The 144,179-nt window shown below is 42.9% G+C and overlaps 1 protein-coding gene across 1 annotated transcript; it reads right to left on the bottom strand.

Moving 5' to 3' along the window:
- Nucleotides 1-90,682: 90,682 nt before the first annotated feature.
- On the bottom strand, nucleotides 90,683-92,755 carry LOC148136312 (putative G protein-coupled receptor 139). Its single transcript, XM_087983613.1, has 2 exons — nucleotides 92,689-92,755; nucleotides 90,683-91,584 (listed from the first exon to the last, which is right to left on the bottom strand). Exons 1-2 carry the CDS (start codon nucleotides 92,753-92,755, stop codon nucleotides 90,683-90,685), a joined length of 969 nt encoding a protein of 322 aa, XP_087839739.1.
- Nucleotides 92,756-144,179: the final 51,424 nt, after the last annotated feature.

The raw sequence follows: 144,179 nt of genomic DNA, 5'->3' as shown, positions 1-144,179 counted from the left end.
GAGAAAATCACACCTTATGGAATTGGGGCTAATTTATCACCATGTTTTCAGAATGGGCGAGCTGACAGAAAGCAATATGTTTTTGCATCCGAAGGCTTAAGTGGTATCGCAAGGATCTGATCTTCGGCCCCAGTTATCTCGATACATATCAAACATTTGGTTGAGGGATTCAAATTTAATGTTTCCAAGCCTGCTGATGTCACAAAACAATGTCTGGTTATGAGTAGATGAGGAGGAGTTTAGAAAAGCTCTAATTTGATTTCGACAAGTAGAGTGAAGCAGGAAATTCATGGCAGACAAAGGGCGATTTGGACTTTGCGCACTGTGGTGATAGATAGAAAACAGCAGCCGATATTTGAAAAAGGATTGTTTGAAAAATGTTGATCTATAAAGTGATTTATCTGCTTTTTATTGTTTTCTTCAGCGCAGACCTCTGACGTCAATGCAGTACAGTGTGGTCTTAAGCTTGATATCAATACGAGAATGACTTTTTCACGCCGAGCAATGTACATAGACCCACGTGGTGGGCAGCTGTAACATTGAAAAGAGATCTGGATATCCTTATCACCAGTCAGTGAAAGCAATATTTCAGGTGAAGAAAGCAATGAGGATGATAAATGATGTGTTGACCTTCATTGTCAACAACCTGCCACCACTACCTTCGTTTCTTATCTTCGAGCTAATGACATCCAGCTCTCCACGGATTCAATATAATCTAACTTTACTAACAGACTATCATGTGAAAAATTGTCGAACACCTTACTGACTCCATGTCGCCAACATCTGCTGCTGTGCCTTCATCATTCTTTTTCATCCTTTCTTTAAAAACATCAATGAACTTAGTGACACACGATTTCCCACGCACAAAGCCCTGTTGTCCACCTCTACTCAGTCTTTTCTTTTCCAAATACAAGTTTTTCCAAATACAATTATTTCCAGTCCCTCAGAATATCCTCCAAGATCTTGCCCACACTTACGTCAGGCTCACCGGTGTGTTATTCTCTGGCGTTTCCTTATCACCTTTCCGAAATAATGGTACGACATTAGTCAAACTCCAATCTTCTGCCACCGCATTTGTGGATATCCATGATGCAGATATCTCATTCAGATGCCCAAACAATCACTTCCTTAGCATTCCAAGGGGTTTAGCGTTATAACTGATCAGGTCCCAGGGCTATATCCGCCTTTGTGCATTTTAATACTTCAATTCTTCCTCTTCGCTCGTACAGAAACTTCCCAAGATAACGCTATGTATTTCCACAATTTCTCTAGATTCCATAAACTTCTCCACAACAAATATTGATATGAAGTATTCATATAGTATCTCACACAACATCTGTGCTTCCACAGATAGGTGGCGTTGCAGTTCTCTCCCCAACTGCTCTCTTTCCCTTACTGAATTGATAGAATCCCTTTGGATTCTCCCTGACACTATTTACTGAAGAGTTCTCTTCTCCCCATTTTGGCCCCCTGGTTTGCCTCTTGCGCATAAAACTGCTGTCGTTGTACCCCTCAATGGATTCACGTGATCATTCCTCTCCAAAACTATCCTATACTTTCTTCTGTTTCTTGAGCAGAGCCTCACCTTCTACCCATGCAAAATACGTTACAACTGCCAACATTGCCCTACTTATGAACAGGAATATACTGCTGTTAGACTCTGTAATCTCGTTTCTGAAGGTATCCCACTATTATGCGAATAATCTCTCCTAAGTAGTTTTTCAAAATACTTAGCTAAAACGTTCATTATTGGCCTTACGAAATTCAGAACTTTAATATTTATGTCAGGATAATCATTCTCCATATCTCTTTTAGAACTAACAGTTACGGCATAACAAGCGCAAGACTTCTTGCAACAGGCACGAAAGGCTGAATGGTCTCCTCCTGTAACTTTCTTACATAAATATGGTGAAAGTTTGGACGCCCTGTTTCGGACAAACCCACCCAATGCTCTAAATGATGTCCAAATGTGACGACACGATTTGAAAACATTTCACTTTACGATAGGTGCAGCATTACATGAAGTCAATAAGCCATAAATATTGTTACCCTGATTTATGATCTCTATTAATTTCCCCATCAGTCACCTTTTGCGGCTGGTTTCTTATAAACAGGGTGGAATGTGTACAACTCTGCTGTGGCATGGCACTATTCCCACATACAATGAAGAAGAATTAAAAACATTGAAAGATTTATGGTCCATCCTTCAAAAACCCTCTTCCATTCTCACCATACCCCCTGAGTAAATGTTCCCTTTTATTAGGACATGAAAAGTGATGAAAGGAAGGGGTTAACTGAAACTGTTTGTACAGTGACTGTGATTAATGAGATTCTCCATTGGATTCTAATTATCTCAGTGGAGGGTTTGAATCGTTTTAATGAAACATGCGCTCCATTTATTGTGTTATATCAAAACATGAGTGGCAGCCACTGAAGCATTAGCAGGAATCAGCAGCTCCAGAAAGAAGGGGAGAACAGATCAGAATCTGACTGAATTGTACTGGAGTGTTCCATAATGGATCAGAATCTGAGTACATTATACCGGAATGTTCCAACAGTGGACAGGGATTTAGCCTGGAATATTTGGGCTCTATCTACATATTATGATTATTTGCCATTGTCTGGGCGGATTGCATATGTACTTTACATTATTCAATATATTTATTATCCTATCCTGGCTATCATCGGTGTCCCTGGTAAGTCTTACTTTTCAATTATTAATTATATAACGTTTTTGAACACAATACTGTTATTTTCATTTACTTGACTCTTCTTGCTACTGCTATCGTACTAGGTGAGAGTCTGAACCCAGATATTCAATCCACAAACCAGTACTACCAACATCAGTCAGCATGTTGATGCACTCTCTCTCCCTCTTTCCTTCAAGCAGAGTCCCTTGTGTGTCTCTCTGTTGACCTATTCAGTTTCAGCTGTGAACCAGGAATTATTGTATCACTGCCCTTGTTATTTAATATTGGGAGTGTGGAGGTTACTCTCTCATGTTCTGGTTACAAGCCTCATTTCCTTCCTCTCAGTCCAACCCATTGCGAGCCAGTGTCTGAGCCTGAAAGAGGCAAAGTGCAGCTGTGGTGATCGCTTTGACCATGAACTGATTCCTGTCACCATAACTGACCATTTCGTTTGTCATTCATAACAACTCAAGAATGCATTTCACTCACTTAGCCCATCTGGAACCTTGACCTACAGTCTTACTGATGTCGATAATTTCCTGCTGACAATTCCAGCATCAAACCTGCAGAAGCAAATTTGGGTTGACACTCCATGACTCGTATCTGAAATCACAGCGAAATCTGATCCATCCAGCATTCCTGTGTGCAGTGATGTATATTGCTATCGGGCCTCGTAATGACATTATTTTAATATTCGCAAACACGACATCATATCTGTTCGTCAATATTTCCCTTGCCCATTACCCAAACACCTGCCAGTTTCTCATATTCAAAATGACTTCCTCCATTGGTGCACTTTGCCCGACAATGACTTTCACATCGACTACCGCATCAGATGCATGCATGCACACATGAAACACCGTGCCTTGAGCTGGTACGTTGAGATACAGACATAGATTTGCGGGAACCCCAATTACTGTCACTCGCAGTATGGGCTGCAAATCGTCCCGTGTTTGCAGATATCTAGTCCACGTATCACAGCAATATACTGACAAAGCTTTGCAATACTCCCAATGTAGGGTTCATAGCTTGACCAATGCACTAACACCGTCTGCACAGCTCTCTGTGCTTGTCTGTTACCTTGTCTCGGTTTCGACTGCCCGAACTGGTTCTGAGAGACAGTTTCAGAATGTGATGTAACGTGCCAGAGCAGTTGACCTGGCAATGCCTCTTTTTTTTATATTCTCATTCTTTTGAATTAAACCCCTCAAAGCGTAAAGCCTCTGCCTTTTCTTTCCGTTATATTTCCACAACATGTACTCAGTTAATGAATTATCTTCTTCTATCTATTTGTGAGGCTCTCTGTCCATCTGTATCTTTCCCTGGTCATGGTATCATAATCACATCTTTGAAACTTGTTCTGTGCCAGTCCTCTGAACGCCTTTGTTTGTCCCTCTCAGCTGATCGTGCGGTCAGTAACACGGGCAAGAGCCCAAATATTATTGTATCGGACCAGGCATCTAACTTGTAGCTGACGGGCTTCTCACTGACTCTTCTTATTGAAACGTTGCTGGGGATGGTTTGATAGAGGTTGTGCTATAAAACCATCTCAGACAATCACGGGGCAATGAGGACTTTGTAACTCAATTCTGGACAGAGCAGGGAGGCTGTACCAACTGGGTCTGCAACATGAAGAAGTGAAGCAGAGGCGCAGAGAGGCGAAGCTCTGAAACAATGCAATGAGAGCGTGTCGGGACAGGGATCTGCTCTATCTACTTGTGTCTTAAATGGACACACACTCTCACTCTCCTCCTTACACACACTCACATTTACACTCTCTTGTACACACACACACGCACACATATTTAAACATTTGTTGTGAAAGAGCATTTGAAAATTTGTATTTGCAGATAGATTATATTTTGTTCAAAATCATAAAATATATAGATATCAGATAATGTGACATTTTATACATTCCTACGTCGGAACCAAAACGAGTCTGACACCAGTTGAAGACACAGACAGACTCAAAACCAGTCCTCACGCCTAAAATACATTGTCTAATCAGAGGCGTCCCCTCCTTTACATCGATAATATATTAAGTTATCTCCCAGCAGTGATTGGGCATAAAGTTGAGATTTGCTTATTGATGTATCAAGACCAACACCTCCTTTCTCACTGAGTAAAGATGTAAGAGCCATCTTAAATGTATTGAATCCATGTGCATATGTTCTCTGGTCTTATTTTTCACGAACACCTGAGGAAGGAGCAGCGCTCCAAAAGCTAGTGTTTTCAAAACACTCCCTTTCGACTATAACCTAGTGTCATGTGATTTTTTGGCATTATACAAGCCAATCCAACACGAGTACATCCATCGCATGGCATTCATTGGTTAGCCAATCATCTCCCCAAGCAAATAATAATTTTTTACAAAGCCGGCAGACGCTTGTATTGCATGGTCATTTTTGTGGGCTACCTTAAGCCAATGCCATCTGGATATCCAGTTGCAATATATAGATAGGATGCCCTTCATTCACTTTGTTTGACACATTTATACATACACTCCGACGAACAATTCAAACTCGATTTGTCCTTCTTAAAATCATTTTGATTTTGAACTTTGACAATCCCCTATTATTAATATCTTAATAACAGGTTTCAACAATAGCTTCAATTCCGATAGATTGTGCATGCTTTATATTCCCTCGAAGAGCTGGTTATTCTAAGTTCTTCAACTTCTATAACCTCTGCGTTCCCAATTCATTTCCTGTGTAACAGACACAAAATATTCAAAGATCTGCTCCGATCGCTGTGTATTGGTATGACTGGCTGAGTGGATTCATTTGTGACCTGGTTTACTTCAATGTACTCCGGGTTTTCCGACTTTATAGTCTCGATGACCTGAATGTCCTGTTCCTGTTCCTGACCAAGCCGCTCAAGATCTGAATGTTCTCCTCGTGACACTATGGGGACGTTTGGGGACTTACAGAATCTTACTGCCATGGTGCAACATTTCAAGAGGCTCAAGTGACTTCTCAAATACTTCCACAACAGGCTGGAGATCCTGAACAGTCTCCTCCTTCATCGCTGAAATGAGTTTGAGAAAGTGACTGTTTTGCTCCCGTTCTAATTCAACAGAAATGCGATTGAATTGCCTCCTTATGTTTACGTAAAAACAAACTCAAAAGGCTTCACGTCTTTCTGCTGTTCTTGTGCAACACACTCAATGGGCGAAATCGCCTTGCCTTCAGCTAACAATTTCACCTCACTTTGTGGCTTCTTTCAGTTTTTGTCTTGCATCATTGAGAAGGCTGAATGGTCTCATTGTTCTGTTGTGTAACACGATACAAGTGCTGCCTGGTCTATTATGGGTCCTATATTGTAGTGTGGATGGGCTAATTGGCTCCTATCTGAAACAGTGTATGAGGATACAAGAATTGAACAGCCTCCTCCCTATCTGTTACAATAGGGTTGAAGAAGTGTCTCTTGCTGTTCCTATGTTCCAGGCTCGATATCTGAATTGGACTCCTCAATTTGCTGTGCAATTGCCTTCTATTGGTGAGCTTTAAAACAAAATCTTGTAAATTTTAACAGATATTGCATCAACTTTCTATCCCTCTCTCATCCGTTAACATGGCGTGTGGCTTAGTTGGTTAAAGTGCCATCTCGTTAAACACAGATATCCGCGGTTTAAAACCTTAGCTGTGCCGACACCTCACATGGATCAGCTCTTGCTTAAACTCCTCACAACCCTATCTTGTTGTTCCATCAGGATGTTGATCCCACTTGGCGATGTTGAAGGTGACAGATATTGACTGAACGTGATTCCCGTGTTTAAAGGAAACAGTGCTCCCTCTGGGTTTTCTCCCAGACAGAGAATTTCGTGTTAAGTGTTAAATGATGGCTCACTGGTTTTATCACTTCCCTGTGCAGCGAAATATGTAGCAATACCCTCAATAGCTGGTTGCAAATCTCTCTCATGGATTCAGTTCAACGTGGTAGCGTGGCTGAGTTGGCTAAGGTGCTGGATTTAGGCGTTGGTGTCAAGGTAGGTGTGGGTTTGTATCCCATTGCTACCATTTATTCTGTTAAGTTGCATCTTGTTGCAGGTGAGTTCTGTTCAAGTTGAACGCAACAAAATATAACCTGATTCGTGCAAATGGATCTATGATGAGTGACAGCACAGAAGCGTCTGAATGTCAGCAGCCACACTGTGTTTCTCTGGTGTAGTGGTTGTCACATTCAATTCAGAGAGGAAAGTTTTTCTTTCCGATACTGGGCAGAAACAAAGCTTTCCTGAATCCTCATTGTGCAGGAGCGTTCCTTCGTCCACGCAGGGTAGCTCAGTGGTTAGCTCTACTGCCTCGCAATGTCAAAGACCTGAGTTCAATTCCAGTCAGGGGTCGCTGTCTGAGTGGTGTTTGCAAATTCTCGCCTTGCCTGCGTGGGTTTCTGCAAGTCATTCCACCTTCCCCACACCGTCCCAAGATGACCAGCTCTTGTGGATTGGTCAAGCTAAGTTGTTTGCAATATCCGGGGACGTGCAGGCTGGGTGCAGTAACGATGGACAATGTAGAGTGATGGAGATTTTTTAGGGTGTGAGTGTGCACGGAATTGCCTGTGGAGGATTAGTGTGAAGTAGGTGTGTCAAATATCCTGCTTCTAAACTATAATGATTCTATGAAGAACAGCGTTGTTTCAGAAATACTCTGAGGGAATAATCTCTGAGTTAATTCAAATGTCCTTTCTTCAGTGAGGCAGTTAAATCTGTACAAACTGCTCAAATTGTGACTTCACTACGATCCTGTGCTGCAGGAGCAATATTTTGCCAGCCTACTGAAAGGTTCCCAGCAGACAGGTTAGAACAATAGCAGCTCGCTGGGGGAACACACAGCGTTGTTGAAAGGTCATTGTCCTTGCTGGCTCCACCAGAATAACAGCAGATCTGGTAAACGTTTCACATGGACACTTCAGAAAAGAGATATGATGTTGCAACATGATCTGAAAATGTGTTGCTGGAAAAGCGCAGCAGGTCAGGCAGCATCCAAGGAACAGGGGAATCGGCGTTTCGGGCGTAAGCCCTTCTTCAGGAATGAGGAAAGTGTGTCCATCAGGCTAAGATAAAAGGTAGGGAGGAGGAACTTGGGGGAGGGGCGTTGGAAATGCGATAGGTGGAAGGAGGTCAAGCTGAGGGTGATCGGCCGGAGTGGGATGGGGGCGGAGAGGTCAGGAAGAACATTGCAGGTTAGGAAGGCGGTGCTGAGTTCCACAGATTTAACTGAGACAAGGTGGGGGAGGGGTAATGAGGAAACTGGAGAAATCTGAGTTCATCCCTTGTGGTTGGAGTGTTCCTAGGCGGAAGATGAGGCGCTCTTCCTCCAACCGTTGTGTTGCTAGGGTCTGACGATGGAGGAGTCCAAGGACCTGCATGTCCTTAGTGGAGTGGGATGGGGAGTTGAAGTGTTGAGCCACGGGTGGTTGGGTTTGTTGATCGGGTGGCCCAGAGGTGCTCTCTGAAATGTTCCGCAAGTAGGCGGCCTGTCTCCCCAATATAGAGGAGGCCACATCGGCTGCAGCAGATGCAATAGATGATGTGTGTGGAGGTGCAGGTGAATTTGTGGCGGATATGGAAGCATCCCTTGGGGCCTTGGAGGGAAGTAACGGGGGAGGTGTGGGCGCAAGTTTTGCATTTCTTGCAGTTGCAGGGGAAGGTGCCGCGAGTGGAGGTTGGGTTGGTGGTGGGTGTGGACCTGACGAGGGAGTCACGGAGGGAGTGGTCTTTTCGGAACGCTGATGGGGAGGGGAGGGGTGGGAAATATATCCCTGGTGGTGGGGTCCGTTTGGAGGTGGCGGAAAAGACGGCGGATGATACGCTGTACATGGAGGTTGGTGGGGTGGTAGGTGAGAACCAGTGGGGTTCTGTCCTGGTGGCGGTTGGAGGGACGGGGCTCAAGGGCGGAGGAGCGGGAAGTTTAAGAGATGCGGTAGAGGGCATCTTCGGTCACGTCTGGTGGGAAATTGCGGTCCTTGTAGAAGGAGGGCATCTGGATTGCACGGTTTTGGAACTGGTCCTCCTGGGAGCAGATGCGGCGGAGACGAAGGAATTGGGAATATGGGATGGCGTTTTTACAGGGGGCAGGGTGGGAGAAGGTGTAGTGTAGGTAGCTGTGGGAGTCGGTCGGTTTATAGTAAATGTCCGTGTTGATTCGGTCGCCCGAGATAGAAATGGAAAGGTCTAGGAAGGGGAGGGAGGAGCCTGAGACGGTCCAGGTGAATTTGAGGTCGGGGTGGAAGGTGTTGGTAAAGTGGATGAACTGTTCAACCTCCTCGTGGGAGCATGAGGTAGCGCCGATACAGTCATCGATGTAGCTGAGGAAAAGGTGGGGGGTGGTGCCAGTGTAGCTGCGGAAGATAGACTGTTCCACATATCCTACGAAGAGGCAGGCATATCTGGGGTCGATGCAGGTGCCCATGGCTACTCCTTTGGTTTGGAGGAAGTGGGAAGATTGGAAAGAGAAGTTATTCAGAGTGAGGACCAGTTCAGGCAGTCGAAGCAGGATGTCAGTGGAAGGATCCTGTTTGGTACGGCCTGAAAGGAAGAAGCGGAGGGCTTTGAGTCCTTTGTGATGTGGGATGGAGGTGTACAGGGACTGGATGTCCATGGTGAAGATAAGGCGTTGGAGACCGGGGAAGCGAAAATCATGGAGGAGGTGGAGGGTGTGGGTGGTGTCCCGAACGTAGGTGGGGAGTACTTGGACTAAGGGGGACAGCACCGTGTCGAGATATGCAGAGATGTGTTCGGTGGGGCAGGAGCAGGCTGAGACAATGGATCAGCCGGGGCAATCAGTTTTGTGGATTTTGGGCAGGAGGTAGAAACGGTTTTTGCGGGATTGTGGGACTATGAGGTTGGAGGCAGTGGATGGGAGATCCCCTGAGATGATGAGGTTATGGATGGTCTGGGAGATGATGGTTTGGTGGTCGGACGTGGGGTCATGGTCTAGGGGGCAGTAGGAGGAGGTGTCCGCGAGCTGGCATTTAGCCTCAGCGGTGTAAAGGTCGGTGCGCCAAACTACGACCGTGCCTCCATTGTCTGCTGGTTTGATAGTGAGGTTGGGGTTGGAACGGAGGGAGTGGAGGGCTGCACATTCCGAAGGTGAGAGGTTGGAGTGGGTGAGAAGGGTGGAGCAGTTGAGGCATTTAATGTCGTGTTGGCAGTTGGCTATGAAGAGATCGAGGGCAGGTAACCGGCCAGCACGGGGTATCCAGGTGGATGGGGTGTGTTGGAGGTGGGAGAAGGGGTCGTCAGAGGGTGGGCGAGAGTCTTGGTTGAAGAAGTAGGCACGGAGGCAAAGGCAGCGGAAGAATTGTTTGATGTCACGCCGTGTGTTGTACTCGTTAATCCGAGAGCGTAGGGGAATGAAGGTGAGGTCTCGGCTGAGGACTGATCTTTCATCCTCAGAGAGGGGTAGTTCTGGAGGGATGTCAAAAACACGGCAGGGCTGGGAGCTAGGACCTGGGACCTGGGACCTGGTGCGGGGCTGGAGCTGGGATTGGAGGCGGGGTTGTGCGTGGGGACGGGGTCGGAGATCGGCGTGGGGACGGAGTTGGGCATTGTGACGGAGATCGGCGTGGGGGCGGGGTTATGCCCGAAACGTCGATTCTCCTGTTCCTCGAATGCTGCCTGACCTGCTGCGCTTTTCCAGCAACACATTTTCAGCTCTGATCTACAGCATCTGCAGTCCTCACTTTCTCCTCTTGCAACATGATATCAATGCTGAGGTCAGACTTGCCAATCACCTTCCCTGTATCTACTGTCAATCTCCCAGAGCTCACGTCACTCAGACTCCACTGAATCTGATAAGGTGGAGATTAGAAACAGCAATAGGAAGCAAATATTGAGGGGAGATGCAAATTAAAAAAAAAGCCGCAATGCGAAAGTTGGGCATGGTATAAATCAGGAAATGAGATAAACTAGTTTGTGGGTACAACAGAAATGAAGAAGCAATTCAATTTGAGTCAAACCTGTATTAAACCATGGGAATGCTAATGCAGGGAGAAATGCATATCATGAGCATGAATGAAATAGTTCCCTTTAACAGTCTGGTTTGTGTTCAGACGTCATGTCAATTTCTCTATTCCCAATAGCTCCTTTACAGCAAGGTTTTCAATTAGCTCTTTTCATCACACAACAGAAAATTTCAGATCAGGCTGTTTTGGAATTGCTGTTGTGTGATGAAAAGAGCTAATTGAAAACCTTGCTGTAAAGGAGCTATTGGGAATAGAGAAATTGACATGACGTCTGAACACAAACCAGATTTGTTTTTCAATTGCAAGTGCCTGAGTCACGTCAGCCAAGAAGGAATGAAGAACATGATGGCTTCAATGAATTGGATATGAACTTGAAAAAGGTTTCAAAAACACAGGCAATGACTGTTACTTACTGAAACACTCCAGGGTACAAAGTGTACATATATCCCATGAGGGTGCAAACAGCAAAAGAGAAAGGTGATGGAATAATGGTTAACAACAAAAGCTGAAAGTGTTATGAGATCAAAGGAAATGGCTCAGAAAAATGTCAGATAGTGTGAATTCAGTGAAATTTGGGACACAACAATGAAGGATCAAGAAACAGATAAGGAAATCAAAAACTGAAAACAAGGTTGCAGAATAACAAGAAACATAAAGACTGACGAAAATCTTCTATCAATACTTAAGAGGAGAATAAAAGCAACTCGAAATGTGGGGGAGTTAATGTGCGAGCACTATAATATATTATGGTGAACAGAAAAATGACAGAGCAATTAAACAGTTACATTGTGACTGTGTTCATGGAGGAAGATCTAGAAAATCTCCATGGAATAACGTATGGCGCAGGAACCTATGTAACTAAAACCAAGCATTTATATCAGTGACGAGGTAGTAATTGGAAACATAGCTTTATTGAGCATTGATTAGTCTGACGGAATAGATACACTAGATACCGGAATATCAGAGCAAGCAGAAATCGACATATTGATTGCCTGGGAGAGCATGCATTTTCTATTTTAAAACTGGAAGTATAGAATTGCATTCCAATGGCTTTACAATGGAAGAAAAGGTTGAGTCGAGAACTACAGACCAGTTGCCTTGCCATCCACGCGAGGGAATGTGTTGGAATTTGCTATAAAAAATGTAATATTACACACTTAGAAAATGCTAGTAGAACTGTGTGGGGCGGCAAAAGCACAAGGGTCATGCAACCTCCAAGTAGCAGGAGAGACGATGTTTCGGCCATGTTGACTTCATCAGTAATGTTGGTGCAGAGGTGTCAAGAGGCTGAGAGATCAATACGGCGTGGGGTGAAGCTGGGGCAAGGTATCTGAGAAGGTGATGGGTAGACACAGATGAGAATTTACAATGACAGGTCGGAGGGGATTGAGCAGCAGATCGGTGGGAAAGAAGATGGATGCAGCGACAGGTAAAGAGGGCCTTTCAGCCTTGTTCCCCCTTCACCCCATATACCTGATGACGGGCTTTTGCGCGAAACATATACTCGCCTCCTCCTTGGTGATTGTCTGACCAGCTGTGCTTTTCCAGTGCCACACTTTTCGACTCTAACTCTCAAGCATCTGCAGTCCTCAATTTCTCCTAGAAAGTAAAAGCAAACTTCAAGAGAATGACTGCCTTTTTATGAAAGGAAAATCATAGTTTATATTATTATTCCTTGAAGATATATGTTGTAGACATTTACAATTAGGAACTGGTGGATGTGGTATAGTTTGATGCTCAGGAGGAATATTTAAATAACTCAGATAGCAAGTTGGTAGAAAAATTGCACGGTGGCACAGTGGTTAGCACCGCTGCCGAACAGCGCCAGAATCCCAGGTTCAATTCCCGCCTCAGGGGATTGACTGTGTGGAGTTTGCACATTCTCCCCGTATCTGCGTGGGTTTCCTCCGGGTGCTCCAGTTTCCTCCCACAGCCCAAAAATGTGCAGGTTAGGTGAATTGACCATGCTAAATTGCCCATAGTGTTAGATGCAGGTGCTAATTGTCGGGCAATGGGTCTGGGTAGGTGTGCTTCTGCGGGTCGGTGTGGACTTGTTGGGCCGAAGGGCCCGTTTCCACACTGTAAGTAGTCTAATCTAAACAATATGTTTGACTCTGAATTTCCCTCTTGTCAGTTAGATATGGGCAGCAAATTATTGTACAACCAGTGATATCGTAAATCACTGAGTAGGAAAAAACGACATGGACGCCTGTTCTCCAGTCAGATGTTACACAGTCCATCTCCATTTATGACTGTATCTGGCAGTACGGCACAGCTTCGATCTGATCAGATTTTTTTAAATGTGGTCATTCCCCATTGCTTATCCATACAATTGACTGAAAGGCCCAGCACAACAGATGTTGGTTTTGCATCTTGGAATATCAGCAATCAAGTGCGTTAGGTATACCGAAATGTCAATATTTTTAAGTACATATGGTTCTGACACATGCATGTTCGCCACACTCATCACTGAAGAATAGATCAGTTGATGTTAATGGTAGGCTGAGGAATTATCCCGGGGGGAAAAGTTACAGATTGTGATTGAACACAATTCTGCTGCTGCTGCTGCTGATGGTTTCTACAGCAGCACATGAATGCCGAGTTCTGAGCTGCAATACCTGCAATACCATTGTGCTGGCTGTCCCCAGTTAAGACCAAGAGCCCTTCACCCAGTGACCTACTCTGGACTCTGATGTGGTTATTTTAATATTCTCATTCTGTTAGCGTCTCGCCATGGTGTCACACATCCAGTTTGACTCATTCCTCAAAACATATCATTGACATATCATCTGAATCTTCTCCCTTCCAGGAGGCACATCTTCTGTATTTAATGTGAATGTTCAAAGTTTGTGAGAAGATTAATGTGAATGTATTTCCCTCTGTTTCTCTTCTCGCCCGTGGTTAAGAGCTCTGCGCTGTCAGTGATACCAAATTCAGAATCAATGAATTTGTGCACCTTGTGTTATCGCTCACTTCCCATTGTATGACACTCCATGTCGAACAGGGTGTTTTATCAGTTCTGACACATGCCTTTGAAACCTGTTCAACAGCAACAATTGTTGGAGAACCGAAGCAAGTTTGGCCGCATCTGTGGAGTAAAAGCAGAGTTCGTCTTTCAAATCCAGAGAGCATTCCTCTTCGCTTCTAGTTTCTCCAGCTATTTTCATTTTCATTTCCGATATCCATAGCTACTTGTTTAATTGAAATTTTGTTCTGTGCTCATTGCAGACTGCAGAAGCTCAGCAGGTCTGGCAGCATCTGTAGAGACAGTGAAATACATTTAACATTTCACATCCAGTGTAATACTTCTTCAGAAATGAAAAAGAAAATTGGAAAATCGGCTTTTTAATGCCTTCACAGAGGTGGCGGGGGAGGGGGAGAGGTTGGATGGCAGGAAACACAACACGTGGAGGAGCAATGCCACAAACCAATGGGCTTTCAATTGTGGTGAAAGACATATAGATGTTAGATTAATATAAATTAAGGTGTGAATGAATGGGGCAAAGACGTTCTGTCTTTTGAATGAAAGATAAACAAGACTCGGCCACATCAATTTATACGGGACACGTAGAGGATGGATGTAAAAAAAATGGAGAACAGCATGATGGGAATAAACCCTGAAGTTACGGAATTCAATATTAACCCCGTCAGGCTGGAACGTACCTAAATGTAATGTGAGGTCTTACTAGAGCTTGGGTTGTGCTTAAATGGAAAACAGGACCGAAATGTCAGCATGCGAGCAAGGTAGATTATTGAAGTGTGAAGCAATGAGAAGGCCAGGTTTTTTCTTACAGACAGGTGGAATTGCTCCTCAAGCAGACTTTTTTCGCAGCCTCAGCAAAGTAAAGGAGACTGCATTGTGAGCAGCAATTACAGTGGACTGGATTGAAAGAATACAAATGAAATACTGCTTCATCTAAAAGGTGTGGGCCTTGGACAGGATAGTGGGAAACGGGGAATACGAAAGCGTTGCATCTTCTGCAATTGCATGAAAAGTGCCATGGGGGAGTAGGGAAGTGTTTGGGGTGGTGGAAGGTGTCAAAAGTGTGGTGCTGGAAAAGCACAGCCGTTCAGGCAGCATCCGAGGAGCAGGAAAATCGACGTTTTATCTCTACACCCCAGAAGCACTCAGCCTCATTCCTGCCCGAAACGTCGAATTTCCTGCTCTTCGGATGCTGCCTGACCTGCTGTGCTTTTCCAGCGCCACATTCTCGACTCTAATCTCCAAAATCTGCAGTCCTCTCTTTCGCCAGGATGGAGGGTGTCACAGAGGGAATTGTTCCTATGAATTACCGACAGTGGATGGAACGGCAAGAGGTGTTTGATGGTGCTGTCCTGCTGGTGGAGGAGGAAGTTGTGGAGGATGATCCTCTGAATGTTGATTCTAGTGCAGTCGAATGTGAGGACAAGGGGATCTCTGTCATTGTTCTGAGCAGGCGGGGAAGGCTGAGGGGTTCGTAGAAGAAGATAGGACAGGAACAGCTGAAGGTCATGTCCACTAGAGGTACGGGGATTTGTCATGGACAGAAAAGGAAGTCATGTAGGACGCTTGCTCGTGAAATATGGAATCATCAAACGGAAATGACAGAGAGAACAGAAACTGGGATAATTCTATCACTTTCAGATGATAAAGTGTTCAGCCGCATGCAAATGATTGAAAACAATCAGATATCGAAATTGCAGTTTTCTACCTTATGTTTGATGTGAAAATATAGCCAGATGAATATTCGTGTGTGTAGATAGGCGGACACTTAAGCAAACATTGCATAACGCTCAGCAATAATTGTTTCTGTTTGAAAAGAAAGACTTGATCAGAAGTTGAACTACCCACAGTTCAGAAAGGCTGTCAAGGATTCTCCTCAATCACAATTTGTTGAGAACTAGTGTCGGACAGATTTTCCAATAGTTGTAGTTCAAGATTAATGTTTGACACTTGGAAGCGAGAAAGTCAGGAAAGTATATACAAAAGACCTGGAGTATGTGATTAGGGAATTCGTTAAAAGGGAAAAAGTGGAGAATTTAAACCTACTTAACATTGTTGTTCACAGGGGGAATCTCTATGTATTTCAATGATATAAGCAAGGTGTTAACAGGAGGCAAGTACTCAAATGGTCCCTCACAAAGGAACAATGATTTTGATAAAATGGTGAAACTAAAGGTAGACAAGTTGGCAGCAACTGATACACAGTTTTCAAAGAAGTGGTTACAGAGTAACTGACGGCATTGCGTGAAATATTCCATAACTGGCCAGATTACAAGAGTATTCCAACGAAACTGAAGAATCTCCAATGTCGCACCTGCCTTCTACAAGACAGCGAGACAGAAAACAGGGAATCATGTTAGAGCGTGTTTTTCTTTTAAGGATTTCCAGGGCATTTCGACAAGCTTTAGGCAGAATCAACATGGTTTTGTGAAAAAGAGGTGATGTTTGCCCTACGATATTTTACTTGAAATCCTTGCAGACAGTTCATTGGGGTTTCAAGAGACTATCTTCAGGTACTACAAAATAAAGGTCCCTACACAAGACTGGAGCTCCCAGTATGACGGATAATGTATGTCCTGGATAATCACAAATATCATTGCGATGGCATCAGTGGGGGCTTAGTGCGATAAATATCTAAGTTTGCCTTTGAGTAAAATATATGAGGGAAGGCTTGTTGTAGTAAGGATGTGAGGAATCTCAAAGTGAACGTAGATAAGCTGAATGAGTGGCCAAATAATTCACAGATGGAGTTTATTGTAAAAACTAAGCATGATGTCATGTAAGTTGGCACTGAGAGCCGCAAGTCAAGCTAGTATTTAATGTGGAGGAATCAAAGAAAATTGCAGCACAAAGGGATTGGGGTGTCACTGTGTATGAAATAGAAAACGTTGTTGATGAGAAAACGTGGACCCTGTTCATTTGGGTGCCGTTAATGTTTCCTTGTCCAGTTTGACTTTGATGGATGTCAACAGGGCGGTTCAGTCAAAGTAGACCATTTTTCATCCTCATCTATCTTGTTATATTTGATAGTCCTCAGGAGGTTTTGGGTGGAGTGGATGGAATGGCGAGTGTCTTCTACTAAGTTTTTTGGATGTTATTGTAGCTCTTTGGCCAGCCTGTAAGTTGCTGTTCCAGGTAGCGAGACTATGGGTCTCAGAACTCTCCTGGTTTGTGTATTTTGTGTAATCCGTGGAAGCATGGTGTGTTGGATCCATCTGGTTTCATTTTTTGGAAGACGGTCTTAATTAGTTCTCCAGATTTTGAAGATTTTTGTTTGGGGCTGTGATTCGGTTCTCTCGTTGTGGGGTCGTGTCTATCGGCACTTGTTGTTAAGTGTTGGTATCTGAAGTAGTGCGTTTGCTTTGTCAATGTAGGATCTTTGATTTAAAATGACTGTCAATCGTCTTTTTTGTGCAGTTGGAATAGTAATGATTTTATCTTTATTCTCATTTTTCTATTGCGCTCCTTTCTTGTGTATTGAGTGTGTTTCCTTCCTTTTCCAGCTTCGTGTTGGAGCAACTGTCTATCCGATGGTTTGCTGGGTTGATTATTTGAGTTGGCTGTTGTTCAATGTGGTTTCTAATGTTGTTGTATAAATCGCTCTTGTCTGCATCCTAATCCTGTTACTAAGATGGTTGTTTTCAATGTGTATTCAGGATTGTTAAGATAAGTGTTTTTAAATCCATGCATCTGTGCTCTCTGTGCTTTTTGTGTAATGTTGTCTATGTGTTTCTGCAGGTCTAGTTTTCCATTTTTTTTGTGGTTGTCGTTGTCTAATGTCGATAGTGTGTTCAACTTTGTCTCTCCATTCATAGCCCGTTACATTAGAGAGTGAAGATTTTTGTCGCAAATCTTCCCGGTTGTATTTATGGAGTCTGTTGTGGGCCATATTAACAGCATATCCTGAAGCATTCTGTGGCAATTTTACTCTGTCATTCTTTTGGCACGTAGGGTCTTCAATGAGGTCTATATTTAATCCTCTTACTCAGATGGATACTAAGATACTATTTAAGTCATTTATGCAACACCTGTTTCATTAGGCATTCGTGCAGGAAGTACAGCTGTTCGTGGGTAGCGCTCTGTCGGATGGTATTGATTTCTCTTTGAGAAATCCCTTTGACGTAACAGACGTATTCACATCTATCAACATCAACCTGGAAATTGAAACATGGACTACACTAATAGAAGAACTAAAGACACATACACCAAACTCCAGCAACTTCATCAGCAAGGACAATATTTTCAAGCCACTGGACCTATCCCTTAACACCCACTTCACCTTCAACAAAACAAAACTACAGACAAACCAACTGAGCACCAACGGGATCTCCAATGTTAGGAATTTTAACAGAGGAAATAATGCAGAGAATCGAACAGATAGCTCTGCCGTCAAACCAACCCAAACTTTGGGTCCGTTTTGTGGATGCCACATTTGCCATCACTAAACGAAGCAAATTAGAAGAAACCTTCAAAGCCTTCAATTAAAAGCTTACCAGCATAAAGTTCACGAATGAGGAGGAAAACAAAAACAATCTGACATTCCCAAATGTCGCAGAATAGCGAACAGCCAATGTGGAAGTTCAAACCAGCATCTACAGGAAAACAATGCATACGAAACAAATATTGAACTACTGAAGCAAGCATCCCAACATCCATAAACGAAGATGTATTACAATATTATTTCAACGAGTCATCACACACTGCAGCAAAGAAAAACTACAAAGAGCAGAGGTAAATCACCTGGACAGTGCATTCAAAAAATGAGTACCCACTAATCACAAACCGCTGGTTTCTCAGCAACAATCCCAAAAAAAGCAGACCAAACACGTCCAGAAAGTCGAGTCAATCTCCAATACATCGAAGACATCTCGGAAATTACTGTCAGACTACTCAGACCTTTCGCATCATAAAACCCTAAAATCCACCAACACACTAACACAGCAGCTAATGAATATGAAACACCCTATAGAGGCATCGGGCAAAGCTTATGTCATTTTCAAAATATGCTGCATGAACTGTAACAAATACGACATTAGATAAATACAAAGAAAACTAACCATCAGAACACATGAGCTTCAACTCGTTTCAAAAAGGCATGGCCCACTCTCACTGATATACTTAGATACAGATGAGGAAGGACAATACTTCGACTGTAACAACACATCCATCCTCGTGGTCAGTGTATCGAATGAAAGCATTGACAAAGGGCATTTGACTTGGAAATGACTGGACCGTAATGAAAAAGTTTTGATGAAAGATGAGTTGCAAAGTCATAGATTCTTGAAGTAGTGCAATATATGAACAGACACTTCAACCCAAATTGTTCATGCTCATCAGTTTTCCGAAGCGTAACTAGTCCGATTTAGCTTCATTTGGCACTTAACCCTCTGACACTTTCCCATTTATTTACTCGTCGAACTGTCTTTAAAATGTTGTAATTGTACTCGCCTCTACCACTTTGTTTCTTAGCTCGTTACAAGTACACACCACCCTCTGTGTAAAACAGCTGCCACTTAGATCTCTTTTAAATCTCTTCCCTGTCAACGTAATCCTTTGCCTTCCGCTTTTGGAGATCTCCACCCTAGGGTAAAGATCTTTGCTATTCTTCCTATCCATGTCTGACATGATTTTATAAACCTCCAGAAGGTTACCGCTCATCCTCCAGTGCAAACGAGAAGAAGTCCGACGCTGCCCATCCTATCATTCTGTCTCAAATATTCCAGTCTCCGTCACACCAATTTAAATATTTTGTATCCTTTCCCGTTTATGACATTCTTCATATAGCAGGTCGACAAGAATTGTATTTACCGTTGTGCAGTCATAACGTGACGTTCCGACTACTATTCTCAGTGCTCTGACCGATGGACTGTGAAGTGCCTCATAATTGCATACCTTCCTTGTCAATTTGCGAATCCATTTCAACGAACCCTGTTGATTAAAATATTATTGTCCGCTTAGATAACATTCTTTACTGTCCATTATATCGACAATGTTCAGTCATCTAAAATCTTATTATGCCTGCTTCCTATCTTCTCGTCCAAATTATTGATAAAATAACCAACATCAGTGGACCAATCGCCGAATCTTGTGATACACAGCTGCTCACAGGCGTCTAGTTGAAACAACGAACCACTGCCAGCGAACTCTGTCTCCCACTGTCAAGCGAATTGTGTATCTAATTGGCTACTCTTGCTGATTACCTTTAAAATGTCTACCATGCAGAGCCATGTTGAGCCTCACTGATGTCCACGTCGACAACGTATGATGCTTTACCTTCATCTATTTGCTTTGTCACCACTTGGAAAAGTTAAGTCAAGTTTATGAGAGACTTTTCCCTCACACACCAAGTTATGCTGACTAACCCAAATCAGGTCTTTCCTTTCCGAATGCATGTAAGTCCTATCTCTAAGAATTTCCTCCCAACAGTTACCCATGCCTGACATCAACAGCACGCCTGTCACAACATTAGCTGTCTTCCATTCTTCCAGCACCGCAACCGGGGTTGTCAATGATACAAATAAAAAAACGAAAGAACTGCAGACACTGTAAAGCAGAAACAAAAACAAAGGTTGTTGATACATTTCAGCAGGCCTGGAAGCCACTGTGCAGAGAAATGATAGTTAACGTATTGGATCCAGTGACACTTCCCCAGAACTCCGAGGAACGATGCAAATAACTCAGCTATGGTGTCCAAAATGTCTCCCCTAGCTTCCCACAATGACCTGGGGCAAACCTGTAAACCTCCGGACATTTATCTCCAGTTAACATATTACATACCTCCAGAATTCCTCTTCCGTCATGTGGCCTAATTTCAAAACATCACGACATGTATTTATTTACCCGAGTTCCCGAGCTTCCATGTTTTTATTCACAGTAGGTACTCATGTCGGATTTCAACATGGAGCGGGTACAGGTTGGACGATAGAGAATCAAGGGACGTCGAGTCATTGTGATCAGGGTGAACCCAGCATAACCAGGCACTTATGAACTCGGAGTTGAAACGTATTTATTTATTATTACACTTTCAGCGGAAGAACAACAGTGTTTTACATTTAACCACATTTGTACTTTGTGAAACGATGCTGGTCTATGAGGAGGGCGCGGTTAGCGTGGTGCCTCAGGTTGTGTTGTGTGTTGCAACTTGTAACCTTTGAGTGAGGACATTTGACAATAAATATGAAAAAAGTAAGTTAAACTGCAGAGCTTACGCTCACAGATGATCTTTGATTTTTTTTCATGGTTCTGTACAGTGTGGAAACAGGCCTTTCTGCCTAACAAGTCCACACCGACCCTCCTAAGAATTTCCCTCTGACTCATGCACCTAACACACTGGGACAATGTAGCATGACCAATTCACCTGACCTGCACATCTTTGGACTGTGGCAGTAAACTGAAGCATACCTATGCAGACACGGAGAGAATGTGCAAACTCTACACAGTCACCCGAGGCTTGAATCGAACCCGGGTTCCGGGTGCAGTGCTGACCATTGAGCCACCCATTTTTAAGGGGAAGAATACAAAAACAAGATTCCTTTTGCAATTAGTATTCTGGAAGAGTATCTTCCTATACTCATTTTACCAATTCTGATGGAGATGTTATCTTCGAGAAAGTACGATTCTTCTGCTCCACAGATGCTGCCTGATTGTTTGTGATTTTACATCACCATACCCTTCGACTTTGTCTCCACCATCTCCAGTCCTCACGTCCTCAATCGAAAATAGTTCGTCTAGTACTTCCCATGTTATTTCCACATTTCACCCCATATGATCGTAATAACACTTTCAGGTCATTTCGATTTTCCACTGGAAGGTATCTGAATAATTTATCCTAGTTTTGACAACTTCTTCATTGCCCAGTTTAATTTCAGGTATGTTCGATTTAGAATCATCTGGACTTGGGTTTCCCTTCTGTGTTGTAATCAATACCATAGTCTCCTTTTGCTTTCCTTCCCTGTCCAAACACCTTTTGAACATATTCACATCACACACTTTGTGAGATTCCTTTCTGTCTAGAGATCACCACACTGAATTATGCTATTGCCTTGATCATTTCCGCTAAACCTTAATTGTAAAGGTTCACCTAACATTGGGAATACTATGAACACCTTATGCCCGGGAGCAAAACGGCAGTTTTTATTTCATGCATGTTTTCTGTTCCATTGTATGGTGTGATGCATTCAAATGCTGTCTAGCCAACTCCCCACTCTATTTAGTTATGATCAAAATTTTTTATGCATACTCCAAATACGTGGTCTGTGAATTCTGAATTACCAATTTATCCTCAACTATTTTTTTTCCGATCTTCTCACTTCATGCCCAAAAAGTAATTAAAATGGACTGAAATTTCGCTGATTTATTTGTTGTTTCGCTGATCACAAAACACACAAACTGAATTCCTTTTTCCCATCATCTGGATAGATTTAACAATTAGACTTCAACATGGTCTTTAATTTCTGATGCCACATTTCTAGTGGTCTCTGCTCTTCTGCGAATTTTCCATTCTTCACTGGACATTTTAACCTCACTTTACATAATTAAGCTTTTTTTGTCTCACCTTGAATTTTCATTACGCTGAACGTTTTTTGGAAGTAAGCCATCAGAAGTACTTATGTCTTCATCTTTCAACATCACAGATTGAGAGCAAACTCTAACTCTTAATATTGTAACCTTTTAAACTACTGCTCCTGGCAAATGCGAATAAACTTTTCCTTTACAGTAAATGGTTTAAGAAGGTGTGGTACCTGCTCTTGAACCAACTCTTGACCAGCTTGTACATATTGGTGCAGCTTTCTAACCTTCAATGCGCTTTTTGATGCGGCTCCAACCAAATTCATTGGCTTGTTCTTTCTTTTAATTCCCAATGTTTTTCTTAACCTACCAACACTGTGATTTGACGTGGCCTACTTTTTTGCAGGGAAAACGTGTGAGATTTTTTTAACTTCTCTTTCCACTTTAAGTGTTTCCTTTTTACCCTGTGGTCGATTATCCTTTTGATCTTCACCAAGACTTATTTTTCCATTTCCGTTTCTGCAATTTCTATCGCTGAGGGAATGAAATTGTCTTTGAAAGGCAATCTTTGACTTTTGAACCAATTCATAAATGTCAGCCATTCCAGCTGCTGATCGTTCTGTTTCATCTCTCCGCAATTCCACGTGCGTCCTCATTGCATCAGAAAGTGAAGTTTTGATCTCCTTTCTTCGTGCCACTTTGTGAAGTTCAAACGCCCTCTTTCTTCCTTTCTTCTCTCTCTCTCGTCCCCAACACTTCTCTTTCTCTCTATTCCCTATCTCTATTGATTTTTTTCATCTCTCTGCTTTTTATCATAATTCCATGTCGTTTTCCTCAAACGCAAGGTGCGACATGTTCAACTGAATGTTAGCTGTCTCTCAAGGTTCTGATGCCGCGTCCAGCAAATTTAAATCTGACGTATCTTTGTAACTATCTCTCCTTTCCTCACGGGAAAAGGCATCTCCAATTCCAACTTGTCCGCTAACTCCAGCTGCTTGGTCTTAATTACCTTCTTTAATAATCCCAAGGTAACGTCTTCCACCTCCGGTAAATTAATGGTGACTGAAAGGGCAAATGTTATACGAAGCACTGTTTAAACGAACCGAAATCACCACCCAGATCAAAATACACAACAAGCAACATTGACCATAGAACATAGAACATCACAGTGCAGTACAGGCGCGTGATGTTGCGCTCACGAGTGGAATCGATCTGAAGTCAAACTAATCTACATTATTTTATGCTCGTCTGTATGTGGATCTATCGAGCTGCGATGCAATGACTTCTAGTCAGACTATGCAATCCCAATTCGCAAGTATCAAACAAAACAAAACCTGCAAAGAACCTCTATCTTTCAGGAACAAGGCAAGACCCTCTCAAAACATTTCAAAAATGTAGCCGGAACCATAACATTGTCAGTTGTTTTAAGCAAGTTTAACGTGCATATTCCAGGAGTGATTCAACTGGACAAACAACTTAGTTTAAATAATACGGAATCTATAGACCACACTAACACATGAAAAACAAACAAAATAGTGCAGAATACAAAATAACTTAACTGTCCAAATACACAATAAATTATACCAACTTAATGATGCAATCCTGACGAGTGGTGTGGCTTAATGATCGGTGTTGGGACCGAAATTATTCAGAATTTACATAGATGATTTCGAAATGGGTACCATGTGCACAGTGTCAATGTTTGCAGATGGCACTATGATGGACGGCATAGCCAAATATGCAGAGGACTGGGAGACTTTGCAGAGGAACATAGATACATCGAGTGAGCGGATAGAGGTCTGACAGATGGAATACAACGTTAATAAGCCAGTGGTCATACATTATTGCACGAAAATCAGTAAAAAAGGAATGTCACTTGAATGGGAAATGAAGGTGTAGAATGCTATCTTGCAGCTACCTGGGTGCCCTTGACGCCTAGTTGACGCTACTTCAGTCAACGTTTTTCAAGCTAAGGTAAACGTTTTTATGAAAAATAAAATAATTAAGGGCTACGCCGAGAGTGCGAGTATGTGGGCCTGAGTCCAAGAAAAGGTCAGCCATTATATTGTTGAATGAAAGATGAGGCACGAAGGCCTGGGCAGCATACTCCTGCACCTAGTTCTCATGTTCTGTTATGTTCTTATGTTCCAAATCACTATAAACCAAACCAGAGTAAGCTGAGCTGCGAGAAGTGACCACGCCCCTTTCAAATTGCAAGTTTCTTTTTGAAAAAGCATGAATGACTTCAACCTGAAAGGTTATCAGTTAACTACAATCAAAGTTCCATTAACAAAAACTTCCACGCCCAGATTTTTCGAAGTGTGTCATTTACAACACTGAAAAAAAGCCAAGAACTCTTTTACCTTGTTAAAAGAGCAGCATTGTCACACCCTTTTTGCTCTCCTGGCTTTCCTCTTGAGTGTACTCCTACATTCCGTCTGCTCTTCAATTGATTCACTTGATCCCACTTGCCGAGACCTACCAAGTAAATTCTACATTGTTTTCTTGACCAGAACTGCAATATTCCCCCGTCACGTACTGGAGACCACTTCTGCGAGCATTACCCTTCATACTAAGAGGAACAAGTTGTCCCTGAATGCTCGTTGTCTCACTTGTGAAAGAATGTTACTTATCAGCCACTCATTTACCCGGAAACTGCTTTCGCCAATCACCTTTTGAAAGTTCCTGCTTAATACTGTCCTAATTATCCTTGTGCCAAGTTATAACGCTTAGTTTTCCACCTGGCCTATTCGTTTCCAGAAGTGTTCTCAAACTAATACAATTCCGGTCACTGGTCCGATAGTTCTCTCCCTCTCACAGCTCAGCCATCTGCTCTGTCGTCCTCCCAAGAGGGAACAACGTCGAGGTCTACTTCAGATGATCCATGGTCATAATTAATTAGCTTATTGGCTTGACCGTGTGAATGTTTGCATGTGACTAAGTATTTGTTGTGTTAGTATGCATTTGTTTTTGTGTTTTCCTCTGTCTTTGTGTGTGTGTTTTTATTGTATTAATTTGCATCTGTATCTCTGAGCATTCGGAATTCTGTCGTTTTGAGAGTGAATTCATTGAAACGGGAATAAAAATGTCCCTTTTCACTCTTTTCCCCTCTCAGTCTGTCTCACGCACTCCTGTTTAATGGGATGTTATACCAGGCTCTGATGGCCGCTCCATTCCAAGCAGCAGCTTTGTTTGGAAAAGGCATCAAACACAGTGACTGTCTCACATTTGAATTAAATTAGTTTGGTTGCCTGTGCAATCTGATGAGTATAGTGAAACGTTTCTGATGTCCTCAGTTATTGCACCATGTTATGTCCAAGGTTTAGGCAGCGCTGAACCTCACTTCTTCGCACTGCTGTCTCACAGCGCCGAGGAACCCGTTTTGATTACACCCTCGGGCGATTGTCCGTGTGGTGTTTGCACATCCTCCCCATGTCTGTGTGGGCGTCCTCTAGGTGCTCCAGTTTCTCCCGCAATGCAAGATGTGCAGTGCAGGTCAATTCGTCATGCTAAGTTGCTCATAATCTTCAGGAATGTTCAGGGAATATGCATCAATCCGGTAAATATTTACAACTCATTCTCATTATAATTTTGAAGAGCACATCAAAACCCATTAAAAGTAAGAAAAGGTGTAACAAAATCCATCTCAATCCTTTGTATAGTGCTCCACTCAGTAAGATATGGAAAAAGACTCTCGTGCTGCGGTCTGCACAGCTCCCATTCTGGACAGATATCTCGGCCGGGTTTATAGATCATTTCAAATGGTGTGGTCAATACAGTGTTCGCCTCTGAGCAGGTTGCTTAATTGGACAGAACAGAGCATGGTCTACACAGTGCTTCTGGCTGAGTAGATATCGTCTTTGGGTTTATGGTGTTTGGGTTGGTCCTGTGCGGCGAACTAAGAATGTGATAAGGCAATCCATTTCTGCTACTACGGAAATGTCTAGTTTATTCTTGTGATTGGACCACCCGTCTCCCTCCATTGACGTTACAGTGTGACCATGCACAGTACATCACGTTGGTGAATACCCACTGTGCCATCGTCTTCGGGTCTCCACGACAAAAGGAAGAATGGCATCTCGGATAACGGCCTTGATAAACGGTCCAATACACACTGCCCCTCACATTTCCCCACCACCAACTAACTGCATGAAATATCCTGTGTGCACTGACAGCAATTATGCCAGTGGGAACATTAAGGAAAGTGATCATCAGGCAGATGGAACAACACATCTGGTGCCTGAACGCGTCAGAGTTAACCTTCCAGTAAACACTCTGTTATAAAGTCCCGTAGATGTTTACGTTAGAAAATATTCACTCTTTTATTTTTCCTGAAAAAATCACAGGTTCACAATGAACTACGTTATATTCCATCTGCAGAATTGCTATTGCTTATCGAATTACTGACTCTCCACGTCCTGCTGACAACTCCGTTTCCTGGTTATTGTAGCGTCTCTGATGTATTTAACTAGAACGCATTTCTTCCATTTATCAAAATCATTGGGAAAGTTTGGATGTGGACCCAGCACTGATCACTGCGTCACTGTAGTTGTTAATGTGCGTTAAACTCATAGAGAGTAAATTGTCCATTTAATCGTGTCTTGCGATTCTGTAACTAACCCTCCTATGTAGCAGCTTTGAAAGTCTAAATGTTTCTTTACATTCCCTATGTGACAGACATGAGGGGTTAAATAATCTGCTCGAATTGCTGAGTAACAGCCTCGAATGGCTGAATGGCATTATTCTGTTGCTGTTTAAAATTCTTGGTTTGGCTGAATGGTCTGCTTCAGTGTAGGTGTAGTTGTGAGTGGTGCCGAACGTTTTGAAACCAACGTTTTGAAACAGCCCACCTCTGACTTTATTATGGAGACAAGGACACTGATTTTGCAGCTGGTAGCCCACAGTGCCTCATGAATGCCGAGTGTCCAGTTGCTCGGTCCTTTGGAGGTATGTCCAACTTGGCAAGATAACAGAGTAGGCGGTATCTTCAATATGAGGCTGAGAAATTCACAGCGCCAGGTCTATGTGTTGGCTGCTCCTACAGATATTGTTTTGGTCAGATCAATTTGTGAAAAGTAGTTTGGTGAGAATGTTTTCCTCTTGTTGGCTCATCCATCAGTTCCCACACTCTGGCTGCTATGTGTTTAAGTCCTTGCTCTACTCAATCATTGGTGATATTTTGGAGACACTCTTGGTGATCAACATTGAAGTCCCAGACCCACAGTACGCTCTGTGTCATTGCCACACTCAGCGCTTCTTCTGATTTATTTTAAACATCAACAGTGACATATTGGTCAACAAAAGCTGGTGTGGAGGACAATGGATGTCCATCCTCAGGATATTTCCGAGAACTGCTACCATGAGATTTCTCGAGTTCTGGAATCAATTTTCAGCAAATCCAAGATAACTGAGACTCTGAATGCAGACCACGGTACACCCAGTGGTGGGTCTGCCCTATCAGTGGTACAGCTTCTGCCCAGGGATCGTGATGGAGATTCATGAAACACTGCCTATCAGTATTGATTCTGTGAGTATGAGAATTTCATCCTTTTTACTGATTGGTCATTATGAGGAATAAAGGGAACAATGAAGCAGGGACTATTGGGTTAAAAAGCTGAACTAAAGGTCGTATATCAAAATTTGTGTTGTGTCCTTAAAATAGATCAAGGAATTCACTTCATACTTTGAGGGGAAATTCATATGATTTAATGGAATTAGCGAGACCTGATTGCAGGATTACTGTTATTGGAAACTGAACATCGAAAACATTTCATATTTTGGAGTATTATACAAACAACTTAAAGGAGGTGGGGGAGATCTCGGAATAAGGGATGGCGTCTGCATGATTGTAAAAAATGATTTTTCATCAAATGAACGAGATATTGTCTTCACCGTTTAGCTTTTGTAGCAATGTGCCTGTTGAGTTTTGGGAGAGATTCCCACCGTGAAGGTGAGTGAGTCTCAGTAAACTGAATAGGCAGAAAGGCGTTTGTGATGTGGATCTTCATGACACTATTACCTTCTGGATCTGAAATTCCACAGAATTCCACAGCTGGCATTCCCTTGAACACTTTGTAACAGACATCTTTGGAAGATTCTATCACTGACATTGTCCAGAACATTTTATACCCGACGTTCCGCGGAACATTCTGCAACTTACATACACCAGAACATTATATTACCGACATTCTACAGAGCATTCTGCAACCGACATTTTCTGAAAAAATCGATAAATGATTTTCCCAGAACATTCAATAACTGACATTCTCTGGAAAACTCTATCACCAACATTTTCCAAAACATCCTGTAACTGACATTCCCAGGAATACTCTTTCACTGACAGTATTTATGAACGTCAGTGATTTGAACAAAAGAACAGATCCCGAGGGGAGATATCCTTTTGCAAATGAAAGCAGGTACAGTTCTGGCATTTAAAGAGGTGAATACATTTTCCCTGCGTGTACATATCTACACGACAGAGAATCGATCACAATTTAGTCTAAAAGACAGAAATGTCCAATGTGCGGTTGTCTTTAATGAACTGGGTGAGAATCCTTCAGATGGCAAATTTTTCCCCCTCCGTAATTAAACTCTCGAGTGATCAGGTATGTGGGAATGTTCGAGAAAGCATCTTTTTTATATGAATGTGTCTCCGTGTGCTTGGGGAGTGAAGGTTTCTTGCGGTTAATGACACAATTTTGTCATTAAGTCAGAACTTCCAATTTGTTGTTTCAGGTCCATTTATTTTAATAAATTTCTGAACGCAGTGATATTTTCGAAAATGTCACTGGGTCATCAAACAAACGGATAATTTGTCTCCAGGCTGATGTATAATTTGTTTGTTTTCCATCCTCACAGTTAACATAGTGACGATCTATGTCCTCCTTGCTAAAGATTGTGGATTGTCTCCGTGTGTCAACCGTTACCTGGGTGCCATGGCAGTGGAAGATCTACTGGTCATTATTCTTGACTTGATATTGAGACACATTCCTGTTGTTTATTATGAACAGTTTTATTTCATGTATTACATCCCCGTGTGTAATATCCACGCTGTCCTGCTTTATGCAGCCATTGACTGTTCTGTTTGGTTCACTGTCAGTTTCACCTTTGATCGATTTATAGCTATCTGTTGCCAGAAGCTGAAAACTAAATATTGCAGTGAAAAAACGGCGGCTGTGGTACTCGGAACAGTGACTGTACTGAGCTGTTTGAAGAACATTTTCTGGTATTTTATGTTCACAGCTAAGTATTGGCTGGAGAACGCCCCCTGGTTTTGTGATGTAATAAAAGATGTCCGTTACTCCCGAGTCTGGATCGCAATCGAGTTCCTCCACCACATTGTAACCCCGGCTATCCCATTTCTTCTGATATTGCTGCTCAATGTTTTCACCGTCAGACACATTTTGGTGACCAGCAGAGCCCGCAGGCGACTCCGAACTCACAATAATGCTAACGCTCATTGTGATTCAGAAATGAGAAATCGGCAAAAATCTGTCATTTTACTGTTTGTGATCTCGGCCAATTTCATCCTGTTGTGGTCAACGTTAATGGTGTATTCCATATGGTATCGGATGGATCATATTGGGTTTAAGTCTATATTTCTACATACCTTTGTGCAGGAATTGGGCTTCATACTGCAGCTCCTCAGTTGCTGCACAAACACCGTGATTTATGCTGTCACCCAGAAAAAATTCAGAAAGCAGCTAAAGACTGTATTGAAATACCCCTTTGTCCAAATTCAAAAATAAGTTAGTTTCAAAAATAATCAATGCATTAAGGCCTTTCTCGATTGAGTTCATTGTTTCAGCAATGAAACAGCCCGTCACTGTGGTAACCGATTGGGGATCGTGCTGTTTTGTGAAATCTTAACCCACAGGGAGTTATAGAGTCACATTTCAAAGCTTCTCACAACTCAGGGGTCAGTGCTAAAAGCAGCATCCCAGTATCTGTATTGATCACCTTCAATTTATAAACAATAAACTTGTTAAATGGAAAGTTCCAAGTAGCAGAGTGAACGACATTGTTATTTCTGCTTGTATTGAAGAAGCTGAGCTGGAGAGAGACTGACTCACCCCCAGGTCCTGGAATTTAGGAAATGAAAGGGTACTGGGTCCGAACTCAGGTAATAGATTTAAGTCACTCTATCCTTACTTTATCTCTGGCTCACTCAGTTCGATCTGGCCTTCGGCAGAATTTAACACACTCGCTTTGTTGCTTTCTATCCATATCTCCTTCCAACGCTCACAACGCCCCTATGTCTTTCTGTCTGTCTCTCTATCTTCTATTTCCGTTAACATACTCAATTTCACTGTCTCCTTCGCCATTCTCGTTCACCGTCTCTCTCGGATTTGCACTCTCTATCTTCCAATATCACTCTTTTCAACCCCCCTTCTTCGAAAACTCCCACACCTTCCATTGCAATGAAACAGAGACAGAGATTGATGGCGCTCTGGATCATTGGTCATTGATAGTGCAACAAACGGTGTGTTTTGGAGGATCAGTCCGTTGCTTGGGTAAAAGTCTGGGGATGGGGACAAATGCCAATCACAGGGGACACAGTGGGTGTGAGGACACTGAACGTTACTTGGGGGTAAATGTCTGGATGGCACCATAGGCTGTGGCCAGGGTAAAACATTGGGGTTGGGACAATAGGGCATTGTGTGGGGATGAGATCGAAGGTCATTTATAGCGGATTCACTAAGGACGGGTTTACAGGCCCGTTTTCAGGGTAGTGAGTGTGGGAGGAAGTGGGCTTGACGGAGGCGCAGTGAGCAGGTTGGTGCGTGTGATGGTGGAGTAGTAGTGTTGGAAGTGAGAGTAACGTTGGGTGAGTGAGAGGCCGAGTGGGTAAGACGGTAAAGATGTGTGCAGTAGAGTTAGCACGAAGTGGCAGCGTTTGTGGGAAAGTGAGCCTGAGGGTGGAAGAGTGTCCAAGGAGAGAGACTGTGCTGTAGTTTGTGGAAGAGTCAGCATGATGTTGGGAGAGTGAGCTAGACAGTGGCAGAGAGTGTTGGGGATGAGCATCACAGTGAGGGATTGTGCAGAGGAGTGAGCGTGATGGTGAGAAGTGAGCGGGGAGTGTGTGTGATCTTAGGGAAATGAGAGGGGAGTGATTGCAACAGTGTTGGAGTGTGCGGGGAAGTGAGCATGATGATGGGGGATTGAGTGGGTGCATTTGCATGATGGTGAGGATGTGAAGGGAGAATGAGTGTAACGGTGTGGGAGAAAGTGCGGAAGTGTGCTGAATGTGGGTGATTATGCGGGACAGTGAGCATAATGGTGGGAAATTGAGCGGTGGTGTGAGATTCGCAGAGCAGTGAGTGTGATGGTGGAGGATTGACAGTGGAAGTATGTCTATATTTGTGGGAGTGAGGGGAGAACTGAGTATGATAGAGGGAGAGTGTGCGAGTTCGTTCGCAAAATGGTGAGGGATTGTGCACTGGAATGATGAGACGGAGGGTAGTCTGCGGATGAGTGAGAGTGATGGTGATGTACTGTACAAAGAATGTTGGTGTAATGGTGGGTGAGTGTGCAGTGGTGTGGGCGTGACAGTGGGAGTCTGTGCAGGTTAGTAAGTCGACAGTGGGGGAGTGAGACAGTGACATTCAGCGAAAGTGCAAGGGAGTGAGCATCAAGGTGGGTGACTGTGCGGGGAGTGATTCTGACGGTCTGGGAGTGAAGAAAGGAGTAAATACGGCAGTGCTGACAGCAGGATGGTAGAAGTATGTGCGAGTGAGTGAGCGAGATTGTGGAGGTTTGCTTAGGACAGTCAGCATGATGATAGAGTGTGCCATGATGTGAGCTTGACGGTGGAGGAGTGTGCGGGGGAGTGTGCACGACACTGTAGTAGAGTGTGGAGTGAGAATGACGACGGGAGAGTGTACATGGGAGTGCATTTGATGGAATGGGAGCGTGTGAGGCAGTTGCCATGTCATTGAGGTGTTTTTCGTGGAGTGAGGATGATAGTGGGGGCTGGTGCAGGGGAGTGTGGGCAACAGTGGGGGACTCTGTGAGGAAGTTTGTGTGACTGTTGAGTTGTGTGCGTGGAGTGAGCGTGCCAGTGAGTTAGTTTGCGGAGAGAGTCGGTATGGTGATAATGGAGCCGGCATGTAGTGAGATTGACGCCGGGGGAGTGAACAGCGAGTGGGTATGAGGGTGTGCAAGTGTACAGGGGAGTAATCCTGATGGGCGGTTGTGTGCACGGAGGGTGAGCATGACGATGGCGAAGAGTGCAGCAGCATGAGCTAGACAGTGGGGTGAGTGAAGGGCAATGAGTGTGAATGAGAGTGTGTGTGCAGATGTGTGAGTTTCTGGGGGGGTATATCAAGAGAGGGTGAGTGTGACGGTAGGGGAGTGTGATACTAGTGGCATGACGGAGGGGTAGTATGAGGGGAAGTCAGCGGGACATTGGGGGAATGTGCGGTGATTGAGAATGATGGTAGTGGTGTGTATGGATGTGAAAAACAGTGTGAAAGTGTGCAGGGAAGTGAACCTGATTTTGGAGATGTTTGTGTGGGAGTAATGGTCATATTGGGGCCGTGGGCCAGAGAGTGAGTGTGATGGAGGAGAGTGTGCAGGGGATTGTGCGTGACAGTGCGGGAGTAAGGCTGTTGGGAGGGGAGCATGAGGGGTATTTGGATTGATGGTGTGAAAGTGAATGGGCGAATGAGTGTACTGGGGAAAGTGAGCAGAGTAGATTGCGTGAAGGTGAGTGAGGGTTCCAGAGAATAAGCATGATGGTGGAGTAATTAGTGGAGGAGTGTGCATGATCGAGGGGGAGTGAGCGGGGCAGTGACCATGACTGTTGGAGTCGGAGCAGGGGAGTGTGTGTGGTGTTAGTGGAGTAACTGGGGGAGTGTATATATTCATGGGGTACTTAGCGAAGGAGTGAGCATGACTATGGAAGAGTGCGCTGAGCAGTAATCATGGAGGTCGGGGAGTCAGTGATGGAGTGAGAGTGACGGTGACAGGTGCAGAGACAGTGAGTGTGAGGGTCAAGACGTGTGCGGGGGAGTGAGCGTGATGGAGTGACAGTGTGTGCAGAAGTGAGTGTGATGGTGGGGTAGTGTTCGGGAGAGTGACTGTGAGAGTTGGTGAGTGTTCAGTTAAATTAACGAGACCGTGGGAGAGCGAATGTGGGAGTGAACGTGACGGTGAATGAATGTGCGGTACAGTATGGATGGTGGTGTGATAAGGGAGTCAGAAAGACGTAAAGGGTGTTTGCAAGTGAGTGGGTTTGTTGGTATGCTAGTGTGTGGAGAAGTGAGTGTGATGGTTCGAGAGTGTGCAGGTTAGTTAGCATGAAGTGGGCGTTAGTGCTGGGGAGTGAGCATGACCGTGTTGTCCTGTGCATGGCAATAGAGTGTCGGTGTCTTCCTGTGCATGGAGTGAAGCTTACAGTAGGGGATTGTGTTGGGGAAAGAGGATCAGGTTGTTGGAGTTAATATCAAGCGTGCATGACAATGTGGAAGTGTGCACAGGAGTGACTGTGGTGGTGGTGGGCTGTGCAGCAGATGTGCCGTGAAATTCTGTTGAGTGCGGGTGAGTGAGTCTGATGGTTGGGGATGTGCATGAAGAGTGAGTATGATGGTGGGTCATTGTGTGGGAAAGTGTGCATGAAAGAGAGAGAGCATGCGGGGAAGTGAGCATGAGGGTGCTTGTTTGGGTGAGTAAGTGTGACATAAGTTCGGTTATCAGTGGAGCGAAAGTGGCAGTGGGGAAGTGTGCGCAGGTCTGAGCTTCACAGTGGCTGAGAACACAGTGAAGTGAGGGTGCTGGTGGAGATGTGTGTGGAGGAATGAGCATGAGAGTGGGGTAGAGTGCTGGGAACAAAGTGCAAAAGTGGGGAATGTGCAGAGATAGTCAGTGTGATCGTGGTGGAGTGTGTGTGGGAGTGACAGTGAAAATAGAGGAGTGTATTGTGGCTATGCATGATGGTGTCGAAGTGTGCAGGAGAGTAAGCCGGATAGTGCTGGAATGTACAACGGAGTTAATGTGAGAAGATTGGAATGGACAGGGGATTGAATGTGGGAGAGAATGTGGCATTAGGGACGTGTGCAGGCGAGTGAGCAAAACTGGATGACATAGTGTTGGGGAATGAACGTGACGGTGGTGAAGAGTGCAGGGAAGTAAGTGTGATGGTGTCACAGTATGCGGACGAGTGAGTGTGATAGTGGCAGATTATGTGGTGGATTGAGACTTTAGATGTGAGAATGTACAGGGGATTGAGTTCGATGGGATGGCAGTTTGTGGCTGAGTGAGTGTGATAGATCATAGAACAAAACAGCACAGGAGTGTTTATTTAGCTGTCGATGCTTCTCCAAAATGTGACACTAATCTGAAGCCTATCCAAATGACAGTCTTCCATGTTTGTCCAATGACTCCTTAAATGCCCTTACATTTGGCGTTTCCACTATTGTTGCAGGCAGGCTGTTTCTCGTCCCTACTATTCTCTGTAAAAAACGACATTCCTCTGATATCTATGCTCCGTCTATCACCCCTCAGTTTAACGCTATGTACACTTGTGCTAGTTACCACCATCTGAGGAAAAAGGTTCTCACTGCCCACCCTATTTAACTCTCTGATTATCGTATATGTCTCAGTTAAGCCACCTCGCATCTTTCTTTACTCTAATGAATGCAGGGTCAAGACCCTCAAGTCCCTCAGTTCTTCCTCGTATGACTTTCCCTCCATACCAGGCAATATCTGAGTAAATGTGCTCCGAACCTTTCCCAAAGCTTCCACACCCTTCCCATAATGCGGTGACCAGATACTACAACTGTAGCTTCACCAGAGTTTTGTGCAGCTGCCGCATGACCTCAGGCTGCAATCCCTCTTCTAATAAAAGGTAACACACCAGAGGCATCTTAACAAAGTTAGCAACCTGGGTAAAAACTTTCAGGGATCTCTGTACATGGATACCGATATCTCTACTCATCTGCACGACCAAGAATCAGACCAATAGCCCTGTGTTTTGCTTTCTTGTAACTCCTTACAAAGTGAATCACCTCACACTTTTCAGAATTAAACTCCTTTTACCACCTCTCAGCCCACCTCGGCGGTTTATCTCTGTCCCTCTGTGACTTACAACATCCTTCAGCACTATCCACAACTCTGCCGACCTCAGTGTCATCCGCAATTTTACTCACTCATCCTTCTCCACCCTCATCCAGGTTATGTATAAAAAAGACAAACAGCAGTGGGCCCAAAACAGATCCTTGCGGTACATCATTCAATACTAAATCTTCAGGATGAAAAATTCCCATCAACCACCACAATCTATCTTCTGTCAGCTATCCAATTTCTGATTTTAACCGCTGAGTCATCCTCAATCCGATAACTCAGAATTTTGTGCAACAGCCTACAGTGGGGAGCATTATCAAACGCCTTACTGAAATCCATATGCAACTCAGAAATCGCTTTCCCTCATCCAGCTGTTTGCTCACCTTCTCAAAGATCTGCACAAGGTTTGTGAGGCACAAACTACCCTTCACAAAGCAGTGTTAACTATCACTAATCATTCTTATTTCTTGGTTGATGATTTTAATCCTATATCTGGTAACCTGCTCCGACACATTATCCAGAACCGAAGTAAGGCTCACTGGTCTACAATTACCAGGGTTGACTCTACTCCCTTTTATCGAACAAGGGATCAACATTTGCTATCCTCCACTCATCTGGCACTATTTCTGAAGACAATGACGACATAAATAACAAAGCCAACCGCTCTACAATCCGCTCCCTCGGTTTCCAGACAATCCCAGGTAAATCCCATTCCGCCAGGGGACTTACCAACTTTCACACTTTCTTGAATTGCTAAGACCTCCTCCTTGTGATCCTTAATCTCATTTGGTCTAGTAGCCGGTATCCCAGAATTTTACATGACACGATCGTCTTTCTTCCAATGGGAATACTGACAAAAAATATTCTTTGATGCGATGGCTATGTGTGAGGGATTGTGCATATTGGTTCTAGAGCGACTTTGACAATGAGTAATGTGCAGCCGCGTGTGCGTGGTGGTGGGGGAGTGTGCGGTCGAGTTAGATTGACAGTGTGCGAGTCTGTGCGGGAGGGATATGGCGGCGAGACAATGTGCAGGAGCTGAGTGTGACGATGGGGAAGTAAGTGAGGAGTGAGTGTGATGCTGGGGCAGTGTGCAGGGGAGTTAGTGCGTTGCTGTGCGTGTGTCTGGGAGAGTGTGCGTGACTGTGTGCAGTTATACGCAGAGTAGAGAGGACGATAGTGGGTGATTATAAAGGGCAAAGAGCATAATTTTTTGGGAGTGTGTGTGGGACTGTGCGTAACGGCGTGGAAGTTGAGGGGCATTGATCTTGATGGTAGGGGTGTGTGTGGCAGTTTGAGTATGACGGTACCAGAGTGTATGGCACAGATAGCATGATTTTGGGAGAATGTGTCGGCCAGTGAGCGGAATGCTGGCGGAGAGGGCAGAAGAATGAGCATGACGGTGGGCATCTGTGCGGTGGAGTGACCAGGGTAGTATGGGTGTTGGCGTGAAGTCAGTGAGCTTGTGAGGGAGTGAGTTAGGAGTGTGCACTATCATTGATGAGTTAGCGGGGAAATGAACCTGGCATCTAGGTCTCTTTGTGGAGTGAGCATAATGATGGGGGAGTAGGCAGGCATGTGTGTGTGATGGTGGACGAGTGACCAGGAGAAAGTGAGGTCTGCAGATGCTGGAGGTCAAAGTTGAAACTTTATTGCTGGAACAGCACAGCAGGTCAGGCAGCATCCAGGGAACAGGAGATTCGACGTTTCGGGCACAGGCCCTTCTTCAGGAATGAGCAGAGAGTGTTCAGCAGGAGAAGATAAAAGGTAGGGAGGAGGGACTTGGAGGAGGGGAGTTGGAAATGTGATAGGTGGAAAGAGGTCAAGGTGAGGGTGATAGGTCGGAGTAGGGTGGAGGCGGAGAGGTCAAGAAGAAGACTGCAGGTCAGGAAGGCGGTGCCGGGCTGGAAGGATCCGGCTGAGACAAAGTGAGGGGAGGGGGGATGAAGAAACTGGTGAAGTCCAAGTTCATCCCCTGCGGTTGGAGGGTTCCCAGTCGGAAGATAAGACGCTCCTCCTCCGACCGTCGGGTTGTTGTGGTTTGGCGGTGGATAAGTCCAATGACCTGCATATCCTCGGTGGAGTGGGAGGGGGAGTTGAAATGCTGTGCCACAGGTTGGTTGGGTTGGTTCGTCCGGGTGGCCCAGAGGTGCTCCCTGAATCGCTCCGCAAGTAGGCGGCCTGTCTCCCCAATATAGAGGAGGCCACACCGGCTGCAGCGGATGCAGTAGATGATGTGGGTGGAGGTGCAGGTGAATCTGTGGCGGATATGGAAGTTTCCCTTGGGGCCTTGGAGAGAAGTGAGGGGGGAGGTGTGGGCGCAAGTGTTGCACCTCCTGCGGTTGCAAGGGAAGGTGCCGGGAGTGGTGGTTGGGTCGGTGGGGGGTGTGGATCTGACAAGGGAGTCGCGGAGGGAGTGGTCTCTACGGAAAGCTGATAGGGGAGGGGAGGGAAATATATCCTTGGTGCTGGGGTCTGTTTGGAGGTGGCGGAAGTGACGGCGGATGATGCGCTGTACATGGAGATTGGTGGGGTGGTAGGTGAGGACCAGTGGGGTTCTGTCCTGGTGGCGGTTGGAGGGGCGGGGCTCAAGGGCGGAGGAGCGGGAAGTGGAGGAGATGCGGTGGAGGGCACCGTCGACCACGTCGGGGGGGAAATTGCGGTCCTTGAAGAAGGAGGCCATCTGTGTTGTACGTATTTTGAACTGGTCCTCCTGGGAGCAGATGCGGCGGAGACGAAGGAATTGGGAGAATGGGATGGCGTTTTTACAGGGGGCAGGATGGGAGGAGGTGTAGTCCAGGTAGCTGTGGGAGTCGGTAGGTTTGTAGTAGATGTCCGTGTTGATTCGGTCGCCTGAGATAGAAACAGAAAGGTCTAGGAAGGGGAGGGAGGAGTCCGAGACTGTCCAGGTGAATTTGAGGTCGGGGTGGAAGGTGTTGGTGTAGTGGATGAACTGTTCAACCTCCTCGTGGGAGCACGAGGTAGCGCCGATACAGTCATCAATGTAGCGAAGAAAAAGATGGGGGGTGGGGCCAGTGTAGTTGCGGAAGATGGATTGTTCCACATACCCTACGAAGAGGCAGGCATAGCTGGGGCCCATGCGGGTGCTCATGGCTACTCCTTTTGTTTGGAGAAAGTGGGAGGATTGGAAAGAAAAGTTGTTCAGGGTGAGGACCAGTTCGGTCAGTCGAAGGAGGGTGTCGGTGGAAGGGTACTGGGTGGTACGGCGGGAAAGGAAGAAGCGGAGTGCTTTGAGTTCTTCGTGATGGGGTATGGAGGTGTACAGGGACTGGATGTCCATGGTGAAGATGAGGCGTTGGGGACCGGGGAAGCGGAAATCCTGGAGGAGGTGGAGGGCGTGGGTGGTGTCACGAACGTAGGTGGGGAGTTCTTGGACTAATGGGGACAGGACCGTGTCGAGGTATGCCGAGATGAGTTCGGTTGGGCAGGAGCAGGCTGAGACGATGGGTCGTCCGGGGCAGTCAGGTTTGTGGATTTTGGGCAGGAGGTAGAAACGGGCGGTTAAGGGTTGTGGGACTATGAGGTTGGAGGCGGTGGATGGGAGGTCCCCTGAGGTGATGAGGTTATGGACGGTCTGGGAGATGATGGTTTGGTGGTGGGGGGTGGGGTCATGGTCAAGGGGACGGTAGGAGGAGGTATCTGCGAGCTGGCGTTTGGCCTCAGCGGTGTAAAGGTCAGTGCGCCAAACTACTACTGCGCCTCCCTTGTCAGCTGGTTTGATGGTGAGGTTGGGGTTGGAACGGAGGGAGTGGAGGGCTGCGCGTTCCGAGAGTGAGAGGTTGGAGTGGGTGGGGGGAGTGTGGGAGTTCAGGTAGCGGTTAATATCGCGGCGGCAGTTTGCTATGAAGAGGTCGAGGGCAGGTAGGAGGCCAGCACGGGGTGTCCAGGTGGACGGGGTGTGTTGGAGGTGGGAGAAGGGGTGGTCAGAGGGTGGGCGAGGGTCTTGATTGAAGAAGAAGGCACGGAGGCGAAGGCGGCGGAAGAATTGTTCGGTGTCACTCCGTGTATTGAATTCATTGACCCGAGAACGTGTGGGAACGAAGGTGAGACCTCTGCTGAGGACTGATCTTTCATCCTCAGAGAGGGGCAAGTCTGGAGGGATGGTGAACACACGGCAGGGCTGGGAGCTAGGACCTGGTGTGGGGCTGGAGCTGGATGTGGGGGCGGGGTTAGGCCTGGGGGCGGGGACAGAGATCGGCTTGGGGGCGGAGTTGGACATGGTGATAGAGACCGGCGGGGGGGCGGGGTTAGTCGCGGTGACGGAACTCGGCCGGGGGGCGGAGTTAGGCGCGGTGACGGAACGCGGCGTGGGGGCGGGGTTAGGCGCGGTGACGGAACTCACCGCGCCTAACCCCGCGGTGACGAGTGACCAGTGCAGTGTGCATGAGTGATGGAGAGATTTGGGCAGTAAGCGCGATTGGTGGGGGGTGTCGAAGCAAGTGAGTGTGACGTTGGGGATGTGCGAGGACGGGTGAGCGTGATGGTGTGCAAATGTGCAGGGAAGTGAACTGGGCTGTGGGGGGATGTATGGAGGAGTGATTGTGATAGAAGAGTAATGAGCGGGGAGTGAGCAGGTTAGTACGGGTGTTGGCGTGAAGTCAGTGATATTGAGAGAGAGTGACTTAGGAGTGTGCACTATCATTTATGAGTGAGCAGGGAAGTAAACCTGGCAGTGTGTGATGGTGTGGGAGCGTGCGGGGTATTGAGTGAGACAGTGTGGGAGTATGCATGTGATAACAATGATGGTGTGGTCGTTTGCAGGTGGCATTACTTTAATGGTGGGGGAGTGTGCAGAGGAGTGAACGTGACGTGGAATGAGTGTGCCTCGATTGATAATAAAGTCTTCCGAATGTACGGGGAAGTGTGATGAGGTGGGGTTGTTTGTGGACGATGGAGTGTGTTAATGTGATAGTGTGCGGGAAGGAGAAAATGACGGTGGGGAGTATGAGGGAATGAACGGGAGAATGTGTGTGGGAGAGAGAGAGAGAGAGACAGGGGGATTATACAGCATGTGAGGGAATGGGAGTGATGCTGGTCGAATGTGCAGCAGAGTCTTTGAAATGTTGCTGAATTGTCAGGGGGACTGGGCGTGACAATGGAGTATGTGTCCAGAATGTTAAATGTGACGGTTATGGGGTATGCCAGTGAGTGAGCGTGATGGTGGCAGATTTTGCGTGGTCGTGTGCATTGTACTGCTCTGTGTACGAGGGAATGTGTTTGAAAATTGAGGAGTGTGCAGGAGACGGAGTGGGATGGCAGTGGAGTGTGCAGTGCGCTGAACGTGATAGTGGGAGAGTGAGCAGGATAGTGTATGGGCGAATGTGCATGAGAGTGGGGGAGGTTGCTGTGTTCAAATTGGGGGTTGAGAGTGATGGTGAGGGAAGTAGACAGGGCGCAGAGTATGATCCTTGGACAGAATGAGTAGGAGAGGGAATAACGGTGGGAGGTGTGTTGGAAAGTGAGTGTGGTAGTGCACAACCATGTGGGAGAGTGAGTGGGATGATGCAGGGTTGTTCGGGGGAATTATCGTCACGGTGGGAGTGTGTGAGCGAGATGGAGTGTGATGATGAGTGAGTGTGCTGCAGAGGGAGTACAATGGTGTCGGAATTGGAGTGGTGCTGGAAAAGCACAGCAGGTCAGGCATCATCCGAGGAGCAGGAAAATCGATGTTTCGTGCATTCATTATTCGAGTATTCGTTATAAGCTCACAAGAAGTAAACACAATATTCTCGTACTTCCATGATCTGTGGAATGCAGGCAATGCCAATAATAACGAGAGATAGATGTACTGTTATGTTTAAGTAACTTAACACTGGTTTCCACATAAAATCAACACACTTGTTCTCCGTGTTGAAAGTAGAATATCTATTCCTGTCTGAGGCTCTGCCGCGGAGGTGAATAAATTAGCATATAGTCTTTTTGAAACATCATTATCAAAATCAACAGTTACAAAAATGAATCAAATAAATAAGTCTTTTTCCCAACCTGTCTCGAGTACTTATTAGACTCCCACTTACAGATGATTGATTCAATACAATGATACATCTCGGTGAGAGTGAGCAGATTGCACTAATGGATGCGATTACAATGGCAAACAAAGTGAAAGCCATTCAATTCATTAAGGAAATGTGCTAACTCTAACCGTGACGTACGTTTCCACTGAATGCAACATTTATAAGTCTGAGTATATGGAATGACTAATGGCTCTATATTTCTCTCGAACGTCTGCACATGCGATTGGCTTCTTTCTCAGAGCACTGCGTGTTAACAGCGTCTCAGCACAATTCTTTACTAAATCTCAGAAGTTTAATGGGATTTCTGCACTTTTCCTTTGGAAAGTATCTGGTCAGACTGAAAAAGCAGGTGTTTTAAGCTGACAGAACCACAGGAGAATCTCCGTCACATACAAGGACCCGGTCTGTATCTCCTCGTTTTCAAGTTAATACAAGTTGTAGTGAGGTTAGTGAATCTCTTCACACACGCAAAAGTCATTAGATTCGATTCAGCATTGGCAAAATTCTCGCGTGTCATCACATGCGACAAGGAAACCATCTATCTCACATGTGATCAGTTTTGTAACGAACCTCTACGGAAAAACTCCCCACGACCACAGAATTAAAGAATTGTATCCAACTGTTAGGTGACCTTTTTTCAATAGGTTAATCCAATTTATACATTAGATTGGATTATCTACAGTGTGGAAACAGGTCCTTCGTCCCAACAAGACCACACCGCCCCTCCGAAGAGAAACCCACCCAATCCCCTAGCCTATATTAACCCCTAACTAACGCACCTCACACTGTGGACAATTTAGCATGGCCAATTCACCTGACCTGCACATCTTTGAGCACCCGGAGGAAACCCACGCAGATACAGGGAGAACGTGCAAAATCCACAAACACAGGCGGGAATTGAACCCAGGACCCTATGAGGCAGCAGTGCTAACCATTGAGCCATCGTGTCGCCCTTAGTTAGTTCCACTTATTTGGTCATTCACCAACCAACATTTTTTTTGTTTTAATCTTCTAATCATTCCCTTTATAAAATATATTGCAAAATATTTGTACACACATCTCGTGTCAGTTAATTACAAATTCTTTTATCAATCACATTCTGCATGTGACTACTATATATCAATAAAGATTATTACTTTTCTTATTGCGTTATATCTTAATTCTCAATTCTTTCTGAAACATCGTTACCGCACATGCCTTCAACTTTAGTTTTGTAGAGAGAACAAAAATCAGTTGACCAACCAAATAACCACAATTTTTTATCATGAAATTATCCAATTAAATAATATAGCGACATTAGTCACATTTGCTTTTATTTTCCTGAATCATGGTCTCGAAAAATGAATCAATGCTCCAGGACAGAGAGGATAGTAGAAGAACAATAAAGTGGGCGTCTAGAAAGATACAGAAATGAGAGTTGCGTTAGAAACGAGTTTAGTGTTAGTAAATAAGTCTGTTCACATTGGAATATTTGGAAAGTTGTCTCACGTAAATGCAGTTTGATTCCAAAATCTGCGGTACATAGAGACCAGAGTGCCCTAAAACTTTAAATATGGAATGTTGCTATTTCGAAGAAACAATTAATTAGGAATGGAAACAGAACGCTACTTATTGAAGGGAAATGCAACTGAGAGGGATATGGATTTATTTCTATATCATGCAACATCAGGCATCGTGCGTAATCCAACGTGATCAAAGGAGAAATCAGCAAAAGAGAATTACACCTCAGGAAGAGATCTTTCATCCTTTCAAGCATGTCCTGATCATCTTCCTTAGTTAAACTAAAAAGTAAACCTTTTGTCCTTATATAATCTGTATCCCCTTTATTGCTTCCCTACTTATATTAACGCATAGATGCCTCTTAAAAGTCGCCACAGAGGCGACATTTTCATGCACCACCTCTTCTGGTATTGTGTTCCAGGCGAGTACCACTCTCTGTATGGAAACCCTCCATCACATATCTCCCTTAAACTTCCAGCATCTTACCTTAAACCTGTGCCCCCTTACAATTGAAACTTCAACCCAGGGGAAAAGCTTCTGACTATCCATTCTGTCTATACCTCCCATAATTTTGGAGAAATCAGGTCTTGTTTCAGCCAGTACCTTCCGACTGGAAACAATCCTAAACTTTTTAACTTCCCTCATAGTCTGAACCCTTAAGAACGGGCAACGTTCTGCTGCTTGTGTGACAATCAAAACTGTAAAAAATCTATTCCAAATGTGGCCGAACAAGTGTTTTATATAGCTGTGAAATGGTTTGGAAACTTGCAAACAATGCTCTGACTGATGAAAGCAAGTATGCCACATGCCTTCTTCATCAGCATTGCCACCTCTTTTGCTACTTTCAGTGAACTATGGACATGCACGCCCAGATCCGTCTGAATATAAACGTTCCGACCAGTTTTAACATTTATACTATATTTCACACGTAAATTTGATTCTCCAAAATACACCACCTATCTTTTTCCTCTATTAAACTCCATCTGCCATTTCTGCGCCCAAGCCGTCAATCTATCTTCATCATGTTTTATCACTACACAATCGTTTGCCAAAGCAGCACCTTCACCAATCATTGTGTCATCTGAAAAACTACTAATTATGTCACCAATATTTTCCTCTACATCATTAAAATATCTGTCAAACTACAGACAATCAAAAACTGATCTATGTGGATCGTCACCAGTTATCATTCTCAATTCTGAAAAACAGTTTTTCATCTCTACCCTGTTTCTACTCTGAGCAACATAGGAGGAGAAAGTGGTTGGACTGGGCAGGACAAAATTAAAAATCACATTGCTACGGATTACAGTCTAACAGATCTTACGTTTCCATTCCACAGCTACCTGATGAAAGAGCAGCGCTACGAAAGCTAATGCTTCCAACTAAACCTGTTGGACTAGAAACAGGCGTTAATTTTTTTAAATTGTATGACCAAGTAGGCTTTTTATCCATCAAGCCAGCCCACATCGAACAACATGTGAATTTATATTTTTGTAACAATCTGCCATGTGGGACTTTATCAACTGGCTTACTGAAGTACATGTTGACTCCATCCAAACCAAGCCCCCACTGTAAATCAATTGGAATGCAATCGACAATAGTTGCAGGTGTAGGCCATTCTACCCTTCGAGCCTGCACCACCATTCAATATGTTCATGGCTGATCATCCTTAATCAGTATCCTGTTCCTTGTTTCCACAATCCTTGAGAACTCTTTCCAACTCTTTCTTAAATGAATTCAGAGACTGGGCCTCCACTGCCTTCTGGGGCAGAGCATTCCACACAGCCACCACTCTCTGGGTGAAGAAGCTTCTCCTCATCTAAGTCCTAAATGGTCTACCCCGTATCTTTAACTGTGTCCTCTGGTTCGGCACTCACCCATCAGCGGAAACATGTTTCCTGCCTCCCGGGTATCCAATCTTTTCATAATCTTATATGACTCAATCAGATCCCCTCTCAGTCTTCTAAACTCAAGGGTATACAAGCACAGTCGCTCCAGTCTTTCAGTGTAAGGTAATCCCGCTATTCCAGGAGTTGACCTCGTGAAGCTACGCTGTACTCCCTCAATAGCCAGAATGTCTTTCCTCAAATTTGGAGACCAGAACTGCACTCAGTACTCCAGGTGTGGTCTCACCAGGGCACAGTACAGCTGCAGAAGAACCTCTTTGCTTCTATACTCAATCCCTCTTGTTATGAAGGCCAGCATGCTATTAGCCTTCTTCACTACCTGCTGTACCTGCATGCTTACCTTCATTTACTGGTGTACAAGAACATCCAGTTCTCTCTGTTTTGCCCCTTTACCTAAATTGATTCCATTTAGGTAGTAATCTGCCTTCCTGTTCTTGCCACCAAAGTGGATAACCATACAGTTATCCACATTAAACTGCATCTGCCATGCATCTGGCCACTCACCTAATTTGTCCAGGTCACCGTGTCATCTTCTAACATCCTCATCACATTTCACCCTGCCACCCAGCTTAGTATCATCAGCAAACTTGCTTATGTTATTACTAATATCATCTTCTATATCATTAACATATATTGTAAAAAGCTGCAGTCCCAGTACTGAACCCTGCGGTACCCCACCGGTCACTGCCTGCCATTTCAAAATGGAGCTGTTTATCACTACTCTTTGCTTTCTGTCAGCCAACCAATTTTCAATCCAAGTCAGTACTTTCCCCCCAATACACTGCACCCTAATTTTGCTCAATAACCTCCTATGTGGGACTTTATCAAAGGCTTTCTGAAAGTCGAGGTACACTACATCTACAGGATCTCCCTCATCCATCTTCAGATTTACATCCTCAAAAAATTCCAGAAGATTAGTCAAGCATGATTTCCCCTTCATAAATCCATGCTGACTCTGACCAATCCTGTTACTACTATACAGATGTGTTGTAATTTCATCCTTTATAATAGACTCCAGCATCTTTCCCACCACTGAGGTCAGGCTAAGTGGTCTATAATTTCCTGCTTTCTCTCTCCCACCTTCCTTAAAATGTGGTACGACATTAGCAACCCTCCAATCCGCATGAACTGATTCCGAATCTATCGAACTCTGGAAAATAATTACCAATGCATCCACGATTTCTCAAGCCACCTCCTTCAGTACCCTGGGATGTCGACCATCAGGCCCCGGGGACTTATCACCCTTCAGAACTAACAGTTTCTCCAACACCAATTCCTGGCAAATATAAATTCCCTTAAGTTCAGGTCCTTCAGCCACTGTTACCTCAGGGAGATTGCTTGTGTCTTCCCCAGTGAACACAGATCTGAAGTACCAATTCAATTATTCTGCCATTTCTTTGTTCCCCGTAATATATTCCCCTGTTTCTGTCTTCAAGGGCCCAATTTTAGTCTTAACCATTTTTTTGCCTTTCACATGCGTCTGACAATGGTAAATTTGGTACACTGCTCTCGATGTGTGGAACTCGAATTGTGCATTAACACAATGGGACATGTATGTTAGTGCCGCATATCCCCTTTTCATAACTATGCTTGCAGTAGTTCTATGAACGTGAAAATTCGGAGGAGTAGTCACAGTATTCACCATCCTTACAATGGCCAGTTCATAAATGTCCTGCACTGATGGGACATTTCAGCTGCGCAGTTCAGAAGAAAAAGAAATGTGTGTTATGCTCTCTCTCTCTCTCACTCTTTCTGTCTGATACAAGTATGTATAAGTCTGCCCTCACTCATGTTCTGATTCGAACACTTGCTTACACAGAAGAAATCAGATCCCGGAGTAATTACTGGCTTGATGGTCCATAACCTTTGTCTTTGCTTTTTAGTTACAAGGTGATCAATGATTGACAAGAGGCTTCGACTGTAGTATGTAGAAAAGACAAACATCAATTGCACTGGAATATAAGCAACATTCACGTCAATCCAGAAATGACCAGAGGTCCGTTAAGTGTTCAACACATTACCGTGAGTCTTGTATTAAATGTAGCGTATGTTAGGTAACCACGGCAAATTCTCTGTCCACACTACATCAGTAAGTCGTCAGGCATTTTTTGGCCACAATCAACATTTTTCCCATAACTGCCGTTGTGTTTGCTTTTTGTTTTAAATTCAGAAAATTTTCAGTAAGATTACGCCGTGAAAGAGTCGAGTTCAACCGAAAAATAGACTCCTTCTGTTCCGTTCAGAATTCCTTGAAATCGGCTCTCAGCGATCTCCAAACATATTAGCTTCAAGTAATGTCGAAAGGACAGTACTATCAGCAGAAACCCGAGAACCAAGAACAGTATTTTCCACGTCTTCTCAAGTGCTCCTCAGAAAGGCAATGTGATGGTGGGTTCAGGGCTGCGTTTTACATCAATTCATGAATCATTTCAAAGTTTTTAATTTAACATTCAGTGAACTGCTTCTGGTCATGTGAGAAAAATGAGTTGTTGATATCAATATTAGCACACATCAATGAATAAATGTGAATCCGAAGGTATTGGTCCAATAACAACAATGAAAACGTCTTGTACAGAAATTAACTCATGAAGTGTGGAAGGAATCCATTATTTTTCTGACAGTTTTATCGGATGGCGAGGATTGGGGACATTTGTTACGTGAAATAAATGTTTGATATTCCGAAGTGGTAAACATTTTGTACATTGTTCAACCACTATTCCGCAGATCAGCTATGTATGCATTTTCAACCACACCGCATCCCCATCCATGGTCGATCCCCACATTCCCCAACATTGAAAGTGATGATTGGATTTGTTGCTTTTGGGTCTTCAGGAAGCAGATTCTACGACTGAGCAGAGCATGGGAAGGCAATTGCCAACTGGTATTTTCGCTGGATGTTTCATCCAGAAACACAGGCAATTTCCTTGGGGTGGGAGGCGGGGCAGAGTTCGTAACCTGATATGGTAGATGGTGTAATTTAAATTCAATACAAATTCAGACTGAAGCGTTTAGTGATGATCACCATCCCAGTACCAGTTAACATGGAGAATGACACATCCAATTTCAGTAATATCCGCTCACCTGGTCTGGTTGCCATGTGACTCCAGATCGACAGCGATGTGCTAGAAATGAATCAAAACTTAACTGCAAAATTGTCACCATCTTCCTCCGATTCATTTTGAACAATTATCTCTCGGTGTGTTTCTTGTAATTATTGAACTTCAAGGCCGAGATGCTCTTCCAAGCCTAACTTCAGAAGACATGGCGAAAACTGCCGCTTCCCCTTCTTCAGTTATCAGCGCGCATCAAAAAATCAGATTTCTCGTTCATTACCACATGTTAGTGTGGGCTTATTGTGGCCAAATTAGATAGAAGTTTTCTTAATTTGAAGGAGAGACACCAGTTCATAATATTAACGCATTCTGAGACGTTCTGAGGGTAAAACGTCCTGGAAAATAGTCGGCATATCATTCTCTAATTGTCTCTCAAGTCTCTCTGGCCACGTCTTTCACTTCAGCTCTACTTCAGCTCTGATTGTTTTAATTTTCTGCCCCCACTCTCTTCGTTTGTCTTTCCGTATCTTTGAACACTCTCCTCAAGTGTACCCACCACTAATCCCTTTACCCCATCCTCGAATTTCATCTCTCATCCGAGTAAGCCCGTCAATCACATCCACGCCATAAAGAATGACTTCATCCCATGAGTCATAATGGACAACAACTTAATCATCTCAGGTTCTGTGGAGGCCGAAGGTAATTTACTCAAAACTCGGCGATTTCTTCATAATTCTACACAACCGTCTGAGATCCCAAACTAAACTTGTCAAACCATCTCTGACCAGAAGGTATACGCTGAAATTATCTGAGATACGGATACAATATTCTCGAATCCTTTGGGTCCATGGCGTTGTCGGCTCAAACCTACAAAGATCCTGGGTAATCGTCATGACTACACGAGATATCCAGAAAATAGATCTGCCTTCTCTGGAACACAAGGCAAATCTTCTGTAAACCTCCGGGACTGGGCGCAACTACGATTGGATGCAATGAGACCTGAAGCATACCTCTACAGTCACCTGGGACAACCGTAAAATAATTCAGATCTTTTGGAGCATGAGTCGAATCCTCTGAAAACCCTATACGAACACAAGTTAATCCTGCTTAAAGCTTTCGGACATCTGATTAATTATCTCGAATTCACCGAGACTCCAAGTATATTCACTCGTGACTACCAAGCCCCTGATAATCCACTCTAACTCTTTGGGACATCAGCCAAAACGTATCGAATACTCTGGGACACGGCATAAACTACTCAAATCTCTTGAGAACCCAGGTGAATGCGCTTGCACACGCTGGGTTCCCAGCTATCGTTTCGAGTCATTGATGGCCAGACTAAACGTCTGGAATCGTTTGATGTCCTAATATAAATATTTCTAATACGTTGAGAAACTAGTTAATCATTTCCAGCGCTGAGAGTCTCCAGCCAAATGCTCTCACATCCGTCCAGCCACCCGATCTTCGTTCCACAGAGAGATGTCCGTCCAAGACTCTCTCGTGAGCTTCACGTCCCCCCACCAACCCATTCTTCACACCAAGCACCTTCCCTTGCCGCCGAAAGAACTGTAAAGTTTCGGCCCCACCTCCGCCCACATCTCTGACAAAGACCCCAAAGGATAATTTGACATCAGAGATGGAAATGTGTTGCTGGAAAAGCGCAGCAGGTCAGGCAGCATCGAGGGAACAGGAGAATCGACGTTTCGGGCATTAGCCCTTCTTCAGGATTTGACATCAGGCAGACATGAACCTTCACATTACCCAGCTTCATCTACAGTGTCTGTTGTTCTCACCGTGGGCCTTTCTACATTGTGGAGACAGGACGCTAACTCATGGAATGTTTCAGGGAATATCTATAGTACATACTCACCAAGCAACCTCACCACCCTGTGGCCAACGACGTCAACTTCTTCCTCATTCCCTCACGGTCATGTAAAACTGGGCCTCATCAAAAGCCCAAATCCAAGCCACCTAATAATTGCAGGAAGAACGCCTCAGCTTCCACATTGCGAAATTTCAAACATACGGCATCAAAACTGACTTCACTAGTTTCCAATCTTCCCTCCCTCCAACTCATTCCAAGTCCAACATTCCAACACAGCACAGCCTCCTTGATCTCTCCTACCTCTACATTTTCCTTCCCACCTATCTACTCCACCCGCCCCGGCAAACTATCGCAAACAAACCCAACTGCTTCTACCTATCACGTTGACAGCGACCTTGCCCACGTCCTCCCGTTTAACTGTCAGCTTCCTCCTCCAACTCCACCACTATTCTTGATAAAACCTTTAACCCGCAACTCTTCAGATTTTCGGTTGCTCCCTAACCTGATATGCTTTTCCAGCGCCAAACTTTTCGATTCTGACTCTCCAACATATGCAGTCCTCACTTATCTTTATGCTGTCGCATCAAAGGCCGAATGTTCTTTTTTCCCGGAATGCCCTTCTTCAAAACGCTGCAGCCCTTCCTTCTGCTCGATCATGTTCTCTTCCAGACTAGTCAGCAACAGTTCACAGGTCCTGATCTGATTAATGGTCAAAGATTCACTGACTGGTTAAGCGCATTGTCATATTCCAGCGTCTAAAAGAATGTAGAAACAGTCAAGTTCCAGACCGGGCCTCAAAACTATGTATTTTTATTTTAGTTTCTTCTATGAAACAGCCAACTACACATCGACCAAAATCCACTGTTCAGCTCCCAGACGTATATGATACATGAATTTAAAAAAGACAAAAGGATTTACTGCAGTGCGCTGACTGGAACGAACTTTAACCAGCAGCACAGATTTAGTGTGTCTGTCACTACTCACTGGAGTTAAAACAATCAAAATTGTAATGATCTCATTGAAACATACAGCAATCCTAATGGGCGAGAGAGTTAAAATGTTGAAAGGATGCTTACACTTATGGGAGCGTCAAGGGCAGTTATCATAGTTTTAGAACAAATGGGATCAAATCAGAACAGAGATGAGGAGGAATTTATTTCCAGAGTTGGAAGCCCTTGGTACCAAGCTGCAGGACCATATTTCAGGCAGATATCGAGAAATTGTAGATTAATAGGAGAACCAAAGGTCAGAAGAAAAATACTGAGAACTAGATACAAGGGTGAACACTCAGCCACGATCCTAATGAACCGAAGAGCAGGATGGACCAGAGCCGTATGTTCGACATAAAGATGATTTTATGCATTGGTAGATATTTCGGAGAGATTGAGTGTTGGGCATCCTGGAAGATATGATACGTATGGGGAGGCTGGTTGAGAAAGGTGGTGGTGACAGCAATAGAGAATGTTTGAGACATTTGACTTACCGATGAGAATAGGATGTGTTATCAGGAGAGAAGTGGTTAACAGGTAAACGGAGGATATGATGGCCTCAAAACAGTCACACTGATAGTGAAGTGGAGAGCAATTGAATGTTTTTACACAAATAGGGAGGACTGTTGGTATTTGATGAGGCGACACAGATCGGGACTGTTGGGGGCATTGGGTGAGATTACACTGATAGAAATAGTTTCAGAGACTGTACAATGACAAGAAATAAGAAGGATTGCAATGTTAAGAGCAGGTTTCAGCATGTTGGAGGATATGGGAATGAAAATGGTTGCACAAATAGCGATGGCTGAATTGGGCAAAACGGGAAAGGAGGTTATTTGATCAGACTGCTGTAAACTGTGGTTAACTGAAACCGTGGAAAATGATTCCGCGAATTCGGCGGTCACCCTGTATAATCACAGAATCTGCACTCAGACTTGTTAGTGCTTGTTCGAGTGTGAATTTACCATGGTTGCACACATATGGGGAGGATTAATGGCAAGCAGAATTGACCGTGATGGGAATGAATTCCGTGGCTGCATGACACGACTGAAATGACGAGTGGTGTGTCAACTTGATCGCGTAGACAGGCAGGAAAGTTTCTGCGGTTGAACCAGCTCACTATGATAGGAGGAACTCCAGTCACTTGTGAGTCAGACTAGACCGGAATGTCAGATGTCCTTCACTGAAGGATGCGAATGAATCAGATGAGTTCTTCCTACTGATCAATAATGCATTTATTGTTGCCCCACCGATGTTATGCATAACTGCAACATGATATCCACCTCCTATTCTCAGCAGTCTGAACAATGAAGGCCAGGGTCCCAAATGCCTGCTGAACCACCATGTGTACGCGGACATCACACTCAAATAACTGTTTACCTGACTCCTAAATCTCTGTTTAATAACACTACCCAGGACCCTAACATGAATTGTACAAGTCCCGATCTAGTTTGTCTTACTAAAATGCAAACCCTCGCATTTATCTAATTAAACTCCATCTGCTATTCATCAACCCATTATCTCGGCAGTACTGTGAACCCTGTTATATTCACCATTTTCACTGCCTGCGAAAGTACTATTTTTCTCATCACTCACAAACTTACTTACAATGAAACCAAGATTCTCATTCAAATCATTTGACAAAATTGCAAACACTGGATCCACTACATTGCTGGTCACATGACTCCAGTCAGAAACGAAAAACATCTCCTACCACTCTCTGCCTCATACCATTAAGTAATTTTTTAACCAGCTGAATAGATCTTCCTGACTCCCACAAAATTTTATGTTCATTTGAAATGATAACCCAATCTACAATAAGGAACCTTGTTAAACGCTTTTCTGTAATTCCGTTGACTGCTCTGCCTTCATCTATCTCTTGACAACATCCTTGAAGAATCAATCGTTTTTGTGAGACTCGATTTTCCACTCTTAAAGCCATGCTGACTATCTCTAACTGACCCTCCTTTTCCTAATGGACGTTAGCGCCTTTTTCTTAGCACCTCTGACAACGATTAACCCATTATTCGTCTGACTGATCTGTAGTTTCCTGGCTTCTCCCTGCAGCCCTGATGTGAGAAAACAAAGTCTGTCGACCTCCAGCCTTCCGGTACCTCACTTAATTGATAATTAATAGCTTTGATGGGGGCCTTGCAATCTCTTCCCTAGCTTCCCACAATATCCTGGGTTACACCTGATGGGCTGCTGACGATCGACCTACCTTTATTCGTCTTAAGATTCCAGCACCTTCTCTTCTCCGTTGTGGATTCTTTCCAAGACAGAACTATTTATTTCCCCAAGTTCCCGAATTTTCATATCTTTCTCCACAGTACATACTGACAGGAAATCATCGTTTAATATCTCACCCATCTGCTTTGGTTTCAACATGAACGTCCTCATTGATCTTTAAAATAATTCATGCTCTCTCCCGAGTGACTCTTTCGTTCTTATTGAAACTTGTGCAAAGTGTTCTGGTTATTTAAAGATCCATATCTCACTACAACAATTGCCCTGTGTCACCCTTATCTCTTCTGCCAATTATATTCATACCAAGAAATAAAATCAAAGAGGCTCAAAAACAAACTTTCTTTCATGAAGTGCGTCGCACATTGTCTCTCAGGATCCCGTGATTATTTATGATTAGAAACTTTACAATACACTGCTGCACGTTCCCGATATACTGTCAGGATAATATCGTTTGGTTTCAGACTGACTGCACAAAGAGTTTTAGCATTTCTTGCTCGTGAATGCGAAAAAGGTAGCTTACTGGGTCATCAGGTTATGGAGACGGCAAATCAAAATGCTGAAATTTAATACAAAGTGACTGGAGAGTAAAAATAGTGAGGTCTCTGCAATCTGTGCAAGATCCGAATCAGAAAAAAATGGAATATAACGAAGAGTATAAGTTCCAGAAGGACAGGTGTTCTTGCATTGACGACAGGCGAAACAAGTTTCACTGGGCTCGTCTTGAGAATATAGGGATATTGTAAACAGAAGCGATGAAGTCGATTTAGCTGGATGTCATTGGAGTTTCGAAGTATGAGAAAGAAATTGAATGAAACATCCCAAGATTCTGAGGTGTTTGGACAGCGTAGGTGCTATGAGTTTAGAAACTAAAATATTACAGCACTTCAGCAGACACACCATGGTTGTGCCGAACATAATGTTAATCATAACTAATAACATCTGCCTGAACATGTTTCGTCTTCCTCTATTCTCTGTCTGTTCACTTAAAAAACTGTGTTCACATTTCCACTTGTACAACTTCCCTTTGCACCTTACACTCTACGTAAAAATAACAATTGGCTCACACATCTCATTTAAATATTCTGCATCTTACCCTGATCCGAAGCACCTTTTTAAAAAAAAATATTTAAAACCTGCACACTGGAAAAAATTATTTCGACCATCCATATTATCCTTGACCCTTCTAAGTTTCCATATACGTACCTACTCGCCCCTTAGGCTCTGACACTCTCGCAAGGAAATTCAAGTTTGCTCCATCTCACCTTCTTGTGAACACACTCTCAAAGTAATCCTCGTCATCTGTCTTTGCACCCTGAACAAATACTCCACGTCATTCCTGTAGTGCAGAAATGAGATTTACACACAGTACTCCAAATGTGGCCAAACCAAAGTTTGTACAGTTGCAACGTGACAGGCAAACGTCTGTACTCATTCCTGCGAGTGATGGAGGCAATCATGCTATGTGCTTTGTTTCCCCCTTCACCCACTTGTATTGTCACTGTCCGGCAGATATGGAAGTGCACCAAGACCCCTCTGTACATGATTGTCCTTCCATATCTGAAGTTTCTTCTTACATTTGACCTTATAAAATGCATTATATCAGACCTGTCCAGAATAAACTAAATTTACCATCTCTCCGCCCACCTTTCCATGTGCTCTGTATCCCAATACAAGCGTTTATGTCCTTACTCGTTATCCACAGCTTCACGGTTTTTCATGTCTTCTGCAATAAATATTTTTGCCACTTCCAATGGTTTCCCTTGTACGAAAACGTCGAAACCTGGGGACATAACATCGGAACAAGGGGTCATGCATTAAAAATGGAGATGAGGATGAATCTCTTCACTCAGAGGGTAGTGAATCTCTGGAATTCCTTACTACAAAGAGCTGTCGAGGCTGAGTTATTAAGTATAGTTAAGGCAAAGATGGTCGAGGTTTAATCAATCAGGGAAACAATGATAATCTGAAAAAGGAACACCAGGAAATTGAAGTTGGGGATGATCAGATCAGCTATGATCACATTGAATAGCAAAAATACAGAACGGGCCAATTGGCCGAATTCCACTCCAAAGTTTCATGGTCTTCACTAAGTCGGTTTGAAACTCAATAAAGAGAACTCAATTATGGTACTCTGCCCAGAAGGCTTCTTCCCAATGAGTTTATTAGATATTGATCATGGCACAACATTTGATGTAAAATTAGACATTCTATTTATGGTTTCTTCTCATGTTATAAGAGAAAACCATCTCGTAAACAATCCAGGATTCCATCGATTACACTCCTGACATTCATAAGTTCTGGTATCAAGATATAGACTACTGTCACATATAATTACTGTACTGTCCTTGTTCAAAGTGCATTCAAGTTCCTGATTGTAAACATATTTACATTCCCATGATTGATGCTCATAAAAATATTCCTGCTAACGATTGCTGCCACTTGCTTGTTCTTAGTTCCACCCAAATAGATTCCAACTTTTGATCTGCAGATACACATGGCTGTCTCACTAGATTAGTCTCATTCTTACTTCACAACCTGTTAGTTGTTTGTCTGTCCTTCTTAGACCCCAACAACCTTCAATGTTCACTTCCCAACTACGGCTAATCTGCAGCCACATCTCTGTCATAACAGGTCTATCATATCTGTTCACCTCAGTTAATACTTTTATTCCAATTGCCTCTGTCAATTGCAGAGAGTCTTTCAGAGATAGTGGAGCGATTAAACAGACAGATTGACGTTCCAGAGTTAGGGAGGCTTACAGGTGCTCGAGGACATCAGAGTTAAACAGAGCTATATGTCGTCAATAATGTTAGAGGGTGGAAGGGTTTTAGGAATTGGAGAAATTTACAGAGATCTAGGGAGATGGATTCGATACAAGAGTGTTGGATATGGATGGATGTCAGGGAAGGTACATAGAATGAGCGGCACAGATGGAAAGGTTTTCAGGGAGAAAAGCGTTGCATACACCACAGAAACTAACAGAGATATATAAGGTTGTCGCGACTGAAGACATTTACAGCTGTTAGAAAACTTATAAATTCTGGAGTTTGTATACATAAAAAGACTATGGAGTCTACCAGGATTCCTGGTTTGGAGACATTTATACAGAAACGGACCATTGCATAGATTGAAATTAGTTACTCTGGTAGGGTAGGTTGTCGGGACGGGTGAGGTTTATTTAGTTAAGTATCAAAAATTTGGAGAAAAAGAAGGAGTTTATAGATGTATATGGAGAGTGAATGAGCTGGCTTTGAACGTTTGTCCTATAGGAACTGAAGTGTCACGATGATTGGGGTTGCTGCAACAGATCAGGAGTTCGGCAGGGATTTGATGGGACTACCCAACTCGGGAAGAATTTCTGGGCACCATCGATTGCTGTCAAGTCTGATGGAGATTACCAAGAAATGGAGGACTTTCTGGAAGGAGGGGATTATGGAGGCATGGAAGGGGTTGGTGCAGCTCGCGACGGCTCAAGGGACTGAACTTTTTCACAGACAAGGGATGCAGTAGTGGCTGGAGAAGATCACCCAGGTCGGGACAATGTAGGGATTAAAGACAATATTCCAGACCTCGATGACTGTCCTGGTAGCAGACGCTAACAGGGATAGACATGACTGTCGGCATATTAGGCATAAAGATAGTTTGCATCAACTGGGGAAGTTCAGGTATTAACGTGTTAGGGATTAACGTGTTAGAGATAGGGATCTTCTTATGGACGTGGTGGATACAAACAGAAAACGATTTATAGGAACTGGCGTATATTACAAAGATCACTAAGACAACATGGGCGAGGATTGAAGACCCGGGTATCCTGGGATGTGGCATTGAGGACCGGTACAGCAGAGGCAAAAGCAGGACCCTCACAAGATGACCAACACCTAATGAAGCCGAGAACTTCTCTGTTCCTTGTCCAGCACACTGTGTTCGTCATGTCTTGTGGGTCTGAATATCGAGCTTCTCCCTGGGCTATGATCTTACCGGTTGCAGGATTTACAGACGGTTCCAAATATCACTTTCCATCTCTCTGGCTAACAAACCATCTTCAATGAGGTGAGGGATGAAACCGGAGTTAGGTATTCTTCTAAGTCAGGATTCTCCTGATCAACTACAAGCGTCAGAGAAATGGGCAGACTCAGAGGATAGGCTGATGCAGTGAAAGTTACACATGTATAATCAAACTGAGCCCACCAGATTGCTTGGAAAGCCTCGTCTCAATCCCTGTGCTGTGCTGCTGTATCTCCTTGGCGTGAGGAGTTCTATTGACTCAGGATCTCAGACCTGCGACAAGCACAAGAGGACAGTGCAGAGGCAGCGATTAGACCCATACAGTGTGGCATAAGACAGGGAATGCTACTAAATTCTGCAAGAACGATACAAACTATCTTCTGGAAGATTTTAGGATCAAACAATGGTGTCAGAAATGGTTTTGAGTCAGTGGGCATTGTTACCAGATTTCCGGGAGAGTGAGCTATTATACTGGGATGGGATCCTATGATCCCGTGTTCGTAGCAGTCTCTTGGTCACTCGTATGACCAGGATTATACAGTATGATTTAAGATACAGATGAGGGGTGACAGGACGTAGGTGAATGGCAAGACCCAAGTCCAAAGAGAAAGGTTAAAATATTAGATCACCTTTGGGATGTGGCTAAGGACAACCAGAAAGAAACAAGAAGGCACAGACATGAACAAAAATTGTACATCAGCAAATAATTTTGTGACAGGAAATTGTGATTAAAAAATAAATTACTGGTTCTTTACTTCAATGCACTTTGAATTTGCAGTGGGATATATGCACTTGTAACTTAGGATTTCGAACTGATCGTTAAAATTTGTGAAGAGAAATACTGTTAATTGATATTCACATCTCCAAAATATTGTGGAAAGCCAGGCAGAATGAGAAACTGGATGGGGTATTCTCGTAGTTAGGGATACCAATGCGATGATAAAGAAAATATAGTGTCTCAGATTACGAATGAGTACGAATCCAAATTCTTGGGAATGAGGGCCAGAAAAGTAAAGTTCAAGGACAGCATTCAGTCCCGCTAACAGTATTACATTGTTAGGTACTGCATAATACAGACAGTTATTAGAATTTGTGATAATTATTAGGAAATGCAATCTTCATATTTCATCATGTCATTGGCGGTGGGTCACAGACGAGGGTGAAACTCCCCTACACTTAGGGTGAGTCTGTAGGTGGCTGTACAAATTGATGTCATTTCCACAGACTCTGTTATACATGGGGCAGCGGCTGGCCGTGATAAGGGGAGAGATGGAGCGCTGTTGTAAGAGTGCGCCCCTCGAGCAGTTTCCTCCTGTATTTCTGCTTTTCCCGACGGCAAGTCCCAAGTTGCTCCACGCCGTCCCAATGCTCCTCCTTCACTTTCGACAGTCTCAGCCCAGTACTGCGCAAGTGTCTGTGGGAATGTTTCACCAGCCCACTGAAGCATTGAAGGTGATCCTGAGACAATTCCTCTGCCATCTGGGGCTCACCTCCAATCAGGAAGTAAAGCACCAGCTTGGGGAGTCTCGTGTTGGTCAAGGGGACGACGTACCCATCTCTTTGCTGCCGACCAAGGGGGTTTGGGTCGTTGCCTCAATGCTGGAGATGTTGGCCTGGTCGAGGACGCTCGTCTTCGGTTTGTCTTCACTGAAGAATCACAATTCTTTGTACAGGCAGCGAAGATGAGACAGGTCCAGGACCTTGAGGTATCTCTTTCAGAGCAATATGCGAGGGTGGGAACCACAATGGCTCTGGAAACCATGGACTTGATGCTGGAACTGACGTTGTTGTCCTGGAACACCTTTCACATCAGATGACCGAAGGCTGTGCTAGCATACTGGAAGCAGTGGTGGATCTCTTCATTAACATCTATTTTATTCGACAGGACGCATTCTACATATTGGATGGTCCAAGGCCTTCTCATCAATCTTGTTGATCAGGGGTTCTCTCCGCAATGCAGGGCCAATTTGTTGGAGTACCTTTTTCTTGTGGACGATTAGGGTACGATCCACGCTCGCATGTGTTCCTGCAAAGACACTGAAAATGCTCTAGTGAACACTCTTTGAGGTTGGACACACAGAAACACCATCCACGTACTGCAGATTGATGATACTGGTTGGCCTGAATTTGTTTTTGGTTTGAAGGTGGATAAAGATTTATTAATTTCCTGTTTGCTCTGAAGGTTAACGCCACTCCAGATGAGAGATTGTTGGCGCTGAGGTGAAACATTGCAGCGAGGTAAATCGGGAACAGTGCTGGGGTAATGAGACAGCCCTGTCTGGCGTCGGTCGGAACGGGGAACGAATCCGTGGGGAGCCATTTGTCATTACCACAAATAAATTTCTTCGTGAAACAGGCAGAGTGTAGTGACACACTTCTTGCTTTAGCTCAATAATCCTTCCTGGGTGTGACGGTATCAAATGACTTTCTAATTTCGAAGACGGCCATGTACACGAGGAGGGTCTGTTATTTGCATTTCTCCTGCAGCTGTTGCACGGTGAAACTCATGTCCATTGCCTCACTCCTTGGCCTGAAGCCGCATTGCAATTACATGAGGAGATCCTCGGCTACAGCGGGAAGATCGTTGAGAAGGAGCTTTGAGTTGACTCTTCCAATACATGACAATAGGGAGATTCGTCTTCAACTGTCACAGTTGGACTTGTCCCTTTCTGAAGATACTTATCACGGTGACTTGTTGGAGCTCTCCTGGGATTCCCTCCACCTTCCAGGTAAGATAAACAATAACGTGTAGCTAGACTAGGATCTCAGTGCCTCCTCACTCGAATGCCTCAGCCGGACTACCGTCTGCTACAATGCCTTGAGCTGGTGGATTGCCTTTTCTACTTGGTGGGGGGCTCGGGCATTACTGAGCCTACGGTGTGTAATGTATATGGTCAACAAAGCTCGGATAGATTACAGAGATATTTTTGAGGAGGCCTCTGAAGTGTGTTTTTGTTGGTTTCCTTTTCTTTCGTAAAGGTCACTCCATCCTTGGCTGGCAGTTGTCTGGGCCCTTGGGCGTTTGGGGGATAAAATGGAATTTAAATGCATTATCACGTTTAACGGTGACCACTCCAAGCTTACACAGATATCTGAAATTCAAACGAAGCAAATTACATTAGTATGAGATGAGTACTGTCCAAGATAACAAAGAAAACAGACTACAATGCTGTAATGTAACGGCAAAATATTCAGTAAAAGAACATTCCATTCACACGGACAAAACTTCAGCAAGAAGGGCCAATCAGTGACTCACTCAGGATTTTAACGATTATATCAGATTATAACAATCTTCAAATACAGCCACTAAAAAATCTAGCAATTCTAAAGGCAGAGTGTTTCAGAAACTGACAAAAGGCTATCAAAATGCTGAAGCAGATTTTAAAGCAAGAGCAAGGTTTCTCATCGCACGAAGAGTGTTGTAGGAAGTTGAAAGGTTGTTTGTCCTTAATGAGATGATAAAGCATCCTTGAAGGTGCTGGCAGTGATGTCAGACATATGAAGTGTGATAAGGGACTGAAAGACATTATAAAACCAGTATGAACTGTTGGGGCAGGAGGAGTTCCTAGATTTACAGAGGGAAATATGTCCCAAAGTTGGTTCAATAGATCTCGACGGTTATGGAGCCTCGGAAGACTTAAACATACAGAGTATGCTGTGGAGTCCAGTTCAGGTCATAAAGGTAACAAGTGTCAATCGGGATTGAGGGGATATTCAAACCAGCGCATTCTCTCTCTCTCTCTCTGTCTCTGTCTCTCTCTCTGTCTCTCTCTGATACATCCACAGGCAACCAAACACTCACATTTGTTTCAGTAGTGTGTGAAAATGCTATCGAAAACTCCATTAAATAACAGGTGAGCACTGAGTAAAAAGTCACCTCGACTCAGCAGATTATCTTGCTCTCTGTCCACGGATGCTGCCTGAACCGATGTGATGTCCAGCATTCTATGTTTACTCCACAAACTAAAGACCCACTGACCACACACGTGGATCACTTACAAAGTTATTTGGTAACAACCACCACTTTGCACAACGTAGAGTCCACAGGATAAGATCATAAGACCTCGTGGGAGAAATTGGCCATTCAGCCCGTTGAAACTTATCCGCCATTCGATCATGGTTGAAAGTTTTTTCAAACGCATTCTTCAGCTTGGTCCCCACCATGCTTGATCCCCTTGACAATCAAGAACTTATCTCCCTCAGTCTTAAATATACTTCGTGATCTGGACTTCACTGCTTTCTGTAGCAATGCATTCCAAAGATTCACTTCTCCATCACTGAAGAGGTTTGCGGTATCTCCGTTGTAAAAGGTGTTCCCTTCACTCGAAGCTCTGCCCAGTCTCACATACAAATACAAACATCTTCCCAACATCTACTCTGTCCGGGCCATTCAGTATTCTGTATGTTTCAATTAGATACCCCGTCATCCTTCTAACCTCCATCGATTATAGACCTATCGTCCTCAAATGTTCTTCACATGTTAAGCATTCCATTCCTCGGACCATTGCTGTGAACCTCCAATGAAAACACTGCCAGGCACACTGCCATCCTTCTTGCAATATGGGGCCCAAAAAGGCGCTCAATACACCAAAGGTGGTCTGACCAGAGACTTGAATAGCTTCAGAAGTACATCCCTTCTTTTATGTTCAAGTCCAATAAAAATAAATATCAACATTGCATTTGCATTCCTAACTACGGACTCAACCTGTGCGTTTACCATGAGAGAATCCCACACTAGAACGGACAAATCTCTGTGTACTTCAGACTCACAATCTTTCTATCCATTTAGAAAATATTACATGACTCTTTTCCAAACAAGGTGCATGACCTCACAGAATAAATTAAAAGTCGCGTCAGATCATTGATTATTTGGGATTCACAAGTTTTGTCAGAGCGCCTCCACACTGAAATATGATTTGTTAGTTAATTTTAAATGTAAGATCGATAAAAATAACCAACAGTGTATTCTTAACATTTGAAACAAAAGCACAATCGATATAGAAATAACCAGGTCTGCAGCGTCTGCACAGGTTCTTCAGAAATGAAATAAACTGGCAGAGAGACACGCACTGTATCCAAGGATAAAACTCAGCTACCCAGGAAGAAAATACTGTGTGAAATCAGTAACTGTGGGAATAAACCATCTGGGTAACGTAACCGACCAGATTCCATAAACTGAAGCACAGCTTGTCAGACAGAAATGACCAACGCGCACAGAATAAAAACAAGTTCGCCACACGGAACCGACTACAATCCAGAGACTAATACCCAGTTCACAACTAGTAACCACATACGCGACTGGATAAATTCAGCCCCTGTCACAGAGAACCTATCCCTTGCAGTCCACAGAATAACACTTCCATCCCTACTTTGAATGGAGCGTTCGCCATCCACAGAGCTATAAAAAAGCCAATCTCCAACCAGACAACTAACCAAAGTACAATACATTAAAACAAGTTCACTGCGCTTTACACACACACAAACCTAACTAATCGAGATAGTGTAATCAACAACTCCCGAAACCAAATTGGAGGGATGGACTCTCTGATGACTTTATGTACTGGCTCGATAACGTTGGCACCTCTGTATTTTCCCTGCAGATTTATTCTTTACTTCATTTCCATTCGCTGCCAAGCTATAGACTACATCTGGAATTATCACTGTTTCCCCTTTTGTTCAATAACTGTAAGCAATTTGTTTCTGTCCTTGGAACTTAGAATTCATCAACCATAATCACACCTGTGTTGTTATTATTAATCAATTTGCAAACTCTTTGTTATTATCTCTCTTTGCAACCAAGAATATGTAGCACCCTGCTTTGCCATTCCTTGAGGCAGCTGTCTGTTTTCACAGCTTCAGAATTCAATTTCTCAATCTGTACCAATATCTGGTTAGTGTTCTTTACTGTAGTCCATGCATTCACACACATGCACTGTTGCAAGTATTGAGACATCGTTTCTTTCTTTCTTTCTTTCTTATTCCAGCGACAACGTTGACTTGCCGTTCTGAGCTCGTGATCTCCTCTGTCGTTCCATTTTTGATGATGATAGTCTTGCCAAGTTAGGTCAAGCACCACTCCCCCATAGCACGAGCAATATACCCACTCAATTTTAGCTGTGTTCATGTGCTACACCATCAACTTTATATAATTTCCACCTTGCTCACGATCAAGCTCTATTTTCTAGAATTCTAAAGCTTGTTCTCCCGTACTCTGTTTCATCATACTGTAATCTCCCTTCACTTCCCTTTACTGTCCTTCCTTGCATGTGGCACTTGGAGTATTGTGCAGATCACTGCTTTGGAAATCCTGTATGCTGACGTTTTCCATCGCTCCCGTAGTTCCGCGCAAAGAACACTTCACCCTTCCCAAATGAAGCATTGCTAACAATGTGGATCACGACCTGCCGCTGTTCATCCTCCCCCAGGAAAAAAAAAGCTTCTGCAGCCTCTTTGTGACATGCTTGACCCCACCATCGTGCACTTACGTGGAGATTTCAGTCACCATCAACATTTTCTCCTCATTAATTAATCTCCTGTGACTATTGCTCCTCATTCATTCTCCCAGCTTTCCTGTACAGTCAGCCTGCTTGTGGTGCTGCAAACATAGCTGTGATTGCACATCCCTGAGGAGTCAGCACCACTGAGCTGTCAGCTTCCAAACTGGAATACCGATTTTGTGATTGAGACCCTGAGCTTTTCCTGTATTCCCGCAGTCTTTCTCTTGGAATGACTGTTTGCCCATTCCCTTCATTCTTTCAGGCCGTTATGGCTGCAGTGTGAATCCCCTCTCTGTATGTGCTAGCTATCTAATTCTCAGCATCACAGGTGTACCACAGAGTATCCAGTAACTGTCTAATCTGCATTTTCGAGGCAGACAGGGCCGATTACTTCTCAAAACTACGAACCACATCTTGCATTTGTCCAATCTGTGCTACCATATCTTAACTTCGAATATACTTCGTCCGAATTATTTCACAAATTAGTCCAAAATAAACATGAGGGAAATCAGCTTGGGTGATGTTTGGCATATGTTGTTTACATGGACTTTAGCAAGGTCTTTGAGAAGGTGCTACAAATTGGGTCGCTATGTATCACGGGATCCAGGAAAAGCTAGCAAATTGGACACAAACGTAGCTTGACAGTGGAAGGCTGACAGTGAAGGTACAGATCTGCTTTTCAGTCTGGTGGCCAATGAGTAACGGTATGTCACAGGAATCAGTGCTGGTCCGCTGCTATTTTACATATCAATGATCTGCATGAGAATTCAGGAGATATGTTTTGGAATGTTTCAGATGACACTGAGATTAGTCGTATAATGGAAATTGAAGGCGGTTTTCTAGAAACGCAGCGAGATCTTGATGAACTGGGCCAATGGTTGAGGAATGGTGGATTGAATTTCTTTTGAATAATTGCAAAGCATTGCGTTTTGGAGAAGCAAGCGAGGGTAGAAGTTCCACAGTCATTGGTAGGGCCTGGGGAGTGTTAGATAACAGAGTGATTTCCGGTGCAAGTTTTTAATCTTCTTGAAAATGGACTGACAATTGGACGGGTTGATGAAGAAGCTTTTCTTCATGCTCGCTTTTATCGGTCAGAACATTGCATATAGGAAATTGGACGTAATATTGCAGCTGGTGAGGCTAAAATTCGAATAAAGTGTGCATTGCTGTTCTTCTAACTATGGAAAGAATATTATAATTTGAGAAAGAGTGCAGCAACGATTTATGTGGACAGTGGTTGGAGTGGAAGGTTGGTGTCATAGGGAGAAGGTCGATAGGATGATACTCTTTTCCCTAGATCGTAGGAGGTTGAGCGATGACTTATCATCGGTGTATAAAATCAGGACAGGCAGCGATACGGAGGATAATGGACAACTGTTCCCCATGGTAGGGATTTCTAAAACGAAAAGGTATATGTTGAATGTCGGGTGTGGGGAGGAAACAGAGAGAAATTAAAGGGCCAAGAGTGGTATTTGTTCACATCGACGGTGGTGGAATGGGCTGGCATTGGTATTGATGGAAGTTAATATAATTTTGATATTTAAGGAACGTTTAGACAACAACATTTTTGGATAGCTACAGAGAGATAAGAACCAATTCCAGGCAAATATGACCAGTCTAATATATGAAAAAGTCGTCAACATATACAACTAGGGCTCAATGGCCTGTTTTCATGCTGTAGATCTTCATGTCTTTTTGACTCATTCGTTTACCCGCCTGTGGGTTACTGGGATTATTAGAACATAGAATAGTACAACAGAGTGCGCTTCTGCCCACGATATTGTGCTTAGCATTTAACTTAACCAAAGTTCAATTTAACCTACACACCAATCAAATTAATACCGTTAATGGGCTTGTCCAACAGTCATTTAAATGTGCCTAATGTCCCTGTCTCAACGACCACAGCTGGCAGTGCATTCCATGCATCCACCACTCTCTACGTGAAGATCGCAAATCTGACATCTCCACTATACTTCCTCCAATCACCATGCAATTTCCACCCCGTGTAACAGCCATGTCTGCCATGGTGAAAAGACTCTGCCCATCTATCTCATTTCATTTATGGAAAATTATGCCTGCAGATACTGGAGATCAGAGTCAGAGGTGAGGTACTGGAAAGCACAGCCTGTCAGACAACATCTGAGTAGCAGGAAAGTCGACTTTTCGAGCATAAGCATATTCCTGATGACAACCTTACGTGAAACGTCGCCGTGATGCTCTTGGGGATGCTGTATGACCGACTGTGCTTTTCCAGCATATTAAGTTTTACTTCTCATTAGCTTCTACACCTCAATCAATTCATCTCTCTTCCTTATGTTCTCGAAAGTGAGAAAAGCCTCAGCTCACTCACCCTCGCTTCATAAGACAAGCACTCCAATACGGACAGCATCTAGGTATATTTCCTCTGGACCATCTTGAAAGCATCTACAACTTTCCCGTAATGAACCGATCAGAACTGGACACAATATTCCACATGTTGTCTTTCTAGTATTTGAAAAATCTGCAGCAAAAACTACGCGGCTCCGAAGCTCAATCTCCCCGTCAATGAAAGGCAAAATGCTATCCGCCTTCTTAGCAACCCTCGCAAGTTGTCTGACAACTTTGATATATCTATGTGCATTGTCCCCAAGATACCGCTTATCCTCCACACTGACAAGAATCCGATCTTTAGCCTTGTGAGCATTCAAATGCTACATTGCAAAATGAATCACTTCGCATTAATCCTGTTTGAAATCCACCTGTCACTTCTCACCTGGCTATGCCCAACAGTCTCGGCAACACCATGGACTATTGTGTTATCGGCCAAACTACTCATCCACCCTTGTAATTATTTATCCAATTCCTTTATATTAACTACAAATAACAGAGGCCCAAGAACAAATCACTGTATGACACCGCTATTCACTGACATCCCAGAAGTATGCTTTCAAATCACTACTGCTCATTCTCTGCTTTCTTCTCGCCAATTCTGTATCCAGATAATCAAATCACCCTGCATTCCATACCTCATAATTATCTGAATAACCCTACCACGGAGAACCTTCTGAAATGCTTTACTGAAATCCATATGCACTACGTCCACTGCTCGACCTTCATCAACATTTCTCATCACATCGTCAAAGCACTCAATAAGGGTTGTGAGGCATGACCTGCCCCTAGGGAAGCAATGTTGACTACCTTTATTTCAACCGTGTCTTTCCAAATAGTCATAAATCCTGTCTTTCAGAATCCTTTCCAGAATGATGCTTACCACTGTCATTTCCAGATATTGCTTTATTCAATTTCTTGAACAGAGGAGTAACAATTACTTCCTCCAATCTACTGGTTCTACTCCCGTGGAAAGTGATTGAACATCATCACCAGAGACTCAGCAATCTCATTTCTCACTTCTTCTATTAACCTTCGATATGTCTGCTCCGGCATTGGTGACTGATCTATCTTGATACTTTTCAGTAATTCCAGCACATTCGCTTTCTTAATATGAATCTGTTTAAACCTATTCACCTGGTCCACAGTGATCACATAACCAACAAGGCCCCTCTCTCTTGTGAATACTGAAACAAATATATCATTTATGGTCGCCCCTACAACTTAGGACTCGAGCCATAAGCTTGCTTCACGATCCCCGATCGGCCCAACGATTTTCTGACTTTTCCCTTATTCCTCACGTAGGAGAACAACACCTTTGCGTTTTCCGTAATCCTTCCCACCGAGACTTTTTCATGCCCACTCCTAGTTTCCCTCAGGCCATTTCGAGTTCTTTCTTAACTAACCTGCAATCGCTATAATAATGCGAGATCCTTGCTTTCTCAACCTTAAGTACGCTTCATTCTTCCTCTTGACTTGACGTTGCTCTTCTCTTACTATCCCAGTTTCCTTCACCTTACCATTCCTTGCCTGTCTGAGTGGGACGCCATTATCCTTTCGTCGCAACAAGTGCTCCTTAAACTGCCTCCACATTTCAGTTGTGCATTTCCCGTAGGACAATTATTCCCAATTTTTACACCACCGCTCCCTCCGAATACCTTTATAGTTTTCCCTCCCCAATTGATTACCTTGGCACAAGTTAGAAAATTCTGAGGTATTATCTACCATTATGCTTTTTAAGAAATCTTCCATCCTGTTCAATAATACTAACTCTTTTGAAAACATCACTAATTATTTTCCCATGTTTCCATCTTTCTCCACAGTAAATACCAACGTAAAATCTTTGCTTAGGTTCTCACTCATCAGCAGTGGTGCATAGCCAACACAAACAACTTCGTTGAAGTTTAAGTGGCCCTATTCTCTGCCGAGTGGTTATTTTGGTCGGATTGACATGTGTGAAACTGATTTGGAATTTCAAAAATCAAAACCCTCTACCGCCACTTTCTTCAATTCTGCCATGTATAGAACACACTATCAAGTAAGATGCAGCGTGCTCATCAAAAATATTTCACTTTTATAAAATCATATATCTCGCATTATTTCAAAGAACCCCGTTACTGTTCATTGTCATATCCTTAATAATACACTCCAGCACGATCCCTATTTACTGTCATGCAAATACTGTTTTTTTTATCAGATTGACGGCACATAAGGTTCTGGGAAGCCTTGTGTATTAATCTGGAGGTGGTGGCTTAAAGTGTCAGTGGGTAATTGACAATGAAAATCAAATGCTGGCAATTATTGCAAATGGAGTGTATGTAGAAATGCAGAGGTACTGCATTGGCTAGATATGAATCATGCCACATTTAGAATAATATGAACAGTATGCCAGCCCAAAAGACAGGTATACATGGAGGCTGGCCAGCGACGGCTAATTAGTTTGATCTTGAGAATGGAGGGATTTTCTAATGGAAAGAGTTTTAGGAGATTGAGGTCGGACTCATTGGGTTTTCGAAGAATGAGAGAGAAATTGAATGAAATATCCAAAATTCTGAGGAAGTTTGAAAGGGTACGTGCTGAGAAGTTAGGAAATCGAACAGTACAGCACAGCATAGGCCTTTTGGCCGACCATGGCTGCGTCGACCATGATGTTATTTTGAACTATTATCATCTGTCTGCACATGATCCACATCCCTCCATTCAATGCCTGTTCACGTGCCTATCTAAATGCTTATTGAAAAAAGCATTGCTAATATTTCTGATTTGACCACCTCCTTGGGCAACTTCCATAAACATTCATTTCTCACCTTCAACTTGTGCTCCCGAGTTTTTATGTTATATACCTAGAGCTGGTCGCCCCTCTGTCTCTGACACTCTTGTAAAAAAATGAAGTCGGTCGAACCTCTCCTTACAGCCTATACATTGTCGACCAGCCAACATTCAAGACCTGTGACACACGCTTTCCAAAGCCTCCACTTGCCGTGGAGTGGCAATGAGAGCTGCACACAGTACTCCCAATGTTGCAGAACTAAAGTTTGTGCAGTTAGAGCGTAACGAGCAAACTTTATACTCATTTCCAAGACTGTGTTCCTCTTTTCAGGGAGCTAAGTAGTTGTCCGCAAGATCCCTCTGTATATCAATGATCCTCAGAGTCCAGCCGTGTACAGAATAGCTTCCTCTTGCATTTCATCTCGCAAAATAAATCACTTCACATTTGTCGAGAATAAATTCAATTTGCCATTTCTCCGCCCATCTGTCCATAGAACATAGAATATAGAACATTACAGCACAGTACAGGCCCTTCGGCCCTCGATGTTGCAACGCCTTGTCATGATAATCTGAAGCCTATCCCTCCTATATTATTCCATGTACTTCCGTATGCCTGTCTTTTGACGGCTTAAATGCACTTAAACTCGGCGAATCTACTTCCGTTGCAGGCAAAGCATTCAATACCCTTACTATTCTCTGAGTAAAAAAAATACCTCTGACACCTGTCTTATAGCTATCTCCCCTCACTTTAAAGTTATTAAAGTTGATATCCATACTTTTGCGTCCTTCGCTACTCTTCCTCACTATCCACAGCACCAACAATTATCCCTATTCACTACACGCCTTTCACAAAAACATCTGAAACCCCAAGAGTATATTCCAAGTGCCGTACGCATCATTAACTCTGTGAGCCGCTCTCACCCAGCCTGGTGTTATGTCCCACATAGAAGGAGCATGAGGTTTCACAACTCCTCGCCTGCAGGTCCCAGTGCACTCAACTCTGACCCAGTTGTTGAGATGCCATTGGACAGGTGTTTACACTGTTACAGAACAGCCACAAATACGCCATCTCTTTTGCATTCACATGATGACTATTCTAACAAGCAAAGTAATTCTGCACTCAGATTCCCTGGGAAGAAAATCCCCTGTATGACAGTCTGCACAGAATGACAGAATCCACGAATGCCCACAGAATTACGAGAGTCAGTGAGAAAAGTTTCATTCACTCCACTTGCAGAACATTTCCTGCATCTCACAAAACGTCACATAACATTAGTGAAAAATGATATTCCAAACGAAGGTTTTTTGAGGTGAGCTCTGGTCAATCATGCAGATCTCGAGGTTAGCAGATGGAAGAAGAGTGTTTTCTACCAGAGCAGCACAAGTTCAGTATCAGGCACACAGACAGAATGGGCAAAAAGATTCACATCTGAGCTCACAACTCCCACGGTGGGAATCTGAAACTGTGTTCACCCGTTCTAGTAAAGGCCTCCAGAATCAGCTCAGCAAAAGTTTAGGCTTGTGCATTTACAGTTACAGACAATTTTTCTGTTAAATCCCATGGTCCAATCCCATGCTCCGGTTTCCTCCCACAGTCCACAGATGTGCAGGTCAGGTGAATTGGCCATGCTAAATTGCCCGTAGTGTTAGGTAAGGGTTAAATATAGGGTATGGGTGGGTTGCGCTTCGGCGGGGTGGTGTGGACTTGTTGGGCCGAAGGGCCTGTTTCCACACTGTAAGTAATCTAATCTAATCAACGTCCTTTTGGATACACTTTCCTTCCTACATTTCTACCATCCACCGTGATCTGCAGCGCTTCCTACGTCTGTAAAGTGTCCCGGACTCGACAACCCTTCCGATCACAGCAATGTTTCCCAGATGTACACTGGATGATGGTGGATATTACAGAGATAGGGAGTGATATCAGGGCGGCTGCGTTGTACATACATTATAAGGTCTCACTGGCAAAACTACGCTCCAGTAATTGTGAAGGTTCATTATAATGAAGAAAACAGCGGTTTCAGAGGGAGGGAGGATTGCAGGGACATAATAACTTTTACACTTTGGGAATATTGTAGGGACTAAAGAATTTACTGTTTTGGGGAGGTTTCAAGCATTGGAGGATTTCAGATAAACATGGAGGGATTGCCATGACAGGAAGAAGATTCAGGAACGTGAAATGTATGGGTATTAACAAGGTTGCACAAAGGGAAAGAGTTTTAGTGAACGAAGGAGTTTACAGGGTCAAGAATGGATTGATCTGGAGCAGACGACCAAGATTTAGAAGGTTTTCGGGACTGAACTCCCAAACATCAGTGGGAGATTGAGAAGGAAATATGGGGGGAGACCTCAAAAATCTACAAAATGCCAGTGTTGTTCTTATGGAATCCCTACGCTGCAGAAACAGCCAATTTGGCCCAACAAGCCTGCATTTGCCCTCAGCAAAGTAACACCCCTAGACACAGCTCCCGAATTAATGCATTAACCTACGTATTCCTGAACAGTACGGCAATTTAAAATGATCAACTCTTATAACCTGCACAAGGTTGGACTGTTGGAGGGAGCCAGCACTCCCGGACGCAACCCGAACTGACAAGGGAAGAACACGTAAGTTTCATGCAGGTAGTCGTCCCAGGTTGGAATCGGACATGGGTCTCTGACATTACATTACAGTTGTGCAAACGACTGGGTCACCTTGCCGTCAGGTGGAAGATATCCTAACTTTTCCAACCTTGATAGGGACTGCCGTCATGTTAACTGCTTGAATGAGAGGAATTTGCTCTGTGTGTTCGAGAAAAAATATCAATCAATACACAGATGGCCCGACTGGATAAAGGGGCAAACATGGTCTGGCAGGTAACTGAGGTGTTAGTGGGGAAGCACTTTCGCAAAGTGACCACAATTCTATAATTTTGAAATTAACTCGTGAAACTCTCAGGGCTAGTCCACAAGTTAAAGTGGTAAATTGGGGCAAAACCAGTTTTGACGGTAATACGCTGGAACTGTTAAAAGATGATTGGGGAATCTGCTTGCTGAGAAAGTTAAGTCTGGCATGCGAGAATATTTTAAGTGTGAGATAAAGTGAGAGGTCACGTTAATGTGAAGGTCAATGCTGATACAAGTTCGAAACAGTGGCTGACTACTGAAGCTCTGGTGAAGAAAAAGAGGGCACATGTCAGATATAGATAGCTGGATCACGTGAATCTCTCGAGGAACATTTGCTGTAGGAATTCAATTAAAATGGAGATCAGAAATCCAAAAGAAATGGGACATGAGATAGGTTTGCCAAATAAGGTAACTTGGTGTCCAAAGATATTCGGGAGAATTTAGCAGTCTTAATGATCAATGACACCATCGCTGTGTGGAACAGTCGATGGGTAAAATCCTGAATAAATATTTCAATTCAGAACTTAGTGTGGAGAATGTCTGGGATGTCAGGAAAACAAGCAATGATAGATTAAGCCACTTCCGGAATATTGCATACAGTTCTGGTCACCTTGCTACTGGAAAGATATTGTAAATCTTAGAAGGGATTGGCATGTTGCCAGTGTGGAGGGCTTTAGATATATGTAGATGTTGAATAACTGAAACTATTTTCCATCAAGGTCGGAGTCTGAGGATTTTCTTCACACAGCTTTGTAAAATCATAATGGTCTTGGATAGAATAACTGGAATGCACAGGTTTATGTGAAGGGTAAGATTTAAAAGGGACCAAAGTAGCAACCTTTTCTCATCGATGGCGGTGCATGTATGGGTTGAGCTGAGACATGAAGTTGCGGAGATTGATGAAATTATATTTTGCTGGCCTATGAATAGGTACATGAATTGGAGGGATACTGGCAAAATGCTGCCAAATGGATCTAGCTTTATGGTCAGCATGGATGATTTGCACTGAAGGGTCTGTTTCTGTGCTGTGCAAAGAGATAATCACTGTACAGAAGAGGAGCTGCCGGAGGTTTTGAAAGAAAAGGTAACTAAATCCCCGGGACCAGAACACGTCTATCTCAGAACAATGTGGGAAATTTGGGACGAAATTGCAGCAGTAATTGCACCATTGAGAGTCTTTCCTTTTGTGCGACAAGACGTGAGGGTGGCAGAGCGGACAGTGTAGGAGATTTTTTTTTAATTACAGAGCGATCTTGATGAAGTGGGTGAATGGGCTGAAAAACGGCAGATGTCGTTCGATCTGAATTAATGTGAGGTAACACACTTTGGTGCAACAAACAAGGGTATGGCTTATACAATCAATGGTTACGCGTTTTGGAGTTTTCGGGACATTTGTGACCTCCAGGACCAGATACATATGATTTTGAAGTTTGCATCATATGCAAACACAGTGGTAAAAAAACGCTTGGCACACTTGCCTTCGTGACTCAGATCTTTGAGTAGAAGCATTATGAAGTCATGTTGTTGTTGCCCAGGGCATTGTTGAGGCCTCTAATATAATAGCGACAAGATAACCTGGAAGGATTTTACGAGATCGGAGAGAGTTCAGATGAGATTTACCTAGATGCTGCTGGATATGGAAGATTTGAGTTAGAAAAAAACACATGCTGGATAGACTGCAAATTTGTTCACTCGAGCCTTGAGATGGACAGACGAAGTCATAGAAATATATAATGCCGTCATTTGTAAATTGTTTCACACAGGATGTTTAGCATGTGGAGTGAACTTCCAGAGGAAGAGTGCACGTTACAGTTACATGTAAAACGGTACAGTTACATGTAAAAGTAATTTGCATAAACAAAGGAATAGGAAAGGTTTGGATGGATTTTGGCTCGGAACCGACAGGTAGGACAACTTTATTTTTAGATTATGGTCGGCATCGAACAAAGGGTCAGTTATATCTCTGTACGACTCTGTGAGCATGAATATCATGCCGTGTCATTACTTAAGGAAAGCTGCGAGGGAAAGCCAGAGAACAGCAGACGAAAGGGCCAGGCATCAGCGTCAGTTAGGAAACGATTCTGAGAGGTAGCATTTACATGCATTTGGAAATATAAGGACTGATTACAGATACTCAGTAGGATTTTGTGCGTGTGAAATCATGTCTAAAACTTTGACTGAATTTAATGAAGATGTGAAGAGGAATATGCAAGTCAAAGCAATAGAAGTCGTTTCTGTCTTCAGCAAGGCCTTGGACAGGGTTTACCATGATACAGTTAGATAACATGGAGTCAGGGGCCGCGAGGGAACTGGGTACAAAACTGGGTTGACAGTTGGAGGCAGAGGCTCACTCTTCGGTGGTGGGCCTGCTTTCACCTCTGTTGTACGGTTGCTCACTAAGACAGCTGACGCCTGGATTGATAACTGTTAACTTTCGTTGCTGTGTTAGTACAACACTTAAAGTGGGGGTTGTGATTAAGCCTGATGTGTTTCTGTACTGTGCTCACCCTCAAATAATGCATCTATGTCATGTCTTGTCAGATGCTGTTTGGAGTCCTCTCGTTGCTCTCTACTCTGTTCACTGTGAGTGTTCTTACCCCACATCAGGATTTATTGAACGCTCCAGAGCTCCCTACACTTTGATTCTTTGCCTGACCTACCATCTTCAATGAATGATGGACAAGAAACCCAGCATATGGGAGATCTATTGAGTCACACAATTCCTGATAACCTACAGGAGTTAGAAAAATAGAGTGAATCACAAAGTAAACTGATGTTATGAGGTTTACATATGTTGAATGTTACTGAGTCCCACAGTGGTGTCGAAAATCCCAATTTCCATCTTTGACCCGTGTTGCCTCATCCCGTCGAAGTGGAGAATTCTGTTAGCTCAGGCTCTGAAGCAGCTGCACAATGTGCTGACAGACGCATAGAGAGTGAGGAATGCCATATGGAGAGGCAATGAGTGATGTCAGTCGTGTGCAGGAAGATTTCAGGATCAAACATTTTTATAGAATGAAGGGGTTTTGAATCATGATGCACGGGTATCTGTACTCAGGTATGGGTCACTTGCTAGCAGGCAAACTGATAGCTGAGTGCTGTTATCATGAGTCAAGTTATCTGAAAAGCTTGTCTAAAGTGCAGGCGACCCTGATTCAAACCGCACCAATGGAAACGCTTGAATTAAACAATTCTTGAAAAATATGCAATTAACAGTTTATAAATTGCAGTTACATCATTACAGTTGTTATCTAAAATCCAGCTGTTACTTTTATGCCTTTGTACAAGTGCATCTTCCAACGTCACCTGGTGTGGACGTCATGTTGTGACTCCAGAACCGCAGCGATATGGTTGATTCTCAAGTGCATTCTGAAAAGAATTAAAAAGCTGTTCATTTCAAGAACAGCTCGGGGTGGGCAATGACTGCTGATGATTCAGAGACACCCATATCCTGGACGTATCAGTGTCCTGGTCAATTATATTTACAGCTTTACGGCAGGGCTTTTAACTGACTGAGAGTTTAAACTGACCGGTGAAAGAAGCTTTGAAAACCCAAGGAGAAAATGAGAAGCATTTGAAAAGCATGGGGCTGTGATTGAAGCCATGTATGAAAGGTCAGCTTTTAACTAAAATTGTACACCAGAGAATAGGTTTGTGACAGGAACTTGTGGTAAAAAGCAAATTATGATTTTTTTTTTAAATGGACAATTCATGTTTAATAATGTAGATGGACTTGGAGTACAAAAATAAATAAGATTTTGTCACAAGAGAGACATGGTTACAAGGTGAAGGAAATTTGGAAAATTAGTATTCAATGGTGCACAAACTTGCGGGGACACAGTCAGAATGGGAAAACTGTAGAGATAACCCTGACAGCAATGGGTAACAATGGCATAACAGAGAATACATCTGGCCTCAGGTTATGGAGTACAATCAGCCTGAATGCAAATGCTCGATACAACGTGTCAAACACAAAGGCATGCGAAGAGATTAAAGCTATAAAAATAATTTCATTGATCATCACTGCATTAAGGCGAAATACATTTGAAATTGAAACAAAGACACTTTTTAATTTTGGGAGATTTCAGTCTTCATATAATTTGAAACAATCACACTGTCAAGAATGATATTCAAAGAGGAGTTCAGAGCATATTTTGGGCAGTGTTTCTTTGAGTAACATATTGTTCGACTGACGATCTCAGATCGACAGCAGTGTGATGAAGCTGAGTGAGTGAGTAATGCCACAATGAGAGGTCCCCCGAGAAATCGTGCAAAATTGAAATTTAAATGAATTATAAATTTTTAAGGTGAACTGACGAATGAATAATCTAGAACTCGAAGCCGAATAGTCAATTGCATGAGATTCAGAGCATAATTGATCAAGATAAACAGGGTAAACAGACTGAAATCTATGGCTATAAGGAAATAGTGGAAAACATTTGAAGAAACAGTGTAAAATATTCAAAAAGGGACATTATATTGAATCTGTCAAACACTCAGCATGAAGGCCCCACCCGTTCGTTCCTCACGACGAAGTTGATCATATTTGATTGTTAGGTGTAGAAGATCACCAAAAGGTGCTAAGAAATCGGAAGCGAGAGAGTGTTTAGAAGTAAGTGTTAAAGGGATTACACATGGTCTCCTCGCAGGACGAGGGCAGTAGGAAGGGGAAACATTGTCGAGATTTAATGACATGGGTCTGCGAGAGTGTGACTGGAGCAGTGTGTGTATGTGTGGGTATGAGTTTGTGTGCGTGTATGTTGGAGTGTGCGTGCGTGTAGGAGTGTCTGTGTGCATGACCGCCACTTTTTGCTGTTGCTTGTCCCGAAGTCCGCATTGGAGGACGGTCAAACGAATGTCCCCAGACCGCTGTCGTGTTCTCCGACTTGCTGGGAACATTCCTGTCTGTTGATTGTTGTGTTGTCCATTCATCCGTTTGCGACGCCTCTGATTGGTGCCGTCAATGTCCCATGCTTCAGGGCATCCTTACCTGCAGAATATGAGATAGACAACGCCAAGTGTACACAAAAAGGTAACAATGTAACCATGCGTCGAACTACTCGATTAGTTCATTGCTTAGAGAAAAAAAAGTAAATTCGAATTCAGCCAATCAGTTTACATAATTCCCAGAATACATCAAACTCCAATCAAGTTTGACTTATGTATAGTGACAATCTTAAAGCCAATGACAAAATCCGTTGCTCTGGAGTGTAAGAGGTGGAAAATGGAACAGTTGAGAGAAGATATGCCGAGTCCTAGCATGGAAGAGACTACTTGAAAAATATCTCTCTTGGAAGTCCTTTTTCTATCAGTCACCTGTAACGCAGAAATTCCGAACAAGCAGAAAAGAAGACACTGCAGGATACGAATACAATAACATCCAGCTGTCTGGTTTTGAGATAAGAAGTGCTGTTTTGTGAATTTTGATTGGGAGTTTAATGCAACTACTTTTATAGAAGGTAGAATGAAAGATAGGTGAAAGAAAGAAATTATAAATAGTGGATAGTTAATTATTCGCTGCCACACTTCAAGAAATAAAATATGTTCTTTTTATTTAAATAGTTCTTGACCAATCGAATTTTTACAGCTTACTGCGTGGGAAGACTCTTTTCTGTGTTTCTGATTTTAACTTAAGCAGGCGGGTTTACATGTGTCGTAGCAACAAGAAGATTTCATGATTAAACAATCGTGTCAGAAGAAGAGGTTTGATTGAACGGGCGCTGTTACCAGGACTCCAGGAAGGGTGAGCAATTATGTTGGAATGAACGGTACTGGGATCAGTGTTCTAGTAAATGTTATGACCAGGATTATGCAGAATGGTTTAACTTGAGACAGATGAGGAGGGACAAGGACAGCAGTTGGAAAAAAAATGTCTTATGGCAAATGTAAATATGAAATGTTGAAATCCCACGAGAATTTGGCTGAAGACAAGCAGAAAGGAAAATGAAGGGCCTGAGTTTAACTAAAATCGGACAACAAAAGATAAATTTGTGACAGGAAGTTCTGGTTTAAAACGTAAATTGAAAGTTCTTGATTTGAATGCACAAACCATTTACGATAATGGAGATGATCTTGTGTCACATAGAGGTACATTATTTCTGTCTAATTCCCTCAGGGAGCCGTAGTCGCAGGGTGGACATAAAGGTGGGGCATTAACATTCATGGCTGCACAACATTATGGAAATTCAGATGGATTGGAAGGAATGATGCGAACCCTCATAGTTGGGATAACCAAGAAAATACTTCGCTTCAGATTATGAATAAGGATGATTGCAATTTCTGTGTAATAATTGACCGAACACAGAAATGGAAAGGCAGTGTTTAGGTCCCCTTACAGCAACATATTGTTAGAACCTGCATTAACAGGGAAATATTTGAAATTGTTACAAAAGGCAGTTGGAAAATTGTGAGGGTCTTGATTCTTCCTGTCTAAGCAACTCGTTGGCGGTATGCTAAATGTGAGGATGGCTCTCCCCGACTCTCACAGTGAATCTGTGGGTGGCTGTATGAACGGATGTGGCTTACACAGATTCTGTTTCTCGTGAGACAAAAAATGGCCGTGGGAAGGGTGTCGGTGCGGCGTTGGTTGGTCTGCGCGCTTCTTTTGCTATTTATGCCTGACTTCCACTTTTCCCCTACAGCAAGTCTGGAAGTGCTGACGTCTTCCCATTGCTTCTTCACCACTTTGCACGGCCATGGCCCAGTGATTCACAGGTGTTGGTAGGAGTGTTACACTTCAACAGTGAGGCCTTGGAGATATCACTGAAGTGCTCCCTCTGTCCACCCGAGGCTCGCCTGCCGTTTCGGAGCTGGAAGTAGAGTACATAATCTGGGAGTCTTGTGCCAATCATGGGGATGACGAACTCACTCTTTCGCAGCCGATCAAGGGCATAGTGGTCAGTGCCTTGATGCTGAGATGTTGGCCTTGTCGGGGATAGTGGTGTTAGTGCGTCTGTCTTCCCAGCGTATTCGTAAGGGATATCCCATGTCCCTGAGACATGCAAGAGTATGGAAACTACTACATCTCTGTCTCCCATGAGCCTGGTAACAGCTCTGATGTTGTTGTCCTCGACACTCTTGCCCTCATACGGTCGAACCCTGTGCTCGCACACTAGCAGTGCTGGATATCTTCATCAATATCTGCTTTTAACCACAGAACTCACTTGCGGTATTGACAGGGCGTTGCGTGGATCTTGATGATACGGTGTTCGCTCTGCAATGCTGAGCCAGGTTGGTGGATGACATTCGTATTGTGGATGCTCAGGGTGAAACTCACACGCTGATACATCCATTGTGAAGGGGCGAACAACATTCTGCAGTACGCTCACACGATTGAAAACACACAAACACATAAAATATAACACATAGAACATTACAGCACAGTAGAGGCCCTTCGACTCTCGACGTTACTCTGACCTATCAAAAAAAAGCATATTCCTGTAAGGGTGAAACGAAAGGCTGATAGGTATAGGGAATGCAGGATGACTAAAGAATTTGAGGGTTTGGTTGCAAAAAAGACGAAAGCATATGTAAAATATAGACAAGAGAGATCGAATGAATCCTTAGTACAGCATAAAGCAAGTGGGAGTATTCATATGAGGGAAATCAGGAGGGCAAAATGGGGACATGATAGAGCTTTGGCAAATAGAATTAAGGAGATTCCAAATGGCTTTTGTAAATATACTACGGAAAAAAGTGTAACTAGGGAGAGAATAGGGCCCGCCAAAGATCAGCAAAACGGCCTTTGTGTGGAGCCACAGAAAATGGTGGAGATACCACATGAGTATCTTGCATTAGTATTTTGTTTGGAAAAGGTTTTGGAAGATATAGCCTGTAAGGAAATAGATTGTGACATCTTGTAAAATGTCCAGATTACAGAGGAGGAAGTGCCGGATGTCTTGAAAAGGATAAAGATAGATAAGTTCCCAGGACCTGATCAGGTGTACCCGAGATTTCTATGGGAAGCTAGAGAAGTGATTGCCGGGCCTCTTACTGAGATATTGTATCATCGATAGCCACAGGTGAGGTGCCAGAAGACTGGAGGTTGTCAAACGTGGTGCCACTTTTTAAGAATGGTGATAAGAACAAGCCAGGGAACTATAGAGCAGTGAGCATGACTCTGGTGGTGGGCAAATTGTTGGAGGGAATCCGAAGGGACAGGATGTACATGTATTTGGAAAGACAAGGACTTAACTGGGACAGTCAACATGGCTTTGTGCGAGGGAAATCATGTCACACAATTTTGATTGAGTTTTGAATAAGTAACAAAGAGGATTGATGAGGGCAGAGCGGTAGATGCGATCTATATGGACTTCAGTATGGTTTTCGACAAGGCAAACCATGGGAGAACGAGCCATTTGGATACAGAACTGGCTCAAAGATAGAAGACAGAGGGTGGTATTGGAGGGTTGCTTTTCAGACTGGAGGCCTGTGACCAGTGGAGTGCCACAAGGATTGGTGCAGAGTTATCTGCTTTTTCTCATTTACATAAATGATTTGGATGCGAGCATAAGAGGTGCAGTAAGTAAGGTTGCAGATGACAACAAAATTAGAGGTGTAGTGGACGGTGAAGAGAGGTCCCTCAGATTACAACAGAATCTTTACCAGATGTGCCAGTTAGCTGAAATGGGGCAGGTGGAGTTTATTTCAGATAAATGTGAGGTGCTGCATTTTTGGAAAGCAAATCTTAGCAAGATTTATACACTTAATCTAAGGTCCTAGGGAGTGTTGCTGGACAAAGACACCTTTTAGTGCAGATTCAAAGCTCCTTGAAAATGGAGTCGCAGTTATTTAGGATAGTGAAGAAGGTGTTTGGTCTGTTACATTTATTCGTCAGATTATTGAGTACAGGAGTTGGAAGGTCATGTTGCGGCTAAAGAGGACATTGGTTAGGCCACTGTTGAAATATTCCTTGTAATTCCGGTCTCCTTCCTATCGGAAGGATGTTGTGAAACTTGAAAGGGTTCTGAAAAGACTTACAAGGATGTTGTTAGGGTTGGAGGATTTGAGCTTCAGGGAGAGGCTGAACTGGCTGAGGCTGTTTTCCCTGGAGCGCCGGAGGTTGAGGGGTGACCTTATAGAGGTTTACAAAATTATGAGGGGCATGGACTGGGTAAATAGGCAAAATCTTTTCCCTGAGGTCGTGGAGTCCAGAACTAGAGTGCATAGGTATAGTGTGAGAGGAGAAATATATGAAATAGATCTACAGGGCAACCTTTTCACACAGAGGGTGGTGTGGGTATGTAATGAGCTGCCAGAGGAAGTGGTGGCGGCTGGTATATGTGCAAGATTTAACAGACATTTGGATGGGTATATGAATAGGAAGGGTTTAGAGGGATATGGGCCAGGTACTGGCAGGTGGGACTAGGTTAGGTTGGGATATCTGGTCGGCATGGACGAGTTGGACCGAATCGTCTGCCTGAACTGCTGATCTTTTCCAGCACCTCTGTAATCTGGACTCTGGTTCCCAGCATCTGCAGTCATTGTTTTTACCTGATCTGTTCCCATGCTGAACATCTCTATCTCTATAACTGAATGCATCTGAGATTTTCTTCCTTCATTTTACTGCCATGCATTGCACCCCTTCCCTCTTGTACATTCCTCATAACCTCTAACTGCCACTCCAACTGATCCTTGTGATACGATAGAATTCGCAAACAATACAAAATTAGTGCAGATGCAATCCTCAGTAACATGGAAACTCTTTCTTTTGTCCTACATTCGATAGCATGATGCATTATGCTACTCAGGGTCATATTTGCACCTTAACAATCTACAGACACAAAAAAATAGTTGAATCTTACTTCTCAAACAAATACTGCTCCCAGTTTACGTCGCCCAGGTTATCTGTGATTAAAAATTTAACCAAGAGGCTGTTCTCAATTGTAGATTAAACACAAAATGGTTATATTCAAAACTATGTGCTTAATTGCTTTCGTAATTTGAGTTTTCGCACATAGGTTCCTCGAAGGTCAGCGGTGTATTTCCCTATTTAGAAATTGCTTTTAGACTCACTCCAATCTCCGGTATTATGTGAATTCAAATTAAAAGGGTAGCAGCTCTGCAAATTCACAGCTGTGTTGTCAGCAGTGGAGGGTTCATTCTCATCTGATTGACCGGCCAGAACTAGAGTGCATATGTGACATTTTAGACTTTACTGACTTGCTGCAACATGAAATCCACAATTTGTCCCTATTTTCTCATCTATGGATTTCGATTCGACCGGGGTGGGGGTTGGGCGAGGAGCCCATTTACCTTTGTCTTTCTTTCTCCCCAAAGTTTAAAAAAATGCAGCAACTTATGGAAAAGCAATTACTGCTCCTTAAATTCGCAGATAGTCAAGTCCAACTTCTAAAATACATTTATAAATAGGGCAGTTCTTACCACCACAATTCTTCCCGTCTGAATCTCAAATTGCACAGAATCCTTCCAAATGCAAATATTCAAAAAAATGGTCAATCTTGATGCAGTTTCTGTATAGTAGACGACATCGAAATTGGGTAATTGGATTTTCAGCAGCAATCGAAGACGGTGGTTTTGGTTTGATACATTTTAATTAGAGGAGATTCGTGAAATGATGAAATGAAGAGGGAGAGTGATGATATAGAGCTGGTTGCTGTCAGTGGAAGCCGTGAGAGCTAACAGCACTTTTCGATTATTCTGTCAGTGGCAACACATAAATGATCAATAAGATAAACCAGGTTTGATCTTTTGGGACATGAGGTACACATTGAGGAAAGAGAGGCCACAAACACAAAGAGAAGATGGTGGAAAAGCTAACCTGGTCTGACAGCATCTGTGAAGAGAAACCAGAGTTCAAGTCAGATATCCAGTTTTGCTTGTGATTTTGCAACTCGTCAATTTCCTTTCATTTAAAACATGGCAGACAATGTCGTTTATGTTTACACGTGGATGTTTTGTTATTTTAAATTAATTTACATTATGCCTCTGAGTTCAATGCAATTAAAGAACTTTTATAAATCCTTACTATTGCCTACGTATGTAGTGCTCTTTCCTAATTCTCCACGCCGTTTTTTTTCAGTCCTCCATTTTCCCTTCCATTTTATGTGAGATTTTAGACTTTACTGACTTGCTGCAACATGAAATCCACAATTTGTCCCTATTTTCTCATCTATGGATTTCGATTCGACCGGGGTGGAGGGTGGGCGAGGAGCCCATTTACCCTTTTCTTACTCTCAGGATGTCTGTTCTGTTCACCTTTTCCAAACCAGACCCTAATACTGACATCACAGTGTTTCCTGAATATAGCTGTGTGTTCATTCACCATAAAGCATGAATCAAATCGAAACAAATGATTCTCGTTCCACATTAAAGCAGGGCGTGTTCCTTATTTAATTACAAAAATAATCTCATTTTAACTTCTAAAATGCATTTACTGTCTGAGAAATTCATACTTGAACATTGAAAATGTGGCCATTTTATGTTCTCGCGACAGCTCAGCACAGTGAATGCGGGAATACTAAATCACAGATGCTCTTAACGAAGCGCAGCAGATCTGACCGCGTCAGTGGAGACAAAAACCAAGTTCACGCTTCGAGTACAATGTGATTTCTCTTCATAACTGAAGATACTGAATGATTTTCCCATTTTATATGCCATTAATAAAGGCGGATCTTGAAGAAGAAAACAGAAAAAAAAAGAAAGAAAGATAAAGTGATCGTTGACGCTGGTGAAAGAGACAAAATGTAAAGGGCATCCAAATGAAGTTATGAAAGGTAGTATGGGTAACCATTCGTAAGAACAAAGTAGCAAGATATACAGAGATTAGTAGTGAATGTATAATGTACAGAGAACAGACAAATGTGGTCAGTTCCCAGTCAGAAGATTGGGAAGGCTACAAAAACAAACAGAGGATAACAAAGAGATAAATAAGGAAGGAAAGGATCAAATATGAAGGTAGGCTAGCCAGTAATATTAGAAATGATCGTAAAAGTTTCTTTCAACACATAAGAAGCAAACGATAGGCAAAAGTAGACATTGGACCACTTCAAACTGTTGCTGGAAGGCTAGTGATGGGAGATAAGGATATAGCTGGAGAACTTAATCAGTACTTTGCGTCAGTCTTCACAGTGGAAGACATGAGTAATATCCCAACAATTAACGGGAGTCAAGAGGCTGAGTTGAGCATGGTTGCCATTATAACGAGAAAGTACTAGAAAAGCTAAAAGGTCTTAAAATTGATAAATCTCCGGGCCCTGATGGGCTAGAGTTCTGAGGGAGGTGGCTGAGGAAATAGTGGAGGCGTTGGTTGAGGTCTTTCAAAAGTCACTGGAGTCAGGGAAAGTCCCGGATGATTGACAGATCGCTGTTGTAACCCCCTTGTTCAAGAAAGAATAAAGACAAAAGATGAAAAATTATAGGCCAATTAGCCTAACCTCGGTTGTTGGTATAATTCTAGAATCCATCATTAAGGATGAGGTTTCTAAATTCTTAGAAGAGCAGGGTCGGATTAGAGCATGTCAACATGGATTTAGTAAGGTAAGGGTTTGCCTGACAAACGTGTTAGAATTCTTTAAAGAGGTGACAAGTAGGTTTGACCACGGAAACCCAGTGGATGTGGTCTACCTAGACTTCCAAAAGGCCTTTGATAAGGTGCCACACGGGAGGCTGCTGAGTAGGGTGAGGGCCCATGGTGTTCAGGTGAGATACTGGCATGGATTGGGGATTGGCTGTCTCACATAAGGCAGCGAGTTAGGATAAAAAGTTCTTTTTTGGAATGGCATCCGGTGACAAGCGGTGTCCCACAGGGTTCAGTGTTGGGGCCGCAGCTGTTCACGTTGTATATTAATGATCTGGATGAAGGGACTGGGGGCATTCTAGCGAGGTTTACTGATTATACGAAGTTAGGTGGACAGGCAGGTATTGCTGAGAAAGTGGGGAAGCTACAGAAGGATCTAGACAGTTTGGGAGAGTGGTCCAGGAAATGGCTGTTGGAATTCAATGTGAGCAAATGCGAGGTCTTGCACTTTGGAAAGAAGAATACAAGCACGGACTACTTTCTAAACGGTGAGAAAAATCATAAAGCCAAAGTACAAAGGGATCTGGGAGTGCTAGTCGAGGATTCTCTAAAAGTAAACACGCAGGTTGGGTCCGTGATTAAGAAAGCGAATGCAATGTTGTCATTTATCTCAAGAGGGTTGGACTATAAAAGCACCGTTGTGCTACTGAGACTTCATAAAGCTCTGGTTAGGCCCCATTTGGAGTACTGTGTCCAGTTTTGTTCCCCACACGTCAGGAAGGACATACAGGCACTGGAGCGTGTCAAGCGGAGTTTCAGACGGATGATCCCTGGAATAGTTGGTCTAATATAAGGAACGGCTGAGAATCCTGGGATTGTATTCATTGGCGTTTAGAAGATTAAAGGGAGATCTAATATAAACTTACAAGATAATACATGGCTTGGAAAGGGTGGACACTAAGAAATTGTTTCCATTAGGCGAGGAGACTAGGACCTGTGGACACTGCCTTAGAATTAGAGGGGGTAAATTCAGAACAGAAATGCGGAGACATTTCGTCAGCCAGAGAGTGGTGGGCCTGTGGAATTCATTGCCACGGAGTGCATTGGAGGCGGGACACTGAATGTTTTCAAGGCAGATATTGATAAATTATTGATGTCACAAGGGTAAGTGGAGTTGAAATGCCCATTAGCCATGATTGAATGGTGGAGTGGACTCGATGGTCCTAATGGCCTTACTTTCACGCCTTTGTCTTATGATCTTATGGTTTCTGAATTCATTTCAATTCGATATTGAGATGTCCAGGCTATGCATAGTAAAAGCAGAAAATCATATGTTGTTTGTCAAGCGTGTGTTGTATTCGCTTCTAATATTGTAACGTACATAATGCGCCGAATAGCGTCCCTCTCCACTGTAATATTTTTGTGATTCTCCGAATTGCACGTGTCATTTTCCAAGAAACGTACTGTGAGGATGATCTTCGATAACATTTTTGGAAGGTTACAACCCTCAGAGTTTCGATATGCCCTCAACACATGTCAATGTTCTATATAGTAAAATAGTACTGTTACTGCAAATTGCAGTAAACTCTGTGAGTTGTGAATAAAAGATGCCCTCATCTGCTGAAACTTAAATTCCATAATCTGCAATAATAACGTTACTAAAAGACTGTGTAAGTTGTGTGTCTGACCAGCTGGCGCTGAAAATCAAGGCTGAAACAGATTGCTTCGGTAATGTCTCATGTTCATTTTTCAGCCAGTTTTCAGACCTACCTATCGATGCCATCAGCACGTGTCAACTGTAAATGCACGCACACCAGTAATTATCTCAAGGCCATTTAGTTCTTATTTTGCCTGAAGCATCAGACCTTGTCTTTTAGAAGAGAAGTGTTGGTCCAGAATCCTATTTAATACCATAGAATCCCTGCAGCGTGGAAACAGGGCCTTCGGCTCGACAAGTCCACAAAATGTATTGCACCCCAACACTCTATATTTACTCCAACCTATTCATCCCTGAACACCTATGGGAAATTTAGCATGGTCAATTCGTCAAACTGCACATCATTGCGAGGAAAGCAGAGCACCGTGGTGTGGTATGGTGGCTCAGTGTTTAGCACTGCTGCCTCACAACGCCAGGGGCTCCAGTTCAGTTCCAGCCCCGAGAGACTGTCTGTGTGTAGTTTGTACGTTCTCTCCTTGCCCGCGTGGGTTTCCTCCGGGTCCTCGCGTTTTCTCCCACAATCCAAAGATGTGCAGGCCAGATGGATTGGCCATATGATAGGTGCATTAGTCAGAGGGAAATGGGGCTGGGTGGGTTACTGTTCGGACGGTCGGTGTGGACTTGTTGGGCTGAATGGCCTGTTTACAAACTGACGAGAAACTAATCCAATCCACCCGCAAGATACCTAAGCAGACATCGGGGAAATGCGCAAACTCACACAGGCAGTTACCCAATCCAGGAATTGGAACCAGTTCCGCAGCACTATGAGGCTGCAGTGCTAACCACTGTGGAACTGTGCCACCATGGTAAATGCTGAGAACATTATAATACAAAATAAACAAAGTCAAGACGCAACACGAATTAAATGAGCTCAACTCTCACTAGCTTCTTCATACACAACACATTCAATGGAAACTGATAATCGATATGCATTTTTTTACATATATGATTGTCAGTACTTCAAACACTGGAATTAGAATTTTATTACATAATCAGGAACAAAAAAGAAAAGGTCTTAATGTTTAAAAACGTGTATATCACAATGGTGCTAATGTCATGAATTTAATTTAGAAATCATTTGATTCCTTCCTCAATTTTGTACAATGCAAACGTGAAAATAAAAGATTGACTCTCCACTCACACGGCCATTAGTTTACTTGTTCATCTGAGTAAATTCAGTACCATTAGCTTGTGCTCTGTTTCTTACTTCAGTTTTCTGAATGTTTGGTAACGTAGTGTAGTGTGCACTTTCCTTACGATGATGCATATCATTGATTAATATAAGTAAAAGTATGATCTTCAACCTTACCGTTACTACCTTTTGGAAAATAAAGTTCACTCTGAATCCAACACTTGCTCATTCTCATCAGTGTTGTATAAAGAATTGTTGATTTTAAAATTCAATTGCATGGAGTTTGTGTCAGGCAAGAATAACTGAATGCTCTCCCACCTCTGCATTTTGAAGATTTTGCAAAGAAATAAGTAATCTGTTCAAACCTGCATGTAAGTCCATGCAGTGAATAACATCATGTCACCTTTTAACCAAAAAAGGCACGTTTTGTTCGACTTAAAAGGACATGAGATGGTGAACAATAGAGGTCCGTGCAAGCAATGACTGGAGTGAAAACTCCCCATGGGTATTGCAACTTCCAGGTTATTTTCCCACAAATGTTCAGCGATTTCAACGAGTTGCTTCTTTCAAGCGATACGTATCTTGATTTCATGGAATTGTCCTCCAATAATTTCAGTATGTCAGCATTTCTTCAATACTCACATCATAAATACCTTCATGGTATTCACCAATTCTAGTCACATGAACGTTTAATGGACTTCTTATTTAATAAAGTTGAAGTAAGATAAAATAAGTATTAGCATCAGTATAAGACGTCATTCTTCAGGTAATGTTAACAATGTGAGCTTTAAACACCAGCTCATATCTACAAATCATTTACATTGATTTGCTCTGTATATTTCTTTGCAAAAAATAGTTATGCAACATAAAAAATGCTTTTAAATTGGATACTTATCTACTATTGCTGGGGCCATATATTTGCACTTCAATATCATTTAAAACTGTGAAAGTAGGTTCATTCCGAAACTGAGAGGTTCTTATTGTGAATTCGTAAATCACTGTTTATATTTACCGTAACTATTACCATTGTGCAGTTATAATTCCACTATTCTCTGGCGGTTCCACCTTTTCATTTATCCTGGTAACACATTTGATCATTGCCCACTTATTCTGTGCTTGCATTGTATTCGTTTCACCACAACCGTCGCCTCACTGTTTGCTCTCACTATTTCTTTTGCCTCAGTTTCGGTGGTGTGTTCCTCGTTCTGAATCTATAGTTCTGTCCAATCCATATCTTGGATTTTCCATGTCACAGAACCTTTGGTCTAATGGGAACACCATTACCTCCCTGTACCTCCCCAAAGTATTTCCAGTCCTGATGTGGAGATCATGCCTTGTTCTTTCACTATTGCCAAGTGTCAATCCGTGGAAAATGCATCCCTCAGGGCACTTTGTGTCTACCTCCAGCAAACGGATTGCAATGGTCCGAGATGTCACCTCACTGACATTTTATTAACGCACTTCTAAAAGGATATTAAATATATGTCAGCCAGATATGCAACGAATGCATTAGAAAAAAGACTGGCAAAGCGCAGCCATTTTAGAAACATTTGTAAAGCGATTTTCTGCATTTGTTAAACACTTCCAACATCCACGGCCTTTTGCTTTCACATTCAAGGAGTCAAAAATATTGGACCTTGACAAAACTGAACGTTCTGCGTTTCTGCCATCTGGATTCTCCTGCATTCTGAATGTGCATTGATACCTTAGTTTCAATGACCATTGTGCAAATCTGAAAAGTCGGCCGTAAAAGAAAAAAAAAAATCACTGCTTTGATTATTTTCCTGTCTTTGATGTTCCACCTTGGTGTCCAGATTAACAATTTTAAGCCGAAGAGCCAACGATTGAAAACGCTAATTATATTTGAGTTATCCCGGAATAATAATATCATCCATGACCGTCAATTTATAAATTTAACGTCCACTATCTTAAGAACATCTCTGAAATGTACTAATTAATCATTTTTTCTAATGAATTAAGTTTTCATTAACAAATCTTCAGTGCACAAATTATCTAATCGCAGTGGGTTCATTTCACATTACTGATGATACAATGCGATCCGTAGTATTACTGCTTCTAATAATAGCAGATACAGATTTACGTGATCGTACTGATGAACAAAATTGGAAACGAAATGCTCGAGGCTTAAAAAAAGTCCACCCACCTTCGTTGAACTCCGTTCCCAAATCAATAAACGCATGACAATAAATGTTAAATGAAGCACGCCTTCCCTCAGAACACTGAACTCTTAATTCACTAAGTGCTCCAATTTACTCATTCAGTTGTTCTCTCATATGGAGAGAGAAAAAAAACCACCACACAGAACGTCTCCCTTACTAACTGCAAATTTGATGATTCTTGTCTTCCGCAGACTTGTGACGAGTCAGTCTCCAACTAAGAAGTAATGGTTAGATTAACAAAAACTTATTTAAGACCTTATTTAGGGCTCTATTCTGGAGAATATTTTCTGTGGTTTAATAGATGCATGTCGTATCAGAAGCTTCATGCTTAAATAAGCTGTTCACAGGTATCTTTTGTTTAAAGTCCGGTGAGAATTAGTGTCTTATTTTGCAAATGGAACGTGAGGAAGAGTCACGACTTCAATTCTTGCTGCATTGCATTGAGAAGCTTACGGTGTTCTTTGATCTTCACTGATCCAAGCAATTCTCATTTCCCTTTTAGATACTGGTCATACATTTTGGGGATCGGAGATGAGTTACTCGCCACATAGGCCCGAGCATCTAATGTATTCTGATAGCTCGAGAATTGATATGACAATGAGATCTTGAAACTCTTCATAACGTTAACTAATGTGCGTGCACAGATATTATGCTTCTTGCTACAGAGGCAATATGAGATTGTTCCTTCTAACACATCGAGCATTTATAATCTGGAATTCAGGGGGAGGAATATGTCGATTCAGTGGGTACAGTTGATGTATTAGAGAGGTCATTGGATGATTATTTCAATAGAAATAATATTCTACGTTGTGAAGACGAGGAATAGAAATTACACTAAGTCACGATGACCATTCAGTGAGGTGGTGCAGACATGATGGTCAAATGGTCAAATCTCTGAAATAAAACTCCGTGATTTACAATTCTTAAGTTTGATAAATGACGGCTGCCTCATCATCTGTTGGCAAGTGTTGATGTTCGAATGAACGAATTGGATAAATCTGCAGAATTTATGTCTGAGCCCATACTTTGTAGGATTACTGAGTGCACCCTATAATTGCTGAATGTTGACGTGTAAGAATTATTAGCATGAAGCAACACACGGTGTATTAATCGTTTCCATGGCTGCATGGTGATTCCACTGGTACACACATCTGCGCTTCGCTGAGCAGGTCTAATCTTTTCACTGTAACTGAGTAAAAATGATCGAATAATTCATTCGCAGGACCTGCAGTCCATGAATTATTTTCAGATAATTAGTGCTGCTGGCCTAAAGTGCCTCAGTAATAAGTGCCTGGTACCACTGTCCAAAGCCAAGATGTTCCGAATTTGAACAGCTCGATTCATGTTCCGAGCACACACACACACAAACACACACACATACAAACACACACACACACACACATACAAACACACACACACACACACACACACACACACACACACACACACACACACACACACACACACACACACACACACACAAACACACAAAGACAGAGATATGGAGAAGTGTTGCGTTTTGGGATTGACAGAATTGAAGGGACCGAATAATAAAGAATGAAGAATCAATGCATTAACAATCAACCGATATGAATAAGAACAAAGACGCTGCAGTATTTCTTTTGCACGATGTAGTTTACTGCTTTCTGAACAATATAACAGGAGACAGGAAATTATACACATGGCTGTGGAAATGAGATAGTGACTGATGATCCTCTTCTTGTCGTTCAGGTGTGACAGTATCGACCATCCTTCTCCTTTGACATTAATTATACCAGCAATTCGTCATGGAATTGTGCTGGACTCTATCCTGAGATCCGGGTGTGAAATATTATATCTGTGAAATTGATCCTTGGAACTCAATTGTGCAATGTTCTAATTTAGCTACTTCTGAGAGAATTGAAACATTGCTGAAACAGGAAATCTCACGGCATTCTTGACTTGCTGTCTGAATTTAGACTGAGTCGCCAGGTAAATAAACGTGTTCGTGCAGCAATTTAAGTTTCGCAACATAAACCCAACTCTTTGAAATATGAATTCCGAATTGTTGTAAGCCCTGGCATTTGCTCCTGTAAAGTTGTAATAGAGGAAATCGACAACATGCACGAACCACAGAAGAATGAAGCTGCCCGATATAGTGAAAAGTAAAACCACAGACCGCCTCCTGCTTTCCATCTCTGGGTCACCACAATTCTCTGCGGTACTATGTCCTCTTAGTCCCTTATGGACTCTACTACTCACTAAAATGTATTTCACTGTCAGAGCATTGAGCAATAAAATGAATGCGAATGGGAGCAATGGAGTCATAATATTATCAAACCAATCAAAAATTATCCATCCAATTTCATTGTAGTAGCTTGGCTTGATGTAACAGAACCATGGGATATTGTTAATTATCTTTCCAGGTTCTTGCGTGAAGTAGTAGGTGACATCTTTCAAAAAGAGCACAATCGAGGTTGTTGCTAGAACCATATGAGCAATTTTCTCAGTGCAATATTTTGGTTTTAATTTATGACAACAAATGGCTATACATCGATCTAAAGTGAAAGTAACCGTGAACCAGACAGAGCATTCAGTGGTGACACGTCGCAAGACATTGATAACACTACAGACCGGAGTAATGAAAATGAAAGATCCCGGGAAGTAGTAATAAATGATCCGCCATAGTGTGACTTCGGTGATCATAAATTGCAGATCCGCTGTTGCCATGGCCACCAAGTAGTAAGTGGTGCACTTTGAGAGACCGCACTTTCCCTTGGATAAGATCGCAATGGCGACTATATTAACTGTGTGAGAGAAAATGGGTTCATAATTTCCAAATACTGTTTGGAATAGAGGTAGATGTGGGGTTGGTTAATTTTCTTTTGAATCCTATCTCCACTCTGACTTGAACACACCGAATACTCGACAAGTTCTGAGCTTAAAACTTCATACAGTGGTCTGCAGATGTTCACTTTTTGAAAGAGTTATAATCTGAAAACATTCAATTAATTTGGATCTTTGATTACCGTTTTATGCAGTTTTAATTCTGCCTCACCATGTTTTACCCGAACAATAGCTGGAGCTCATTCATTACGCAAAGGAGACAATTTTTGGCGGCATGACAATTCATAACGTAACACCCAGGCCCTCAAATTATTCATACATCAAATGTATGGAGGTCATGAGTTTGTTAACAACATTATCCCAGTGTTTCTCTGACAACAAACAGTTGACAATCGTCTTTTTCAGTAGATCACATCGAAAGAACAGCAACAAGGCATTTATCTTGAAATGGACAAAAAAGAAGACTGACCAGTCTCTCCGTTTTCAACTTAATACTGTTTTGTACATTGGATAATATGTAGTTTCTCAAACAATTATTTTGAAAAATTACAATCAACTTCCCGTAAGCAAAGCAAACTGCATATAACTCTGCAATAACAAATACTGCCAAAATAACATCAAAATTAGGATCACTAAGCTACACTTAGTGCACTTCCTCAGGGAACAATGCTTCCGTTTGCAGAGTTTACTGATATCCACTATCATTGTTGAGTTTATAATTTATATCAATTCAAAATTGCACTGACAGGTGCTCCAAATTGTAGTTTACCTCAGAGACTTTCCTGATATTATTAACTGTAGTGAAGATATCAACTTCATAATTTAGACAACCAACAGGCGTCAAGCATGATTTTTCGTGCATACGAGGAAATAACTGCAACTTGCAGTATCATTGAAGTCATTTGGCTGAACGGAACTATATCACTGAATTAGTACCTGCATATGTGTGACTTTGCATTAGATATCAACATAAGCATCCACAGAATGAAAATGGATATCACCAGGCACCAAAGGATTGATACAAATTCAGTTTTGCAATGAAAAATGAAAAAAATGTAACCTACCAGGGACACCAATAACAGCAAGCGTATTATAGTATATTTTTAACACATTGTCAATTGGATAATGCATTCTCTCTGAAGTGAGCTTTGCCTTCGTGCTACAGGCAATCGGACTGTGTTAGTGCCTTGCTGGAACTCGAGTGGGATGCTAATGTTGCAAAATATTTAAATTTATTGACACAAGTAAACATGTTATGGAAGGCAGTTAATTCCCCACTGTCATAGAACGTGTTTCATTGATGGTCACGTTCACATTTCTAATTACGAAAAATGTAATTATACATTAACTTATTCTACTGTAAATAAAGCTACATATTTCAAGTCCATTAAAAAATGCAATTGACTTCTTTCACTTGATTCTTCGCAGTTAGCAATCACGTCTGAAGATACCGATTGAAATGCATCATTTTCTTGCCATGTACAAATAATCAGCTGAACGTATCAACAAAATCAACTAAAACAAAACCAGAAGTTGCAGGAAATCCTCAGCAGGCCTGGCACATCTCTGAAGAGAAAGCAATATTAACACTTCGGGTCCGATGGCCCTTCTTCAGAACCCAGGGCAGCTGGGAAAATGACAGTTTACATGTAGAATGTGGGGTGCGGGAGGGGGTAACGAGTAAATGGTAGATGGGGTCAGAGTCGAAAGAGAGAGAAGAACGGTTGGACAGATAAAGTAGTTGACAGGATCTGGTTAGAGGGTAAATAGATGATAATTGGGACAGTTAGTGGTTTCCAATAGATAGTGGGTAACGAAGTGCTGATAAAGGGCTTTTGCACCAAATGTCGATTTCCCTTCTCGTCTGACATTGCCTGACCGACTGTGCTTTTCCAGCACCATGTTTTCGACTACAATAGCTAAATGTTGATAACGGGAAGATTTGCAGCCGTTGCTGTCCGTGACACTAAATAGATCTGCCACAACTTTGTGCCGCTGAGTCTCCTTTGGACAAGGAGAAGGGAAAGTGGTGTGTGTGTGTGTGTGTGTGTGTGTGTGTGTGTGTGTGTGTGTGTGTGTGTGTGTGTGTGTGTGTGTGTGTGTGTGTGTGTGTGTGTGTGTGTGTGTGTGTGTGTGTGTGTGTGTGTGTGTGTGTGTGTGTGTGTGTGTGTGTGTGTGTGTGTGTGTGTGTGTGTATGATTGTTTTGGGGAATGCGTGTTTGAAAATTGTTGTTGAAGAAGGAACACACATAGATGACATCAGATTAAATATTAACATTTTGCAGGAGGTTGGCTAATCAATAGGGACAGAAATTGAGTGACATTTCACTGACAGATGTGATAATCCGCTGGAGATGTTAGATTAAAGGCATTGCCAGACCCAATAAGCTCTTCATCAGGAAACTCGAATCTTCGATCCTCCTGGTGCTTCGATGCTGCCTGACTGACTGTGCTTTTCCAGTACCACACTCTCGACTCTTAACTCCAGCATCTGCGGTCCTCATTTTTTCCCGAACCTCAGTGTAGCCCGCTAAATTAGCAACGGTGTGCAATGCTGCCAAACTGGGCCGGTATTCCAGTTATCTGAATACAAACTAACAAGGTATACACATTTCTCCATGGTGGGATGTCGTTTTGTAGCATTTTATGGTAGCTGGGCTGGTTTCGTCAGGGCGATTTCAAAACTGATGGAAAAAACAGTTCAGCTGTTCTGGCGATATATTCATTCAATGTTGTCATTCTTGCAATTTGACCATGTAAGGTCTCACTCCTCCAGTCAGTCCCACCAGGTTTCCACAACATTGTCTTCGTTAATTAATTGGATGCCTCTATCTTCAATGTGAATCTTTCTCTCCTTTTCCATCTTTCCCTGGGTTTGCTTTTTGATCAGTAGCGTTTCAAGTGCTGGTATTTCACTCTTAAAAGCAAATACATTGTTTGCGTTGGGTCGTTGTTCAAATCCTTGTGAGTCTCATGTGGTGCTCCATGTTAGACGGTGGGTTCCAGTAGATTTGACTTTTATTTCAAATATGGCCTCTCTCTGTCCACTTAACGTCTGTGTTTGTCCCTCTCAGCAGACGGTGTGTTCAGTAGCACAATGACGACTCTTAAGTATTATTATGAAGGACCCGGCAACTAAATTGTGTCAGGATGTTGTCACTTTAAAAAAACAATATTTTTGACCGATCCTTTTTTTATGAATAGACGTTATAAATGTCGAGTTGCTAAACTGGCTACTGAAAATGGATTCAGTAAATACCTTGTAAGATCTTATGGTTTGTTTTAAAATGGTGATAACAATGGAAGGGGAATTGCCAGCACTCACAGACTCAGCTTAATTTTTTCTGCATTACTTATAGTAGTCAGAAGCTGTTTGTGGTCAAAGAATGGTTGGAAGCTTCAGTATCATGTTACGTCCTCTTGGATTGGAGAATTGCATATACAGATCCGTGTTAGAATGTGAATTTTTGATTCTGGAATGTTACAATAATGTAACCATTCATGCATACAAGATGCTATATCTGTTACTGTGTTACGTTTTATAATAGTTAGGCTATAATAAGTTCCTATTCCCTTTGTTTTTATTTTAACTAATAATAATGGGCGGCACGGTGACACAGAGGTTAGCACTGCTGTTTCACAGCGCCTGAGACACGGGTTAAATTCCTGCTTCGAGCGACTGACTGTGTGGTGTTAGCACATTGTCCCCGTGTCTGCATGGGTTTCGTCTGGATGCTCTGGTTTCCTCCCACAGTCCAAAGATGTGCAGGTTAGGTGAATTGGCCATGTTAAATTGTCCGTAGTGTTAGCTGAAGGGGTATATGTAGTGATTGAGTCTGGCTAGGTTGCACTTCGGAAGGTCGGTGTGGACTTGTTGGGCCGAAGTGCCTGTTTCCACGCTGTAAATAATCTAATCTTATCATGCTTAAATCGGCTACACCTGCCTGTGTTGAATAGTTTGAGAAGTCGCATCTGGCCTGAACACATAGAACATAGAACATAGAACATAGAAGAATACAGCGCAGTACAGGCCCTTTGGCCCTCGATGTTGCGCCGATCCAAGCCCACCTAATCTATACTAACCCACTATCCTCCATATACCTATCCAATGCCCGCTTAAATGCCCATAAAGAGGGAGAGTCCACCACTGCTACTGGCAGGGCATTCCATGAACTTACGACTCGCTGAGTGAAGAACCTACCCCTAACTTCAGTCCTATATCTACCCCCCCTTAATTTAAAGCTATGCCCCCTTGTAATACCCGACTCCATATGCGGGAAAATGTTCACACTGTCAACCCTATCTAACCCCCTAATCATCTTGTACACCTCAATCAAGTCACCCCTAAACCTTCTTTTCTCTAATGAAAACAGCCCCAAGTGTCTCAGTCTTTCCTCATACGATCTTCCTTCCATACCAGGCAACATCCTGGTAAACCTCCTCTGCACCCGTTCCAGTGCCTCCACATCCTTCCTATCGTATGGCGACCAAAACTGCACACAATATTCCAGATGCGGCCGCACCAGAGTCTTATACAACTGCATCATGACCTCAGGACTCCGGAACTCAATTCCTCTACCAATAAAAGCCAGTACGCCATATGCCTTCCTCACCGCACTATTTACCTGGGTGGCAACTTTCAGAGATCTGTGTACATGGACACCAAGATCCCTCTGCTCATCCACACTACCAAGTATCCGACCATTAGCCCAGTACCCCATCTTTTTGTTATTCTTCCCAAAGTGAATCACCTCACACTTAGCTACATTGAATTCCATTTGCCACCTTTCTGCCCAGCTCTGCAGCTTCTCTATATCCTGCTGTAACCTGCCACATCCTTCCTCACTGTCAACAACTCCTCCGACTTTCGTATCATCCGCAAACTTGCTCACCCAACCTTCCAACCACTCTTCCATGTCATTTATAAAAACGACAAACAGCAATGGTCCCAAAACAGATCCTTGCGGAACACCGCTAGTAACTGCACTCCAAGATGAACCTTTACCATCAACTACTACCCTCTGTCTTCTTCCATCCAGCCAATTCCTAATCCAACCTCCAACTCACCCTCAATGCCATACCTCCGTATTTTTTGAAGTAGCCTACCATGGGGAACCTTATCAAACGCCTTACTAAAATCCATATATACCACATCTACCGCTTTCCCCTCATCAACCTCCTTCGTCACCTTTTCAAAGAATTCAATAAGGTTTGTGAGGCACGACCTGCCCTTCACAAAACCATGCTGACTATCCTTGATCACATTATTCCTATCCAGATGTGCATAAATCCTATCCCTTACAATTCTCTCTAAGACTTTGCCCACAACAGAAGTGAGACTCACCGGCCTATAGTTACCAGGGTTTCCCTACTCCCCTTTTTGAACAAGGGAACCACATTTGCTATCCTCCAGTCTTCTGGCACTACTCCTGTAGACAAAGAGGACATAAAAATCAAGGCCAATGTCTCTGCAATCTCCTCCCTTGCTTCCCAGAGAATCCTAGGATAAATGCCATCAGGCCCAGGGGACTTATCTATTTTCACCTTTTCCAGGATTTCCAACACCTCTTCTCTACATACCTCAAAGCCATCCATTCTACTTATTTGTGACTCAGTATTCACATCGACGACAATGCCCTGTTCCTGAGTAAATACTGAAGAAAAGTATTCATTCAGTGTCTCCCCAATCTCTTCCGCCTCCACACGCAACTTCCCACTGCTATCCTTGACTGGACCTATTCCTACCCTAGTCATTCTTTTATTCCTAACATACCTATAGAAAGCCTTAGGGTTTTCCCTAATCCTACCGACTAAGGACCTTTCATGTCCCCTCCTTGCTGCTCTTAGCTCTCTCTTCAGGTCCTTCCTGGCTACCCTATAACTCTCAATCGCCCCAATTGAACCTTCACGTCTCATCTTGGGATAGGCCGCCCTCTTCCATTTAACAAGGGATTCCAATTCCTTATTAAACCACGGCTCCCTCGCACGACCCTTTCCTCCCTGCCTGACAGGTACATAATTATCAAGGACACTCAATTGTTGCTCCTTGAACAAGCTCCACATATCATTTACACTCTTGCCTTGGAGTCTACTTTTCCAAGCCACACATCCTACGTCATGCCTCACCGCATCATAATTTCCCTGACCCCAGCTATAACTCTTGCCCTGTAATACACACTTATCCCTCTCCATCACGAGAGTAAAAATCACCGAATTATGGTCACTATCCCCAAAGTGCTCACCTACCTCTAATTCTAACACCTGGCCTGGTTCGTTACCCAGAACCAAATCCAGTATGGCCTCACCTCTTGTTGGCCTGACTACATATTGTGTCAGGAAACTCTCCTGCACACATTGAACAAACACTGACCCATCTAACCAACTTGAGCTATAGCTTTCCCAATCATTATCAGGAAAGTTAAAGTCCCCCATAACAACCACACTATTACTGTCACTCATCTCCTGAATCACCTTCCCTATCCTTTCTTCAATGATTCTAGGACTATTAGGAGGCCTGTAAAAGACTCCTAACACGGTGACCTCACCTTTCCTATTCCTAACCTCAGCCCAAACTACCTCAGATGGCAAGTCTTCATCCATCGTCCTTTCCACCACTGTAATACTATCTTTGACAAGCAATGCCACACTCCCCCTCTTTTACCCCAACCTCTGACCCTACTAAAACATTTAAATCCTGGAACCTGCAACAGTCAATCCTGTCCCTGTTCTAGCCATGTCTCCGTAATAGCCACAACATCGAAGTCCCAGGTACCAACCCACGCTGCAGGTTCACCTACCTTATTTCGTATACTTCTAGCATTGAAGTATACACACTTCAAGCCACTTTCCTGTTTACAGGCACTCTCCTTTGAAATTGATGCCATGTTCCTAACCTCCCTACACTCCAGGCCCTGCACCCTGAAGCTACAATCTGGGTTCCCATGCCCCTGCAGAGTTAGTTTAAACCCCCCCCCCCCCCCAAGAGCACTAGCAAACCTCCCTCCAAGGATACTGGTGCCCCTCAGGTTCAGGTGTAGACCATCCTGTTTATAGAGGTCCCACCGTCCCCAGAAACAACCCCAGTTATCCAAAAACCGGAATCCCTCCCTCCTGCACCATCCCTGTAGCCACGCATTTAAGTGTTCTCTTTCCCTATTCCTCGAATCTCTATCACGTGGCACGGGTAACAAACCAGATACAACAACTCTGTTCGTTCTAACTCTGAGCTTCCAACCTAGCTCCCTGAAAGCCTGTCTAACATCCTCGGCACTCCTCCTACCTATGTCGTTGGTGAAAATATGGACCACGACTTCGGGCTGCTCCCACTCCCCCTTAAGGACCTGGAAAACACGATCAGAGACATCACGTACCCTTGCACCTGGGAGGCAACATACCAAACGTGAGTCTCTCTCGTTCCCACAAAACCGCCTATCTGTGCCCCGAACTATCGAGTCCCCAATTACTACTGCTCTGCTCTTCTTCACCCTTCCCTTCTGAGTAACGGGGACAGGCTCCGTGCCAGAGACCTGAGCCCCGTTACTTACCCCTGGTAAGTCATCCCCCCCACAAGTATCCAAAACGGTATACTTGTTCTTGAGGGGAATAGCCGCAGGGGGTCCCTGCACTGGCTGCTTCCTCCCAGTCCCCCTCACTGTCACCCATCTATCTGCCATCTTTGGAGTTACTACTTCCCTATAACTCTGATCTATGACCCCCTCTGCCTCCCGAATGATCCGAAGTTCATCCAACTCCAGCTCCAGTTCCCTAACACGGTCTTGGAGGAGCTGGAGATGGGTGCACTTCCTGCAAGTGTAATCGGCAGGGACGTCGATGGCATCCCTCACCTCATACATGTTGCAGGAGGAACATTGCACTGCCTTCACTGCCATCCCTCTAAAGCTAACTTTTATTAAAAAAAAACTGGGTCTAAAGAATAAAACAAGCAAAATTCAGCACTTACCTACTTACCACAACAGGTGTTATTATTAGGTTAGAGGAGGAGGGCGGGTGGGAGGCACTACCCGTGTAGTGCGTCGGGTTCCTCTCCTTCGCGCTTTTAAAGAGGGAAAAACCTACCCAGGTAAGCTTACACTAACTGCTTCCGGGTCTCGGCTGCCCCTCTGGTCGTCGTCACTTCCCCCTCTATCTTTCAATAAGAAAACGTTAGTGCCGAGCTAACTTTTGAAACCATTTAGAGGATGCTGGCCTTACCCATAATACTTGCAGCTGAGGGGCGTTTGACTGATTCCTGTTCTTGAAATGTTTGCAGATGTGTTGGAGATCTTTTGCTGGGACTTGTGCTGTGATTCGCCTCAGACATTATTTGTAACCAACTCTGAAAGGATAATGGCCTCTATAATTGTAGCACCATGGTCTGCAACATGAGCAACAGCGGGGGAAGCTCTAAAACCATTGGGAAGGTGATCTGCCATAACCACTGGGATTTTCCAAGACATTTTCACAAGTTACTCTTAACCCAGGAACAGAGTGTGAGGGACGTTGATTAAACAATGAGCTGGACATAGAGCTGTGTCACCTCCTTCAACATGATCTGAAACCTCACAGCAGATGGAGCACGATTGGACCAGTGGCTATTAGGGTTGGGTTTTCTTCAGGTTTTGTGATATAGAACTTTCCATGCAGGCGTGGTTGACATACCCATCATCTGGCAGTATGTAGACATCCGTATCAGCAATCGGTTTTGGATGATATATCAATAATATATGTTGGATGAGATATACATGATGTTTTCGCCCTCAACGTGCATCTGTTGTATGTATCCTTGTTTTCGCAATGTAGAGGGATTACTGATGGTTTTAATGACTCTGTGATTTCCGTCTGTCAGTGGGAATTCGTAGAGGACCCGAATGAACTGTCCCTCCACAGATATTGCAGTGTTACCATGCACAGTACATTATGTTGTTTAATATCGGCTGCCTGACAGTAGCCACAGCATCTCCGATCCGACGCAATCAGCCTTTCCCATCGTCTTCGAGTTTCTACGTCTTTAGAATGCTTAGCATCTTGGATAAAGGCCTCCCATTAAACGTCCCTCTCCTTGGCCACTTTCCACCTCCAACCAATTACATCACAATATCCCTTGCGTACTGACAGCTTTGTGTTCACTGGGAACGGCAGGTAGCAGATGATCAGGGAAATGGAGTAACACGTCCGAGTGGGTGAACGTGTTAGAGTGAACTCCCCAGTGCACATTGTTCTAGTAAGTCCTGCTCTGTCTCTCCTTTTCAGTAGCATACGTCTTCCCATTCTTCCTGAAAAACAGATAGTGCTTGTATAAGATATGAAATTTCCAGCAACCGAACTACGGTACATTGAATTTATCTGTTTATATCTATTCGCACTCTCTCCATAGTCTCTTGTTAATCTAATATCCTGCTTATCTCAGTGTCATCATACAATGCCTCCAGTCCGCTCCTTGACATCATTGATATGGGTTGTTATGGATGCCGAGCTACTCAATAGTCTGCAGTGGATACATTGAGTAAAATGGATTAAGACTGATTTACCGTAAGTGTCTGCTTCCTGTTTGATACCCAGTTGCAGTTGTACAGAATACTCCAGCTGCAGACCCTTAAAAATGTCTTGATGGTTGGCACAATACTTCTATACTTTTATACCACATGCATTGAGAAATCGCACTTGCCTTTTTTATTACCTGCTGTACCTGCATGTAAAATTTCAGTGACACCCAGATTCCTCTGCACCCGAATAGTCTGATGTTTCTCTCCATCCAAATCATATGTTGCCTTTATATTTTGCTGATCAAAATGGATGACAACACACTTATACACATGAAATTTCACTTCTAAATGTTGGCCCATTCACCAAAATTATTCATAACCGTTTGAAATTTCCTGTATCGATTTTGCAAACTATTGCTCCCCCCATTTTAGTGCCATCTGAAAATTTGCTTGTAATTTGTTTTCTAACTGGAAGTGATAATTTAGATTACAAATAGTTGGGGCCTGAGGACTGGACTCTGTTGCAACCCACAAGTTGCTAATCAGAAAACGATCCATCTATTTCATCTCATTGTATTTTGTTGATTCACCAATCCTCGATACAAACTGATACATTTGTCCAAACTGCACGTGCTCTTATTTTGCCAATTAGTCTAAGAGCGTCACCTGACTCAATGTTTTCTGAAGTCCAGAAACTTTACATCTCCAGGCTCCCATTATCAATCTTGTGTAATGTCAATCTTTAATGAACTTGAGTAAAATATTCAAGCACGAGTTATTTTCATAAAGCCACACTGTTCTAACGGGTTGCGGTTTTACTTCGCAATACCACTGACATTAATTCCTCGATCATAGATTATCAAAATGCCTTGGAAACTAATAGTTTGCTCACTAATTGCATTGCAGAGTGAAGATGACAATTCTGTGTTTTTTTTAATTTTCTTTAAACTCTACGTTTTCTTTCACTTCCTGTGTAATGGGCCTAACAGTGTAACACAAATGTCCTGATTGCTGTGTAACAGATATGAATGTCCGAAAGGACTCGTTGTGTTCCTGGTTGACAAAGTAATGGGGCTGAAAGTTCTCCTGATATTCGTCCAATATAGCTTCATGGCATGAGTTTGCTGCACCTGTTCCTGAGTAAGAGACTCAAGGTCTGTTCGTCCTCTTCCTGTTGACGTGTCAGAGGCTTGAGGGCTGACGGAATTTTCTTTTGCTGCCTAACAGTTTGAGGTTTTCTCACGTACCTCCATAACACATTTAAGTTGTTGACTGACTTCCTCCTATCACGGTAATCAGGCTCAAGGATCTAGATAGCCTCATGCTGTTCCGGCATAACATTGTCGAAGCTGATTGCTGATTTTCCTGTGTAGCGGGCTGGAGAAGCAGAACGAATTCCTCCATTTCCGGTGTAATTGACGTCTGTTGCTGACTCATTTTAGTGCACCAGGAAAGAAGAAGATCATCTTTCATCCTATAATATCCCGTGGTTATTGGATCAACCTAGTCAATTTTTCCAAATAGGTTAACACTCTCCATTTTTGGAATCACTTGAGGGAACTATCTGTGAGCTGCTCCCAATGAAACATTGACGTTTCTTCAGTAAGGAGAATAAATCTGTACTCACTTCTCCAGATGTGATATCATCAAAACATTACAACACAGTACAGGACCTTCGGCCCTCGATGATTTGCCGACATGGGAAAACAATACGATGTCGATCTAACCTTCTCTATTCAATAATGATCCATCTATTTATCTAATGACCATTTACATGTCGTAAAATTTGACAAAGCTACTACTGTTGCAAGCAGGGCATTCCACGTCCTTAATACACTTTGTGAGCAGCGAAGGATGGTCGGACTGATTGCTGAGATGACAGGCTTGTTTTGTGAGCTGAGTTTCAGTCGACTGGACCTGTATTCCATGACGATTTAAAGAATGAGTGAGCATCTCAGTGAAATATATGAAACTCTGACAAGAAGAAACGGATTAGAAGAACGGATTATAATTCCCCGAGCTGGGACGTCGAAATAAGGAGCCAGAATTAGGGACAGGCAGGCCACTCTGCATTGCGATGTGAATAAAGGTCTGCACTCAAAGACTGTTGAAACTCTGGAGTTCACTATTATATAGACTGTTGAAGGCATGGAAGTGAATACGAGTAAGCATTTTTGGACAGTAAAGTGATGACGATGGAAAGGAGTATAATGTGGAGATAAAGGATAGCCCGTTATTGTATTGAACAAGGGAGAAAAATTGATGGAACGAAGAGACTTCTCAAGGTTGTATTTGATATCCTTCTGACGGTTAATCACATTTAGTTATATGCACGTTGTGGGTATAAAGTCATTGAGGAAATGTTTGCCATGAACTCGAAATGGTGGAATCCCAATGTGTTGGATTATTCACCTCATTCGCTAGCTTCTGTCCAGTTTGTGGGAAAGCTCTGTAAATGTTGTCACATGTTCTCAGATTTTAAAAAGGAGGCCTCTGAAATGTCGCCAGGACTGTTTTATCCATTCTGTTTTCTAAATCAGAGTCTGGTTCCGGGTGTTCTGTCCGGTTTCATTCTTTAAAACCCCGGAACAGTTTTATAGAATTGAGTGCCTTGCTGGCCATTTCAGATACCATTGAAGAGTTCATCGCATGTATAATTGTCTGGAGTCACTTCCAACCTAACCAGGGAATTGCGGTAGAATTCACTTCTGAAAGTATACTTGTGAAATACATTGGTGTTACAATTAACACCATTGCCGTCAAGGTCAGTTTTACTGATACCAGATTTTAGATCTCCATATTTAATTAATTGTTTTTAACTTCCACTAGTTTCCAGGTCATTGGCCTGGTCTGAATGTATAATCCAATGACATTTCCACAAAGGCTCCATCTCTGCAAGGGGAAGCTACTGGAAACCACACAAAACAGATTATTTCTGTCGTGTTTGACAGCTCTGTCAAGGAAACTTTGATTTTCATGATAGGACTGAGGGTGTGGCAATTGATCAGACTTTAATTATTCTCCACTAACAGAAATGGATATATTTGAGCAATTTTCCAAATTGTCTGGTAGATGTTTGAGTTGGAGTTGGAATGGAACATCTTCTCCAGAGGCGCAACTATTTGTGCAGCAAAAGCATTCAGTCCTTTTGCATGTAGGAAGTCAGGGCCATTGCCTTTGTTGCATGTATTCTATTGTGGTGTTTTCTGAATTCTCGTGTAGCGATTGGAATTGGTTTCAAAGTGTCATGGGTGATTCTGTGGACATCATGAAGAGGGCACACATACGCAAACACACACACAAAGAAGATCATTTTTCAACTTTCTCACGACCTCAGTTTTCTTTTCAGTTTATTCCGTGCTTGTAAGGTAATGAGGCAATTATATTCCAAGACAGTCGAAGTTAGGAAATTTAGCCTCATTGATCTTGGTTGTGAATCATAGCTGCTTAACCAACGAGACAAAATCTGAATTTCTCTCAGTCATTCCATTTGCAACTGTAACAATATTTTCAAGTCAAGTTCTTCATGCCTCTGCATTAGTCTGGGAAACAAGTGACTCTCCTGACTCCCCCCTCAACTTTTATGAGGAAATGCATCATTCTTTTGCCATTCGGGGGCTTTTTCCCTGCTATGATCCTTATCCAGCGATTCCGCATCCGATTCTAACCACCATTCCATCTCCAACTCATCCTATCCGTCCCCTAATATTTCCAGCAGGCCCTCCTCAGTACATGCCATTCTACTCCATTTTGCCCCTTCCATGGGTCACTTTCCATCTGACTCCCTTCGATACCCTTTTGTAGCTTCGAAACTCTTCGATTTGTTTTTATTCTGGTATTGTCTGCAGTAATCTGAGTTCCTCCTCCTAATTCTCCCCTTGTGTTTTATTTCTCGACTTCCTCCCGCAACATCTTTGTCTCGTTCTGCTTTTCCAAGATTAACTTCTTCACTTCCTTCATTCTCTGGTTCAGTTTATTTTTCACGGCCTTGTCCACAACGCATTCAATTTCACCTTCTGTTTCCACCGTTCCCTTTTAACCAAGGACACTGCTTTGGTTTTTTCTGTATTTGAGTAGGGAGCAGGTCTGCCCAGCTTCTGCAAGTCTGTACAGAAAACAAGTTTGTCTCCCTGACCTTCAGTTTGCACAGGTGCTTTTGTTGTTCTTTGGCATCCTGTCTGGTCACAACAAGTACTTTGTATGCTTTTATCAATTTTTCTCCCTTTTGTCTGAAAAGATTGAATATTTCTGCCTGCTGCTCCCGTTTAATTTTCCGCTTTTTCGAATTATCTTTTGGTTTGGTTTTTTTAATTAATCCTTCCATCTCATCAGACATAATTATGCCAAAACTACCTTCATTTCGCCACTTGTTTAATACGTTTTGAATATGTTTTCCCCCCAGTTTCCGGAAACTTTCAAAACGCCATTTTTTGATATTGGGAATTTATACCTCATATTTCAACTGCATTTCTTTGACTCATCCTGACATATATTTCAGTCCAGCAATGTATTGTCCTTGTTCTCAAGTTTCACTCCCCATTGTCTTAAATCTCCGCTCGCACCTCGTCATTTATTATCAGCATTCGTTAACTCGACTATTTGTATTTTTCTCTTATTAATCTGTCCGTCTCCAAACTTCCCAGGTTACAACCAATTAATAAAGACAATAAAGACAATCTACCTTTATTGGTTCTGCCTGTACAGACTTTTACTTTTCCAGGGTTGTATCTGCAGGAAAATCTAACCTGCCCTTCTATTCTGTACAATCTGTACAGTCCCCCGTTACCTGCGAGGCGGTATGCAGAGGCATTTGCCAACACAGCATGTAAATTTATTTCAGAAAATTACTAATTTCTATTCCCAGTTACACAACTGCGCTGTTTTCTTGACCAATCTGAGTATCCTCAAATTTCAATTTATCAACAGACTTTTCGGTTTTTGGCTTGGAGAAACCTTTCAGAAACTTTACTGCACTCTTGTGTCCCCATGACCTCCCTCACTCGACCGAATTTAATTCGAGCTATCAGTAAAATGCTTTTTTTTGGCCAACCCTTAGTCTGTTAGGCTTGGAATGGTGCCCGATGGACCTCAAAGACTTATCGGGATGGCCTCCTTTGTGTGTCTCTTTCCAACCCAGATTGTTTCCACAGTTTGGTGCAACATCTTGGACCGAAAGACCTGTACTGCGTTGTTCTATGTTACATGTTCTTAATCTCTTTTGGTCTATTTTCTCACTCCCCAACGTTATTAATCAGTTATAATCTTATTCCCGTATTCTCTTCTGCTCTTTTGTTCGTTGTCATTCTGTTATTTTCTTATCCTTATGATCGTATTCGCTTCGTTGTTATTCTGCTATGCAGTTATTTTGTTAATCATGCACTCTTATTCTCTTATTCTATCATGTTTTATTTGCTTATGTTCTTATTCACTTCGATTACTTTTCTCTTGTTCTCGAAAGCTATTGTTCATGTTCATATTCTCGTATGCGTAATGTTCATGTTCACATATGTTCTTATTCTCTTCTCTTGCCATTTACTCATGTTCTTTTGTTCCTCGTCTCTCATGTTTTTATTCATATTTACTTCTTTCTATTTGAGTTATTGTGATATTATTGTCTTCTGTTCTTATTTCCATATTCGAAAATACTCTTATGTCCTTATGCTCTTTTGCTCTTATCCTGCTATGCATTTATATTTTTATACGCTCCTACGCTCTGATATTCTTATTCAAATATTAATTTATGTTCTGATTCACTGATGTTCTTATCTTCTTGTTCGCTTTTGACTTCAAGTTCCCATGCTCCTAAGTTCCTATTCACTTATGTTCTTATTATTTTGTCAGCTTATGTCATTCTTCTCTTTTGTTCTGACTATTTTATGTTCTTGCTCCGTTTGTTTTCTTGCTCAGTTATGTGCTATGGTGCTGATCTGTTTTGTTCTTATGTTCTCATTCCCTTATGTTCTTATTAATTATATTCATATTATCCTATTCTGTTGTGTCTGTATTCTGTTATAATCTCATTATCATATTTTGTAATTCGCTTCTGGTCTTATTCTGGACAATTGCATCTCATTCTGGGGCAGGTGGGACGACTACAACCAGGACTGGCCAAAACCTAAATCAGAGTGATAACGGGATCCGAGGATGATTTTGTTCATGCTCTTCGGGAAGGTTTAAACTAATTCAGCAGGGTGATGCTGAATTGTAGTTCTAATATGCAGGGTTTTGAGAGCATTGAGGTCAGAAATGACCTTCCAAGATCACAAGATTACACCGGCAAGCAGGAAGGTGGTTTGGAATTTTGCGAATGACCATAACGTGTTAGTGATCCATCCAGCGACAGACGAGCCTTTCAAAGCAATGTTTGGCACGCTTTATCAAGTCGAAAGGTAATCGTTTGATGTTAAATATTTGTTAAGAATGACAAATAGGAAGAAATCTCATCGGGTGCGCCATGTGAATTTGGTCAAAAGGTATTTGATTGCTACAACACAAAGTGAATTGTCGAGTTCAGGCGATTCTGCATTGGATTTTCCTCAAAATAAATTAGAAAATGAGGAAGTCCTCGAAAGGATGAATAAAATATTGAGCTATTTTTCAGAGGAAAATCGAAATTATCTGACACAGTTATTGAAATTAACAGGCGAGATATGCAGGTTGGGGATATCGGGATAGCTGTACAAATTATAGAACATTCTTCCTGAATAATCCTCCAAGTTTGGCGCAGATCAAAAACATATTCACCAAATCACAATTGCAACACAAGTGGCATGAGTTGCAGTGACTGGGACTCAGCCATGATAATGGCACCAAATAACAGTGATTATGTGTGGTCTATTACAAAGTTTGGGCAGTCAGAATTTCTGATGCATGTGTTTTTCCACGTTTGGAAAATTTTACTGAGAAAATGAGACAATCAACTTACATTTCTAAGTTGAACTTTTGCAGAGCATACTGCTGGGAACCTTTGTCTGAAAGAGTGAAATTAATTTTGGTTTTTGTGATCTTGAATGAGCTGTATAAATTTAAACTCCTACCCTTTCGTTGGAAGCATGGGCCAGACACATTTTAAATACTAACCAATAAAGTAATTTCTGGATTATCCAATTGTGTGGTGTATATGGATGACCTGGTGATTTTTAATCACAAATGCAAGGACCTTTTTGCAGTATGTTTCTGAATTGTTTGATCGAATTATTGGGTCATGCTTTCGAATAAAACTGGCGAAGAATGAGCCGCAAAATCCCAGTTCACCTTCCAGATACACGCATTTAGGCATGTTCAAATGCCCCCACGGGATGTGAAAGGAAAGATTCTTGGGAAATTTCACATACCAACGATGCGGAGAACAGTGATGCGATTCGTAAGATCGAGTGGTTATTTTGAAAGTTTGTATTGAAATTTAGTAGTATTCCACTCAGTAACTCTTGAAAGAGGCTCACAAAATTTAAAAAGGGTAGTGTACTGTCAGAAGGCATTCGACAGCCAGAAAGCTGCGTTAATCAACGCCTCAGTGTGAACTATTGCCCCAGTGTTAAATACAACGAATTACATAACGGTTTTCAAGGTGAATATCGATGCAAGTGAAGCGGATGTCGATGCTTTCATCTTGCATAAAGATAGCATAAAGATTCAAAGATCGATTAGGTATTTTTCCAGAAAGCTGAATGATCATTAATGGAAATTTCCCACGATTCCGAAGGTAAAGTTGAGCTTGTTGCTGCCGTTCCAACCTTTCAAAATTTAGTTTGCGAGAAATGTGTCCGAAACACTTCCCAGAATGGTTAAATGTATCTTATTGTTCCAGCAATTCACATTGCAAGCTGTATACGTGGCAGGCTAAGAAAACATACAATTATAAACGCGTTTTGTGACTCTGATGAAGAAAGGCAAACGTGTTCGATGTCAGGGATAAAGAATGGACTGAAAAAGAATGTAGTAGCGAATGTTTGCATGCTTTGAGTGAAAGTAATATAAATGTGTTGCAATGTCCTGACAGAGTAAGACGACATGTTTTTAAAAATGCAGCCATCCTGTGTCGTGCTGGAGATTTTTGAAGCAGGGGAGGGGGCGGTGAGAATTCTGTCACTGTAATAAGTTATTATGTTCTTATTTCCTCTAAGAGAAATTGTACGAAAGTGAAGGTCTGGTTACTTAAGACCATTGACTCTACAGCTTCGGAGGGTTTAGTTTCATTTCCAATGACCTGAATGATTAAAGCCACATCTCACAGACAAGAATTGCGAGCGATTGTTTTTCATTAACTGCAGCATCAGAAACCTTTGCGCTCTCCACAGATTTGGAAGCTGCAGTGAATGTCTTCTGGCAGCTTCTATGTCTGGATTTTTCTTTATATTCTTTTCTCCTTGAATGATGATGCATGTGGGAATCTGTGCCTGATTTCATTTTTTCTTTTGTTACAAAGATTGTGTCTTAGGGATATTTCAATGTTGAAACAATTAATTCGTGATAGATGCATCATTAATTACATAGTAAGATTTTCCAAACGAATTGTTATTTGATATTCATTTATCGTTTGTTGTATTTTGACCACAGTGTTTAAATAAAGTGTGTTTTGCTAAATGTCGACGAGATGCAGCAGTTGCGTTGCATCTTTAGCAACTGCTCAATTGTCTTTAAAAATCCGAAGATAGGGCCGAAGCAACTTTCATAAACGATCATGAGGCCGTTTGCTCTAATGCATAACAGTGTATCATTACTTTCCCACTACCTGTAAAACGCACGATCAATGTCTGCAATCATGCAGAGCAGATACTTACATCCACATGTACAATCCGTGATCAGGATGGCAGCAATGTCAACAAGGCAGCTCATTTACAGGATCTCTGTTCAGCGGTGCTGGGTCGACTGTTTTCATCATTTCATCATCGGCTGGGTTTAAACTAGCTCAGCAGGAGGATGGGAACCTGCGGTATCGTTCCAGTGCACAGAAGGATGAGAGTAGGGAGGGCAAGGGCAGGATTTCACGGTCACGGGAATGTGCTAGCAGACTACAAGCTGGATTGAAGTGTGTCTACCTCAACGCTAGAAGTAGCTGAAATAAAGTAAGTGAGCTGGCAGCATGGATTGTAGAAGGGGCTTCGATGCATCAGCTATTCCAGAGGCATGGATAGAGCAGGGTCAGGAATGCCTGTTGCAGGTTCCAGTATTTAGATCTTCCATTAACAACAGGTTAGGCCGTAAAATAGAGTGAGGTCTGGCCTTGTCAGTCAATGACAGAATAACGGTGCCTGAAAGAACATTTGACAAGGATTCGACGACTGCGGTGGTATGGCCTGAGGTTAGAAACAGGACAATAGGGGTCACACTGCTGGGCGGGTTTTTGAAAGTGCCTCCACAGAGAAAGGAACAGAGTGGTCATTATGCGGAAAATAACTTCCCCAGCATTGACTGGAAATGCCATCACTCTGGTATGTCGGATGGATCAGTTTTTGTACAATTTGTGCAGGATGGTTTCCTGACACAGTATGTCGATGGGCCGACAAGAGGGTAGACCACACGAGATCTGGTGCTTGGTCATGAACCAGGTGTTTGATTTGCTGGTAGGTGAGCACTTTGGAGAGAGTGATCATAATTCAGTTGCATTTAGTTTAGCGATGGGAAGGGATAGGTAGATGCCACAGGGCATGAAGTATACATGGGGGAAGAGTGGTACAGTGGTTAGCACTGCGGTCTCACAGCGCCAGAAACCCAGCTTCAATTCCTGACTCAGGCAAATGTCTGTGTGAAGTTTGCACATTCCACCCGTGTCTGCGTGGGTTTGCTCCGGTTTTCTCCCAAAGTACCGAAATGTACGGGCTATGTAAATTGCCTGCACTGTTGGTTGAAGGAGTAAATGTAGGGGAATGGGTCTGCATGAGTTGCTTTTCGGCGAGGTCGGTGTGGATTTGTTGGCCCGGAGGGCCTTTTTCCACACTGTAAGTAATCTAATCTAATCAAGTATAATGCCATGAGGCAAGACTTAGCATGCACAAGAATGGGGTAGGAAAATGCAGGGGACGGGGCAATCGAAATGTGGAGCTCGTTTAAGGAACTGATATTGCGTGTCCTTGACAGGTATGTCCCTGTCAAGCGGGGAGGAAGTGAAAAGCTAAAGGAGCAGTGGTTTAATAAAGAAATTGCATCACTTGTTTATCAGAAAAAGGAGGCTTATGAGAGTTTGAGAAGAGATGGTTCAGATGAAGCGACAGAGAGTTACAGATTAGCAAGGAAGGATTGAAAGAGCGAGTTAGAAGTACAAGGAGAGGGCATGAGCAGTCTTTAGCAATTACAAAGATGCAGAGCCCGAAAGCTATCGATAGATATGTGAGTAATAAAAGGATGACGAGATTAGGAATAGGGCCAATCAAAAACAGATGTGGAAAGTTGTGCGTGGACCCTGTCGAAATCGGAGAGGTGCTAAACGAATGTTTCTCATCTTTTTTTTCAGTCAGAATAGCAGAATACTGTAGAAGAGAAGAATGTGATATGGGATATTATACTAGAAATGTTCATAGTTAGTAAGGAGGAGGTGATACCAATTCTAGAAGGAGTGAAATGAGGCAAGTGCCCACGGCTGGATGAGAGTTATCTGAGGAGTCCATGGAAAGTTAGGGAGGAGACTTTGGAGCCTTTGGCCTTGATCTTTTAGTCGTCATTGTCCGCTCTTCTGAGGTATAGTGACTCTCAGGTTTAACCATCAACAGTTACCTCTCTTCAGTGAGAGAGCAGCTGATAATTGGTAGGAGTAGGACGACGATAATTTTAAAGAACCATAGATATGTTGTATCCCAATTATACTTGTATTTTCTCGTGTCTGTGAAATACAACTTTATTTTGCTTGACTGAGGTATTGTCCACCTGCCCCCCGTTTCCAGGAATGTGATATCTAATCCATGACGATTTTACATAGTCATAAATCTAATTCTAAGAATGTATTTGAAGACATCCCCTCTTTGAGATGCAGAAAATACTTCCTAATTTTGTAAAGCTACAGATGAAAACATCTGTTGTTTTTTTAAAGCAAGCCATGCCATCTTTTTAGATTTTTAACGAGTTTACCAAAAGTTGCCAAACGAAGCAAAGTTCTGGATCGCATAAAGTGTTGTGTTTCATGGGGTCCTTAACATCTATGACAGAAAGGTAACATATCTCTCCAAAGGAGAAACTTCATGTAGATTTTTTTCTCCCTCACACCTACAGCCCCCTAGGATTTGGTTTACTGAATCGTATTGGGGAAAAACTTACTGAATGTTTAAATGTTTATGAATTTCACTGTTTTTGTTGCTAAATTTTCCGTGCAAATCATAAGCATTATATGCTGCCTTGATGACTATTTTATGACACATTTGCTTTTTTTAAAATTTGAACGACTGAGGTAAACATCCATAAGATTTCTCAAACGGATAAAATGTAATTTCTTCTTTTTTCAATTTATCTGACGTTCACTGAGTTAAAAATGTGGATATTTGTTTCTAATTTGTGAATCAATTCGACTTTAACATTATGAATTGCAACTTCGGTTACATGCAGATGTTTGCGCTCATTACTTGACACTTACCGACACATGCTCATTTGGCATGTTTTCGATTGCTGAGTTTTGTAGTTTTCTAAGAACATAAAAGCGTAGACCATCGGCTGATCTGCTTTTACAGAGCAACCAAAATACAAAGAGCTCTCCTCTCATTTATGTCTGACCATTCTCCATACAGTTATTAAACTTAATTGGTTCTAGTTTGAAAATGCTGACCGTAAATTTTGCTGATGTGTCCCTCGGTTCTACCAGAGACAAAAGAAATTCAGCACTGCTTCTGGAACACACTCTTGTTGCTTTGTTTGTTGATTAACTTGCTGCATTGTTACTGTGATCACAATGTTTTATTTCTTTCGACTACATGAATTTAGCAATGTTGGACTTCCAGCGATATATGTGTGTCTGAGAAATAAGGACTGACCAAATACAAGACAATTGTTTCGGATGAAAAGCAGTCATACCTACTAGTCAGACCGTGGATTTCATAGCCTGTTATATCGAGAAGCAAGTTCTTCATGTTGCGGTCATGAATTGCTTCACAATTTAGGACCTTTTCAATGAAAATCATTCAGGGCCGGCCCCTGCCAAAATTTACTGCCAATCATTAATGGCCTTTGAGAATGTAGCGGTATGCTGTCTTCTTGTTCAGTTGCATTCCTTGCAGTGTTACAACATGTACCATGCACTTGCCAGGCGAACGGGGCGTGAAGCATCCACAATTCTGACCAAGATGGATCAAAGGAAACAACTTCGTCTGAAATGCCAATTCTCTTACACACAAATACACAGAGAGATAGAGAGATAGAGAGAGAGAGAGAGAGAGAGAGAGAGAGAGAGAGAGAGAGAGAGAGAGAGAGAGAGAGAGAGAGATAGAGAGAGAGAGAGAGAGAGAGAGAGAGAGAGGGAGAGAAAGAGAGAGAGAGAGAAAGAATGAGAGAGAACTGATGGTGAGTTTACCTCTTTTCCTTTCAACATACCTCTCTGGATTTAACAAACTGAGCTGCAAAATGAACTGATCTCGCCATTGAAGTACAATTGGCTAGATAGTTGGTTTGTGATGCAGAATATCAACGTCATTGTGCTTTAGTTCCCACATTGGATCGGATTGCATTGAAAGTCTGAATATACTAGGATTCACGCACGAACACCAGCTAGCAACGAAAAGACACGACCCCCTCTCCCTCGTAGCCCTACACACGGATGAAAAAAGCGACCGTTTCGACTGAGACCAAACATCTATCGTGGGACAGGCTAAGCTAAGACATGCCAGAGATTTCCTAGAAGCCTGGCACTCCAACCACAATGCCATAAACAAACACATAGATCTCGATGCTATCTATCAACTCCTCAGAAAACGAACAGGAAATGACATCACCACAAACACCAGGAACCCCATCCAGGGGAAAGATCTCAAAAGAAAGCAGGAGACAACAGCTTCGCTTCACTTGGATGTCGACACTGATGATGTTACCGAGCTAGGTAATGAAACGTCTGTATTTCAAACCTACAGCTTAGCAAGCAAACCTACACCCTAAAAGCATTGATGAATACCTGCAGTGAAACTTGTCACTGGTTCACAGTTGTGTTGATAGTGGATGACTTACGTTTTTGTATGTATGGTGTCAATCAAACTGGCTCTTTAATCATGACATAGAAACGCTCCGGGAAGTTTAGCAGGCATGTCAAAATCTGACAATTGAGAAAGAGAATCGAAGTTTCTGTTCCTACATGAGTCATGTATAACTATTTGGAAGAAGTTTTATGTTGGAATTGAAATGTTGACACTTCATCTCTCACCACAGATTCTTCCAGGAATGTTGCATTTCGCCAGCACGTTCTCCTTTGATTTTATATTTTAAATGTGCGTTATTTTGTTCATTAATGTGGCTACTTTTGCATGGTGCTTTCCAAATTCTTGACTTTTTTTGAGTTAAGTCTCGCAGACAATTACGATAATTCCATGGATGTGTACATTGTAGATGATCGAAAAGATGTGGGAGTCAGGAAATGTTTTACTCATTGCAATATTCTTAACCTATTACCTGCTACAATAGTTACGGTACTTGCATGGTGTTTCAGATTCATCTTTGGATCGATCGTGTCTCTGAGGTATTTAGAAATTGGTACGTTGGTTGGACTACCTATAATGCAGTACATTTTTTTGTGACATGAATGTCAATTATAATGGTAACTCTTCAGCATCTGTGGAATTAATAATGGTGGTAAATAATTGGCAATTAATTGGCGTGACTGGGGGGCTCAGTGGTTAGCACTACTGTTTCATTACACCAGTGACCGGGTTTAATTCCAAACTCATGACTGGTTTCAATTCCAAACTTGTGCGGCTGTCTGTGTGGAGTTTAAAGATTCTCCCCATGTCTGTGTGCGTTTCCTCTGCGTGCTCCAGTTTCGTCCCACGGTCCAAAGATGTGCACGTCAGGTGAATTGGCTTTGCTAAATTGCCCATAACGTTAGGCACATTGGTCGGGTATGTATATGTTGGGTGGGGGAATGGGTCAGTGTGGACTTGTTGGGCTGAAGGGCTGTAGATAATGTAATAGGGAAATAAAAACCTTTTCGGCACCAGTTATGGCCAGGGAGGTTCCACAGAGCAGAATGAGCAGCTTTTGGAAACCAAGATTTTGGAACTGAAAGTCTCCTCGTGTTTAGAGCAGTGCAAAGAGCCTTTGGGTATGAAAGTTCAGTAAAACAAAATACTTATGAAACCCGATTTCGATATTTGAAAGTACATCCTCACCATCCACGTCCCCCCAAACCGGGTGAAGAGAATATCGAACAATGTGCTGTAATAAGGTGGACAGTAGATTTAGAGGGGGAATTGGATTTGAATGTAACTGGCCCAGAGCAGACTGTCAAAACGGAAACGAGAGGCAGGACAGGCGAAGAGGCAAACATAATTAGAAAACTTTCAATTGGAAAAAGAGAGCTTGTGAGGTGAAATTCAGACGTTATGCACGTTAAGAGAACACAGACATTATGAGGCACATCTAAGTTATTCCAGAAATATTCAGCAGAGACAGGCAGAGAGTGATGGGGGAAGAGAGCAGAGGAGGCAGTAACATCGGCAGAAAATGCAAGATAGGATAGAATTGGAGTCTGATGAGGAATCCAATGTAACAATTTTAGTAAGGGAAAGAAGCTCCCACAGGGGAAGATGCTGTCATTGTTTATGAAAGGGGGGAGACAGTTGCAACACATTAGTTGAGGAATCCCGGTTCTGGAAAGGCGGACAAATGTATTGCCCAGTTTGCATGATGGAGCTGGAAAGTGGATTCGAGCCGTGGAGGACGAGACTACAGTTTGTTGGCGATATGGGATTTGGAGGCACTGCTTATAAAGCTGACGATAATCTCGAAACTAAGAGAGATAATGGATCCAGCTCGCGAGAAGAATGTGGTGGGTAATCCGATGATTGATGGCACTGTGTTTGATCGAGTGAAGCAAAACGTATGGTGGGCACATAGCTATTGTCATCTGCCTAAGAACGATCCCGAAGCTTTGAGAGGGGAGACATTGAAAACACAGCAGCCTTTGGAAATTCCGTTGAATAGGTGGCAACTTGAACTGGAACAAGATGTGGAAGATAGTCAGCAGTTCAGCACAATTTTTCGGACCGCTATCATTTAGGTAATGTGTCTTCAATCTAAGTTAGAGGAGGTAGTGTGGCTAACGTCTGTAACCCGCCAGAAATTTAGAGATCATGTGGTCCATGCGGTAGTAAGATAATAAAAGGACAAAAAATATTCTTGGTGAATAGCTTGAGGAGGTGCAAACAATATTGGCATTACTCCAGCTTGAAGAACCTTCCAAGAAAGGAAGAGAGAAAAGCAAGACAATCTTGTCTGTGCCATTTGGTTGATCGACACGAAGGAACAGAGAGAACCTTGGAAAGACACTTGGCAAGAGCCACAGAACCCCATGCCGATGATAACTATTTTTGGAGGATGTTTTCCACAGATACCATGCCAAGTCTAATATGAAATAAACTAATAGCCGAGGCGGAACTGGGGTCGCCATGGACAGGAACAAAGGCGTGGGAGGGCCAAATAATATGGTGAGACGGTAGATTCAGAGAGGATCCGGAGTAGGGTGCTGAGAGTTGGCCATTTAAGGATAGATTTTCTATATTGGCGCTGGCCCTCCTGGCCCCAGGGTAAGTCTCTGAGTCAACAATGACCGGTTGTCTCGTCACAAATCCCTCCAGTCCCGAACGAGCCTCTAAATTAATATAGGATGTTTGAGGGTTGCTCAGAGCACGCAAGTGGGAATGGACTATACCCTATGATAACAGGCTAACAGGAATCTGTTCTACAGGAGATCGAATACCAGTGCAGAAGTTCAGTTGAAGCCTGTGTTGATAGATACTGGAACTACGTATACATGTGTCAAATCATAGTATGCCTCATACCATATCACACCAGGTACATTTATTAAGAGGAGTGGGTTCTTGGGGAGACAGCAGTTGACAAGGTTCACCGCTCCAGTAAGTTGGCAAATGGATAGTAAAATAGTCGTTTTCCTTGTACTGGTCTCGAAGGGGACACCAATTAATTTGCTGGGTAGGGATGCTTTATTTAAATTTGAATTAGAATTGTACTGTACATAAAAGAGGTTTACTGTCGACAGAGAGAATTATCAATTGGTGTTGCAGGGTGCAAGGAAGGTCGATGTATATTGGATAGGTGACATAGGTGGCTATCTTTAGGAAACTTGGGAAAAATGGAGGAATGATGTTTTAGCTTGATTGTCTTTGGCTGAGCCACTCTTATCTGAGCTGTACTGAACAGTGATGTTTGACGAGATGCCGCGGGAAGTCTTAGGCGAGTTCATAGTTTGGGCGAGTGTTGTCACTGTGGGATTGTCACCCGCAGCATTTACAGAGGCTAACTATACTGATAAGGAAGCACAGGTGCTTCTGGCCGAGCAATGGGGATCCCTTACAACATTGTAAGCTGATTGTCGGGTTGACGACTGTACTGTTGATGCCTGAAGCTATAGCTATTATAAAGTGTCAGGCACACAGGAAAGGTATTAATTTCGTGGTCACGGCTAATCATGCTGCAGATGAAGCAGCTACACTTGTTTCTGGGTGTGCTTTATCTGTCATTGCACCTGTCATTTACATCCGGAGCCACCTATAGTCCTCATCATTGCAATGCAGGGTGAAGTGATCATTGCTGAGCAGCTATTGCAGGGACGAAAAGGGACCCGGCATAACCAGGAAGGCGTGTGGTGCGCAGCGGAAGGTTTGTGCGTGGCACTTACCCCTTCATTGCTCATTTGTACCTCAAAGGCACATGGGTTGGAACACTGCTTGAGGCGAAATACTGCGGAAGGTCAGGAGGGATGACTTTTGGTCACGTTACTTGCGGGATTCAGTGGATTACACATTATTGCAAAGTAACGTTTTTGCTCAATCTAATGTCAGAACGGTGATAATGACGCCGATAGGACATATACCTGTACCTGAGGGGCGATTTAAGCATTTGATGATTTACTATGTGGACATTATAAAGACAATGCGAAGGAAGAGATGTATGTTGGTCGTCATTGACAGTTTTAGTAGATGGGTAGAACCGACCCCGTCGAGAGATTCAGGGGCAGACACTGAAGATGTTATCATCTTAAGTTATTCCGACGTTTGGCATGCCGTCTGACATCACATCAGATAAAGAGTCTGCCTTTATCCAGAAGATGATTGAGTTGATTCTGCAGATTTTGCGGATTAAGCAGAGGTTCGGCTATGTGTGCCATCCTCAGTCGCGGGGTATGGTGGAACGGATTATTCGTACTTTGGAAGCTGAGTTAAATTTAGTGTGTGCAAGTACCTATGGTACCTGGTTCGGTGTACCGCCACTGGCATTACTGAGCTACCCATGTGCATACTAACCGCATGAATAACTTGGCAACACATGAAATGCTTACCAGTGGATACATGCCAGTGATTGAGTGAGGTTTCCATTTGACGTGCCTAGCTTGGATCAATTGGGTACTTGAACTTAAGTACTGTATGCAGGTGCTAACTACGAGTCATGAGTGAGCCAACTCTTTACGTAATTACAAAGCAAGAGACGAAGCCATTCAAACATTCCAAACTGTGGCGCAGTAATAGCTCCCCCCGCTTTCCTCAACATGTTCCAATTTGGGGGTTGAGTAACATTATTGTATGTTTCAGCTCAAAGAGTTTGAAAATTGAGAGGGAATGGTCTACTGCTCGCTCTGTCGTTCCTTGTTCCTCCTCACCCCAAATTGGGGGAACTGAAAACTTTTCATTTTCTTTACCACATGTAGAGGATTCCTATTGAAGATTCAGTGGAAATTCCCCACTGTCTGAATCAAAGTAAATCCGGCCAAATCCATAAGTTCCAGGAGGAAATCCCATTGCCAACAGAATGTTTGAGCAGAATAACTTTCAGGTTCAGAATACGATTTGGGCAATCAGGAAGAAAGGTTCATGCCCGAACCGTCGATTCTCCTGCTCTTTGGATGCTGCCTGACCTGCTGCGCTTTTCCAGCAACACATTTTCAGCTCTGATCTCCAGCATCTGCTGTCCTCACTTTCTCCTGGGAAATATTGCAGTCAGGGGGACCGGAGGATTTCGTGAACCATCTCTGGGTGAGATGTCGGGCCTGTACTGACAGTGAATCTGGGTCTGCAACAATGCCAATAGATGAAGCAAAAGTTTCAGAGAGGGGAACCTCTGTAAATTGAAAGGAGGAGAATCTTTTGTACCCAGGCGTATTTTTCATGAGCATTGTCCAATCCATACCAAACTATACGTGATTGATTTGATGAGTGACTGATCTCCTCTGTTGCTATGCTCCAGATAGAAGGAGGGGGTAGGGGCTGGACATTGGAGAGATAGAGAGGGGTGTAGAGGCTGGAGTATGTTCAAAAGATCGGAAGAGGTGTGGGGTCTAAACGAGTTGAGATTGATCGGGAACATTGTCTGTTCTGGATTTTAGATTTATAGGAATTTTTTAAAGGCTGGAGGAGATCAGACATATCGGAAGAGGTGGAGGGACAGGTAGAGTTTCTGGAGACAGGGAGACAGAGAAGGGTAAAGGGGTTGAAGGAAGTCAGAGAAATAGGAAGGGGTGCATGGGGCTGGAGGTTTTAGAGATAGGGAGGTGTGTGGGACTGGAGGAACTTACAGAAATAAGGAGGCACATTGATTTTGGCGAGACAATATAGGCAGCGTGTTGTGTCGTGTCTGGAAGACTATACAGAGATAAGGAAGATTGTAGAGGTTTAGTGATATTACAGAGATAGGGATGGATATGGAGGTTGGAAGTGACACAAAGCGAAGTAAATGCGAGAGGATTTTCCTGGGAGATGATTGGAACAGAGTAGGGATGAAGAAAGCATTGAGGAGCGATGTAGATGCTGGAGAGTTTTACAGAGACAAACTGGAATGGAATCTTGAGGAGGTAATCGTTGATTTTGACTGGAGGATGTTTCAGAAACATCAAGGCATACGCGTGTTGGAAAAGCCACTGAGATTGTTTTTATTCATTCACAGGATTGTGGTGAGGTGTAGCTGCTGGAGGTTACAGTAATTGGGAAGGATGTTACTGCTGGAGGTATGTTACAGAGATAGGGAATGGCGCAGAGGCTGGAGGATGTCAGAGAGAGAGAAGGAGGTTTGGAGGTTCTGGAAGAGGTGACAGATAAAAGGAGGAATGGCACGGCTGGATGCGGTCATTGTGATAGGGACGGGTGGAGAGGCTGAAGCAGGCGTGAGAGAGATAGGAAGAAGTGCAGGGCAACAAGGGATGGTCAATGAATACTGACCCAATAACATTCAATGAATAAATTACAACGAACAATATTGACTCTGCATGCCGAAAACTGGGCACAGAGTTTTGGGTTTTGTGAGCACAGGCTGGTTGGGTCCAGTCAGTGCCTTGCTTGTTGTGAACAGTTGAAGCGTACGTTGTTTGTAGCAATCTGTCAGTCTGTCAGAGGCATCATTTGCCCACCTAGTTTCACACAGACACTCATATTCACATATCACATTACTGAGCTGTGAGATAGACAGAAGCAATTGAAAATGCACTCATATCTGACTGGAGAATGCTGAGACACTCGGTAATATTGTTGCTATCTAAATGATTGTGTGAATATTAGAATGCTACATTAGTACAAGCGAAAATAACTGCACATTTTCCAATCACTTGCATTTGATAATATTATGGTTTGGGCTGTGGCAATAAGAATAATCTTTTCAAAGAACTTTACCATTATTTGTGCACTGTTTTCATTATATTGTTGCCTTAGAATGAACTGAAAACATCGGTGGAGTTTGAGCTTATTGGAAAATCAAAAAGTGTATATAAGCAAAGGATGACTTTAACATTAATGGTCTGAACAATGTTGAAAGCTTTTACACAGAAATTTGTATCCTGAGCCATGTAAAAAGGACGCTGGGCTGGGAATATGCTGGCCATTAATGGAGATGCATAATTCTGTTTGGATAGTGATGTTGTGGAGCTCGCGTGCACCGGATATGGTTAATGATGGATTCAATGTCAGACTCTATGGGCTGCAGGAGTCCATCTCCTTAATAACACTTTAATTCAGGATTTTGTTCAAGGTGTAGAATTACAGTGTTTAGGTTGCACAAAAGAATAGACAAGCCTGCAGGATATACTTATTGTCAAGTGATTATTGAAGGTTGAACTGCTTTATGGCCAGCACAGAGTCCTGTGTCTGTCCATTGTACAGTCTGCCCCACACATTTCCATGTTGGTCAGGTATGTTTCTGAGTGGTGTGTTGTGAGAGATTGTGTGAATAACTATCCAGCTCCAGTTTGAAAGCTGCCAGGACAGATTTTGAAGGTCGAGGTGAGGCCCAATAGCACTGTGTCTGAATTCAGAGTTTGTTTTTTCAAAGTCATTTCAACAGCTTGCATTCACCGATTTGAACATGACTCAGTGCTTATTGCAGTCACTGAACTGCGCAACAGTTAGGTGTGTACTCTGATAATTTAACTGTTGATCGCCACAATTTTTTCAATTGAAAAACAATTATGTTTTGTTTATTTTAACTGTGTAAGAAATAAAGTGGTATTAAATCTTCGTTGTGCGAAAGGTATGTAATGTGAAGGAATCTAACATGTATTTTCTGTTGACTCATCAAGCATCAGTCAGCCATTGTCTGTAAAGCAGTATTCTGTGGGAAGGACTATTTCCCAGGCCACGTCACACACTCTCTCGTAGGTTCTATCCCACTGACACGACACAGCCAGGCAGAGGGGTCAGCTCCATGATATATAGTAGATAAAACAGTCGGCATTGATTATGCATCCAGTGGTTGCGAGAAAGCTCTGCAGCAGGACATGGACAGAGTTCAGTGATCACCCAGATAATGGTTCAGATCTATCGGTGTGGTCCTGCCACATTTAGTCATAAAAGTTAATGGACAATGAAAGTCACCATTGGAAGAGCAGGCTGCTCTCCAGCAATGGAATTCCCAGTTATGGGGGACCGTGGCACATCAGGGAAAAAGAAAATAAAGCTGCTTCATTTGTAACAATCTTCAGCCAGAAGGGCTGTGCAAATGATCCATTTCCGCCTCCCTCAGTAGGCCCCAGCGTCACAGACCTCAGTCTTCAGACAATTCGATTCACTCCACACGATGTCAATATCAGTGGCTGGAGGCCATTGTGATTTAACTCCAGAGATTACCACATCTCATGCCAAGCAGTTCCATTTCAGCAAGAACTCTCACGTCAACAATGTGATATCATGCCCAAGTATGTAATTTAAACAATTAAGCTGGGCACTTGCATTGCAGCCAGTCAATGAACCATTGGTGTACAGTCTAGCATGTAAATATGAAGGAGGATGTCAGCAATAATGTGACCAATCAGCAATAACCTGAGCAGTGTCATTCAGTTATTGTCCCATCAAGCTCACTCAGCATCTGACACCATTGCAAGCTTTGATCAACAAAATGGATCTCTGACGGAGCAGTGAGAGTAATTACTCTTAACACTAAAATACCATTTAACAGTGTGTAACAATAGGAAACGAGGTAACATTATACTTAATCAGAATCTGGGGGGTGTACACTACTGGTTGGAATTTTCATGAGCAAAAGAAAATGATTGTTGTCAGTATCAGTAAAAGGAACTCCATGACAACTCGGCAGCCATTCCTCAGGGAAGAGATTATCTGAAGCTCAACCATTTTCAGCTGCTGCAATGACCCGCTCTCCATCATAAGATCAGACGTGGGAATGTTCATTGATTATACAATTCCTGAAACTGTCCATGTCAAATACAACAAGACATGGAAAATATTCAGGTTTAGTCTTACAAATGGCAAGTAATGATCACTCCGCATAAATATCAGTCAAATAAGATAATAAAGAAGCAAACCATTCCTTCTTTGATTTTCAATGGCATTAACATCACTGAGACCCCACCACAGTATTTATCAGCATCAGAATTCTGGATGTTATCAATGACCAGAAATTGTCCTGCACTTGGCATACAAATAACACTGTTCTCAAGAGCAGGTCAGAAGCCAGTAATTCTGCAGTGAGTAATTCACATGCTGACTCCCCAAAGCCTTTGACGGTTTACATCCCAGGACTAATACCGGACAAAAGGAGCCCGTTTAATTGCTATCAGTTGCACGACCTACCATGCCGTCGACCACTGACGCTCAGTCGAATCAGTACGTATCATCTGCAATATTCACTGCACCACAACTTATGAGACAGCACCTTCTAAAAACACTGCCATCTGGAGGAACACGGGCATCAGGCACTGTGGAACACCAGGTATCAGCAAGCTGACTCCTTCGCATTGTCAGATGTGATGAGGTTTCCTCATGTGTTTTTAACTTTCAACTCCTCAGATCACAAATTCAGTCCAAATACAGAAATACTCGAAAAACCGCCAGGTTTGGGTTGACAAGTGACAATTAACATTTGTGCGACACAAACGCCAACAATGACCATAATAAAGCATCTTATCATCGCTCTTCAACAATCAAAGTTAGTACCATTCCTGAATTCATTGGCACTAACATTCTCAGGTATACCCAAGACCATATCTCTGCTAGGGTGAAACCATGAGAACAGAAGTTGGGAATCCTGTTGCTAGCAAATTTTCTCCTGTCTTGCCAAAGCCTGTCCAATATCACCACGTCAGGAATACGTTGGAATAACTGAATGAATGCAACTCCAATAGTGCTAAAACAGTTGAATGGGCCCCGTCTATAATCACGCCCTCCGTCCACTACCGACACTAACCCGCAGGTGTGATTACCGTGGTACTTCTCACAGGGGATATTCACACTCATTGCCACTGCCACCTGGAAGAAAACGGGCAGTAAGTGGGGAATAGTAGTCATCATTCATTTCATTCAAACAGAAGTATGTCAAGAACATATTTAGATAAAAGCTGGAGTCTTCGTATAACCGAATTCCATTTTATTTAACTGAGAAAAGATTTCATTCAAGTGAACAGGAAACAATAACGAGAAGATTAAACAGAATAAGAGACGTGGCTGATATTATGAAGGGAGATTAAAGTCGTTCCGAGAAAATGTATTCTCACATATGAAATGGTAGGCTGTTAAATGCAGAGCTCCCCGGACGTTTAGACACAAGCAAACAGAACGGGAGAATTTCTATCAGACTGTGGGAACTCAATACTGCAGAAAGCCGAGAGGAGTGCGGAATATGGCGGGGTAACATTCAAAACGAAATTAGGAAGCAAATAGTGTGCGTGAAATGATGTAGGCAAGGTACATCAAACAATTTTTAGCAGATTTATTTTCAATGCAGAGAACTAAAATAAGTAGAGGAAGGAACATAAAAGGCAAACAATAGAAGCCACCTGTAGATGCAGAAGGTTTGTATATGATTCTGAATTTGAATTGAACATTAAAGGGACTTCACCAATGTGGGCTGTCATGATGAGTCTGGGAGAATTGACTGAGATGTCCATCAGAACATCCGTGATATACTCCGTTTCCGATATACATCTAGTCACTGAGACATAGTGGTAAGGATGACAAGATTTAAAAACACCAGGACTTTGGAGAAACGATGAGCTCAGTCAATAGAGAAAGGAAGCGCATCTAAACGTTTGGAAGCAGAAGACAATTGAAGGCCTCAAAAACAGAAATAAAAATAGAAAATAAGTAAACAAGGGGTTAGGAGGGCGAAAAGGCAACATAATATATCTTTGGTAAACAGGATTCAGGAAATTCCTAAACCGTTTTATCTGGCTTAAGAGGGTAGCCAAGGAATGAGCAGACCGTCTGATGGATAAATGAGGAAATTCATGCGTGGAGGAAGAAGGTGAAGTACTTTATGAACACTTTGCACCGGTTTTCAAAAAGGAAGAAGGACATGGTGGATGGTGAGTCGAGAGAAGGATATGCTGACATTCCAGAGCCTTGCGACATTTAAAAATGGAGGATATGCTGTCCGTTTCGAAAAAAAGCATTGAAGTAGTCAAGTCTCCAGAATGTGACGCAATAAATTGAAGGATACTGCGGTAAGCGAGCGAGTGAATTGCTGGGGCCTTGTGTGCACTGTTTATATGCTCTTCAGTGACAGGAAATGTTGCAAAGAACTGGAGAATAGCTAATCTTCTTTCCTTAGTTGAAGAAGGGCAAAAGGGTTAAGCGAATAAATTTCAGGGTATGAGTCTTGCGTCAGTGTTAGGAACATTATTGAAGATTCATGGAGATAGGACTGACTCACATTGCGAAAAACATTGTTTGACTCGCGGAAGGCAACATGGCTTTGTGTGGGGAAGATCGTGCCTCACAAAATAGATTGTATATTTTGCGAAAGTGACAAAGGTAATTGATGCGGGCATAGAGCTGGATGTTCGCCATATGGTCTTTTCAAGTCCAATGATACGGTTCCTATGGCAGGCTCATACATAAAGCGAAGTAAAATTGAATTAGCGGTCCGTTGGTAAAGTGGATCCAGAACTGCTAGATCAAAGAAGACAGTGCAGTGATGTAAGGGTGTTTTTTCTAATTGTAAACTTTTAAATAGATTGCGGATTTGCGGATTGTGAAGATGATTGACAGAGAATGTAACAGGATCTAACTAGGCTGGAGACTTGTTTGGGGAAAATGCAAATAGAATTTAACCTGGACAACTGCGTAGTGATGCAGTTTAGAAGGGCTGCTGCAGGAGAAACTAATACAGTAAATGAAAGAACTCCAAGTAGCTTCAACATCCGAAGAGACCTGGGCATGCAGGTCCACATTTCCCTGAATGTGGCAACACAAGTGAACAGTGTGGTTAAGAAGACCTATCACATGCTTGCATACATCAATCATACCATAGAATATCAAAATTGGAATGTCATGTTGCAGCTGGATGGGAGTTTATTTCGGCTATTTTTGGGATATTATGTAGAATACTGGTACCAAGATCAGCAAAAGGATGTAGAGGTGTTGGAGAAGGTTTTTTAAAAAGCGTTTACTAAGATGTTCTGTAATTGGGAGGATATTCGTCCTGAGAGAAACTGAACAAAATTGGCTTGTTCTCAATTGGATATCAGTGGCTAAGGGCTACCTTCTAGAGGTTCACAAAACCCTGAGAGGTATGGATAGAATAGACAGTGAGAGACTTTTTTTCAGATTAAATTTGGCAATTATTCGGGGGCATAGTTTGTACGTAAAAGTGGGAAGGTTTGAAGGATATAGGAGAAGTAAGTTTTTTTTTCTGTTCCAGAGAGAATGTGAAAGAGCCTGAAATGCACTGATAATGGAGGTTGTAGAAGAAGATACAATAGCAATGGCGAAGAGATGTCTTGACAACAACAGAAGTAAAATGGAAATAAAATGATAGGTCTTCTTATACCTTCCGGAAGGCATCATATTTCAGTTGACATCTTGGTGGGCTGCATGGCCAGTTCTTGTGCTGTACTGTTCTTTATGACAGGATTTCAGCAAGATAGTGGTCAGCTGCTGATTGATTCATTACTGATGATCAACAGACGCATGAATGTAGATATCTCCTCATAAATTTGTAGCTTCAAATCATCCCTCCCACTGTGAGGAAACTCAATATTGAGAATTTGACTTGAAAGTCAGAGCTGGTAACTGGTGACTCCATCTCGCCCCTCGCTCCTGCAGACTTCTATCTTGGACATCAATGTCTCAGGGGACACTGAACAGATAGAAGCGGCAGGTTCTCTACACTCACCAATGCTGGCATCTGTCATATGGTAGCCTCGCCATGCCATCGCAGCACATCTCCGACCCATTGAGATTACGCTTCTGTACTTCAATTCTGCAGCTCAGGGTGCACTGACAACTCTTTTGTAATGCTGCTGAAAGAACACTGTGCTAAGGCATATACACCAGGCTCCTGGACTGCACCTGTAGTCTGCACACTCACTTTATATTCACTTGAATGCTCACGGAATTATTGCCTTGTCTTACCCTGCTTTTAGCATTATTTCCAATGCTCATCCAACTGCTGTATTGCCTTGTGATCTAGCACAGCCACAAAACCAGGAAGCTTGATATCATTGCTCCGAGTCAATCAGGTTTCCCTGCACAGTGAGTCAACGGGAGTCTCAGATAACAGTCATTCATTATCGTTTCTTTGATGGATACAGGGATGGTGCCAGAGGAACTGAGAATGGCAAACACCGGAGGTTTGTTTAATATGGAACAGGAAGTTACTGAATTGATTGAGGCTGCAATTCTGAGACGCAGGAAAACAGTCAGTGCGGAAGTTTCGCGGATTCCAGTACAGTGTATCTTTATTTGTTCAACGAAGACAGTTTGTAATTAATCTGACTCAGATGGATTAAGGCAGTAACTTGTAACTTAATGTGACTTTCTTGGATTTAACAATAGATCACGTGACATATATTTTAAAAGCAGAATCTACAGGGTACAGGTGAATGTAGCATGAAACGCTGAAAAATGCAATGCAAGGCATTTGGTGACATCAACAACCGAGAGAAATGCAAAATAAGTGAAATTACGGTCAGTGTGCACAGATGCCTGATGGTAGTCGGACACACCAATAATCTCATTACGTAGCACATGGCATCATTCCCTATATCTGCCAATGTCAGAATATAAGCGCAGGATGCTTATGCTGGAACCATATAAATAACGAGTTCAGTCACAGCTTGTGTATTGTGTGCATGTCTGGTCACCCCATCACGCGGAAGAATGAAATTGGACTGGAATATGTACAGAGGAGATTCATTACCCTGCAACATGGAAAGATTTGATTGGAAGTTGCTGAGAGGTATTTTAATTGGGGTGTACATGTTGTCAGGTGCCGGGGTAGAGAGGGAGTGAATACATTATTCATGTTGGAGGGCTCAGTTACCAGCGGCAAATGTTTCATGTAATTGATTGAATTGTTGGAGATGTGGTGAGGCAAGTTGTTATTTCGTCCAGTGTATCGTAATGACATGGAAGTAACGCAAGGATGCGAAGTAGAGGCAGAAACTCTCAAATCATATTAAAAAGGTGCCGACATCTGCACCGAACTCCAGTAGTCTCGAGGGTGTCACAACGAGGGTTTGAAAACAGCAGTATGTTTTGTCCAATGCAGGCAGTGTTCAGAATGATTTCATCTGTATTTGCTATATTCTGATTTTTCAACTGTTGCCAATATCTGTTTGCTTAGATATGCAGGGCAGAGCGGAGAGTGCAGATCGGAGCAGTGTGTAAATTGATTAACATCAAAACAATACTGATCCCATCCTTTTTACGCTATACTACTTCACTGTGTTGGACAATTTGTCCTTCCTGCATAAATTTTGAAAACCCTTGAGTATTCAGTGCTCAGTCTTGGTCACATTGCAGGCACATCTCCAAAATGACAGCTGCATCTGACCTGGTTTCTCCTGTTAAAGCTATCAATTCGTTTGCATTATTGAAAAATTAGGAAGGAATTGAATGATCGCAGCAAGTGCCAGAGATGGGGATGGCGGTAGGGTCCAGCGGAGCTGAGAGAGATATGAATGTGCGTTAAGGCTTGTGGATATTACAGTGATAGGGCTTGTTGTCTGGGCTGAAGGAGATTACAGCGACAAGGGTTTTACGTTTTGTTTGAAGTGAAAACGGAGCTGGACCAGCCACATGAATATTCTGTGAATAAGAGCATTTTAAACGGAAACGCTTAATTAACATGATACCGGGACAAAATGCCGTGTGACTTAGTTCCCTGTATTTATCTACAGAAGATATAAAATGGGAGGCAGTGGAAGGGCAAACGGGTACATGAAGCGTGTAGATGTATCCCACAATCTGACTGGAAAGGTGAACTGTCTATATTTACAGATTATTGTCATTGATGTACATGCAACTCTCACCAGCTGAAATAACTTAGCTTTTGAATTGTAACATTTCAGGGAGTGAAAAAATATTCTGATCAGAAGCTCTGTTAAGCAAAACACTGGTCTGGAATTCATATCTGGGAGTTGTTGCTGCATTTATTCCTGCCTGTGTAATAGTTTCATTTCAGAATCATATTCTGAAACATCGACGTAGAACTGGTAAATACATTCAGAACTGAACAAGCACCAGTAAATTAGATATTTGCAGCTTCGCATATCCAGTCTGGAAAAGAGACCCACAAGGAGATCTGTAAGATCCCAAGTTCTCTCTCCTACCGGGGCATGGTCAGCTGCTCTCATCTATCCTAGAACTGTGCTCCAAATCTGACCAGGAAGATCATAGACTGTCTCCCCAGCCTGTGGAGAGTACTGGGCCCCGTAGCCAAAACAACCAGATACCAGGCTCGGTCATGGGCTGATGTGTTTGCATCTCAAATGCTTTATTATCCATCTTGAAACACAGAACCAATCAGGCAAATTCCAAATTCTTTCTCTGTTCATGGTTTGTGCAAATATTGTGGCACGGGAGCTAGTTGACATGTTTGTGGTTATGTTTGCTGAGCTGGGAAGTTTCGTTCCAGTCTCGGTAACATCTTCATACTTAGGAGCCATCTGTGAAGCGCTCCTGTACCGTGTGTTCTGGATTTTATTTGGTTACGTTACTGCTTCTTCCACTTTCTGGTTCCGATTGTTTACTGTAATGGCTGATATTGTGTCCAGGTCAATGTGTTCGTTGATAGAACTGCGGGTTAGTGCCAGGCATCTAGATCTTCTCTCGCTGTCCCTGTTTATCTTGTCCTATGATCGTTGTGTTTCCCGAGTCGAATTTGTGGTCCCTGTCATCTGTGCATATGGCGACGAGAGACAGCTTGTCCTGGTGTTTCGTGGTGGACTCGGATTACGAGGTGTCTCCCTGTTTGTCCCATGTAGTATTATATGATATCTTTCCATGGAATCTTGTAAATTCTGAGTTTCTTACACATGATCGGTATAGGATTTGTCTTTGACCTGTTGTGCTGTTGCCTGAGGGTGTCTGTCGGTTAATGGGCTTTCATGAGTCCCAGTGGTCAGAGAATTCTGTCTGTCCGTTCCGAGATTTTCTTCAAGGTAGCATAACAAACAGGTAGACAATTACCAATCCGCATTCACCAATACCAACTAGCAACTAAATGCTGATTAATTCAATGTATTTATCTCAGAGATAGATGGGCTGTTGACAATTAAGGGGATCAAAATTTAGACGGGGCGAGTGGGAAATGAGATTGAGAAAAAAGATTAACCATAATCGAATGGCCGAATTGACTCGATGGTCCAAATGACCTACTCCAATATCTGACCATAGCATCACAGAATCAGGTCCTTACTGACTGTCCGTAGAGAATACCACACAGACCCATTCCCCCACGCTATTACTGTATATTTCACCGACGAATGTGTCCACGCACAGATATCCTGACCATTATGGGTAATTTAGCAAGGTTCCATCCGCTTCGCCAAATCATCTACCTGTGGCGAGAAAAGAGAATACTAAGAGGAAACCCACGCAGGCATGGGGAGAACGTTCTCGGACAATCGACCCCGCGTCCTTGACGTTGTGACTAAGCAGTACTCACCCCCCCCCCCCCCCCCCGCCCCACCACCAGCCACCGCACTGCTTTGTTGAAACAATGATGTTCTTACGGTTTTTGCTTATTTCATTGGTTTATAAGTGTGCATTTTTGTTTCTGGCGTATCACGTATGACTCATTCCGACATGTTCTTGATTTTTACTGTCACCTCTTGGTTTCCGATCAACTGCCGAAAACACACCATAAAGTAACTTCAAAACCGTGCGCATAAATCTCAGAAAGACGGTCATAAAGACGGTAACTGGAATGCTGGCATTGATTACAAATGGAAAGGAGAATAAAATTGGGAACGTTTGTAATAATTGAGAGGGCTCCAGTCTGCCCAAACCGAAATACTGTCAACAGGTTTGGTCATCTAACTAGCAGGAAAATATGATTGTTTTGAAGGCAGCAGAGAAAAAAACTCACCAGACTGATTCTCAATGCCTTGATATTGAATTGAAGAGGTGGAAAAATCGAGCTTGAAGTCATTAGAACTTAGAAGATGAGGCAAGTTTACTGATACACGAAGATCCATGTCTTCTTACAGGATCGGTGCTTCGACAATTGTTCCTCTGAACAAGGACCTATAACCGGAGATAAAGCGACTGCAGCCATTAGAGAAAGTTACATAGAATAGATGGATTGTAGAGAGCGGGGGAAGATCGGGTGTTTTGAGATGACTGTTGGTGGATGGAGATGACATAGGTTGCTAGGATGATATATGTCATGTAGAAGTACAGGGTTCGCAGTTCTCAAGGACGTACAAAGAAATAGAGTTTTAAAGCGACTGGACATTACACAGATAGGGATGGTATTTAGAGCTGAAGGCGTTAGAGATAGCGAAATTTGTAAGGACTGAAGAGCTCACAGGCACGGATGGTAAGCGGAATTTCAGGAATTAGAGATAGGGAGGATTGGACCGATTGGATAATTCAAGGAGAGTGATTATCGTTAGAGTTGTAGAGATAGAGTGGGTTGTCGAGGCTGGAGATTACAAAGATGGGGTGGTTGGTGGAGTTGCAGGTGTTGACTGTGGTAGTGAGTTTCCAAAAGACTGAATTAGTTCACACAGCCAGGAAGAGGTGTGCGGATTGGAGGAGCCTGAGAGTCTGAGGGTTGTTGGACTGCAGAAATTCAGAGTATTCGTGAGGGCTGTGAAGTAATGTCTGCTGCATTGCTATCAGTCTTGCCGGGATGTGAAGTGCTGTTGGAGGGGGGAGTTATGGAAATCGAGAGTTTTGCAGATGTTGCCAAATGTTAATACACCGTGAGCTATAGTAGTTGTGGAGGTTGCAGAGACAGGGTGGGTTGAAGGGTTGGAGTTCGCAACAGGTAGTAAAATGTTGAAAGGGATAAATAGCCTGACATTAGTCAGGCAGATTGGAAGGTCTGGAGTGAGAAAACGAGAATCGCAGTGACTGAAGAATATCACAAAGGTGGCGACTGACATGAGAGAGAAGCATTGTAACATGAAAGAAGCTGTTCTAATGGAGTTATGGAAGATACAGGGATATCTGAAGGGATTGCAGCTGATAAAAACGGCAGTGAGGCCCTGTGGTTTCGGATGGATGACCTTTACACAGACATGGAATATTTTATGGATTGAAGAATTTCAGAGATGTGGAGGGCTATATAGTAGTGAGGGACTATCAGGAATATGGAATTTGCAGTTAATGATTGTATTTGCTGACATCGGATGTTTACATTCTGAAGGTTGCACAGAGCGGAAGGCGGGCGAGTTTGGCACAGCTGATCGGCACAGCAACAGCAATTGCGGCTGGAGAGAACTACACAGTTATGGAGCATTGCAAAATCTGGAGGAGTTTCCTGCGGTAGGGATCGTTGGAGGGGCGCATGAGGTTTACACAAATCGAGGTATAAAAGCTGGAGAAGGTTGTATAGGTGAGCAGATGGATGAGGATACTGTAGGTGCTGACATTGACAGGATTCGTGATAGCACAGGGAGGATGTTAAGTAAATTGTGAGTTTGTTGGAACTGAAACGGGAGAGTCAAAGGCATTGGAGTGGATGCTTCAGGTCTGGAGGGTTGCAGGCTACAGAAATGTTTACATAGATAGGGATCATCGTCGAGTCTTCACACTTTGAGAGAGTTTCAGAACAGGAAGAGGCAACATAAAAATGCAGTGATATTGGAGCTGTAGGAGTTTACGGAGATAGGGAAGTTTGGATGATTTGCAACTGTTTATGGACAGAGGAATACCTTGATCGGCAAAGGAAGCGTTGTAGACGTTCACAAGGAGAGAATCTTTGAGGTTTTGGGTGAGCTACAGGTCATGGAGGATCAAACAGAAATGTGGAGTGTCGTTGTGGCTGGGAAAGGGACGAGATGAATTTATACAGATAGAGAAGTTGGGAGGAATGGGAGATAGTTAGAGAGGTCATGTACTTATAGAGTCATATAGATCTACATCATAGAAACAGATCCGTCGGTCCAACGCGTCCATGTGGACCAGATATCCCAAACCAATCTAGACCCACCTGCCAGCACCCGGCCAATATCCCTCCAAACACTTTCTATTCACATACACATTCAAATACCTTTTAAATGCTTCAATGTTACCAGCCTCCACCACTTCCTCGGGCAGCTCATTCCATACATGTGCCACCCCCTGCGTGAAAAGGTTGCGTCTTAGGTCTCTTTTATATCATTTTCCTCTCACCCGAACCCGAAGCCCTCTACGTTTTGGACTTCCAAAGCGCAAGAAAAAGACCTTGCCTATTTATCCTATCTATGTCCGGCATGATTTTGTAAATCTCTACAAGGTCACCCATCAGCCTCTGACACTTCAGGAAAAACAGACCCAGATTTTTCAGCCTCCCCCTCTCGTGCAAATCCTCCAACCCTCGCAACGTACTTGGAAATCTTTTCTGAACTTTTTCAAGTTTCACAACATCTTTCCCATCGGAAGTAGACCAGAATTGCACGCAATATTCCATCATTTGCCTGAGCAATGCCGTCTACAGCCATAGCATGACCTCCCAACTCCTGTACTCAATACATTAACCAATAAAAGAAAGCATACCAAATGCCTTCATCATTATCCTATCTACCTGAGACTGCACGACCAAGAAGCTATGAACCTGCACTCCAAGTTCTCTTTGTTCAGCAACGCTCACGAGCACCTTACCATTAAATGTATAAATCCTGCTAAGATTTGTTTTTACAAAATGTAGCGCCTCACATTTTTCTGAATTAAACTCCATCTGCCACGTCTCAGCCTATTGGCCCATCTGATCAAGATCCTGTTTTAATCTGAGGTAACCGTCTTCGCTGTCCACTATACCTCCAAATCGGATGTAATCTGCAAACGTACTAACTATGCATACATGCTCACTTCCAGTTCCTTTATGTAAATGAAAAAAAGTCGAGGACCCAGCACCGATCCTTGTGGCATTCTACTGGTCACTGGCCACCAGACTGAAGACAACCCTCCACCATCACCCTCTGTCTTCTACCTTTGAGCCAGCTCTGTATCCAAATGGCTAGATTTCCCTGTATTCCGTGAGATCAAACCTTGCTAACCAGTCTCCCATGAGGAACCTTGTCGAACGCCTTACTAGAGTCCACATTGATCACATCTTTCGCTCTGTCCTCATCCATTTTCTTTGCTACTTCTTCAAAATACTCAATCAAGTTTGTGAGGCATGACTTCCCACACACAAAGCCATGTTGACGATCCCTCACAGTCCTTGCCTTTCCAATTACACGTACATCCTGTCCCTCAGGATTCGCTGCAACAACTTCTCACCGCCGACGTCAGGGTTAATGGTCTATAAATCCGTGGTTTGTCCCGGCCACCCTTCTTCAACAGTGTCACCACGTTAGCCAACCTCCAGTCCACTGGCACCTCACCTGTGACTATCAATGATAAAAATATCTCAGCAAGAGGCCTAGCAATCACTTCACTAGCTTCACACAGAGTTCTCGTGTACACCTGATCAGGCAGTGGGGATTTATCAAACACGGTGGTACAGTGGTTAGCACTGCTGCCTCACAGCGCCAGAGACCCGCGTTCAATTCCTGACTCAGACGACTGACTGTGTAGAGTTTGCACATTCTCCCCGTGTCTGCGTGGGTTTCCTCCGGGTGCTCCGGTTTCCTCCCACAGTCCAAAGATGTGCAGGTCAGGTGAATAAACTATGCTAGGTGTTAGGTGAAGGGGTAAATGTAGGGGAATGGGTGGGCTACGCATCGGCGGGTCGGTGTGGACTTGTTGGGCCGAAGGGCCTGTTTCCACACTGTAAGTAATCTAATCTAATCTTTATGCGTTTCAAGACATTCAGCACTTCCTCCTCGGCAATATGGGCACGTTGCAAGGTGGCACCATTTATTTCCCTACTTTCTATATCTTCCATCTCCTGTTCCACAGTAAATACTGATGCAAAATATGCGTATCGTATCTGCCCCATTTTCTGTGGCTCCACACCAAGGCCGCTTTCCTGATGTTTGAGGGGCACTATTCTCTCCCTAGTTACCATTTTGTCCTTAATGTATTTCTAAAAACGTATTGCATTCTCCTTAATTATATTGTCTGAAGTCATCTCATGTCCCCCTTTCCCCTCCTTATTTACATCTGAAGCAACCTCTTACTGCCTTTATAGTCTTCTAAGGATTCACCCGATCTATTCAGATGTTGCCTTACATATGTTTCCTTCTTTTTCTGAACCAAAACATCAATTTCTTAGTCATCCAGCATTTCCTTTAACTAATGGCTTTTCCTTTCTCCGGATTCTTGTTATCTCATTTCTGAAGGCTTGATCTATTTCCTCACGAGTTGCCTGGGTCCCACCGCTCCTCTGCCCACCTTACTAGTTTAAAATCTCCCACTCAGCTCCAGCAAATCTCCCTGCCAATATATTCGCCCCTTCCAATTTAGGGGCAATCCACCCTTCTTCTACAGATTACATCTACCCCAAAAGAGATTCCAATGATCCAAACATGTGAATTCTTCTCCCGTGCAGCAGCTCCTCAGCAATACATTCATCTGCTGTATCCTCCTAATCTTCCCTCATTAGCTCGCAGCACCGGGAGTAATCCAGATATTACTACTCTCGAGGACCTCCTTTTTAAATTCCTGCCTGTCTGTAATCACCCTTCAGAATCTCAACCTCTTTCCTTCATATGTATTTAGTTCCAATATGGAAAATTACCTCTTGCTGTGCCCTCTTCCCTGTGAGATCATTCTGCATTCTCTCCGAAACATCTTGCTCCTGGCACCAGGGAAGCAAACACCGTTCCAGTTTTTCGCTGCTAGCCAAAGAAACGTCTGTCTGTACCTAAAACTAGAGAATCCCCCAACAGAATTGATCTCCTGGAACACGACGTACTCCTCGTTGCATTAGAGCCATTGTCAATAACAGGAAGTTGGCTGTTCCTGCTCCACTGGCATGAGAATCCATCACCTCGTGCGTTTTACAAAAAACAGCATGCTGGTTTGGAATGTGTATAGCCACAGTAGGCTCCTGCACGAGTTGCCTACCTCTCTTACCTTTTCTGGGGTTAACCCATTTATGTGACTGTATCTGGGACTTACCCCCACACACTTCGTATAACTGCCATGCATCACATACTGTTGCTGTTGCAAATTCCTCATTGTTTCTAACTGTCTCTCCAACCGATCCATTTGATCTGATAAGATTCGCAACCAACAACATTTATTGGAGATATAATCCGCAGTAAACCTTAAACTCTCTTTACACTCCCACGTCTCACAAGAAGTACATATCACTCTACTAAAGAACATTTTTGATCCTTCACAGTTTACTGACCCAGAAAATAACACCATCTTTTTCATCTACAAAACACTGCCCCAGGTTAAATTAATAGTTTTGACTTTTATTTTAAGTTTAATCAAGAAACATATATAAAAAAAAAATCAAGAAAGAATCAACTCTACTCACTACAGCAAGCTTTCTGTCGGCCAGTTAAAACAATTAACTTATCTGATTCTGTGCTGTAAACTTCGCCCAAACAGTTCCGACAAGATCAGTTGAAACTTTCACTGTTTCTTAATTTTCCCAGATGCACTGCGATGTCCAGCGATACATGAATTCAAACAGCAAAGACAGTAACTGTGCAGATTCACTGTGGTGTCAGTTTCTTTCTATCTCACTCTCACTCTCTCTCCTGCACTGACCCCTGCATATGCTTCCTTTGTCTGTTCTTCTCCTATTTAAAACTGCTGGTGTTTTGACTTCTTTCCACAACGTTCCAACATAATTCAACAGCATATAAAGCAGTAATTGCCGCCCCTGGGATTCGAGGAAATCACAATTCTGTAGGACACCAGACAGCTATAGCGCCTGGAGATCGTTTCAGTGGTACCAAATTCTAGAGGGACTTCTGCAAGTGGCACACATGGGCAGGTTGGTGCGGGCTGGAGGCTGTTACAGAGAAACAGTGGGCTCGACGTATTGGAAAAATGTAGAGAAATAGCGGTTATAGTAGTGACTGGAGTCGAAGGTTATTGAGGTTGTGCATGTTTTTGAGACTGGAGCAATTTAAAGAGCCAGGGAGTACAAGTCGCATTGGAGTACGTTTCATATATACGGAGGGACTGTGGGGATAGGAGGTTAAAGAGAAAGGGATTGTCCAGGGAGTTGGAAACATTCAAGGCGCTGGAGCAGATGAGGTGGAGCGAAAGGTATTTTTCCTTGCCGTGTGACTCTGTGACATGAACACAGAGAGTCCTGAAGATGGAATAGAGAACAGAAAGATCTAATGTTTTCTACCACCTTCTAAATGGAAACATTCACTCACCTCTGTTTCTTGATCCACACTAAGGCAGCACATGCCTGGATTGATAACCGTGAGCTTGCAATGCTGTCACGGGAAGGATCAGTATCACAACTGTAGAACAATCCTCTTACAAGAGGGTAGCATTTCAGCATGGGATGTTTCCGCTCTGTGTTCACCCTTCAGCACGATATCTCTGTCATGTCTTGAGGGCAGAATTATCTCGTCCTTTAAATGCTCTCTGTTCTGTTATCTGTGAGCGATCATATCACGCTGCAGGATTTATTGAAGTCCCCACATCTCCCTGCCCTTTCTTTGTGGCTGCTAAACTATCTTCAATATGATGATGGAGGGGACAGTGGTGAGGAATACTGCTGCTTCAGGAAATTCCTGAATACCCACAGGAGAAAAACTCAAAATAGACTGGTGCAATGAGTGGGACAGATGTAGAATGGCATTGAGTCCCAAAGAGATCTGGACATTCCCAGTCTTTAACTGTGGCCCGTGCTGCCTCATAGAATTGTATTGGCTCTGGATCTGGAGTAAATACAAAAGATGCAGTCAGTGGCAGCATTTAGTCATACACTGTGAAGACTATCCGAGTGATATCCCCAGAGTTCGTGCAGGTATCAGGATCACATAATTGTTCGGAGGAAAGGGTTTGAATAATGGTGCGCTGTCATCAGTACTTAGGGCTGAGTGAGCTATGAGTGGGGCAGGTGTTATTCTGCCTGATGTTATTCTTACTATATTGTTAATCCAGACACTAATTCTACATTCTCAGATACACATCTGACTAACTAATATCCTTTAAGAAAGTAAATATGTTATAGGCAGCTCGTCTGCCCATATGTCTCCAGATTCGCAGGCATGTAGTTCACTCTCAACTGCCTTCTGAAATGGCCGAGAAATTCACTTTGTTCAAGTGCAGCGAGGGACGGCCAATGAATGCTGGTCAATTGGAAAACCCACATCCCAAGCATCAATTAAAAGCAACTGGAACCATGCTGGGACTAGTGTCCTGTCCAAACATATCCATAGGTTTGCAGACGGGCTCCAAGGAGAGAAAAAAGATGTCGGTACCGGGTTCAAGTGAAATGAACTTTACAAATCCAAAGAGAATATGTCAAGACTCACATGAGCATGGGGATGTAGGTGAAGCAGAAAAGAACGGAACGATAACGAGTTTCATAACAAGTGGATATCAGCGAATCGGTTTGTGACAAGAGATTGTGAAAAGAATAAATTATAACACTGTTTTTTGACATTGACTTAGTATTTGCATTAGTGCAGAAGGACATTTGGCTCTTAGACTTCGAAGCGGGAGAATCAGTTCTAAGTTAAACCATGCCCCTACAATGGCCAACAAACAGATCCATTCCGTGTGACACATTCAAAGCTAAAGCCTTTGTGCACCATGAAATTAACCTTGCGGAATTTCACGTTGCTGTTACTGGAAGATCAAGTGGTACAGTAATTAAACAACTGCAAAAACTGTTGCCTGGCATTTTCTTTCAGTAGTCACTGATAAGACTCAGAATTTGATTGAAGAATAATAAGGTACAGCCAACAAAATGCTGAAGCTGCTACAGAGTCTAGCCACAACAGTATACATAACACTGAATTCATATACTGATGCCCATCGAGGCTCAGACCACAGAGGCACTAATTCAAACAGAAATTTGGATACTTACAGAAATCGTCACACAACGGAACGTTCTGAAACTGTTAGATATTCTGATTTAACATGAAAGCCGACGTTAATGCGTATTCTGACTGTAATAACGTTAACAGATATTTTTACATAAGTAGCATAAGTTTGGCTTCTTGTTTAAATTTTAAATTAATTGGGGAAATTAAGTAGGTTTCAACAGCTGTTGCATTCCCGATTTCAAAGTCTCGATCACATAAGTTGCCTTTCAATCAGCAATCTCATTCTACACTGACCATTTAGATATTTTTTTCTTTAGTTCGTTATTCTAACTTCATCAGGGCACAATTAGTCTCCGTGCAAAAAATATAAACTCAACATTGATGCAGACTGCATTCTCTCACTGAGGCTATATTTGGTGGATATTCTATCCTGTAAGGCTAAACCTGGAGGAAAATTGATTGGTCAGCCAGTATTTGGGATTAAAGTGTCAAAAATTCAGAGATGTGAAGAAAACAGCAGGTGGCCTTTCGGCTTATTGAATCGTAGCTGATAAACATCAACCATCAAATTATTCTGGCCGAATGTCCAGCATTCGGCACATTGTCTTGCATGCATTTGCATTATAAGTACACATTTACATTGTGTTCAGTGTTCCTCGGTCGCCTGTCTTGTCCAGAATTAGAGACAGAGAGTTCTGGATTCCGATCAGCGTCTGCTTTTTTTAAAAAAAAAAGTGTTCTGCGATTGCCTTGTAACCTTCTACTCATTTTATAAATTTTGACGCTTTCGTCATTGATTTCTATGCCAAAGGAAATCTTTAATCGTATCAAATCTGTCTATGTCCCTCATAATTTTAAACATCTTAATCACAATTGTCCTATATGCCTGCTTCACCACTTTCCTACCTGCCCGTGGACACCTTGGATGGGTGGGCATACTTTCCACATGTCTTCTATTCATCATGCAATCCCTTTCCTTGTTTGTCTGCCCAGGTGCATCATGTCACGCTTGCTCGGCTTGAGTTTTATTTGCCATGGAACAGACATTCTGACCCGCTGTCTACGTCCTCTTGTGATCCCAAGTTACCCTCCTCATTGTTTACCGACACCACAACCGTTTCATCATCCTTAGCCTTACGTTTCTTCATTTGGGTAGAACTTGATTACATATAACACACACGGTCGGAGCAAGGACATTGATCCTAACCGAACTACCATTGAGACAGATGTATGAAGGAGTCGGCAATTGATGGCAATTAGATATCTCAGATACATTCCCGTTCACCTGATGAACTTAGACTTTTTAACTGTAGAGAATCCACGTTGAAGATTCACAGACACCTTCCTTCTGTTTGAATCTGTCTATGCTTTCAACTCTGTTGGGTCTGTCTTAAGAATGTAAAATTGCTGGCATTTTAATTCAGTACCAAAAACATCTGACTGAGCGTGTGTTTCAGTGATATTCGTCCAAGTTACAAAATCTGAGGGACAGTGTATTTAATTAAATTATTCCCTCCTCATTTCTGGGTCGAACGTTTGGTCCTCGCAGTCAAGAGAAGAAAAACAAAACTCTGCAAATTCAGGAATACAAAGTAGACAGGCAGGAATCTGGAAGAACACAGCAAGCCAGGCAGCCACAGAGGTGGAGACATCGATGTTTCGGGTGTGACCATTCATCAGGACTGAGTGTGGGTTTGGAAGAGCTACAAATGAAGGAATAGGCAGGGTCAGAGTGGTGATTTGGGGAGAGGGCAAGAAAGTTGGAGGGCGCGACCTGGTTGGTCAATGGGATGAATTAATACAATAGTTGGCAGGGACAATTGTCAGGAAGTGCGAGGGACAGGGCAGAGCGTGGAGGATGGCGAGCGAAGTTATTTGAAATTGAAGAACTCAAAGTGGAGTCCTCCGGTCCATAGAGTGCTTAAGCTGAAGATAAAGTGTTTTTTCTCCAACAGTCGCTTTGGTTTGTTTGGCAATGGAGGAGGCCAAAGTCATGTCAGAAACGGAGTGGTTTGGGGAATTGAAATGGGGGTTAACCATGAGGTCTGATACTCCCTGTGAACTCTGCTGGGATGCTTGGTGAGCCATTCACTAATTTTGCTTCTGTCTCTCCAGTGTTGATATCACGCTGGGAGCTCCAGATGCATTAATCTATATTGGGAGAGAGACAGATGAACGTTTGTATGTTTTGGGTCCTGGATGAACCTGCTGTTGGTTGTATACTTTCATCTTAAGCATTTTTTTCTGGTTGCAGAGGAAGGTACAGTGGCGGGGGTGCCGTTAACTGAGGCACGACAGAGGGAACAGGCCTTGCGGAAATATGACAGGGGTCGGGACATGTTCTTGTTGGTGAGGTTCATTTGTGGTTCGTGGAAGTGTTCGAGGATGATGCGATGCATGCAAAGACTGGTGGAGTGATAGGACGACAAGTGGGACTCTCTCCTTATTACGTAGGGAGTGCGTGCATTTAGAATGGTCGATTGGGAATAGAATCGGTGCGGTGAAGGGCTGGACGGATGATGGAGTCAGCAATAGCACGATGTTCAAAATAGCTTGACTACTGTGATGATTTCGACTGGAATGGCACCTCGTCCAAGCGGAAACAACGGAGGCGGTGCAATTAGGCGAATGGGATGCAGTTCTTGCAGGATATGGGGTGGAATGAGGGAATGTTCAGGTAGTCTGCAGTAGATGTCCGTTTGAATTCTCTCGCCAGTAATGTGAATGGTGAAGTCAGGAAATTGGCAGGAGGTTTCCGAGAATTTGAGGGTGCTGAGGGAGATGTGGGTGAAATCGATTAAATGCTCCAGTTCAGACTGTGTGCAGGACGCTGCACCTTCAAGTCATCGATTTAACGTTGGAAACGTTGAGGTGCCGTGCCTATCCAAGTGCTGAAGCGGGACTGTTCGATATGGCCAACAAAGAGGCAGGCGTAGCTGGGGCCCATCCGGATACACATGCCTGTGTAACCATCACAGTCAAGATCAGGTACAATGCTTCCATCGCTACCCACGTCATTGAATTTTTGACAGGCAACACGACTGAAAGTCGGAATGAGTCGCACTCGTGCAAATTAGAAGGTGCAGAGAGATAGAGCTCGGAGAAACAAGCAAATAAGAAGCCCCTCCGGGCCATTGTGTAACAAATGAGATGCTGTTATTTTTATTCAAATCTGAAGTTGCTCCTTTTGAGGGACAGGCGTTGTTTGGAAGTGGGAAGAGATAGCAGAGCACAGACTTGAAAAGAACGTATTCAAATAGTCAGAAGACATGTCACAATCGTCACAGGCTCCGTATTTCTTCTTTGTTTTGAAGTGTAGAAATTAGCCGAAAAGGTTTAAAGTAAAAAGGCAAAAAAGAAGAAAGTCGACCTTCCTTGATCTCGAAGCTCAGGATTTAACCATGTGATTGTTGTGTACGTTTTGGGTTTTGCCTTTTTATTTATCATGGCAGAATATTGAGAATTCGAGAACAATTTTCAATTGACATGGAATTCTGAACTGAGGGAGTTTACAAAACGTAATACGCACAAGTGTAAGTAAAAGAAGAGAAAGCGAAAGAGCTCGAAGATTACTTGTTCAGAACTTGTGAAGTTGTGGAACTCCTGAACAAAATGCACAAACCAACACACTGACTGGTATGCACTGAATAATACTGGGAATACAATCTCTTGTGAAGCGGTCATTTTATTTATCAAAACTCACTGTGTCACCAACGAATAATTAATGGAATTTTAAATTTCAGTTCGGGTGTTGAGTGCATAGAGGACCGAGGCTAAATTGAAAGCGCATTTCCTAACTTGTGGTTACCCTTGTACTGATATACACTCCGAAACTATAAATCTCCACAATTCTAACAGAGACGGCGAAACTATCCAGAACAGGAAACTCCTGCGTATATTAAAGATCTATCAGACAGTGAAATTAATGTCCGCACTGAAATTAATCTATTCCATGAAACTAATGCAGCTTTTTAATCTACTAGAGAATTTGGAACTTCTCTGCTTGATATTGTTTCTGATTCTGAAACCTATGCAGATGTTCAAAGTAATTCCACTCCTGAGTTCAATAGGTTTTGCGCAACTTGCAGAGTCAGTAACATAGGTATTGAAACTAGCACAGGCCCAAAAAGAGAAAATAATACAAAACATAAATGTAAGGAAAATCTTGGAAACTTGCATTTCATGAACGTGATGCAGACCCTAAAAATGAAACACTGAAAGCAATAAACACTCTGAAAGTAAAGAAAGGTAAGAGGGTTAATCTTCGTTGATTGGGGAGCTCAGGATTTAAAGACACACTTGCTCAGTCAATATTGGAATTTAGTTTATGTTTGCTCACAGAATATTGATAGAATGAGAACAATTGTGAATTCATATGGTATTAATGAATAAAGGATTGCAGAAAACACATTCAGCAACAAATTCAAATAAAAGAGCAGAGAGTGAAAGAGCTGCTATAGTGTCTGATTTTTTCAGAACATGCAGGTTTGTGGTAATCGTGAACAGAACGCAAAGCCTAAAATACTGACTGCACTGCATTGAGTAACATTGAAAATATAAAGTCGCGAAAAATTGTGAGTATATTTAAATGAAAACTTGCTGTGTAACAAACGGAGAGAATATGAAGGATTCCGTTATACTTTCGTGTGGAGTAGTTCGAGGAGTGGAGCTTAATTGGCAGCACGTTACCTGAGGGAATGATGAGATAATATTCATACTCAGTAAGAAACTAATACAGATGAATCGAAATCAGCCAGTCAAATTGATATATACTATGAGATAGATATATGCATTGAACGTAATGCAGATCCTTACCCGATTAGGTAACCTGAAAGTCATACCATTCCTGAAATTAAGGAACAGCCTGAATCGAATCCAAAACCTGAAACCGATACAGATATAAATATATTACTGATCCTGACGCAATTAAATTAGCTGAACTTGATACATTACTGAATCGAATAACAACTGAAACTTACAACGTAAGTGGCACAGGTCTTGAAACTAATACACAACATAAAACAGAAACTAATACAAAACTTGAAAGTGATGTAAACCCTGCAATAAACACTCTAAAAGCAAGTCAGGCCTTGAATAGAGAACAGATCGTGAAACTGACATGGTCCCTGATTCACATTTA

The sequence above is a fragment of the Chiloscyllium plagiosum genome, unplaced genomic scaffold (genome assembly GCF_037043375.1).
Source record: "Chiloscyllium plagiosum isolate Xiang-an unplaced genomic scaffold, Cpla_swu_hap1 HiC_scaffold_46, whole genome shotgun sequence".
Taxonomy (NCBI): Eukaryota; Metazoa; Chordata; class Chondrichthyes; order Orectolobiformes; family Hemiscylliidae; genus Chiloscyllium; species Chiloscyllium plagiosum.
Note: the sequence above shows the minus strand (reverse complement) of the source record. Positions and strands in the feature narration are given on the sequence as shown.

Excerpts from the sequence above, each read along its gene's own strand:
- LOC148136312 (XM_087983613.1), bottom strand. The coding sequence starts at position 92,755 with ATGCATTATCCAATTGACAATGTGTTAAAAATATACTATAATACGCTT. Across the intron at positions 91,585-92,688 it reads TGCTGTTATTGGTGTCCCTG|TTAATATAGTCGCCATTGCG; the intron begins GTAGGTTACATT and ends TCTCTCACACAG.